Consider the following 137,249-nt stretch of genomic DNA (forward strand, 5'->3'; position numbering starts at 1 on the left):
TCTGAGGTTATTGATGACTCAGCAGAACTGATACCAAAATAGTTTAAAAGCTTTCTGCATACAACATATTGAGAAATGTTAGAATGAGTACCCTTCTGAATGGGCACTTAATTCTCAATAAATTAATCTGAATGAATTGGCTGAAAGAGCAATTACATTGTTTGGATTGCTGAGAACCCTCAAGAAACTGTTCATTTATAACATATTTCTCCACAACCATTGATCTCACTACAACCCTTCCCACTTCCAACTCTTATTAGCAGCACAGGAGCTTGATTTGGTGACCATGCCCAGGACACAGGCTGCAAGGACTTTGGCCCACCGTAGTGATTCAAGGCAAGGTGTACTCCATATCCCGTGCAACCAACCAGCTCCACTACTGGCCCCTCCCCTCTGTCACTTCACTGCTGGATATTCAGATCCAAGTTTCCGTGACTCCAAAGCCACTCAAAGACAGCTTATTCTCCTCCCAGAGAATTATTTTCCACACCAAGAGTTTTAGAAAATCCAAAATAATTTTATTCACTTTTTCAGATTTTTGCTTCCACAAGGTGTTCAGCAAACATGCTAAGGCGACAGAATGTCTAGTTGGTCACGACATGCAATGCTGACCATTCAACAGATGACAGCAGTGACCACGCCCACCTGAGCTACTGGCCCCACGGCACAATCAAGGTTGGCGGGAACACACCAAACCACACGGCAATCAGCAACCTGAGGTAGGTCTCTTTACAGTACAAAAACTTCTACACCAGTGTGAGACACTGATTAGCAAGAGCTGCTTAAAGTCGCGGACTTTGGAGAGAGGAAGAGACTCTGCGGCAACCGCAGGAAGAAAGGAAAACAGACCCACAAAATCCTGAACCCTGTCACTGAACTGTGGGGGTGTGGGGCCAGGCAAATAAAGAAGGACCATCGGGCCAAGCAGCAGTGGGCTCTGGGGCTTGGAACCAATGGTTTCAAGGAGCCAGAGAGCTCTGTGCATTGGCCAGCGTTGGGAACCTGAGGCAGTGGGACACTTGGAGCAGACTCAATGCTTGCTGAGAAGCAACAGCAGTAAAGAGGAAGGCAGGAGGGACACTCCCCCTTTGCCGAGGAAGGTTCTGTGATTCTCGTTCCCGGTGGAGGGAGAGGAGAGGGGTCTGGGACTTTGACCCACTGCTCTCCCAACAGAAACAGTGAGGTGACAACAGGACAGAAAGCAGGAGCCCTGAGAATTCACGGTGCTCTGCGCAGCTTCCGGTGGCCCCCGCTCTGCCCCACCCCAGGGTGGCTGCTGGGAAGGCAGCAGGGGGGCCGCTGGAGGGCCGGCTACTGCTACACTCCTTCCTTTCGGACACCCAGAAATCCTGGCACCGTGAAACAGCCAGCTGGGGAAGAACGCACGCTACCTTCCTATAGTCTAATAGCAAAACCAGACCTCTAGTGCAGCAGACTGTACAAAAATGATAGAAAGGAATCTGCACTGTTCTTAGCACAGTGCTTATTTTAATATAAAATAAACAGCTTACATTTTCACTGGAAATATAGGCTATGTACAGAATTATATATAGATATAGCTACACGTATAAAGCTTCATTATAGGCCTCTGATACATATATAATAACGGTTCCCTGAACCTTTTAGAGTGCAATTAAGAACAAAAACTAAATTTTGTTTACATGAATATGGAATAAATACAATAATCAAAATAGGACTCTCCCTAAAAGTGAAACACACAAGCCAATCCTGAACTGCTGTGCGAAAGATAAAATCGGGAAAGGCAAGGTTTCGGCAGGAGGATGCGGTGAGGGGCCCGCCCCAGGCAGGGAATGGCAATGCTCCAAAGAAAAGAGACGTGGGCAGTACTGGGGGAGTTAGCCCTTGACGGCAATCTTGTTCTCTGTAGCAGCAAACATGGCGTAGAACCGGGAGCTGTCGTTGGAAAGAAGGACTGATGGGGTGTCGAATTCCACCACCTACAGAGGAAGAAGACAGCATCGGAAGGTGACTCGGGGACACTCGGGGTGTCTTACAGGATCCACTGCTCAGGAAGGGGGGGCAAAGTTCCAAACCCCCTGAGGATGGAATCAAGGTGGCAATCTGGCTAGCTCTGCCACGCCCACCTGGGTTCTCTCTCTTCAATTCAGTCAATTATCCATTCCCATGATGGACTACTAGGCAGTCACCAGAAATCACACTGCAGTAGAAAACTGAACAGTGTGCTGGCAGAACCTGTCTCCCAGACAGAGGCCACATACTCACTCCCCCAGGCTCCCTTGCTGCAGGGCAAAGGTATGTGATTGGACTCTGGCCAAGGAGTGATAAGAGGACATCTCCTGGGATGCTCCTAGGAAAGGCTATCCTGTCCAACAGAGACAGGCATAGGACAAAGTGTCTTCCTGAGGGCTGGCCATGTGATGGTATGAGGTTGGGTGCCAGAGCAGACACCCTGTACAGTAAGGAGGGAGGCAGACACTGGCTCTCTTATGGGATAGGCAGGGTTTAAGCAGGTCCACATGGAGAGCAAGCAGAGGAAAGGGCATTTTAGGTAGATGGAACTGTATGAGTAAACACAAAGGTGGAAATGCTTAGGGGATCCAAGGTGGTTTATAGCCAACAGCACTGCAAGGAAATAGCAGGAAATGAAAAAGCCTGGGGGCCAGTATGTGGGAAAGCTGGGAACAGCAAGAAGTTTGGCACCACTGCATGACTGCAAAAAGCAGACGTGTGGTGGCTGGTCTCAACAGCTTTGGAAAACCCGTGACTGAACTACAAGGTACACGTGCTCTCTGACCTAAGTCAAAGTGTTACTGTTCACAAGCAACAAAAGAACGGGTAGCGAAGCATAATGAGAACCCAACAGGCATGCTCCAGACTCAATCTCTTGATTGGGAGGACTACATCCCATGCAAAAGGAACCAGGCTGGAGTCACTATGGCTGCTTATCTGAATGCTACCAGGGCCATTAGCCCAATCCTGCCAGGGGCCAGTTCTCCTCCCAGACAAGGCCACATGCCAAACCAAGGTCCCTTGGGGGCTCAGTACCTGCCCCTGGGCCAGCACCATAATCCTATCAGAGCCTAGGACTGTGTGTAGGCGATGGGCAATTGTCAGCATGGTGCAGTCAGCGAACGCTTCTCGGATGGTCTCTTGGATCAGTAAGTCTGTCTCGGTGTCCATGGCAGCTGTGGCTTCATCTAGAATCAGAATCTGCCGGGGAAGAGAGGAGAAAGAGGGATCCAACCAATTCCTTAAGCATTCTAGTTAATCTAGGTTTCACCAAAATGTGTTTTAGAATTTGAGTTTTATATCATACATTGTTTTTTTCTAAATAGGTACACACAAATGTAAAAATACTGTTTTGTTTAGAACTGATATAACTTCAAATTTATATGTTTGCCTTGATTTCCACAAATACAAGAAATACTGATCTAATAAACTACTCGCCTCACTTGCTCTGTGACTCTGAACAGTGATTTTTCTGGACTTCCCTTTTCCAGTTTTATCATGAGGGGACTGTATCTGATGATGTGGACATGTCTTACAGTTTTAAAATCTTTTAAGTCTATGGCTTCCAATACTACAACTACTCACAGGACAGAAACAAGGTGCCCCTGGAAACTGAAGGCTCGAGGCCATTAAAAATAAAAACAAAAAAGCAAACGAAATATCCATATACCCAAATTGTGTCAGGGTTAAACATCTCTCAGCATTCTCTTAAAAAAAGTGCCACTGAGTGACTTCCACCACCTACAGAGGAAGAAGACAGCATCGGAAGGTGACTCGGGGACACTCGGGGTGTCTTACAGGATCCACTGCTCAGGAAGGGGGGCAAAGTTCCAAACCCCCTGAGGATGGAATCAAGGTGGCAATCTGGCTAGCTCTGCCACGCCCACCTGGGTTCTCTCTCTTCAACTCAGTCAATTATCCATTCCCATGATGGACTACTAGGCAGTCACCAGAAATCACACTGCAGTAGAAAACTGAACAGTGTGCTGGCAGAACCTGTCTCCCAGACAGAGGCCACATACTCACTCCCCCAGGCTCCCTTGCTGCAGGGCAAAGGTATGTGATTGGCTCAGTTGTAAAGAATCCACCTGCTAACACAGGAGACATGGGTTCAATCCCTGGTCCAGGAAGATGCCACACAGCAACTAAGCCCAAGTGCCACAACTACTGAGCCTGTACTCTAGAGCCCAGGAGCTGCAACTACTGAAGCCTGTGAGCCCTGGAGTCCAAGCTCAACAGGGTTGTTGTTCAATCGCTCAGTTGTGTCCTTCTCTATGCAACTCCATGGACTGCAGCATGCCAGGCTTCCCTGTCCATCACCAACTCTCAGAGCTTGCTCAAACTCATGTCCATTGAGTCAGTGATGCCATCCAACCATCTCATCCTCTGTTGTCCCCTTCTCCTCCTGCCTTCAATCTTTCCCAGCATCAGGGTCTTTTTCAATGAGTCAGTTCTTCACATCAGGTGGCCAAAGTATTGGAGCTTCAGCTTCAGCATCCGTCCTCCCAATGAATATTCAGGACTGATTTCCTTTAGGATGGACTGGTTAGATCTCCTTGCGGCCCAAGGGACTCTCAAGAGTCTTCTCCAACGCCACAGTTCAAAAGCATCAATTCTTCAGTGCTCAACCTTCTTTATGGTCCAACTCTCACATCCATATATGACTACTAGAAAAACCATAGCTTTGACTAGATGGACCTTTGTTGGCAAAGTGATGTCTCTGCTTTTTAATATGCTATCTAGGTTTGTCATAGCTTTTTTTCCAAGGAGCAGGCGTCTTTTAACTTCATGGCTGCAGTCACCGTCTGCAGTGATTTTGTAGCCCAAGAAAATAAAGTCTGTCACTGTTTCCATCATTTCCCCATCTATTTTCCATGAAATGATGGGGCCAGATGCCACGATCTTAGTTTTTTGAATGTTGAGTTTTAAGCCACCACAATGAGAAGCCCACACCCAAGCCCAGCAACAAAGATTCAGTGCAACCAAAAAAAAAAAAAAAGTGCCACTTGGCACAGAGACAAGAATGCCTTTGGACCTTATGCCACATGCAATGGCTATTCCTCCATCTTCCTGTGCTTCTGCTGACCCCCTCCTCGGCCACCCACCAGACTGCCTTACCTTACAGTGACGGAGTAAGGCTCTAGCTATGCACATGAGCTGCCGTTCCCCCACTGAGAAGTTATCCCCATTCTCCATCACTTCAGATTCAAGTTTCAGAGGTAGCTGAGCAATCTAGGGAGAAAGGAAATAGAGATTAGAAGGGTTAAAGAAAAAAAAAAAAAAAAACCCTAAATTTTGAAAGAAAGAAAACAAAGCTAAATTTTGTTAAAAACCCAGTGGCAAAAATAAATTATTCTTAAACAGATGAAAGAATTATTAGCCAAGAATCTGGCTGACCTAGAAAGAACATACAGGTGCGATGATCATGTAGTAGGACCACATTTTCTAGGCCATTCCATATTTCAACTAAACTATCTATTAGTTTCATGTCATCAAAATGTCCCAGAAATTCCAATATTTTTATGTCCTGAAATCCTGTCATTTTTGGTCCTGAAAATATGGTCATGCAATGAGAGATGGGGTAAATAAAACTACGCTCTTTCTGAAGGCCAAAGCTGTAGACCCACGGCTGTCAAACTTTTCTCCCTATAAACTACAGAACCTGTTCTTCAAATGAAATTGTTTGAAGAAGCCCAATAGAGAGGTCATGAAGGCAGAACTGACTTAGTTGAATTTGGGCAGGAGATCCTGGGCTGGTGTGCAGGAGCACAAGAGATCCCACTCCAGGCCAGGGCTAATCTTAGTTCGGGGCCCCTGGAGGGGGCCTGCTGAGTTACTCTGAGAGGTTCATATGCATATTGCATGCTTTCTGTGGACTCAAGAAGTGATAAATCTTTTGCACATATATACATGCTTCAAAAGGATGTTGTACTGTTATGATTAATAAAATAGAACTTGATTTAAAAGCATTACTGAACTCTGAGTGGTTGTCAATCTTCTCAATCAGTGGATGATACAATAAAAAGGGAAATATGACCATGGGAGGGAATAAGAGAGGGGAAGTGAGGATAGGGAAATACCGACTTTTATACCCATTGTGAAATGTCTGGGAAGCCCTGCTCTGAAGTGCTCCCCCACAGACATCCTGGAGGTGGCGGGAAAGGCCCGGCTGGACAGAGGCAGCCAGAGCTCGCTGGGAAATGACCATGGCATCACCAAGTTTCCACCCTTTAAATTCTAGCAAAGTTCTCCCTCAGTTCTTTACTTACACATTCTTTCATGTGTGTCCTTTCTAGGGCATCCCAGATCTGGTCTTCAGTGTACTGGTTGAAGGGATCCAAATTTGACCTAATGAGAAACATAATAGGAATTTCTCAGGGATCCAAAACATAAGCAACTACCCTGCATAGGCTGACTGTGGTAAAGGTTTAAACTGTGGGGCTCAGACCCTGACAGCCACAGGTGGAGGCTGAGATGGGAGTGCTGCCACCTGCCTGTCACAGGAATGAGCCTCCCTTTCTTCTTTACAAAACTGCATTATTATTATTATGTAAATGATACAAGTTGTTTATAGAAAAATTAAGAAATAGACATAAAAAGTAAAAAAACAACAACCTATATATATATATATATATATATATATATATATATATATAGGATCTTAGCATGTGGGATCTTAATCTCCTGACCAGGGATCAAACCCATGTCCCCTGCACCGAAAGTGCAGAGTATTAACCACTGGACCACCTGAGAATTCCCTAAAATCAATATATGTTCAATCACTTATCAGACCCTTTAAACAAACACTGTTAGCATTTTGGCATATATCTTTCTAGATTTCTTTCTATGCATATGCATATTAAAATACACCTTTTATATGTATAAACTCAGAGAAATGCCCTCTCTCTTCTTGCTGCACCAGGGTGAGAGCCCTGTCACTGGGTAGGGGTCTCAACAGCTAGCTGACCAGGAAAGGAGCCGATCCTGCAGGAGAACTAGGGACAAAGCTGAGCAGAAAGGGACTCAAGAGGAAGGATTTCACTGGCACCAAAAACCAGTTTGGGAACTGTTCTTGCTTAATGTACCAACAGTATCCACTTCAAGGACATTAAGACTGACACCAAAACAACAGGACTAGATAGCTCTTAAAGTGTCGTGGAGGATGAGGTGAACAGGTGGGAAGAAACAGATACTGGGTGGAAGGTGGGCTGTAGAATTAATTTTGGGTGTCTGGTCTCAATCTAAACATCACACTTGTGGGTCCAGTAATCTTAAAGATATTAAGTATAATTTGCTTTGCTCATAAATTACATTCGAGGTATGGGAAATAGAAAAACCTTTGGGAGAACTCTAGCTCTGATCCACACTCGTCTCCATGTCTGGGGTGACAAATCCCGGGCATGCAAACACAAGCAGGTCATTACTGAAGAATTCTACCCGAGAGGAGAGTGTGGGCTGGTACATGCCATCTCTGGACTCCTGGGAGACTCACTAAACAGTCCCACTCTCTCGTGTCCCGTCACACATGTGCTTCCCATCACTTAGAACACGAGATCACTCCCCACCTTCTGATGTGAGAGGCACTGGTAAAAAGCAAGGGCTCTGGAGCCAAACCGCTTGATTCCTTCACAGCTTCTATCAATGACAACTGTGTGACACTGGCCAAGTTAGCCTAACTTCTCTATACCTCAGTTTCCTTAAGTGTAAGACAGGGATAAAAGAGCAGCTCTTTGGACTTCCCTGGTGGCACAGTAGATAAGAATCTGTCTGCCAATACAAGGGACATGGGTTCGATCCCTGGTCTGGGAAGATTCCACATGCCTCAGAGCAACTAACCCTATACGCAACAATCACCGAGTCCGAGTGCTGCAACTACTGTAACCCATGCACCTACAGCCTGTGCTCTGCAACAAGAGAAGCCACTCCAATGAGAAGCCTGCACACCTAAACAAAGACTAGCCCCGACTCTCTGCAACTAGAGAAAGCCCATGTGCAGCAACGAAGACCTAGTGCAACCAAAAAAAGAAAAGAGCACCTCCTCAAAACGCAGTTGTGGGAACTACAATTCATGTATGTAAAGCACTTACAGAAGCACCTGCTGCAGCCTTGGCAGTGTGTATGTGAGAGCTACTATTACTGCATTATTATTATTACATTGTTCCTGTTCCTGGCCTATGATTCCTTCTCAACCTTCAGCTCTCAACTTAGCTGGTGTCTTCAGGACGTGTCTTCTGGCCCTTCAGGCCTGGATTGGGGGTTCCCCCTGCTCACCCTTATGATGGCACACGTCACTGTTTCATTTGTCTCGCTCCTCCATTGGATTAGAATCCCTGTCTGGATCTTATTCACTGTTGTAGCTCAGGTACACTGTCTAATATTTTTTGTAAGAGTAAGAGCCAACCGGGCTTGATCTGTACTCTGCCTCTTACCATCTGCATGACCTTGGACAAGTCACTCCTCAGTCTCCTCACCTATCAAATGGGGAGAAAGTGACGTGACATGACCTGGTAGGTTGCTGTGAAAATTAGAGATGTGTAAATACAGCGCCTGGAACATGGTAGACATTTGATAGCTGGTAGCTATTAAACTGACCGGGGACGTGGTCACTTTAAATGCTTGGTTACACTGTTTGGTGGTTTTGACTCTTATATTCAGCACATTTTCCAAGTGGACACAATAATCCCATGATCCTAAACACCAGGATCTGAAATAGTTCCAATGAAGTCCTACCCATGGAAAGTCTAGATGGGGAAGGCTGATCTCTGCAGGCATGTCATCCAGGAAGAACCCCCTCAGTTAAAGAAGGTGGTCCAATTTGTTGATAACCTAAAACTGAAATGGCAGACCACAGGCTAAGTCAAAGTAGAATCTCACCCATTTCTAATAAAAAGACAAAACTGAAAGATGCTGAAAGCACCTGATTGTCCCTGTCCCTCTAACACTCTGGAGTCTGCACATGCATTGGGGTTGATGAAATCTATGTCTATGGCTCTCCTTTCCAGTCACCTTTTTAGGGGAACTTTGTACTGATATACCACAGATCAGGGAGAGACTCAAACATGTGTTTTCCATCCCAAGACTGGGGGGATAAAAGGTTAATCATTTCCCCCTGATTCAAAACAGACTGGTGGAAATTCCCATGGGGCAAGATTAGCAAGACAATGCTCTGAGAGACATTTATCCAGATAGCAATGCAAGTTTTCATAATAAAATATTCTCTCTCCTATTTGTGTGGTCTAATATGGACTTCCTCATACTTTTATAGCAGAATTCTTGACCCTGGGGATCATAGTAGGGTTCTTAGTTTTGAACCAAAATGCTCAGAGCTCTTTTTTAAAACAAAACAAGAGACACTTCCCTGGTGGTCCAGTGGTTAAGATTTTGCCTTCCAATGCAGAGGGCATAGATCCCGCATGCCTTACAGCCAAAAAAACAAACAAACAAACATAAAACAGAAGCAATATGGTAACAAATTCAATAAAGACTTTAAAAAAACCCCACAAAACAAAGTTTCAGGACTTTTGTGGTGGTCCAGAAGTCCTCATCATCCTAGAAGGGGTACCTACTCCCATGGGAACTCATGATTGGATTTAAACAGGGGTTATGTTTAAAGCACCTGATCAAACACCATGCTTTGCCTGGTCTCCTGCTCCTCACCCCGCACTGTGTTCTCTATACACCCGCCCCACAGGACTGTATGCTGAAGAGTGGCCTATGCCCATTACAGAGAGTCAACTCTTCCTCAGGCAATAGGGTCTGTGGTTTAGCACCCGGCTACTTTGGATCTGGCTCCTGCTCTGACTGTAGTTCCCATTTAGAGCCAGCAGAACCTCTTCTTGAGTTAGAATCTACCTGTTAGCCAGCTCTGCTAGGTCAATTCCTATTGTGTCTCCATGTACCCAGGTCTAGCCTGACAGCCTGCTCAGGCTCCTAAGGTTTGAGGCCCCACCTTGCCCTGGTTTTATCTCCAAGCTCCCTGATTATGAATATCTGCTTTTTGGGTCTCAGAACACTGCCCAGTCTCTACTACTGTGATCTGTTTGCCTGTAGAAAATTTGTATTTACCTAAGGCTGGAATTCCCAGCACCAATAACTTGATAAACTGCCACCTATGGTTTGACACCTCACTTTTTGGATTTCTGGTTTGGCCCATCACCTATTGCTCAAATCTTCCCTTTCTCTATATCTTCCTGGAAGGACTGCATAATTTTAGGCTTTAGATTTTATCACTTGTTTAGATTCTTCCCAATTCTGCTGAGTCGAGTCCTTTGAGTTAAGACCTCAATAAATATATGTTCAAGATTGAAGGGTCCATAATATTGGTTTCCAGGAAAGGAATGTGCAGATAGTTTCTCTAGAATTAGTCTAGGAAGTATTCTCTCTCTCTTTTGGCTGTGAGGCTTGTGGGGTTTCCCAAGCCAGGGATTGAATTGGGGCCCTCGGCACAGACAGTGAGGAGTCCTAACCACAGGACTGCCAGGGAAGTCCCAAAGAAATGTTAATACTGTACATTGATGCCTAGCATCATGGGTTGAAGAGTATCCCCCAAAAAGATATGCTGAAATTTAATCCTCAGTACCTAAGAATGTGACTTTATCTGGAAATAAATCAGTGTAGATGGTATTAGGTGAGATGAGGTCAGCCTGGAGTAGTAAAGTAGGGTAGACTCTCAATCTAGGACTGGCGTCCTTAGAAGAGAGAGGGCTACATAAAGACAGAGACAGGGAGAGGACCCATGTGACAACAAAGGCAAAGACTGGAATGATGAATCTACAAGCCAAGCACACCAGAGATTGTTGGCAAACCACTGAAATGTAGTGGAGGCAAGGAAGGGCCCTACAGGCTTCAGAGTACGGCCCTGATGACACTTGATGTCATCCTTCTAGCCCCAGAACTGTGAGAGTGAAGTTCTGTGGTTTTTTTTTTATTTTTATTTTTTGAAACAAGAATAAGATGACACAGGAAGAGGATAAAGACAGAAGATTCGGAAGGTTAATCCAAGATGTCCATCATCCAACTAACAGAAACTCCTAAACAGAAGAGTAAAAGCAGAGCTGGAAAAGGAAATAGCAACCTACTCCAGTATTCTTGCCTGGAGAGTTCATGGACAGAGAAGCCTGGCGGGCTACAGTCCATGGGGTCACAAGAGTCTGACACAACTTAGCGACTAAGCCACCACCAAAAGGAGAGCAGAAGACATTCTCAAATGACACAAGAGACTTTCAAATTCCAGAGCTGAAGGACAAGTCCCCAGAGTCAGAAAGCAAATTCAGAGTAGGACTCTACATTTTTGGGGAATTCCAGAAATGTCTTAACACCAAAGAGGATCCTGAAGAGTTATCCAAAAGGAATAAGGCTACTTGGCAGTAGGTTCTCATTGAAATAAAGGAAGTCAAGATTGAAAACATGAGACCTGAACAAACTCAGTTGTATAGTAAAAGAAAATGTCAGGATGATACCGGTGCTGGTCTAAGGAGTAAACAATCCAGATTAGAAAAAGGACACCACAAGGCTGAGGAGGGGTCGGTAAGACATTTAGTGCTATCCTTCAGGATCTAAAACAAGGTAAAGTGGGACTTCCCTAGCAGTCCAGGGGTTGAGACTCCATGCTTCCATTGCAGGGGGTACAGGTTCAATCCCCAGAGAACCAAGATCCCACATGCCTCAGGGAGCAGTAAAAAAAAAAAAAAAAAAAAAAAAATAGAGAGTCAACAGAAACAGAAAGTGCAAACAAAAAGAAAGGCCATCGCAAACAACAGAAAAAAACAAAAACCCGTATAACAGGGGAAATAGACTACCTGGCTGTGAAGCAATATCTGCTTAGTTATAAACAATCTGAACTAACTGAACATAGTGAATTCACGGGATAGAAGAGGTGAGATGCAATATGAAAAATTAAGCCATCCTATCTGTTAACAGCAAGTCAGGAATGTATAAAACCAGTGAAGTGCCAGCTTATTATTTATAGCTACGAAGAACTTCCTCAAGAAACAGCAAAAAGATAAAAGTCTTAGAGGAGTGGAACTGGGAGGTGGGGCAAGGGCTGTTTTATAGTTTTCCACTGACACTTTGTGGCATCATTTTATTAAAGTATCAAACGTGTGCAATTTTTTCAGAACATAGACTTGGGACAGATCGCGTTCAAACCTGGCCGTGTGTCCCAGGGAAGCCCCTTCCCTCCGTGGGCCGCAGCCACCTCCCTGTCCACCTGACCGGACCACCGCGATGAGAAGTGCTGGAAACGCTGGTGGGACCGGTCGCAGCACTGGACCCACACATAGCATCCGCTTTCTCAAAATTGGAGCCTTCATGACAGGACCCGACGTCCCAGGAGCACACGCTTACTTTAATCGCCAGACAAAAGGGGGCAAAGGAGCTTAAACACACGGAGTTAACGTTACCGGCAGCTCGGAAATTCCGAGCACCGGGCAGGGGTCCCATGGGCCGCCCCTCACCAGGGCCCGCCGCCCGCCCAACACGAACCGCCGCCTCCCGCACTTCCGCCCGCAGCCGCTGTCCCTGAGTCCGCGGCCTCCGGCCTCCCGGGTCCGTGGGGGCGGGGAGGCTAGGCGCCGGCCCGCCCGTGGCCTCACGACCCGGAGCAGCTACATCGCAGCAGCAGCACGACCCCACCCCGCCCGCCCGCGGCCGGACGCTGCTCTTGCGGGCCTGGTCCCAGAAGGGAGGCACGCTCCGCGACGGACCCCGCGCACCGCGACGGCGGGGGCGGCGGGCCGGGGGATGGGCGGCCAGAGCCGGGTGCGGGTGCGCTGAGGCGCGGCGGGCAGGCGACTTGCAGTTCTGTGGTTTTAAACTATCCAGTTTGTGGTACACTGTTGCAGCATCCCTAGCACACAAACACATCCAGTAAATTCATCAGATATGTCTACTAGACAAGCAGGAAGCAAACCAGAGTGCGGACCCTGCTCACTGAGCAGCTGCCCCATCAGACTCAGCAGACATGTGGACGGTCTTGACCTTCAACCTCGCCCAGGCCCATCACACCAGCTGAAGGAGCCCCCAAGACTAAGCCACGGGTTCCAGATATATATAGGGAATATTTATGTGCACCAGCAGGTGTTGTTGTTTAGTCTCTCAGTCATTTCTGACTCTCTGCCACCCCATGGACTATGGCCCGCCAGGCTCCTCTGTCCATGGCATTCTCCAGGTAAGAATACTGGAATGGGTTGCCATTTCCTTCTCCAGGGGATCTTTCCTACCCAGGGATTGAACCTTTGTCTCCTGCATTGCAGGCGGATTCTTTACTGCTTGAGCCATTGGGGAAGCCCCAGCAGGTGGTATACCTACACATTAAGGCAGAGCAGACTGATCTCAACAGGGAACTCAATCAAGAATGAAAAAAACAAAAACACATCCTCATTACAGTGGCCAGATGGTCCTGGTCTGACCCACAAAAATGAAAGCAAGCAAAGTTATGTATCCACTGCATCAAGTACTTAGCTGGGTGGATGGACAGAAAGAAAATTTGATAACGAAGGTTATTTTTAACAGTCAGAAGTCCTGGAGTCCTATGTTGCCCAAAGTGTATTTTCATCTTTGGTTTTTTATATTTTATTTTTAGCAATATTCTAAGCTCACCTACTGACAACTACCGAATAAGGTCAAGAGTATCTCCCGAGGGGAATGAGGATACAGCAATTCCTTCCAGACACACAGACTGAGGACTGTCCTCTGTCCATGTGGGCGCCTCCCTGAAGCCTTGGGATTTCAGGGTAGGACTATGGGACCCTCAGACCTTCTGACAGGAAGCTAAAGGAAAGCTCAAAATAGTCATTCAGAAATATGGACTGATTTTGGCTTTTAGTTAAGAGTAGAGCGTGTGAAAAAGACTAAAGAGAAGAGCAGAGTTTGTGTGACAATTTTTCTCAAGAAAGGGGACAGAGACCTACTGCAAATCTGAAAGCAGGTAAGGGGATTTTAAAGATACTAGAAAAAGAAAGGTAACTAACAGTCAGGATGCCTGAGGAAGCAGGCCCAACCTTGGTGCTTGGAGAGACAGAGTACCTCTCAAGGTTATGACTGAGGAGTGTGTGGTGGGAACTTTAGGAGACAACACAGCAAGTAGGGTGAGGAAGAGTCCAGGCTCTGAGCCAAATAGCCCAGATTAAAATTCTTATCTTTGGGCAAGTTATTTAACCACTTTGGGCTTTAGCTTTTTCACCTATAAATAGGCATAATAATAGTACCTACCTCATCGAATTTTGAGTACTTTAATTTTGATAAATTAATACAATTTAAACGCTCAGGACAGTAGGCCACGTTAGTCCTCAATAAGCTTAGCTAATACTATTGTTGTTCTTTAGAGCAGCAGGGTCTGGCACAGCGTGACTTTTTTTTTTTTGGCCATGCCACAGCTTGCAGAATCTCAGTTCCCCGACCAGGGACTGAACCTGGGCCCAGGAGTGAAAGCCTAGAATCCTAACCTCTAGGCCACCAGAGAACTCCTCAGAATGACCTTTTCCTTTTTTTAAGGACAATTTTAAAAGACCAGTTTCAGGTTCACAGCAAAATTGAGACGAAGATACAGAGATTTCACACATACTCCCAGCCAGAAAGACTTCAACAAAACTTAGATAACATCTAGTGTTCTTCATAGTTATCCTAGATTTACCAGTACTTGCTGACGTTAAGACTAGAAGCTTTTGGGGATTCCTTGGTTCCACAGAGACTCAGATGTCAAAAAAAAGTAAAATGGAGTCCCTTAAACAACAGAATAATTCAAAGACAAATGAAAAACTTTGAGATTCTAAGAACTGCTTCAAATTTGTAGCAACTTCCATTTCTTTTAGAGTGCTAAGTGCTTCTGCCTGAAGGTGTTTTGGCCAGGAATGAACCAAAGCAGAAGTGGATCAGTTGTGGGCTCAGGTGTCTTTCTTGTGATTTTGAGTTGAAAGCTTAAGATATTCCTCAAAAGTGGAAAAAAATAAAATAAATTGGGCAATTAGAAAAGGAGAGAAAGCATCTGAATAGGAAGAAGTGAGAACACTGCTTCCTGATAACGGATGGACACTAGGTAAAGATGCTGCCGGTGATGAGACGTGCTCATCCCCAGTGAGGAGACTGAGACGCAGAGACACACCAAAGTGACAGCTGAGGACAACTAGTCCCAATGAGGGGCAGACTAACCACCAGCAAAGCCAGACTGCAGACAGTCCACAAGGATGGAAAGCGAGGGTGGAGGCCAAGAGATAGGCTTCCTGAGACCAGAAAGCATAGGTCCTCTGGGAAAAGAAAAGTATTGCCAGGACCATGAAGAGGGAAGGTCAGCCAAAGTGTTTAGGTCTGGATGAAAACGGACCTCTCTCCTTGGAGATAATCATCTCAGCAAAAGGCAGAGGAAAGCACTGGCTGGCCACAGACACACAGGAGCCCTATAGCTCAAACCTAGACCGCTGGATGAGGCAGGCCTGGATGAGCTATTGGAATGGACTGGATTAGGACGAGTTATTGGACTGGGCTAATCCAGGGAGGAGTATGCCCCTAAATGATCTGGTCTATAATTTATCTGTATTTATACACAGAACAATTCAGACATTTTTATCTTTCGAGATTCTGAGGTTTGTTTGATTTTGGTTTTACCTTGAATTCCCTTCTGATAACACTTTAACTGCAAACTGGAATCTCCAGGAGATGTACCCACCCCCAATGCTGGTTAATGGCGGTGGAGATACAGTTCCCAAATTTGGAGTCTCTAGGAGGTTGCTGAGGGAGCAGATGATCTAGTCTGCTCTTGCCTTGGGAAACTCATTACAGGTCTTCTAATTTTCTAAGAACAGCAAAAGAATACCAAACGCTGGATATTCTTTGGGATCTATGAGAAACTTCAGAGGATAAAGGAAAGGTAGAAGGTCTGGGATTGAATTTGTCCTCAGTGTCTACCACTGAGGTAGTCAAAAGTCAAAATTCCAACGAGCAGAAAATGAAACTTATATGATTTCCTAGGTTTGCACAGCTGACTGACTAAACAGTGCTCCAAGCTCAATGACTAAAAACGTAGGCAGCAGCACCCCAGCCACTGAGCCTGTCCATCAGGTGGCAACACATCTCTGGAGCTGATAACAAACGCCCCCAACTCCAACAAAGGCTGTGCTTCCACAATGTTCCACAAATAGCAGCCAGCAGGTCAGTTCTTAACCGTTAACTCCAGAAGCTGAGTCACAGACCTAAATGAAGTGCTGTAAAAATGTGAAACGAGCACTGATACTTCTTGGTAGCAGCATATTCATGGGAAGTCTATAACATGTCTTACTTTCTAGTTCTCTTCTAAATGGTGATTTTAAAAAAATAAGAAAAATATGTTTTTTTTGTCCTGAGCCAAAAATCATTAGGCCAATTTTATTCTCAAAGGCATTCCCGTGGCACCTAAAAATAGAGAGATTTACAGGAAGGAAGAGCAGATTTGGTAATATCTCTCAATTTCTTTAGACTTAAGTCTTCAATAAATTCTAATTCTCTTTGATGCTGTTTGTTTGACCTTGTTATTTACTTACCCAAAGGAAATGACTTATCATCATCAAAACTACCTGCAATTTGGGAGACGAGGGTTCAATCCCTGGGTGGGAAAGATCCCCTGGAGAAGGGAATGGCAACCCAATTCAGTATCCTTGCCTGAAGAAGTGCATGGGGTTGCAGAGTCAGACATGACTGAGTGACTAACACTTTCACTTATCATCATCAACAGAGCCAGTCCGTACTATACAAATTCACTAGTGTTTTAGAGAAATGTCCAAATAAACACATCCAAGAGTACTGACCCCACATAAATGTAGGTAAGAATTCAGTTTATCTACCAAACCTCCTCAAATCAGTGAGTTCAAATGCCATTTCTAAAAGTGGTAGGGGATGGGGGGGACAAGTCTGTTTTAAAGACAATTCTGAACACTGTGGTTATTTGAAATTGAAATTAAATTGGTACCCTTTCTTGGAAACTGCTAAAAAGTAAAGAGGAAATGGCAATATCACTTTTACAGTGATTTAAAAAAAAGAAATGCTATCTAGGTCAACTATATGGTTGAAGCTATTTTTATTTAGAGAGTCAACTTAAATAGAAATGGACACAAATTATGGAAACCCACTGTTTTTAGGAGGCAAAAGCTTCAGGCTAGCCTGATAAAGTGCAGGAAAAGACACTGGGGTTAAACGTATTTCCTTATTAGTTACTGTTATAACAGGTCAAGAGAAGAAATGTTTTCTTTGGCAATCTGGCAGATTTCAGAGAGGGGCATCATTCCAGAGCAAGAACCAAAAGTCTGCGGAAGATGCTAGAAAATGAGAAACCATGAGTAGTAATAATGCCTGAAAACCATCGAGAGAACTGCAGCTCTTGAGTGTCCCTAGGAGAGAGGACAGCGAGGCATGATGGTAGCTGCTTCCATGCACAGAATGCTCACCCTCTGCCAGCCTCTACACTTCTATAAAATCTGTACAAATTCATTCAATCACCACAACAACAGATCTTAGTAACATCCCCATTTCATGGAGGAGGAAACAAGCTTAGGAGTGGCTAAGTAACTTGTCTGAAGACAGAGAGTCCAGATCTCTCTGACTTCTTACCATCCCGCTGCAGGGCCCTGGGGTCCTGCTTAACTAATGACGTGACTCGTACTGTGGAACTGCTCTTCCTGCAACAGGGAGTGCATGGTGTTGGGAAAGTGCCGCACCAGAGGCCACTAGATCTCAGTCCCCGGTGGGGCTCTATCCCGCTCACCTGGCCTGCAACACGGCACGAAGCACACGGTGCTGAGGTCTCACCTGACAGTACCGCTGAACAGCACCGGCTCCTGGGGAATGATGGAGAGCTTGCTCCGGAGGTCAGCAAGGCCAATGTCACTGATTCTCACTCCATCAATCTTGATGCAGCCTCCACACAACTCCACCAGGCGGAAAAGGGCCATGCCCAGAGAGGACTTCCCTGATGAGTCAGAAGACAGGCAAGAGTCATTCAATTGGCAAATTCTGGGAAGACAAAACTGGCTTCTTCTCAGGGCAACATCATCTATTTTTCTATTTCTGTTCAATCATTATTTTGATGGATAATGTAGATAGCTCAGATAATGTAGAAAGTGATAGCCAGAAAAACAAAAACAAAAAACCAGGAACTCTCTGGAGCTACCAAGCATATACACTTATACAACATACTGCAGCCTGAGAAGGAGTGGGAGGGACCGTTACACTATCCTGAGAGTAAAATGGAAAAACTTCTCCTTTTCACCTTAGGCACAGGTACACAGGGTTTAATGCTTCTCAGGCAAGAACCAAGAGCTAGGAGCTTGAGGCAAGTCAGAGGACAAGCTGTTGTCCCTCTTCTGTCCCCTTACCTCAGCAGAAAAAAACAGGACAAGGCCTTTCACTGCCACGAAGCTAGGGAAGGGAGAAGTTCTAGGCTAAACACACAAGGAAAGGAGTTTTGGATTTGAGAAAATGAGTGACTGTAGATTCTCTACCATGATAGGAAAATGTAGAAAAGCAGGTTTGGGAGATAAAATAGCAAGTTCAGGATCACAGTGATAGGCATAATAGCCTTACATAATTGACTCGTCATTTAAAAAATGATATAAATAATTCAAGCAGATAACATCAATTTCCCATAATCTCACTATTGCTTTAAAAAAATTATGTATGTACATATCTATTTATTTATTTGGCTACAGTGGGTCTTAGTTGTGGGATCTTTTTTTTTAAGTTGCTGCATGTGGAGTCTAGTTCCTTGACCAGGGATTAGACCCAGGACCCCTGCCTGCACTAGGAGCACAGAGTAGCAGCCACTGCACCACCAGGAAAGTCCTGCTTTTTGGGGGGGCGGGGGGGGGGCACATTTCCTTTTAGCTTGTTTCCTTAAGAGTTGAGATGATACCAGAGAAATATTGTAATTATCTTTTCCACTTAACATTACATAGCAAGCACTCAATTATATTACTACCTTTTTGAGATAAAGTTTTGGTGGCTGCAATAATTTCCACTATGTGGCTATACTCTTATTTAACCAGTCCTCTAACGTTGCACATGTAGTTTAATTAAAACTTACTAGAATAATGCTATAGGGCTTCCTAGGTGGCTCAGTGGTAAAGAATCTGCCTGCCAAGTTTGATCCCTGGGTCAGGAAAATCCCCTGGAGAATGAAATGACAACCCACTCCAGTATTCTTACTGGGAAAATCCTATGGACAGAGGAACCTGGCAGGCTACAGACCATGGGGTTGCAAAGAGTCAGACATGACTTAGTGACCAAACAGCAGCAGCAGAATAATGCTATGGTAACCTTGTCATCACTCAGACTGCTCCTACCTCAGAAAATTTCCTTGAAACAGATTCTGAGAACTGAAACTACTTTGTTAAATATTTACACATATATTTAAAAAGCTCAGTGCTCTTCCCCCATCAAAAAAAAAAAAAAAAAGTTCGACATAGTCCTGTCTATCTTTCTGCAAGTCAGACCCACAATTTAGATGCAGAACTATGGGTTTTTAGCTGTTTGAGCAGTTTTCCTGGTTGTCTTTATTTAAAAAAAAAAAAAACTTTTTTAAACTAGTTTGATTTATTTATCTATTTATTTACTTAAAAAAAAATTTTTTTTTTTTTAATTCTTTGGCCATACCCTGAGGCATACAGGATCTTAGCTCCCCGATCAGGGATCAAACCTATACCCCCTGCATTGGAAGCCAGAGTCTTAACCACTGGACTGCCAGTGAAGTCCTTGTTTTCTGGTTCTAGACCCTCCTTCCCTGCTCTACCTCCATGTTCTGAAAGACTTCTCATGGCAGCCTCCTGACTGTCTACTGAGAGGTCAGTGAGGATACAAATATCTGTTTTGCCCCAGTGTATGTAGCCCCAGACCTGATGTCTAGATCAGACCCCTGTCAAACAATCTCTGGGAACCCTGACTGTCCATCTCCTATGGCAGGGGTCTTCATGTCCATCTGCAAGTTGGGAAACCTGAGTCCATGTAGCAGAACAGTTCTCAAGGAGCCTTTCCTCCTGGGAGTAGCTTTTTCAGGACTGGGGGATCTGGCTAGTGGTCTTTTACCCAGGTAGAAGGGAGGAGGTGAAGGGCCCCCTTCAGTGCCAAGGCAGTGGTTCAAGATTTAAGATGCTCAAATAAATGGTGCTCAAAGGAAGGAACGGTGCTCAAATAAATAGGTTAAGCTGTTCTGTTTTAACAAAAGATCTGAGTCTAGACTACCTTTGCACAGATGGAATGTGCTGGTAAAAAAAGCAATGATGTCCTCACAGTGGTTATAACCACGGCAGAGATTCAGGACCTATGTCACAGTCTTGAAAGAACCTCATTAGGATTACAGTTTAGACTTTGTAAGTCAGGCTATTTAGAATTATTTTATTTTTGTTTATTTCTCATCTGCTTATACTTTATTAAAGTCTTGGTGAAAATGCTGATCTGTCTTACTGTATTAAAAGGATATCACAAGAAGGGAGGCCAGAGGTTTCAGGGGAGCAGTGCACCCCTAGGGGGCCAATGCAGCAGAGGGAATCTATGGGAGAGGGTGAAGTAAGAGCCATGGGTACAGTCACCCTCATGGCTGGACATCCTCTCTCCAGTATAAAAACCTAGAGGCTGTATCTTGTTTTGACATGAAATAATGCCTTCAATGAGGGAGCAGGAAATGGCTTTTTCTTTTCTGCTTACCACATTCTTTAAAGTAAATTGGCTAGAAAAGACTTTTTTTTAACTTTTTAGAAAAAAAAAAGCTAAAGGAGTTTTGATGCCAAGGGAGCAGAGCCCAGAAAGCTCAAGAGAAGTGACTCAGAGAAAACTCTTACACAAGGGTGAACAGGTTAGTGAAAGAAGACAAGACTCAATCTTGAAATGTTATTCAGGAAAGAAAGAGGGAAAGAAACACACTTCTAAGAATAGTAGGGAACTAAAATGCCTAAAATGATGGCCTATTTTCTATTTATTTACAACTGATGTCAGATCAAGAAAATAATTTGTCTTTTTTTTTTTTTTAAATTTCTGTCTTCAAAGGAACATAGATTCCTTATTTAGAGCTATGTTGCCTTCTAATAAATATGAGACTATACTTGTAACACATCACAAAGACCTTAAGCTTTTTGTATATTTTGACTTCATAGAAATAAGGATGTTATTGTGGTGCTATTCTTAAAAGCGAAAAATTGACAACAACTCACTGCCCTTCAATTGGATCTGGGTTAATATAAATTATGGTACATCCATAAAACAGAATTTTATGTCATATTACATAGAAAGCATGTCATAGAATATTAATTGACATGGAAAATATGTAGTAATTTTATAAATAGGCCATGAAACAGTGTGTGTAAAAGTACCACATTTTTGTAAAATACATTTGTTGATAGCCTAATAAGATATCCACCAAAATACTAGTAGTTAATTATCTCTGGGTAGTGGAATAATGGGTACCTTTCACCTTTTGTACTTTGCTATACGTTTCCAGAAATATATCTACTTCTGCTTTATTGACTATGCCAAAGCCTTTAACTGTGTGGATCACAACAAAATGTGGAAAATTCTTCAAGAGATGGAAATACCAGACCACCTGACCTGCCTCCTGAGAAATCTGTATGCAGGTCAAGAAGCAACAGTTAGAATTGGACATGGAACAACCGACTGGTTCCAAATTAGGAAAGAGTGCGTCAAGGCTGTATACTGTCACTCTGCTTATTTAACTTATATGCAGAGTACATAATGCAAAATGCTGGGCTGGATGAAGCACAAGCTGGAATCAAGATTGCAGGGAGAAATATCAATAACCTCAGATATGCAGATGACACCACCCTTATGGCAGAAAGTGAAGAGGAACTGAAGAGCCTCTTGATGAAAGTGAAAGAGGAGAGTGAAAAAGCTGGTTTAAAACTCAACATTCAAAAAATTATGATCATGGCATCTGGGCCTATAGCTTCATGGCACATAGATGGGGAAAGAATGGAAGCAGTAACAGACTTTATTTTCTTGGGCTCCAAAATCTCTGCAGATGTTGACTGCAGACATGAAATTAAGATGCTTGCTCCTTGGAAGAAAATCTATGAGAAACCTAGACACCATATTGAAAAGCAAAGACATTACTTTGCCAACAAAGGTCCGTCTTGTCAAAGCTATGGTTTTTCTAGTAGTCATGGACGGATATGAGATATGAGATATCAGAGTTGGACCACAAGAAAGCTGAGCACCAAAGAATTGATGCTTTTGAACTGTGGTATTGGAGAAGATTCTTGAGAGTCCCTTGGACTGCAAAGAGATCAAACAGTCAATCCTAAAGGAAATCAGTCCTGAATATTCATTGGAAGGACTGATGTTGAAGCTGAAGCTCCAATACTTTGACCACCTGAGGTGAAGAACTGACTCACTGGAAAAGACCCTGATGCTAGGAAAGATTGAAGGCAGGAGGAGAAGGGGATGACAGAGAATGAGAAGGTTGGATGGCATCACTGACTCGATGGACATGAGTTTGAACAAGCTCCGGGACCTGGCGATGGATAAGGAGGCCTGGCGTGATGCAGTCCATGGGGTTGCAAAATGTCGAACATGACTGAGCAACTGAACTGAACTGAACTGAACTGACACGTTTCAAGTGCTCTGCATTGAGAATGTATACTTTGATGATTAGAAAAAAATATTAAATGTTTTGAAGCAGTGTTGAAAATAAACCTCAAAAAGTGGCTTCAGAGACCTGAGACACTAATTACACATCTAACAGGAATCTGGTTTGAAGAGATGAGAGTGATACTCAATAAACAGCAAATCATGGGCCTTAAACTTGACTCTGGTTGATTTAAACGTTTCTTCAGAGAGGTGATCCTTACCTGATCCTGTTCGACCCACGATGCCAATCTTCTCCTTGGGTTTGATGGTGAAGGACACTTTCTTCAAGACCAGAGGGAGATTTTCTTGGTACCTCATCTCTGCATTCTCAAAGGTGATCTCTCCTTCCTGGGGCCAGTCAGGGGAGGGAGCCTTATTCTTAATTCTGGCAGGTGCTTCCAAAGATAGAGTCTGGGGAGACAGAAAAGGCCAGTTCAGACTGACCACAGATTCTAGGGTAGCTGCAAGGTTGTCACAGAAGTAAGACCAGGATACCCACAGCAACAACAGAGACAGCTGCTGCCCTGTTCCCTTGCTGTGAAAGAGTCCCTGGCAGTAAACACTCATCACCAATAAACTAGAGAGAGACAGAGAACAATTGCCTCTACCCTTGGCAGTTTACAATGGCCTTCTATCCCTCTTCAGCCACAGCAGATTTTAGTGGAATTCTTTGAAAACATTCCCCTTGAAACAGGGTTCCATCATTTGAAAACCAATGGCCTAAACCCAAAGGAGCAAAACTAGCATTCATGGAACATTTAATGAGAGCCCAGCATCCTGAGCCATCTCAGTTAAACCAGGAGACTCAGACACTAATCCCAACTCTACCACTAACAGCTGTGTGAACTGGATATACCAATTCTTCAATCTTTGTCTTAGTTTCTCATCTGTAAACTCTAGGGACTGGATTAGATGATTTTAGAAATCCATTCCAGCTTAAAAATGCTGTTTAATAATAATTATTGGGTAATTTTGGTCATCTATAGTCACACCTCCCCATGTTTTTAAAAACTCTCTGGTGATTAGTCATGGAGCCTATAGCCTCACAGGGAAGTAAAGGTCAAAGACTGCAGTGCTCTGGTGGGTTGGGGTAGGGACTCAAGTCTAAAACTTTGTGTTGGGACAGGCTTCCAGGTTGTGGATGGGCAGCAGGGAACCAGTTCTCAGGAATGTATTGATTTGTGCAAAGTACACTCTGTACCATGGCTGACCATCACCCTGACCTTTCCAGCAAGAGACCCACACCAATAGTGATACTAAATCAAACACAACATGTAACACTCACAAACTACCCACAGACCAGAGCACCCAGTCAAGAGGCTCATGTATAAACATAAACGGCTATTAGCAGGTTTATCAGATAGCTGAAACTCCAATACTTCGGCCACCTCATGAGAAGTGTTGACTCATTGGAAAAGACCCTGATGCTGGGAGGGATTGGGGGCAGGAGGAGAAGGGGACGACAGAGGATGAGATAGCTGGATGGCATCACCGACTCGATGGACATGAGTTTGAGTAAACTCTAGGAGTTGGTGATGGACAGGGAGGCCTGGCGTGCTGTGATTCACGGGGTCGCAGAGTCAGACACGACTGAGTGACTGAACTGAACTGAACTGATCAGTTAGCTATCTGCCATTCTTTCTGATAATAATCATTTATAAGTTTAAGAAATATCCTACAACTGATCAGTTTCATTGCCAAAACAAATCAGTGGGACATGTCTCTGCTAGAAAAGGCAGTTACATAACATACTAGTTCTCAGTGAAAAGGCAGTTCTTCAAAACAGTGTTTCTAAGTCAACATTATAGTTGGAAGTTGAAATGTATTCTGCCCATGTAAATAATATAAATGAAGATAAAGTCTCTGGGCAGTTTGCAAAATAGGTAACTCCTGAGAAATGAGTTCAACGTGAGAATGTTAACTACTCAGGACTCTGCTTCTCTCTACAGAAAATTGCTTTCAGAGTTTGAACTAGGAGGAAGACACTGTCCCACTGCAGGATTGCAGGGGTTCCTGGGGGAAGGTGGGAAGAGCTGGGTCATCTCAGTACCAATACAGTTAACTGGTTTCTGAACTGTGAACACAGTATGGAATTAGGCATGGAGCCTTTGAAACTCCAGAAGTCTGGGTCCTATCCCAAACCTATTGTATCAGAATCTTTAGAGATGAGGCCCATGTTAGTCTTTGCCTCAAGTTCCATATGAGATTCTGATGGCCATCCCTGGTTAAGAACCAAATGAACTAGACTAAGACTTGAAATAACAGCTGGTTTTAAATAGTATAAGGAAAATATTACATTAGTCTGCTTAACTGAATTAATGAGGTTAGGAACACTTTGGAAATTAGCTGATGAATGTGAGCTCTCAATCAGACACAATTCACAAATATACTTAGAAAATCTTATGATATTCTCTTTTGCATTCCATGCATACTGGAGAGATTGCTGCCTCTCCTGTGGGACAAGATGAGGCAGAGAAAACCAGCATCTTCCTGGGACATTCATTCCAGGCAGTAAAAGGGTAAAACTGCTGCATGAAAAATCAGATTGCAGCAGAAGGCCTGTAGGAGCCTGACCTTGATATAGTGGTTGATCCTCTCCACTGAGGTGAAGCGAGCTTCTGTCTCCGATGCCAGCCTGACAGTAAACTGGAACAGCCCTGTCAACTGATCATGGAAAACAACAATCCAAGAGAGAATTTATTATTAATATACACCAAGGGAACGCCAGCAAACCTCCTTCATCTAAGGGATCACAACTCAATTGTGAGAACTAACTGTGGATAGACAGCAGCTGGCTTTAGGGACGAGATCATTCTTTAAGTGTTTAAGACAATGCCTAATAGTCCCCAGTCAACTGCAACTCTCAGTGAATTCAGGTCGCACTGCAGTACTGGCACTAACTTTTCTATACCTAAAGGCTTTCTGTCTGTTTTTACATTTCCAGAAATTCAGCTGTAGCTGAATAACTTCTGGGCTTCATGACTGTACCTATACCTGGATATAGCAGCCACAATAAATGGAGACTGTATCAACCTGTGAGCAGCAGTGAAAATGCTTCCAGGAAGGTCAACAGAAACGAGGCTGGGCCAAAACTGAATGCAGAGCCCCAGTCTGTGTACCCCAGACTCAGTACTCTGAAACAGAGTATATATAACACAGATTTCTCCCACCCCTCATCCCCAGCCCTTCAAGAATCAAGTTAAGTCTGCAAGATATGGACAAATACCTTTGAGTATCTGTAAAGATATAGATCTCTTCTTAGGTTTCCTCTGGCCACTTATTTTTATCTTTCCAATATAGAAAAATGTCAAACATATACAAGAATAGAGAGCACAGTATAACGGGCTCCTACGTATCAGACATTCACCTTAAAAAAATTACCAACTTACAACCAGCATTGTTTCATCTGTACCACCCCATCCTTTCATATATCTGGAATCAAATCTCATATAGCCTAAGTCTTATCCACAAATACTTCAGCTTCTATCTCTCTAAAATATAAAGTCTCCTTGAAAACCATTGCCACATCTGGAAAAAGTTAGTAACAATTCTTTATCATCTTTAACTATCTAGTCAGTGCTAAGTTCCCAGTTGTTCTTTGAGCTATTTGAAGATCTTCAACCATCCCTAAGAACTAAAAATGTTTATGTATGTAACAGTATTGGGAAAATTTGGGGCCTGAAAATAAAACACACAGAAGTAGTATATTGAGGATATGTATTTCTTAGAAGACTAGGAAGAGGCCAGAGAAGAAAGAGTAGTGAAGACACAAATCTACAATTAAAAAACAATTTTCAAAATCTGTTTATTTAAGAAAAAACAGCACCTACTTCATAAACACATGCAACAGAGTTAAATCCCTTTATTCCCATAAAGTCAACCTTTAGCATTCGTGGGGAATTGGTTTCAGGATTCTGTCAAAAATCCAAGGATGCTCAAGTCCCTTATATAAAATAGCCTAGTAATTGCCTACAACCTACAGACATCCTCCTGTATCCTTTAAGTCATCTCTAGATTACTTATAATACCTAATGCAATGTAAAGACTTGGTAAATAGCTATAAATACAAAGTGCTACATAAATAGTTGTACATCTATAGTAAATTCAGTTTTCGGAATTGTCTGGAATTTCCCCTCCCAAATATCTTTGATCTGCAGTTGGTTGACTCTATGGATGCAGAACTCAGGGATGCGGAGGGCTGACTGTGTACCAGTCCACAGTGCTACTGCCAAAGCAGATGGGGAGAAGCTCTAGGAGCCAAAGGTAAAACAATAGCTTAGGGTAGAGCCACCTGCCAGGCCTCTCCTAGGCCAACGTATGAGAAAGACAATGCCCTTATCCCAAAGACTAACCTGCACAGCATAGGAGATGGCAAGCCCTGCGTAGGCTGGGGGAATCTGCCCGTGCATGAGAACAATCATCAGCCCAGTGGTGGTGATCAGGGCAATGCTGATGAGGTCCAGCCGCACCGCCAGCCACCGCATCGCACAAGTGAACAGGAAGAAAGGACTCTGGTTGTTATCCAGTAGCTCCTGGTACCTGTGAGGAAGACAGAACACCTAATAAAGTAAATAAAGTGCCACACAACCCTGGTCATGGAGGATGCGAAAGCACTGGTGAGTTCTGGGTAGAGGGCTAATACTAAAGTGTAACACCACTACTGCTTGTAACCAGGAGTGATACGGAAACTTAAGGAGTGCAGAGTATTCCAGGCTCCACACACAGGAAGACATGGGGGGTTTCTAGTTTTACCCTCTGAAAGAAACATATTCAAGATACTAGGAAAAACATATCTACTTCAACAGCACAGGGAAAGCAGAAGGGAAGAAGACCAAATAAAGAGGCTGTTTAAGCTTTAGAGAATTGTTTTAGGTCAGTGGTCATTTTCTTGAGGAAAGAGAGGTTACAAATGCAAACTGGAGAATTGGCACAAGAGCAGGAAAAAGACTCTTGGACTGAATACAAGAACGTGGAAATGGTCTGCTGACAGACTGGTTTCCCAAGGCCGTGGAGCAAAGCACCAGAGGCAGTGAGTGAGTTAAACCAGAACAGAAAGACCGAGACAACCTTTGTCGCTGCAGGAGGGAGACCCTCTGTCATCAGGGGTCCTAGAGAGCAGCTCTCACCCCACCTGAGGGTCTGGGGTCACACAAAACTCGAACTCCAAAGTGGGAGGCCTGGGTAGGCAAAGATACTTTGTCTTAAAGAAAATCTCTTTCCTCCTTATAAGAAGATATGTGCACTTTAGAGAAAATTTAGGAAACACAATAAAAAAAAGGGAAATGTAAAATCCCAGTACTCTCACCACTCAGCTAAAACCAGAATCCATATTCTGCTGCATTTCCTCCCAGTATTTTTTCCAATGCCCTCCTGTTTATGTGGGTACATACCTACACATGTACACAGTCAACATATTCTCCTTTTTTCTTGCTTGAAGTTAGGATACATTTTTCAGAATTATTTAACCAAACCTTCCTATGCTAGAGTTACTTTTTAATGTTAATTACTTAATTTTTGGAATGAACTACATACTCTATAAGACAGAACATTCACAAGGTACAAAAGGTTTTACCATGAAAAGTCAGTCTTTCTCCTGCCCTCCTCCAGCTACTCACTTCTACTGTCCAGTGACAGCTATTAGTTTCCTGTGTGTTCTTTCAGATATTTTAAATGTTACAGACACATATTTAAAGGGAGCAAACTATACATGCACATCTGTATCTTGCTCTTTCATCTAATTTAACTTGGAAATCATTCCACATCAGTACGTAGGAAGCAGTCTCATTCTTTTTAGGGGTCACATAATATTCCATTATACGGGGACACCACAGCCTATTTAACCAGTCCTCTACTGAAGAACATTTAGTCTAGTTCAAACTCTAGTTAACATAAATCTCCACAATGACTATATAAGTACAGAAATTTCTCACACAAACATTATTAACAGCTAAATAAAATGTCAATCTATTGTCTATGAATATCTTACTTTTCCAAGAAAAAAAAAGGAGCAAACTCTATCAAATATAGCCATTCAGAACCGAAAGCTAATAAAGACTCCAAATCTGTTTTTGTCTTCCCATTTGCTCAGAAGGGAGTTCCACCAAGCAAGTGAATCTTAATCAGCAGAGATCATTAAATCACTAATACTCTTTGTAATGAGCTTTATAATCCCCAATTCTTTGAAAGGCTTCTTAAACTCTCATTAAATGCTGAGATGTTGGCTCCCTGATGAGCCCTCTGGCCCCCACAGAACTAACCTGTGTAGAAATTCCTGCCCTTTGTTGTAGGCGTGGATGGTGGCAAGGCCCTGTATGCTGGATGTGATGTGGGAAAGGAAAGGTGACTGCGTGATATTATCCAGACGCTTTAGTTCTCGGATCAGGACCCTGGAGATAGAAAGAGTTCTGTGTCAGAGGGGTGGACTGGCAACTCTGGCTTCACCCTTTGCACTGAAAGACACAAAGACTTCCTGTTTACCTGGAGACAATGTGCAGAATTGAAAAGAGGATGACAAGGGGCCCCACTGCCACAAGGAACCACGGGAAAACTCCCGCAATCATTCCAACACAGAAGAACACCAAGATGACGTTCTGAATGAACATCTCGGCCTGGAACGGCAGGCGCACGTCAACTGGGGAAACGGTAAAGGAACATGTGTCAGATGCTGGGATCCACAAACAGCCAGAATTTTTAAAAAACAAAAAGAGGCTCCCAAAAAGCCATATCTGAAATTTGTGATTTTTTTTGTCTTTTAAACAGTCTGATCAAAGAAAAATCTGGTAATGTAGTTGCTCTAATTTTTCTTGTCCCAAGAGCATTTAAGCGATCTTTCTCACCTGTGCCCTCTTTTTGGATCACTGTGCTGCCCAACCCCCTTAAACATTTCTTCCATTTTGCAAAGTAATATATGTTTGCTATAAAATATTTGGAAAATAAATAGGCAAAAAATTAAATAAACATAGTCTTATCCTTACCAATATAAATGAACTGCTGCTAACATTTAAGAAACTTTTCATGGAAAATTTTAAACATACACAAAAATTTTAAACATAACACAAAAACTGGAAGAGTATAGAACCTCTAAGAGTTAACATTTTCTTCGCCCATTTAGGACATCTTCCCCCACCTATTTTCATACAAATCTGAGACAAGTTGATACCACTGATTTTCTTCAGTCTCTTTTCTATTCATCTGTGCATATGTGAGTTTAATACAAATGTGATCATGTCACACACATATGTATCATTGTTTTGTGTATCAGTGATGGTTTTGATCTCTTGTTACCTCTGGCCATAGCTATACATTGGCCTATCAACACCGGAAACAAACTCCTTCTATGGAGGCAGCATAGTAAGTAGTTAAAAACATTCATTCTGGGGTCAAAAAGATTTGAGCTCAATTCCCAGCTTGCTATTTAATAGTTGTGCAATCTTGAGCAAGTCAACCTTTCTAGACATCAGCTTTCCCATGCTCAGTGGGTAAAATGATACCCACACCTCACAGGGCTGCTATGATGGCTAGGATAGTGCATGTAAAACTGCTTGTAACACAGTAAGCCCTCAAAAAATGTCAGGTAGCATCACTATTATTATGGGCTATGGGAGTACAGCTGACCTTTGAATAACATAGGGGTTAGAGACACAAACCCCCCATGCAGTCAAAAATCTGCATGTAATCTACAGTCAGCTCTCCATAGATGTGGTTCCTCATCCACAGTTTCATATCCTCAGACTCAACCAACCTGTTGTTCAAGGGTCAAGTGTATTTAAGTTCTGGTGCTGGCACAGCCTAAGAAGCAATCAGTATCTGACAAACTTGTCAAGAGATTATAGGTGTCCAGGAACCTACGCACCACCCACAGGTAAATATGTCTTTTGGACTCTCAGATACCCTGTCCAAAGCCTTTATGCTCAGCCCTCTGAACTGGTTTTAAGGTTAAATAAGATCAAATAAGAGCTCACATGAAAGATGAAAAATTAGATAGGTCCTTAGCCTAAAGACAAACTGCAACATGGAGAAAATGCCCAAGCTAACATGTTCCTGATACAAATCCTGCAGCCACTGTGCTGGGTGGTTCATGCTCTGGAGTACCACAGAGAGAAGCAGTGAGAAATACCTTCATCCATGTCTTTGGAAAACCTGTTGAGAATTCTTCCTGTGGGGGTAGTGTCAAAAAACTTCATAGGGCTTCGAAGGATTCTTCGGAAAAGCTCATCATGGAGCCGGGAGGAGGCTCGCAATGTGCCCTGAGGAGCAAAGTACAGAGCGATCAGAGACCCAGGACTCAGCAGGCTCAGTAACTATTCCACAGGTCCAAAGCCAGAGAAGGGCAAGTGGCTGTGCAGGAAGGAGGTGGCTAACCGGAAAGGGCTGAGGCTGACAGGATGCAGGTCACTTTGGCAAGAGGCATCCTGCTTCAGAGGAGCTCCCCAACTCAGAATAAACCCAAGAGGTGCCAGGCAGAAGCCTGACCACACAGCCACCAGTGAGAAGAGGAGCAGAGGCCCCAGTGCATACCTTGACAAAGACCACTCCTCGAATGGCTTTCAGGATCAGCATGACTGCCATGGAGAGGGCATAGATACTGGCATAGTAGTGCATGAGAGGATTGTCCTTCATGCTGTTGCTCACAGACGTCCTGTTTTCTTGAGTCACTGTGGTGTTCTGTTTGGAAGCAAGGTTCTGTGAGGCAAGACCCTCAGGGACATCCAAGAAGCCCTTGTCAGGGCCCACTCTTGGCTCAGGCAGGGTACAGGATACAAACTCTGGGAGCTGGTGGAGACAAACGCAAAGCAGCCTTTGCCTGTTCCCCCTCTCTTCTCTAATGACAACAGACAGCCTATAGGTGTGCACCTGGTAAGCGCTACTGCTCCGTGAGTTGGTCAGGGAGCAACTACCTGGTGAGGTTACATTAGGGACTCATCTCTTTAATCCTGGGTAATCTTTGTTAATTACCTCCTTTAACAGAAATCTAGAGCACTTTCCCTAAGAAGAGTCAGGAAATATGGAGAGATGGCCATATTATTAGACGTATAATTTTCCCATCAATGAGGAATCTTACCCCACTTCCTTGCTTGATCCAGTAACTCAACCACCAGTTGCTGAAAGCGGTGCTGCCCACATTCAGCATGAAAAGGGACAGAATGACCAGGAACGCCAAAGGGCCCCCAGCAGCCTGGATGTAGACACCGTACACTGACCAGGGCACAGAACCCTGCCCCTTCTCTTCCATTTGCACGAGCTGCCCTAGGTGAGGAAAAGAGAAACACGAATTCAGAAAGGAAAAGCTGCTTTTCTAAAATGAAGTCACCTGTAGAAGAGTAGAGCCAAAGAGAGCCTACAGTTTCACAGAGCTCTAGGTTGGAATTATTTCCCCCTTTCAAGGAGCATTCATTTATCCATTTAATATCTATCTATTAGGCACCTACTATGAACCAGGCCCAGGAATAAGCCCTGGAGAGGCAAAGAGGATTAAGACCAGGTCCCTGCCAGGAGATCTGGCTCAGATCATCCACAAACAGGTAAATAAGTACAAAATTATAATAAAATGTGCTAACTCCAATGCTGGAATACTTGCAGAGCAGCATGGGAACATTCAGGAAGTGCACCTAACCTACTTGGGGGAGCTGTGAGGGGCTTAGCAGGGAGGTTCCAGGTGAGACTTTCTATGTAGTCCATATTGTGTCTTTTTTTTTTTCTAGCTGCAAAGCATGACTCGGATTTTAGTTCCCTGATCAGGGACTGAACCTGCACCCTCCGCAATGAAAGTGTGGAGTCCTACCCACTGGACTGCCAGGGAAAATCCCCATATTGAAAGGTAAGCCAGAATCAGCCAGATGGGGAAATGATGGGTGTAGGTATGAGGAAACAAGAAATCAGTGTACACAGATATCCAATTCAGCATGGCTAGAACATTCTGTGTGCCTAAGGAGTGGCAGGAGATAAGGCTGATTAAGCAGGCTGTGGTCAGAGGATAAAGGCATTTCAACATTATCCTTCAGACAAGAACTTCTCAAGGGAATGGGCTACGGGTGTGTAGAGATTTGACTCCCAGCCCTACTGTAGAAGATGGGCCTGGGATGGCCAGACCAGCCACCTCATGCAATCTCTTTCATGTGTCCCAGCATCTCAGACAAAGAATGGATTTTCTATGTGTGCCACATCAGGAAAAAGATTTTAAAAATGCTGCTTTGAAACTGGGAAGCCACTGAAAGGACTCAGGCCCCAGGCAGTTGGCTGGTCTCCTGTTTTTAATTAGATCTCCTAGTTGTTCATGTGAAGGACAGATTTAAAAGGAGGCAACTGTAACAGTCTCAGTGGGAGATGATAAAGGCCAGAACCAGGGCTGTTTTCTTGGGCTCCAAAATCACTGCAGACGGTGACTGCAGCCATGAAATTAAGATGCTTGCTCCTTGAAAGCAAAGCTCTGACCAACATAGACAGCATATTAAAAAGCAGAGACATTACTCTGCTGACAAAGGTCTGTCTAGTCAAAGCTACAGTTTTTCTAGTAGTCATGTATGAATGTGACAGTTGGACCATAAAGAAAGCTGAGCGCCGAAGAATTGATGCTTTTGAACTGTGGTATTGGAGAAGACTCTTGAGAGTCCCCTGGACAGTAAGGAGATCAAACCACTCAATCCTAAAGGAAATCAGTCCTGAATACTCATTGGAAGGACTGATGCTAAAGCTGAAGCTCCAATACTTTGGCACCTGATGTGAAGAACGGACTCATTGGAAAAGACCCTGACGCTGGGAAAGACTGAAGGCAGGAGGAGAAGGAGATGACAGAGGATGAGATAGTTGGGCGGCATCACTAACTCGATGGACATGAGTTTGAGCAAGCTCCAGGAGTTGGTGATGGACAGGGAAGCCTGGCGTGCTGCAGTCCATGGGATCACAAAGAGTCGTACATGACTGAGCGACTGAAATGACTGACTGAAAACCAGAGTTGTGGCCATGTGGATGGAGTATTCAGGAAGTAAATTCAGATGGATGGGGTGATTGGCTGTGGGAGGAGAAAAAACATTTAAGGATATTTTCTAGGGACTCCCAGGAGATTGATGTTGACAAGAGAATACAGAGAAAGCCCCACGGGAAGCCTGTGCCTCTTTATCACACATGCTATGTAATTATCTTGGAACAAGCCACATAGGCCTCAGCACTTTACCTCAAGAGTCTCTAGGTCACATGTCCCCTAAAGACATTCTGTTTTTTCCTACTGCCTGTGGCAGGAATTGACAGATGTCTCAGCCTTCTGTGCTGTGTTTGCTTTGTGAGAGTAAGGTATCTCCAATCACACCTGAATTCAAGAGCTCATACAGGGCTTATTAAAAGAAAGAAAAGAATCAGTAAGGTCAACTACTAACACCCAATGTCTGCTGCAGTTTTAAGACCAAGGAAATGAAAACAACACGGCAAACCAAAAAAAAGTCCTGAATTCAACATGTCAGGTGAGAAGGTAAAAGAAATAACTTTAAAACAGGAATGCATTTCTATTTATTATTTACAAAAGTGAAAACGCCTAAGGTATTGCAAACAGCTTCTCTAACTCTCAAGATTTGTTTTGGTTGATAAGATGAAGAGTTTAAAAAACAGGACCAAGGAGTCTGGGTAGGAAAATCAAGTAGGAGAAATCTTGGCTGTAACTCTTCTCCATAGCTCTGCTGCTGCCTGCTTGGGACCAGCCAAGGAGTGATCGTTTTACCAGGGGAGGGGGCAGAGGGGGGTTAACTGAGGATGTGGGCATTCTTAGGGCTGGCATGCCTCTGCTTTGGTTGGCATGACTTTTAAAGAGCAGAGATGAATCACAGGAAAGAAAGGTATACCTCTACCCATGATTCAATTTTTCCTTAGTCAAGATGACTCAACAATGACTACCTACACCTCACTCCACTCTGCATAGCAAAAAAAGGCATAGGAGTAAAGGTCATTTTTATTGCCTTGGTCTGTTTGAGCAAACAGAAGTTGCCTCATGGTCTCCCAATAATCATATAAGATTCTTGTTATTCTAGAAATATAAGGCCAGGTGTTCCACAACAGACAATGATTATCAGGCAGGATGAATTGCTACACAGCATAATTTCTGATAAACTTTAATGACACACTTTACATCATCTTTCTGCATTGCCATGCTGGCCCTCATGAATGCCCTGGCTGGCTGATGACCTCAAGAGCATCATCAAAGCCAAAAAGAGAGGCAACCACCAGGTTCTTACTAGTCCATGTGCCACAGTCATCATCAGGGTTTTGACTTGATGGTGAAGTGTGATTATAATGGCAAATTTAACTGATGATCACAGGGCTGGGAAAATTGCTGTGAACCTCATGGGCAGGTTAAACAAGTGAAAAGGGATCAGCCCCAGATATGATGGGCAACTCAAATATGTGGAAAAACGGGAGCCCCCATCCCATCATTTTCATTGTACTGACAATCTCATCTGGCATTATGGACCACGAAAAAGCAAGTGTGTGAAAACACACTAGAGGGAAAACCATGAGATCCTTTTTCTAGGGATGTAATACATATATACAAATAAAATGCCAAAACAAAACAAAAGCAAAAACTTTAATGTCAATTCTCAAAAAGGTTCATTACCTTCCTCTGGCTTCACTGCTTTCTCCTTCTTTACTGATCCTGTTTTAGGACCCTTCTCTTGTGTTTTCTTCTGTGAACCACTGGTTTCCTTTTTTGAATTAATCTAATGAAAAAAAAAAAGTGTCTCCAGTTATCATGATATGGCCATTCAGATAAATGTCCAAAGGACATGTTAGCAAATCATCCATGGAGTTGCTGCTCTTATTGAAAAGAGACACGTCCAACTTCTTAAAAGTTAACTTATGTACTTCCCCAAGTCCTGATATCTTTGAGGTCTGGGTTCTGACCATTCCATAGACCCTGCTCTCCCCAAAGTCACTAAAAACCTAAATTCCAAACACAGTAGACTTTATGCTATTCTTATCCACTCTAACTTGTGCAAAGTATCAGCTGGATGACATCTATAAAGTGCGTAAACCAGTAATTGGGACACAGTCAGTGCTAGTTAATGAGTGCCAAGTTGGCAGCCAAGACACCATGGATAATTGTCAAATGTATGCAGGATTTAATGTCTCTTCCCTGCCACGTTATTCATCTGATTATTAAGAAAGGGGCTTTTACAATACTCTGGTTAGGATTTAATGGAGTTTAAGAAATTAAGGTATGACTGAGCAATAGCACACAATGAGCCCACACCCTTCTTGTCATTGCCTTACTGGTGAATTCTCAGTGACAGAAGACCTTGGTTCTCTAGTTCCACAGTCCTGCCCTCCTAGAACAGAACCAGTGTGTGGACTAAAGCATAGTAGTCTGGTCATTGGAAAACAGGGCCCCTGCCAGCAAGACACAGACAATGAGTTCAGCAGAGATTCCTCCATCATTCACTATGGTAACAAGTGTCTCTCACTAGAAAGACACACACACACACACCACGCGAATCTTACCTCAACTGGGGGTGTCTCTCCCAGCAACAGGTTATTAAAAATAGTAGCATAATCACCATTCAGATTCATCAATTCCTCATGAGTGCCTCTTTCTGTAATACAGCCCTCTTTCATGAAGATCACTTCATCACAGTCAGCCAGGTACTGGAGACAAAGACAGGAACAATGCAGTGTGGCTGATTATTTGTGCGAATACATCCAAACGCCTACACCTTACTTCAGCAGGTCTCACCTGGAGATGTCCCCCTAGGGGACACTTGGCAATATCTGGAGACATTTTTGATTGTTACAATTTGAGGGGTGGGGGGAGAGGGGTACTACTGCCATCTGTTGGATAGATGCCAGAGATGCACAGGACAGGCCCCCACAACAGAGAGCTAAGACTGAGAACTCCTGCTTTAGTTTATCCTGTCTCATGATGTAGTTCAAAAAGCAGGTTCTCCAGTTTTTGATATAAATCTGCTGATGAAGCCACACAGTCTTATATTAAACTTTACATCCCTTTACTAAATGCAGAAGTACACATAATTCTGTGGCAGAATGGGGGGTTAGCCCCCTAAACTTGAAAACATATGCAAAGCAGATGGCAACCTCCTTGAGCTGCTCTCTGAAGTGGCTGCTTGTTATGGAATGGCAGAGGAAGAAGAGCTTGTTTTCCCTAAACAGTACCCACTCACATAAAGATGTTAACACAATGCTTTCCAAACTATCTCTTACCCAGACTCTATTTTTAGCCTATTCCTCTTAGCCCTTTTACCTACTGATTTATATGCAGAAGCTAACCTGCTCCAAGGATCTCTGATTCAGATGGCCATCTGGTACAACAAGCTTTATTGGTACAATGAGCCAGGAGGCTATTTGCTGAGGAAGGGAACACCATGATTCCAGGGACTTCAAGGAGCCCCATGAAGGTACCTGGACCAAGCCCGCCTCCCTGTTTCTGACTGCCCAAGTCAAGGTGGGTAGCCTGGGGAAGGAAGCACATACCTGTAACTGGTGGGTAATGAACAGAACCGTCTTGGACTTGAGATGCTTCTGGATAGCACTGTTGAAGATGTGATTGCCCACATGGGCATCTAAGGCACTGAGGGGGTCGTCCAGGATATAGATATCTCGGTCACTATACAAGGCCCGGGCAAGGCTGATCCTCTGGCGTTGCCCACCACTCAGGTTGGCTCCTCGCTCACCAATCTACAGGAGCCCAGAAAGCACAAGGGAGTCTCCAGTTCAAGTCCAAAACAACACTCAGTGGTTGCCTCAGTCACTTCTCCTCTCTTCCACCCAAACCAGCTCCTTCTCTTCATTTCCCCACCTGGATGGAATGCCACTGTATCCTCTAGGGCCCACACCAGAACTGGGGGTATCAGCCCAAATTGCCTCCTCCTCTCCCACAACTATCTGGTTACTAACCAACCCTGTGTCTGAGCCTTACCACATCCTCTGGATGCCCCATTACAATCCATTCTCCATGGGCAGAATGACTTTTCCAAAACACAAAGCTGACCATCTTGCTTAGTCCTAAAGGACAGAATCTAAGCCCCCAGATATGGCAGACAAAGCAGGCCCTTTACCAACTGGCTTTCCAGCAACTCTTAGCCTCCACTGTCAATGCCCCTTCTGTACCCTGGGATCTGAGCAGGTGTGTCAGCTCAGTTAAACTGTGTGTCTATTATGAACACGCCTGACTACTGTCATGCCTTCTCCTGTACTTGTCTGCTCAGTTCTGGCATCCTCTCCTCTGTGAAGCCTACCCTCCCCTTCTCCACTAACACCGAAAAGAAAGGCAACTCTTTCATCACCTTATTTTGTGCCTATTTGTCAGTATGTCTTTCCCAATTGTAAGCTTGCTGAGGATACAGATTATTGTCCTTTTCTTTTATATTCCCAGTGCCCCCAGAAGCTTCTGCACAGGCAGCTGGCATATAACAAGCACTTAATAAATGTTACTAAGTGAAAAAAAATCGATTGTCAAACAGTAACTGGCTCTGTCTTTTTCTTAAATCTTGTCCTTAAAAAAAATTCAATTAATTCAGAGGTTTTCAAATAAGAGCATATATAAGAATTATCTGCAGGGCTTGTTAAAATGGACTGAGGGGGCCCCATCTCTCGAGTCATGATTCAGTAGGTCTCTGGTGGGGCTGAGAGTCTGCAGTGATGTTGCTGATGTGCTGCTAATCAGGGGACCGGGATCTGAGAGCCAATAAATTAATCAAACCACTCCAATCTGGTTTGAGGGCTTAAACAGAAGTCAACTGAATATAAGTCAGCCCCAGAGACCTCAAGGGCAGGTCATGGAAGATGAGCATTAACACGGAGAGCCAGTTCCAAAGACAAGCCTCACGGGACTACTCAAGGGCAGAGAAGCAAAGAAAGGCAGCTTTATGTTAAGGCCTCTTTCTTTCTAGAGGGAGTCAGCTCTCTAGAGAGTTACATGAGTAAAAAGAGGTTGGCAGAAGAAAGTTCAAAGAATCTCAACAGGCATATGATTGAGTAATGGTTTTAAATATGAATAGTGCAGAAAATATGAACTGTGAACCAACAATGGGATTTTGTTTAAAATCCACAACACATGAAATTTATGTGCTTAAAACAGGCAATGTTGCTATCCCTGCCCTAAGGAACAAATGTGTCCCTAACATAAAGTCCCAATGAAAGCAAAACTCCTGTGAAAGTTCTTCTCCCACAATTTAAGTTGCATGCCTAGGAGGCAGTTCTGGTACAGCTCTGCCCCCCAAATACCAGAATCCTCTCCGCTAAACACCCTGGCCCACCAGGGGCAGAAGGCCTGTACCTCTGTCAGGTCACTGTGGGGAAGGATGGCCAGGTCAGGCCTCAGGCAGCAGCAGTTCAGCACAGAGTTGTATCTGAGGGACACAAGAAGACCCAGAGTCAGGGGCATGGTTGGGGTAGAGCCTGCTGACGTGGGCTGCCTTGCGTCTCACATGGCCAAGAGGAAAGCATGACAGAAACCAAACATTCCTTGCCTTTCTTCATCAAATTCCTTCCCAAAGAGGATGTTGTCTCTCAGAGTGGCATTGAGGATCCAGGCCTGCTGGGCCACGTAAGCGAAGGTTCCATTGACTGCAATGCTGCCCTCTAGAAGTGTCATCTAGGGAAACAGACACCATCCAATGGCATCACAACACAAAGCCATCACCCTGAGTCAACAGAACCCCCCACGTTCCACAAGGGAGTTGAAAGTCTAGTCAGTTTCCTTGGATGCTTTTGGAACCCAAATCCAGCTCTCACCTTTGTTCCACAGCAGTCAAGAAAATCAAAGTTCTCCTTGCTTATGTGTGATGGGAGCCCAGCATAACCCATGACTTGAATGAATGAATATTTCATTCAGCAACTCATAAGCTACTTTATCATCCTTTCTTCCTAACTGCAAACTGTTCTAATTAAAGGAACTCAAGCAGAAGGCCCTTACAGAATTCCCCTGGGGAGGATGCTGCAAAGATTTAGAGCTAGTCCCTGCCTCAAGATGAGGGCAGGCTAACTCATCTACAGAATTAATCCAGCCTGTTGGCTAGTTCAGCTGCTTTTGTAAAATGAGGACCAGAGGGGGAAAAAAATTCCAGTTAGACATCAATTAGCATTATAGAGTATTCACATAATGGTGACAGACCCTCCACTCCAACGTGAAGAGATTACACGATAAGCTGTGTGCTTTGAATTATGTTTTCAGTTGCAGAGATTGACATGAATCAATTTACTCATTTTACTCTTTCAGGTTTCCTTTCGAAGGGACTAACAGTAGATGCTTGTCTTGGATTACGAATGCTATAGCTTGAAACGGTTTCATTAACCAATCTGCACATACAAGCTTGTCCTCTCAAACACAGTAACGCACAGCGGACACACATAAGACTGTAACATACTGCCAACTGCCCACAAACAGGTAAGCACTCTCACAGATAATGCATTCAGAGTGTTCAGAAACCTGGAGGGTCTACTGTGGAAATCCAGCTCTTCCAGCTGCTACAGTACAAACACCCCACAATGCAGACCACCAATAAGGAGTTAAACTCTAAAGAAGCAGCGTTGACAAGTAGCCCCTGCCTCTCTGTCAGGATTTGATCCAGAAGCAAAGACCCACTCAGTTTTCAATTTAACTGCTGCCCACCAGCCCTCCCTTTCAGTCCACCTGTGTCTCTCATCACTGGCTCTGAAATCTGGCTGATGATCAGAAATTATGTAGGAGGTTTTTGGCTCTTAGCAAACACCAGTGGCTGAGCCCAACCACTGCACAGTCTCACAAGGCAGAAGGGGTAGGGGTGGGGAGCTGTCCCTCCCAATGATTTGGATGCAGCTTTCCTCAGACCACCCTGAACACCTTTGCTCCACCAACTGTGACAATGATGCCAAACAAGACAAAATAACCCATAGACTGGATGCTACATGAAAATCTTCCCCAATCCCTTCTCCTATTAATTTCCTCAACATGGATAAATGACTCAGAGGACCTTATCCATCAGCAGGAATAATCTTACATTTATCCTCATCTCAACCACCTAAGCCAAGCTCATTTAATCCAAGTTTAGAAGCATATGGGGTTTTGCTTTATTCTTCTGATTATTTGGTTTCTAAAACATAGTAGAAGATAATCTGTCTTAGCTGGATGATCCCCACTCGAAATGCTGACAGCCCTCTTCTGGGCCCTCTGAGCACTATTCACTCACTGCCTTGGGCTCTGCTAGTATGTCTAGAAGGCCGAGCACCCCAACCAAACCATGAACTCCTTGAGGGCATAATTCTTTCAATGGTTAGCTTGAAAATGGAGTAGGTCTTTGTTTCTAGATCAAATCCTGAAGGCCCTCTTTCTGACAGGGAGGTTGGTGAGGCTGGTCCATTTGTTGGCAGTCTGCCGTTTGTCAGTCCCTGACCTCTGACATTCCCCAACACACTGTCTGGCACACCTGTGGCACTCAATAAATACGTGCTGAATAAAAGAAGGCACAAGGAACAAGTGACTCCAGCTGGGTATCAATGGGTCCAGGCGCCCACTGAACCACATCCCAGATACAATGTTGTTGTTAAGGGGTAGGAGTGGGTCGGGGGTGGAGGCTGGGAGTGGCAGGAGCATGATAACAGACCAAGGGTCCTTTTGTTTCCACCTTTCCTGACTCTCTTCAGGAAATAAGCCTATTTTTCCTGAGACTCTTGTTAAGCAGGATCCAGACAAAGAAGCAGAAAATGCCCAGGACAACAACAAAATCTTACCTGGCCTAAAATGGATGAAATGAGAGAAGTTTTTCCACTTCCCACACTGCCACAGATTCCAACCAGTTTACCCTGGACAAAGCACATGAGAGAGGAAGGTTATTAAAGGATACTGTCCATTCATGTCAAGGACTTTGGATTTCTTTGAGAACAAAAATATTAGTGACAGTCCATCACTATGGGGACTGTCATCCTGAGGATCTAGCAAGTCACTTACCTCTTTTCTCCCTCATCAGCCACCCACATCATAGGGTTTCTGTGGGGATGCACTGAGGTAATAGATGTGTAAGTCTTTTAGAAAATTTAAATATGCCACGGGCATTAAGGTGTCCCACATGACTTTTAGAAAGGGCTAAACCTTTTCCACTTTGTTGGCAACCCATGCTTTTTGATAACTTGTTTGTTTTTATTGATGGTTTTGAAAGAGAGGACAGGACTCTTAAAAATCATTTTATTTTCATTTTATATGATTTTTTTCCTCAGGGTCTAAAATCATTTTGAATAAAAACTATGTGCAATGTGCACTGTTGTTTACATTTTTCTTTTTTTAATAATCATTTTTATTTGGCTGCACTGGGTCTTAGTTGCAGTATGTGGGATCTAGTTCCCTGGCCAGGGATCGAACCTGGGCCCCCTGCATTGGGAGCACAGAGACTTAGCCACCAGACCACCAGAGAAGTCCCTGTTCCCATTTTTCTACAAACATTTCCAAGAATCTGAGGGCATATTTTTACCATCAATCCCACATGAAAGTAGAAAACCAAGCCTGTGATTAACTGAATATCCCCAGGCAAAATGATGAGTTCTCCATGGGCAGTATTAACTGTTTTCAAGAACAGACAGATGATTTTAACAGGGCCACTTGTTCAGCAACACTCTATCGCCTTAAGCCTGGCATGGAGGAAGGGGATGGAGAGTGGTGTTGTGGAAAGAACACAGATTCTGGAGGCAGACAGGTCTTATAAGAGTATTCTTGACAAAGTTTTTGACATGGTCCAGGGGGCTGAGAGATTACTAACCAGTGGTTATAAAGAGACCAAGTCACAGGCTTAGACTCTGCTCTGGTCAGTCAGGTTAACAAAGAAAACTCTGTTCTGATGACTAAATGGTGGCTAAAGAAGATGTCAACAGTGAAGCAAGTGCCTGGGACACAGAAAACATCAGACAAATGTTAACTTCCCTCCTCTTCCCTAAAGAGAGGGGCTGGGGGAATAATAGCTAAAGGTCTGTCATGTGAACATGGACTGTGAAGGGCAGAAGGAGGGTCAACAGATAGAAAGGAAAAGAGTAAACTTTATCTGATTACAAGAAATAATCCTCTAATAGAGTTGATTAGCAATGTAATAGAGTTGCCTCAAGTTAACTGTTATTAAATAAGAAGCCTGCTGTTAAAAGTTAACTGAAGTCAAAAAAAACTGACTTGCACGCCCTCCAATGATGAGCCATGCTAGTTGTTTCATGTGGTCTCATCCATCTCCCTCTTGTCTGTAACTTCCAACAGCTAGGAGCTTTTTGTTTCCCTTTAGTACAGCTCTGGATCTGTGTAACATGCCTCACTATACAGTCCAGCTCTCACAACCGTATGTGACCACTGGGACGACCATAGCCTTGACTATACCTTTATCGACAGCGTGATGTCTCAGCTTTTCAACACACTGTCTAGGTTTGTCATTGCTTTCCCGCCAAGAAGCAATTGTCTTCTGATTTGATGGCTGCAGTCACCTTCTACAATGATTTTGGAGCCCAAGAAGAGGAGATTGGTCACTACTTCCACCTTTTCCGCTTCTATTTGCCATGCGGTAATGGGGGTGGATGCCATGATCTTAGTTTTTTAATATTTAGTCTTAAGCAGGCTCTTTAACTCTCCTCCTTTACCCTTATCAAGAGGTTCATTAGTTCTTCGCTTTCTGCCATTAGAGTGGTATCATCTGCATATCTGAGGTTGTTGATGTTTCTCCTGCCTGTTTTGATTCTAGCTTGTAACTGTAAAGAAGGCAGAATGCCAAAGAACTGATGCCTTCGAACTGTGGTGCTGCAGAAGACTCCTGAAAGTCCCTTGGATAGCAAGGAGATCAAACCAGATCAGTCTTAAGGGAGATCAACCCTGAATATTCACTGGAAGGACTGAAGCTGAAACTCCAGTATTTTGGTCATCTGAAGCAAACAGATGACTCACTGGAAAAGTCCCTGATGCTGGGAAAGATTGTGGGCAGAAGAAGAGGGTGTCAGAGAATGAGATGGCTGGATGGCATCACCAATGCAATGAACATGAACTTGGGCAAACCCTGGGAGATGGTGAGGGACAGGAAGGCCTGGCGTGCTGCAGTCCACAGGGTCGCAAAGAGTCAGACACAACTGGGAGACTGGACAACAACAACATGCCTCACACCACATCAGAATCCCTGAAGACCACGCCCAGTGAGGCAGATGAACATTCTTTACCACCTCTGTCACCACCACCTTGGTCCAGAAAACTCTAATGCTTTTCCTTGGTTCTCCTGGCTTCACTCCCTGTTCTCCTACACTCTTCTGAATCCAGAAGCTAGAATGATTCCCTGCATCTGTAAGTCAGATCACATCACTCTTCTCCTCCAGTCCCTCTAGTGGCTTTTCTATCCATTCAGAGTAAAGCAGAAGTCATTACGAAGGCTCTGGCACATCAATCCTCTCTGCTTTCAGCACCCTCCCCTCTCTCCCACGCTCACTCTGCTCCTGTGAAAAGCACAATTAACACACTCGGGGATTTTGTGCTCTGTTCCCGCTGCCTGAATGCTCTTCTTCCCCCATGTATTCTCACGGCTCATTCCTTCAAGTCTTTGCTCAAACACAGGCATACCTTGCACATACTGCAGGTCTGGTTCCAGACTACTGCAGTAAAGCAAATATCGCAATAAAGTGATTCACACAAGTGTTTTGGTTTCCCAGTGTTTGTATTAATTATGTTTACTTTATACTTTAGCCTATATAGTGTGCAATTACATTATGTCTAAGAAACAACATGGTATCTATTTTAATTTAAAAACACTTTATTGCTAAAAAATGCTAACCATCATCTGAGTCTTCAATGAGTCGTAATCTTCTCTGATGGAGGGTTTGAAATATTTCTAGAATTACCAAAACATAACAGAAATATGAAGTAAGCAAATGCTGTTGGAAAAAAACATCTACAGGCTTGCTTGATACAGGGTTGCCAGAAGCCTTCAATTTGTTTAAAAAAAAAAAAAAAAAAAAGCATCATGCCTGTTATTACTTTTTTTTTGGCTGTACCCTGAGGCATGCAGAATCTTAGTTTGAGGCCTTCCCTTAAGTTGTCTATTTAAACTGCACTGACACCTGCTCTCTGTCCATCAAGCCCTTCATCCCCTTTTCTTCGTAGCCCCTTTACCTGTTTACCATCTGTCTTTGCTCAGAAGAAGGCAAAATCCAAGAGGGCAGGGATTTTGGTTTCTGCTGCTCTAAAACAGTGCCTGACAGACAGATGGCACTCAAAATGGCTACAGAGACTTAGAGAATGAATTTATGATCACCCAGGGGGAAGGGTGGGGGGAAAGGATAGTTAGGGAGTTTGGGATGGACATGTACACACTGCTGTACTTAAAATGGATAACCAACAAGGACCTACTGTATAGCACAAGGAACTCTGCTCAATGTTATGTGGCAGCCTGGATAGGAGGGGAGTTTGGGGGAGAATGGACACATGTGTTTGTATGGCTGAGTCCCTTTGCTGTTCACCTGAAACTATTACAACATTGTTAATTGGCTGTACCCCAATACAAAATAAAAAGTTTAAGGACAAATGGCTGTGGAGTGAGCAGATATATATACCCCTGGGATTTTCTGGATGCTGCAGCCCTCAACACGCTGCTGGCCCCTAGTCATATTCTGTAGGTTAAGCCTTGAAGCTGGAGTGTCTCGTAGTCACTCCCTATAGGGAGACTTCTGAGACACTCTAATCCTGGGCTGTAACATCATATACCATAATGGCCTTTACTTTCATTAAAAAATAAAGTTACAATAGAATTGCTGATGACAGCATCACTGGGAGTACCTATTATACACCAGGTTCTGTGCTATGCATAGCCCAGTACTAATGAGCAGCTCACACAGAGTTATAATCAGAAATCATTATTATAGCTCACATATAACTATAACAATCAAATCTCCTCAGGGCAAGACTGTGGAAAACCCGCCTGAATGCTTCATTTCCTTGTTTACAAAATGAGTATCTCATGAGAGCATTTCTATAATTTATTTCTATTGTTAAATTCCTAAGAATCCCTTCTAGAGTGGACCTGGCCAGGTTGGCTCTTTGGTGCAAAGAGCCACTCCCAGCCATCACTCCCAGACACGAAGCACTTTGCTGAGAGGACCGGCAGCAGCCCCCCTCCCCAGAGGACACCCGGGAGGTGGTTACCTCTTCGATCTCCAGGTCGATGTTGTAGAGCGTCCTCTGCAGGCGGAGGCTCCCCAGGTGGATGTGCTTGCCCTCGTCCTCCTCAGGGCTGGGCCGCTCGTCACTGTCCAGGAGGAGGTGGCCCTTCTGCTCTGCCAGCACCGCCTGGTGCTCAGTGCGCTGCAGCTGCCTCACCTTCTCTTTCTTGCCCCTGGCAGCCCTCTTGTCTTTTTTCGTTTTGGGGGTCAGCTTGGGTGAGTTCTGGATACTGGAGTGGGAGGAGTCCCATGCCAAGGTGGCATTTTTCATCTCTATCGTGAGGTGAGGGCTGGCTGGTTTTTTCTTTATCATGTGAACCTCTTCCATTAGAAACAAACTCTGATAGGAGTTGTGAGAGAGGTGCAAAGATGAGACACTGGATCAAGACCAGGGAGACAAGCCTAGGGCGTACACTCACGTAGCAAAACACATCAGGCTATACAGTGGAAGGAAGCTGAAGGGCAAAAGGTAGCTCATTAGTGTAGCCCAGCCTCAGGCCCATGGAGAGGTCACGGGAATGTGGGGACACCCTTGGGAGGGACAGGGGCCTCCTCAGTCGGCCCACACTCTATGCTACCAGTTACATGCTAAACTCTTCTTTCCTTTTCCACCACTCTCAAGAGGACCAGGGGATATTTAACTGACTGGTCTACAGCCCTCTGTTCTCATTCAGGAGCTGCTGAGTAGTAGGTAGTAAAATGTAAGCAGGAAAACCAAAGGGCACACTGCTCTCCTGCCCTGACCCTCATCACTCTGCCATCCAGACCACTCCTGCAGGGCCCCCAAGCCTGGGCACTTTCCTCACGTACCACATGGCACATGGCATAGGGATAGGCTGAACTGAGCTGATGGCCAGGCCTAGCTCTCTCCAGTTAGAAAGGAGCACCTAAGGTTTGATCGACAGCAGAGTACATCTTCTCACCAACAAGTCCTACCTTGGAACTTGTGAGAATTCAAACAAAGGGCTTACGTGAAAGGGAAGGGTATCTCCCTCAGACACACCATTGAGAAGAAAGCAAGACTCTTCCCTCCCACCCATTCCCCAACCCCACTGAAGCATGTCAGGGGAAGAAAAGAGGAATGCTTGAAAAGCTAAATGTCTTGGAAATTACATTGGAAACACTGACTATAATAAACCTCTGCTCAGAACCAACATGTGCCCATGACTTTGAACCCACTTCTGACACCTCCCTTAACTAAGTGATCCTCTCTATAGGATACTATACCAGTTGGACTACCAATATGATTAAACAATTTTTTTTAAACATTAGAAAGTCTTTAGAAAAAAGATAACTTTTAGTGGCAGGACTCTTTCCTTAGTCACTTCATTACCAAGAATCCCTAACTCCTTAAAAGCCCTTTAAAGTTTGCAGGTGCTATTAAGTGTACAACATAATCCCCTTGCCTGAGAGCAAGCCCCTTTTCCTAAATCCTAAACTCCTAAACTTGGTCTTTTCACTCCTAAACTGCCACATCCCCTACCCACTCCTAATCCTCCACCTTCCCAGAGTAACTATGCCACCTTCCCAGAAGTGTCATGTTTCTAAATCTGGATAATCTTCGCTCCTGGTCAATCTTTAAAAAAAAAAGTAGTTTAAAGTTTAGTTTTCTGGAAAGAGCCATTGGTTTCATTTGTTCAGAGCCTTCCTGAGAAGACTGCACTGAGTTGAACATGCCAAATATTCTGTCCACCTTCACAGACTGAACCACATGCTGACAGAATTCCTGTCATTTCTCTCATCTCAAGAGTTACTAAAAGGATCTCTTAGGGCTCATGTACTATAAAAATTAGGCTAGTGCCTCTGACTTGCACAGCTTGTGTGTGCAAGTTTTCCACATTTTCCCTTCCCACAGGCTCCCCACAGCTGCGTACTCCTCCCAGGAGGACTTCAGCCTCAGTCACTCTGCCCCGACACACTGAGGCACACAAGAGCCTCACGCACCTGACTGAATTCATATCTACGTGGATTTGCACCTGCCAGCCAAGAATCTTAGAGGTACATAAACCATAAACCTTAGCTTCACCAGAGGACGACGACCATCCAAACACTATTCTCAGTCACTGAAACAATCAAATTGGAATGTATCTGTTGAGCAGAAGAGGGGACTACTCATAGAGTTCCCAGATAAAATACAGGACACCTAGCTAAATTCTGATTCAGGATAAACAATGACTAATCTTCTAGTCTAAGTACAACTCATGCAGTTATTAACTGGGTGTCTAGTGTTTTTATTGGCTAAACCTGGCAACACTATAGTGATGACTGTCTTATCAGAAAAGTTATAAGCTGGCTTCTCACTGCCTTTCTATAAGTTATCATACTCCTAGAAGTAGAGGCGGGGGAGGAGGAGAAGATTGACAAAAGGAACTAGCCAGAATGCGACTCATTCTCACGGGGTATATAGCAGAGCTGTGGGTGGTTTTGCTTCTATTATTAACTCTGAAACTTCCTGTGTAAAGGAAGGATCTATAGCGTGAAAAGCCATCTGCTAATACAAGTTCTCACTAATAAGTGAATAGAGAGCTCTCAAAAAACAATTGAAAGTGAAGTCGCTCAGTCGTGTCCGACTCTTTGCGACCCCGTGGACTGTAGCCTACCAGGCTCCTCCGTCCATGGGATTCTCCAGGCAAGAATACGGAGTGGGTTGCCATTTCCTTCTCCAATAGGAGTGAACAAATCTACACTATAAATTCCCATCCCTTCATCCAAAATGTCACCAAAGCCATTCACTAATGAAGACTGAGAAACAAACAGGGGACTAATTAATAGTCAAAACATCTGCCTTAGAGGTTAACACTCTGATTATTACAGATCGTTTCAACTGATTTATCTTTAAGTTAAGGCCATTCAGTATATTTTCAAATCTTGATTGATATATTTTCTTAGTGTAAAAATTTTTATTTGGTTAGTTTCTAGCTCTTCTATTTCCCTGCTGAGACTATCTTTTCATTTCTAAGGTCTTTTTCTGATAATTCCAACATTTGGGTCATCTCGGTGTTTTCAACGTTCTTGGTTCTTTGTATATAGAGAAATTTTGGATTGTATCCTGGGTATTTTGAATATTACATTATGAGACTCTAGGTCCTGGTTTTGAATCCTATAAAAAATGCTGTTTTTGTTTTAGGAAGAAATTGATCCATTTAGGATCAATTCTCGTCTGCTTCCTATGGGCTGTTAAAAACAACAGGCCTCAAATAGAGTCACTGATGTTAAGCCCCAAACTAGGACTTAATTACAGTTTCAGCTCTCCCAGGAATGGAATATTAAACCAGTCAATCAGGAATCACCTAATCAGCATTAGCTAGGAAACCTGCCTGAGAGACCCCTATTATCCCCTAAAGAAAAGTAACCTTGCAATAACCAATGCAGTTTTCTGCCTAGGATAACATCCTTGTTCCTGGTCCCTTCTGCCTGTAAACCCTTTCATTCTGTATAGCTCCTCAGAGCTCTTTCTCTTTACTAGATTGCATGCTGCCCAACTCATGAATCACTGAATAAATCCAATTAAGATTTTTTCAATTAAAAAAAAAAAACTGCCTTCGTCAAAGCTAGATATTGTGGGTTCTGCAAAATAAAGCTCTGATTACGATTAAGTCATTTCTTTTCATGTGGCTCTGGAATTTGGCCTTCTAGCAACCACATTGGGGTGATGGAGGGTTGGGCCTGGGGGGCACATTCTTGAGGACTACCTTTCTTGACCAACAAGGCTGAGAACCTTACTTTTGTATTGCTCTCAGCAACCAAGAAGAATTAGCAAAGCTACTCTCAGCAGTGGCTTTGTCAACAGCCACTTTGCCAACAGCCGGGAATCCAGCCACACAGGTGCTATTTCTTTTTGTTTTCATTCTTTTAATTATTAACCACTTCCAAATATCTACCTCCCTCCACCCTCCCAAATATATCTATTTCTTGTATCATGTATTTGTGTTATTCTGAAAGCACAAAGAACACAGCCAAGGCATGATCAACCAATCCCTTGCAAGGAAAAAAAAATCCTTACTTCACTTCTCTGTATGGTCTAGCTTTATGCTATACCCATGTCATTGCATTTCCTGTACCATGAATGACCAACATATAGGACAGAAAAAAGAATTAAAAAGAGTTTATGACCAGCAGCATTTTGGTAAAGGTAGATGTAGATCAAGGTGAGAAAAAGCTGACAGTCTCCTGATCATTCTAATTGCCTAGGTTTCAATCACTTAAAGGCCCAGTAAATTATAACAAATATCCATATTAAGTCCAGGCAAAAGGGACTAGCTCTGAAGGGGAACACTGAAATTTTGGGAGCCGAGAACTACATAGGCTGTCTATAAAAGGTAAAAAGTTGTATTTCTATGGACAGGCCCTCTGAGTTTTTCACTGACTTCTTTCTTACCAACTTGCCAAAAGGCTAAAGGTGAAAAACATCAAGTGTGGCCAGCCCATGTGGCCCACTGGAATAAAGGCAGCAGTTAGTTTTGCAATGGACAGCTCCTGACATGGAGGGGTGAAGGGAGCCACTTACCTTAAATCTGTCAACAGCCACAGATGCTTCTGAGAGGGACTTTACTGAAAACGGTGTAACTTTCAAAGCAAAAGTCATGGAATTGAAGACAGTTACTACTGTGAAAGCCTGAAAATAGGAAAAGAGGAGAAATTGAGCCTGATGAGGCTCTGTGGCTAAAGTAACACAACATCATCAATTTCCCCTCAGGTTTAAAGAGGGCTACAGCTTGACTGACAAATGTTGGTATGAGTCAGATATATTTCCAATATATTTTTTTAAAGATAGAAATTTTATGAGACCTCCAGTTAAAATTCTCAGTGAATCTAAATCAATTGATGATCTGTATTTCAGAATTAAACCCAAAGCTGAGTTGACTAAAAACAAGCTGTGCACTATCTGTGCACTGGGGCTAAATCTCCATTCTTCCACTTGGATTAACTGCATGAGTGAAAAATCCAAATCTAGCAATAAGAGGACCAGAGCATCTCTACATGTGGTGTTTCTAAAATGTCTCCAAGCTTACAGACCTGTGCTGCTGTTAGATCAAAGCCAAGGGTCATGTGAACTGAAAAGGTCACCACGCTGGCGATCACCATCACAATAGGAGCCACGCCGACAGTGATGCTCTGAAAGTACCCAGCTTTTTCCAACATCCGACGTTCATCCTCTCGGATTTCTAAGGAAAAAAAGCAAGCCAGTTTCTAAAAAGCAAGTTGAAAGAAACTATGGGATACTGCTTATCTGTCACCAAACATTACTTGGTAGGTCTTTGGCCACCATGGGTTTTAAAACGACCCTGTAACATTTATGATGCAAAAAACTAGGTCAATATGACCATCAATTATAATTTGATCATGAAAGCTGGTATGCAAGCCTGAGGTTTGAAATGGATCAAGTCATAGGAATGAATCTAACAGAAAAGTCATTACTTCTCAGTACAATAATCATTTTCTGCCTTAGTCTGATTCATTTTGCAAATTTCTTATGTTTAAAAGGAATGAACACATTAATCATGTCTGTTATTGGCAGTTTTGTTTGCTTACCTAGTTGTTGATTATTTCTAGCTTAAGTACTTATAGGAAAGACTATACAACAATAGTGGAGAATTAAAAAGGAACTAAGATTTACTAGGGTGCCTACTGTATATTGGAGTTAGGAAAGAGGCTTTCACACAAAAAAAGCAGTAAGGATGACTGAAAGAAGATGAATGAGATAAAATACAATTTTTGTAAGCAGAATGATTTTTCTTAAATATCTACAAAACTAACAACCTCATTAACAGAGTAACTATGCCAAAGCCTTTGACTGTGTGGATCACAATAAACTGTGGAAAATTCTAAAAGAGATGGGCATACCAGACCACCTGACCTGCCTCTTGAGAAACCTGTATGCAGGTCAGGAAGCAACAGTTAGAACTGGACATAGAACAACAGACTGGTTCCAAATAGGAAAAGGAGTATGTCAGGGCTGTATATTGTCACCCTGCTTATTTAACATATGCAGAGTACATTATGAGACACGCTGGGCTGGAGGAAGCACAAGCTGGAATCAAGATTGCCGGGAGAAATTTCAATAAACTCAGATATGCAGATGACACCACCCTTATGGCAGAAAGTGAAGAAGAACTAAAAAGCCTCTTGATGAAAGTGAAAGAGGAGAGTGAAAAAGTTGGCTTAAAGCTCAACATTCAGAAAACTAAGATCATGGCATCTGGTCCCATCACTTCATGGTAGATAGATGGGGAAACAGTGGAAACAGTGGCTGACTTTATTTTTCTGGGCTCCAAAATCACTGCAGATGGTGATTGCAGCTGTGAAATTAAAAGACGCTTACTCTTTGGAAGGAAAGTTATGACCAACCTAGACAGCCTATTAAAAAGCAGAGACATTACTTTGCCAACAAAGGTCCGTCTAGTCAAGGCTATGGTTTTTCCAGTGGTCATGTATGGATGTGAGAGTTGGACTATAAAGAGGGCTGAGTGCCGAAGAATTGATGCTTTTGAACTATGGTGTTGGAGAAGACTCTTGAGAGTCCCTTGGACTGCAAGGAGATCCAACCAGTCCATCCTAAAGGAGATCAGTCCTGAGTGTTCATTGGAAGGACTGATGTTGAAGCTGAAACTCCAATACTTCCGCCACCTGATGCGAAGAGCTGATTCACTGGAAAAGACCCTGATGCTGGGAAAGATTGAGCACGGGAGGAGAAGGGGACGACAGAGGATGAGATGGTTGGATGGCATCATAAACTCGATGGACACGGGTTTGGGTTGACTCTGGGAGCTGGTGATGGACAGGGAGGCCTGGCGTGCTGCGGTTCATGGGGTCACAAAGAGTTGGACACGACTGAGCGACTGAATTGAACTGAACTGAACCATGGAGTACAAAAGACCACAGAGTAGGAAGTATGACAACAAAGCAGTGAAGTATTTTCAAAACATTTTCAAACACAAAAGCAATTCTTCTGAGAGGCTACACACTGACCTTAAAAGTATTACCACTGTCCCAAACACTGAGAAATGCATTAAGAGCCAGCTCTCAAGCCATACTTTTAAAGATTTCATTTCATTGCTTTAACATTGATCACATAACTTACCCAAGTCTGTAATGAGCAAGAATGCTCTTTTCAAGCTAATACACACAGGTAAAGATACCAAAGTCAGGAGCTGAAGGATGAGTGGAATCTCAGAAAGAAGATTAGAAAACTGAGAAAATCAGAATTTGAGAGCCAGAAGGGACCATCAGTGGTGACCCTGCCAACAACAGGCTTGGCAGACATCCTGTTAGCATCCAATTGTTACATTCTATTGCCAACAAACTCACTAGTTAAAGAAAGGGGCCCGATCCATTGCTGGAACTTCTGAGTGGTCACTTCCTTCTGATGACCACTCATAATTAAAGTTTATGGAGTGTCCCTGAAGGTTCACTCAACAAATCAAGCACTGAAAATAAAACAGTTTCCTTAATCTGAATGCTGTATTTCTTCTATTCAACCCAAAATTGCACCAGCTTTTTAATTGGAACATATTCAGGTTAGCTCACTATGAGATTATGGTTGACAAACAGGCATTTCTATTATATTTAAATAAAGTTTAACTGTAATTATGTCTTCTCATTTGAACTCTAAAGTGCCTTTATATATATTTTTTCTTAAATTTCACTTTTTAAGGCCCAAGATTTCAACTTTTGTTAAGATCTTTAGGAATGCCCAGCTAAGGTGTTACTTATTCCTCCACACTTTGTGGCATTTACATACAACATGCTTATGTCTGCACTGAATTTATGGATCAGGGTAGGGTCAGGCACTGAAAACCTTGTGACTCAACACAAATCAATTATTTGAAAAGAAACCAAACTTAAAAACTACTGTGAGTGAGTGGAAGAGTGAGGCCCAGAGTCCAGCTCTCCTGAAGCCCGGCCAGCTCCTCTCCCAGCACCACCCCCAGATTCTTACACCTGCCTACTCGTATTGCACACATTCCCCGAGTAGGGGGGTGGGGGGTAGAAGTGGAGCTCTCAGCAGACACTTGCTATTGTTTTCTGGGACGGCCTCATGTCCAGACCAGAAAATCACAGGCCGAGTGACAGTATAGATAGGGGGCTTTGAAACTGAATCAAAAACTCATAACCAGATGAGTTATCTTGGGACAAGTCAGGTCTCAGTTTCCTCATTTATGAGGTGAGATCATGAGTGCCAGTCTCTAAGATCCCTATCAACATAATGCTCATAGGATATTTTAAGAACATAGGATATTTTGATCCTATGACATTAGAATTCCCAGTAGCTAATGTGCTCAGAAAGCAAAGAAGCCAATATACATATATCAAGTCTTTAAACTCACTTTGTACACTCTGAGAGAATGCTTTGACCCAGGCATACATTTTAATAAATTTAATGTAGGTGAGGACTTCATTCATCTTCTGGACACGGTCATCCGTGATGGTCACACATTTTCTCCTGAAATACGCAGTGATCCGTGATACAAACATCTGAAAGGAAAAGCAATGGTATGCCAAATCAGAGCTTATTCAGAATTAAGAAATGTCTACTCTTTCTGGGAAGTAAACCCACTTAAGATTATTATAAAAGTGAGCATCCTGTAGTTACACTGCCTTTTTAAAAAAATTTAATATTTTTACTGTTTATTTACTTATTTGGCTGCACTGAGTCTTACTTGTGGCATGTGGAATCCTTAGTTGTGGTATGTGGGATCAAGTTCCCTAGCCAGGAATTGAACCTGGGCCCCCTGCACTGGGAGCACAAAGTCTCAGCCACTGGGTCACCAGGGGAGTCCCTGTACTGCGTTTTAATAAAAATGGTCTCTTAAATGATAATAGTACTTGACTCATCCCTTTGGAAGAAAGTTAAGGCAAATATTTGCTCTCAGAGCAATCACGGCTATCAATGAAACCAAAAGAAAGCAGGAGAGCTATATCAGTTAGCATCAGCTTGAAATGGAGTGACTCAACTATTCCTGTGTTACCTGGGGGCAGAGTTCACCTGCTGACCTTCTCCTCACTCACACTCTCTTTTTAAATCTCAGGTAGGAGCTACTGCCTTTATTCTAATAATGTCTGACTTCCTTTGAAGTAAAAATTCTGCCTGTATGGAGTGTACACTGTTTAACTCTTTCTAAACATTTCCAAACCAGGTACCTGCTTAAAGGAACTTTCCAGTCAAAGATGTGATACCTCAGTGGTGTCAACTATATAAAGCCCAAAAGAAGTAATTCATCTGAGGAGAAGCTGCCAAAATACAGTAAAAAGGCTTACTCACCATTGCAGGATAAAAGAGGATAAAAACAGCTGATCCCAGGAAGCCTGTTGGTCCCAGAATAATTACATTATAAACCATGCCCAAGATGGCAATAACAGGTCCTCCAGCCAGCAAGCTGCCAACAGCAGCTGCCTCGAACATCCTCTGTCCGTCGTTTGAGCACAGGTTGATGAGCTACGAGATACAAACAGCGGTGAGTGGACACTGCAAGGACACAGATGCTGGCTCAGCAGGAAGGTAAAGGACAGAGCAGGAACTCAAGGGAAGGTAAAAGCCCAGGCTGCGAGCTCTCTCTCTGCCCTGAAACCACCACCCCTCACTCACCTCACCCACAGACTTCTCCTTAATGTTCTTCAGCTTAAGGATCTTCTTAAACGCCATGGTTAGGATGGCTCCCCGCAAGCGTACCCCAGTTCGGTAATTCAATGCCCATGTCAGTGCAAGTGACCAAGAACGCACGGTTTCTGTCAGGAGGAGGCCCAGGACTAGCAGCAAGCTGTACTGGAGGTTAGACTCTGTGTCCTGGGTATACTCCAGGAGGTGTTTCACCACGAAGGCCTACAGGGAGAAACACACACCGCCGTCAGCATCTCCACCGCACCCACACACCACAGCACAGTTTTATGTTAAGTTAGAAAGAGAAGGCATCTTCACTGTACAGTGACAAGTGCCTAAGCAGAGAAAGACCTTCTTGGAGGACCAATTACTACTGACAGCCCACCCTCGGCAATTTATGCAGGGCATTTTGCAGGAGGCAGGTCTAATTTGAAACTTTTCTTCCTTTAGGATACCATCAAAACTGATACTCTTTCTAATGTAACATAAACCTGTCCATGAGCTGAAATTCATTCTCAACACACTGGTCATTAAAAAGTATATAGTTGACCTTATTCCAGTATCTTCACACAATGATACATTTCTTTACATGAAATTAAGACCTTTCTTTTTTTTGGATCGTTTCAAACGTGCTTATTTGATAAAAAGGAACAGTGTACCTACAGTTGGACTGGGGAAGAGTGAGAAGTGCATTTGCAAAACATTCCTGAAAATAAACATCAGCAGTTTAATAGTACAGAAGAGAGCAAATAAAGCAGACTAGCCACAATCCAGAGCCCCTCCCACAGGCCCTCCCCCATGCCCCACTCCCTCCCAAAAACAAAAACATGTTACCTCAGGTAGCACATGTCTAACACCACCTGCAGGGAGGGAAGGCAGCAGCCCCCAGAACCACCGAGTGCCACCTCCAGCTCTGAGGTCCTGCAACGCCGGAGCACACACTCACACAAGGCACATTCAGCAACAGGATTAAATACCAGGAAGTGGGAGGTCATGTACTTTTATTGAAAATGAAAAAAAAAAGTACCATCTTCAAAGAGCATCTCACAGACACTGTACAACAGGAGGAGCATTGCGGTAACATACATGGGAACATACAGAGTTGAGTTATACAGGGCTAGCCAGCCAACAGGTCGTCTGGCCGCGACTGTTGTTTTTTAACTACACACAGTGGAAATACAGCATTGAACCGAGATCTGTTTCCAGAGTCCGGAGGAGCGCATCAAGCTGACAGCACTTAATCGGTTAGGGCTCCTGAAGTTGCAGTGAGTCTGCAATAGAGGAGATTCTCCAGGAATAAAGACCTCGATGCTAAGGAAAGAGAGTTAAAAAACAAAACAAAACTGAAAACTCCCCAAAGGGGACTCTTGCTTAAAATCACTGACGTATTGGGTCACTAGGCCATGAGGAGTGACCTCTGCTCAGGACGGAATACAAAAATCTAGGCCTCAAGGAAAAACGGGTGGCATCCTTCAGAGTCTTTTCGAGTCCTTACAGCTAAAGTCGATCTTGCCAAAAATGAAACAAAACAAACCACAGCAAAAAGAAAGCCAAACCAATCCCCCTCCCTAAAGGAAGAAAACAAAATTAAGGAGAAACCCATCCACCATCTACCCCAATCCTTATAGCCTTTAAAGGGTACTGACGCTGGAAACCAGCACTTGACTGACAGACCAAAATGGAGGCCAGACGCAATCGTCCTGAAGCAGCTAATGCTGAATTCCAGAACCCAGACTCTCTCTGGGTGAATCGGTATTTCTTGTTTTTTTTTCTAAGAGGAAACCAGATGTTGACTAGATCCTAAGAGATCCCCACCAATCAGATTTCCGTCAAGTCTCAGTAAACAACCTGATCAAGTAAACAGGAGATTTCAGATGCCAAGAACTGTGTATCCCATCTCTCCCCTCCCTTGAATTTTTAGGTTTTATATCCACTGCTTGGGTCACCACTGCACACAGCTGGGCTGCTGGTTTACTAGCAAGAAGGTTGGCTTCTTTTTCCAGTATGCAATCCAAAATGTGGAACTGAGTCACTGAGTGGCAGGGTCAGAACCCCATTTTCCTCACGTGAAGCAACTCAGTAAGATGGCGGTGCGGTAAAGCATTTTCTCACACACCTCGGCACTGACGGAGCCGTCTCCAAAGGAAGGCGTGAAAGGACAGCAGGTTGTAGTTTGGGGTTCCTTCCTTCCCAAACCTTTATTGTGCCGCTTTTCAGCACCAGGCAATAGCATTAGGACCTCCCAGAGGGGAGGAGAAGGGGGAAGGTAAAAGACAAAATGAATGCTTACACTATATAAAACTTTCAAAGGGGAGGGAAAAGAGGAAACAGCAGATTAAAGAATTTTCAACACACACAGCGTTTTTAAAAAACAATTACATTTCAAACCATTTTGTATGGAACAAAGGAAATAAAAAGGTTCTCATGAAAAAACCAACCAAAATTTCATCTTAAAAGCTTACAAATTTATCATTTAAATTTAAACAAACTGGGAGAAAACTCGAGATTGTCAGCATAGCTATCTGGCTGTCCATTCCCAGTGAATAAACATTACCTTACCTGAACTCTTGGCGAGAGATTCTGCCCAGCTTGACTCTCTCATTCTGACCGCAGAATACAGCCATCCTGAAAATTCTAAAGAACAGCTTCTGTCACTGGTTCCACTACAGAGACACTCCCCCCAAATCCAGATCCTGACAGCACCAAGCAAGCTGCAGCTGGAGAGAGGCTGGAAGGGCGGGAAACTTACCTCTCTAGAGGCTTTTCACTGTCCTTTCCCGCAAAGGCCCGTGAGCAGAGTTAGCATTCACCAAGAGATTGCACTGCAGGAGGAAGCCGTCTCTTGCAGATCTACAGGGCGGATGCTAATTCTTTACATACAAATCATAAGTCAGGCCTGGTATTTTAAAACTGTTTTAATCCAAGAAGGCCACAAATCATCTCTGCAAGTTTAGCAATTTGGCCGCTCATCGGAGGTCAGGATCATACCCTTATAGATTTTGGTTCTCCATTAACACTATGGTGACCCTTAGACGCCATGTGCAGAGTGCTGGTCCACTGGTGTGACTGAAACCCCTCTTGATCATTATTGTCCAGCCCTGGCCAGCCAGCAGTTAAAAAAATGAAACAACACACAGTCACTTGATTGTGTTTCATTAGCTCTGCATATGGCTACCAAGGTTTAGTGAGGCTGGAGGGGAGATTTAAAAAAAAAAAAAAAAAAAAATATATATATATATATAGGGTATCTGGGGACTCAGTTCTTACATAGATTTCTGTAAGAACAGATGAAGACAGTTTGAAAGTCCTGCCATATTAGAAAATGTGCAAAAAATCTAAAATGGATATTCTTCCAGAGGATTTAAATCCACAGATGGAAGGTATGCTCACTGCTAATAGTAATCTCAAACCCAATTCTTCAATTTCCAATTAAAAAGAAATTTGTTAGAACTGGAGCTCTGAAAAACAGAAGTTTCCACTGCTTACAATCTGAAATCTTTTTTGTCAATGAGAGACTGTGGATGGAACCACTGCTTTCTTGATCATTCCAGGGGAAAAGTCTCCTGAAATAACACAGGCCTTAAGGGGCTCTTCTTAAAGAGAGTGAAGAAAAGGAAAAGCGTGCTGCTGTTTTCCTATTAAAGGAAGGCTCTCAGCTCTCCCTGGCATTGAGGACGCTTTACTAGAGATTAGTAATCCAGTGCACGGTGCCTTAAAAGAAGGTGAAAGAATACGCAGGTGCTCAAGGGAGTGACTGTAAGGCCACCAAGCTGAACAAGCGTAAGTAACTTTTTATCCCAAGTGAAAAATTAAAATCCCAACAATATGGAATTTTGGAGGGGAGGTGGGAGAGCCAATGAAATTCTAGCATTGACCAAACAGAATCAAGGAAGCCTGTATACCGTGCTACCCAGCTGAAAGAATTCTTCGAAAGATCAGAGCAGCCACCAGCCCTGTAGTGAAACAATGACAGAAGCTCTTCTTGGGGGAAGCTGGTCCTATGAAAACGTTTGCCATTTTGGTCAGTGACATGATATTCAGTTACATGGTCCCTCTTACTTAAAAACTTATACCAAAGTGTGTTAGTTTAAGGTCAATTAATAAGAAACCCAATACCAGAAAAGGAGTGTTCTCTGCTTCAGAAAAGAGATCAAAAACTTTTTAAAGGCATCAAACATTAAAAACAAAAACAAATGAACAAACAACAACAAAAAAAGAACATAACAGAAAAACTGCAAATTAGTTTTACCTAATTACCATGCATCTTAGGCCCATACTTACCAAAACCATGAACCTCCAGCTTACCCACACACGGAAAATGCACAGAATAAGGAGTACTACTGCTCCGATGCCTCAAGGCAAATATGTAGAAAATAGATTTAATCAAAGTCTCAAGTGTAAGGGCAGTACAGTGGGTGTAAGAAACAGGTGTCCAGAAAACAGTGTGATGGTTACTCTTCTCCCCTACTCTGCTTCAGCAACACTAGGAAAACCAGGGCTGCCACCCCGACACCTGCCACACAGTTTACACCATACACCAAAACTGAAAATGGACTTCAGGTTAGACTCTAAAAATCTCAACAGTCCTCCAGCTTCTTGAGGTCTCCTTTGCCAAAGAACCGGCAAACATGTGACAACTCTGCCCCCAGATCTTCGCTGTGTCACCAGCACCAACTCAACAGCCTACACCACACAACGCCACTCACAGCACAGCAAGACACACTGCCCAAACCAGGACTGTTGTTTCATGTCAACACGCAGCACGGCAGCATGGTCCTGTGCAGAAATGGAATCACTCAGCTTCACCCCCACCCCAGGGAAGCAAGCCAGTTCCACTTCTTCTGTGGTAACACGGCCCCCTCATCCTTCCAGTTGTCACAAACCACTATTCACCCAATATCAGTCATTCCCTGGTAACAGACCTGGAGGCATCTCTAAGGTTGCTAACTAGCCCAAAGGTGAGCACAATCCCTGAAACAGAATAAGAATGTTAGAGCTGGCCATGGCCGGGCCCCTGGAGACTGTCAGAAAGGATGGTTAGGACTTACTGGTCCACTGAAGCCCGCCAGCTGTGTGATCATCAGGCACACGATGGAGAGGATGAGCCTGGTGCGGCAGAAGGTCCACACAACCCTCCGGAGGGAAGCAGCGTCGGGCCCAACTTCATTCAGCTCTTCTTGCCACAGTCTCTCTAGTCTTAACAAGGGCACATGTCCTCCGTTACACATCTTCCCAGGGAATACGCACACCCCAGCCTCCCTGCTGCCATCACTCACACCAGTCTCTCCTTTAAAGTTATGTACAGAGTCTTTACCTTCTGGGGAAAAAAAGACCCTTCCTGATAACCACGTATTTACCCTGTATAGTCAGCCTCTCAGGATTCAGAAAATGATGAGAACCAAAGTCTTTCCTTCCACCCACAAAAATTATCCCTGAATAGAATCTGTCTTTCTCAAGGGTCCCCAACCCTTGCTGAAGGATCCTCTGGTAAAGTGTAAAGTTGTAAACTAGATTTTAATCATGACAATCGGCTACCACAAAAATGTACTCTGTCACAAGGCAGCAACATAATCTCCCTGCAGACTCAGGAAGAGAAGCGGGGCTGAGAGAGAGAGAGAAAGCCCGTAGTTAAAACAGGATTCAAGGTAAAATAGGAGATAAAGCAGAAGAGCAAAGAGAAAGTCACCCCCAGGCTATCCCCCCTCTATAGCATGGCTCAAATCCTAAAAGGACTCAGAGTTCTGAACTTGGAACTGCCAGACCCACACTCCTAGCTCAGGCCCTACATATCCAGTCTGTGGGAGGCGAGGGTGGACCAGAGACGCCTACCTTCTGCAGTTCACCTCGGAAGACTCATACTTGGACAAAGACCACACATCCTCCATCAAGAGCTCCCCCTTCTTGTGGGCTTTGTGAGCCAGAGGAGAAAGCCAAGAAAAAGTCATACAGGAGAAGAGCCCAGCATTGTCCACTGGGTGCTGGTGTCTGAGGAGAGAAAACCCAAAGCACAAAATTGTTAACACACATGGAGAGGCTAGCCAACACTTAAAATATGCTGTTTAGTTAGTATACAGCACTCTTGACCATGGAAACAGTGAGAGATTTTATTTTTTGGGTTCCAAAATCACTGCAGTTGGTGACTGCAGCCATGAAATTAAAGGATGCTTCCTCCTTGGAAGAAAAGCTATGGCCAATCTAGATAGCATATTAAAAAGTAGAGACATTACTTTGCCAACAAAGGTCCGTCTAGTCAAAGCTTTGGTTTTTCCAGTAGTCATGTATGTATGAGAGTTGGAATATAAAGAAAGCTGAGCACCGAAGAACTGATGCTTTTGAACTGTGGTGTTGGAGAAGACTCTTGAGAGTCCCTTGGACTGCAAGGAGATCCAACCACTCAATCCTAAAGGAAATTAATCCTCTATATTCATTAGAAGGACTGATGCTAAAGCTGAAGCTCCAATACTTTGGCCACCTGATGCGAAGAACTGACTCACTGGAAAAGATCCTGAGGCTGGGAAAGACTGAAGGGAGGAGGAGAAGGGGCAACAGATGATGAGATGGTTAGATGGCATCACTGACTCGATGGACATGAGTTTAAGTAAGCTCTGGGAGTTGGTGATGGACAGGGAAGCCTGGCGTGCTGCAGTCCATGGGGTCACAAAAGGTTGGACATGACTGAGCGACTGAACTGATACTGATGACTAAACTCAAGTTTCCCCAAAAAATCTTAGCCCAAATTTTTCTGGTGCTTCACAGACAAGCCATTAACTAGCAGAACCTCTTACTTGGAAGTGGTCCGGATGGGCTTCAGAACACTTAAGCTATGATGGTACTTTCCTTTGGGATGTTCCTCATCCAGGATTCTGAGCTGAGAATGCATGGAGGGGTCCAGGGAAAGGCCCTCCGCTCGGGCTGCTGTTTCCAAGGCATCCTGGCAATCCAACTGTTTCAACAGAGAGGGAGAAAAAGCAAAGCACAGTTAATGAACATGAGAGAATCAGAGAGGACCAAATCTACTTGACACAACAGCTCAAACTGCAAACCTGATTCATCTCACCCAGGAAATCCCAAGGGTCAGGAGGTTAAACACTCACTTGTGTGATACAAACTCACTAAGGAACATTCAACTGGATACTTAAAACTTCTACACTAATAGACTTCATTTATTATTATTTTTTTAGCACTTTCAGAAAAACTGAGCAGAAAGTATAGAGCTCCCATAGACCGCCTCACCTACCTCCTTCTTCTCCATAATTAACATCTTGCATGAGTGCACTACATTTGTCACAAGTGATGGCCCAACACCAATACATTATCACTAACTGAAATCCACAGCTTATATTAGGATTCACTCATTGTGTTGTGTGTCTTAAAAGTTATATTTTTATCACCAAAATGTTTTATCTTTCATTTCCCCATTTCCCAATATAGACTGAGAGTCAATTACTTCACTACTAACTGCAAATTCTATTGCCTATTTTCTATGACAGAAACTTAAAATCAACACCTCCTGCCATTAAACAGCTCTGTCAGGCAGAAAAAGCCAGAACGCACACATGCCTCCCCCTTCTCTCTCTTGTTAGCAACAAGGAGTGCAGAACTGGGGCTCTCACCCTGGCTGCCCAGCTAAAGAGCTCCTATCCAGACTTCCACAAGCAGAGGGTCTCATGGGTAGAAATACAAAGTTACACATATTTACTACAAAGTTTATAAATACCAATTAATCATATTAATAAAAATGCATGTAATTCAAAGTCTGACTATGGCAGAAGAGGGTGGGCCAAAAATCTTGATACTCCTATGCCCATTTATTCTAAAAGTAACCCAAAATTACTTTTTAAAAAATTTTATTTTATTGAAGTGTAGTTGGTTTATAATATTGCATTAGTTTTTACACTAGAGCAAAATGATTCAGTTATGTATACACATTCTTTTTTAAAAACTTTAGTATTGGGATATATAGCTGATTAACAAACAATGTTGTGATTGTTTCAGGTGAGTAGAGAAGGGACTCAGACATATATATACATGTGTCCATTCTCCTCCAAGCACCTCTCCCATCCAGGCTGCCACATTAAACATTGAGCAGAGTTCCATGTGCTATACAGAAGGTCCCTGTTCATTATTCATTTAGCAGTGTGTACATGTCTATGTCAAACTCCCTAACTACCTCTTCCCCCACCAGCAACCATAAGCTCATTCTGGAGGTCTGTGAGTCTATTTCTGTTTCATAAGTTCATTTGTATCATTTCTTTTTAGATTCCACATATAAGGGATGTCATATGATATTTCTCCTTCTCAGTCTGACTTAATTCATTCAGTATGATAATCTCTAGGTCCATCCATGTTGCTGCAAATGGCACTATTTCATTCTTTTCAATGGCTAAGTAATATTTTATTGTATATATGTACCACATTTTCTTTATCCATTCCTCTGTCAATGGACATTTAGGCTGCTTTCATATCTTAGCTTTTGTAAACAGTGCTACAGTGAACACTGGGGTGCATGTATCTTTTGCAATCATGTTGTTCCCCAGATATATGCCACAGATCATAGTCACAGATCCCCATACAGAGTGGGATCACAGTGTCACACACACAATTCTTCCTCATATTCTTCTCCATTATGGTTTATCACAGGATATTGAATATAGTTCCCTGTCCTATGCCATAGGACTTTGTTGTTTATCAACTCAAAGTGACTTCCACAGTTACTGTTACAGAAGCAGAACCATTCTTTTCCTCATGAAAGGATTATAAGAACCTCATCCTTTTCTGACATTCTCACAAATATTTCTAGCAATTATTGTGAACTAGCAAGAAAGAATAGACTCCCAGATCAAGAAAAAGTTAAGTGGTGTAGCACCTGACACACTGGGGCTTACACAAAACGGAGTCTCTATTTTCACACACTACCTCTTTCACACACAGAAGAGAAGCAACTCAAATATTAAGAGGCAGCTATTTAGTAAGCCTTAAAATAGCACAGTGTGCAATCTCCAACTTTATTATTCTTCCTTTACAAAACTGGTTTAGCTGTTCTAGATCTTTTGTCTTTCCAGGAGAACCAAGTTCAAGAGTTAGGAGAGTTTTATAAACATCTTTGGATAGTATGGCATCAGAAAAGGAAAACTTGGGAGGAATTTCCTGGCTGTCCAGTGGTTAGGACTCTAAGCTTCCACTGCAGGGGGCACAGGTTTGGTCCCTGGTGGGGGAACTAAGATCCTGCATGCCATATGGCATGACCAATAAATACAGAAAGAAAGAAGTATCAAAGCTTATGTTTTTTTAAAAAAGGAAAACTTGGTATGCCATCCATTAGCATTCTTATGTAAGAGTGGCATAGTAGCATTAAGAGAAAACTAAAATCTTCACATCTTATTTCATTCATTCTTTCAACAAATAACTTATAGAGCATCTATATACAAAGCTGTCCCAGATACTGGGAATACAAGTATTCCAATTTCTATCTTTAGTGTATACTGATTTCACTTTATTCATTTCTAAAATGCCTAGTTTCATCAAAACCTATGAATAGAAAAGTGAATGGACTTAATGACAACAACAAACAAAATCAATCTTAATGCATGAGTTTTGCTCCTTTGACTATATGCATGATGTAATGTTCTACCACCTTCTGGGTAGTTACTTCCCATAGTGGAGAATGTGAAATTCAAAGGTTCTCTAAAAGGACTCAGATGAGAGCAGGCAGGCAAGATTTCACTCCCCCAGGCATATCATGAGTACTACACCAGCATGAGAAAATGCCTGTGACATATCAGAGACTGAGGGCTCTCATACAGTTTTTGATTTTCGAACAAGGCATTCAGTATAATTTCATCCTGACAAAGAAAAACCCCCATAAAAGTAGTTGAAAAAGTGGCTGGATTAATTCTCATATTTTCATACAATAATAACCCATGGAGTAGGAAAGACCACCATAAGGGTATGGAAGTCTACATTGTTGATCTAAGACAATTAAAAGTTACCATTCTAAGCAACCCACGTAATAAGTCACATCATATTTTTGCTATTCTTTCCTAAACTGCTTCTCAAACTGTCAATCTTGTTGCCATATCCTACTCACTGCCTAAATGACAACAGTGAAATATTTGTTGGAGATAATAGGATCCATGCAGAATCCTGTTTTAAGTCCTGCTCCATACTTGCCCCCAGCTCCTTCAAAGACAGGACTCTCTAAAGCAGCAGGTGTTTAGCTCCTGGCAAGAACTCTTGAATGATAAAATAACACTATCAAGAAAATCAAGAGAAATCCCCCTTACTCCAATAAAGCTATACTCTCTATGATCTTAAAGTATTTATACTCCTTAGGCCACTGTGGAATTTTCCCATAGTTGGAGGCCTCTGTGAAGTATAGTGGTTTTGCATATGGATTTTATTATTTTTATACTTTAGTTTATATATTTATTTTTGGCTATGCTGGATCTTCACTGCTGCATGTGGGGGCTATTCTAGTTGCTGTGAGCAGGGGCTACTCTCCATTGCAGTACGAGGGCCTCTCATTGCGGTGGCTTCTCCTGTTGCGGAGTAGAGGCTCTAGGGCGTACAAGCTTCAGTAGTTGCAGCACACAGGCTCAGGAGTTGTGGTTTGAGGGGCCTAGAGTGCATGGGCTTAGTTGTTCCATGGCATGGGAATCTTCTTGAACCAGGGACTGAACCCGTGTCCCCTGCATTGGCAGGTGGATTCTTATCCACTGTGCCACCAGGGTAGTCCCTGCACATGGGTTTTAGAAGATAGGATATGGGCTCACAGGCTGATTCTGCCACCAACTTTCTGCATATTACCTAGTCACTTTAAGCTACAACTTACTCATTTTTACAATGGTACATGCACCTACCACAAAGTGTTGAGGAGAATGAATTAAAGTGAAAGACACTTAGTGTCTGACTCTTTGCAACCCCATGGACTATACAGTCCATGGAATTCTCCAGGCCAGAATACTGGAGTGGGTAGACTTTCCCTTCTCCAGGGGATCTTCCCAACCCAGTGACTGAACCCAGGTCTCCCACATTGCAACCAGCTGAGGCACCAGGGAAGACTACAAGATGATGAGAAGAATGAATGGGATAATGAAAAGTGTTTAGCAAAATACAGGGTGTAAGTATTAAACAAACATTTAATATATATTAATTACACACCAACCGATCCACCTGATAAATCTTACAGACTATCTCAACCATTGCTCTTTCCTTTAGCTTTCCCTAATTGTTTCAAGATTAGGGAATTCATTTCCTCCTTCTTATGTCTTCCCTGTACTGCACCACTGCAGTGGGATGCGTCTGGCAGGAGAAGAGCTCCTGGAGGGCAAGCTGACTAACTCTTGTTTGCATCCCTGGCCCCTGACTCGGTATAGGGCCTGGCATCTATTATTCAAATGTCAACTAGAATATCTCAATGTTGCTCCGCAGTCTACATTATCATCATTTAAAGCTACATGATATACCACGAAGAAATCTTCTTAACCAATCCACTTCTGTTTAGTTTCTCTACTGTTTTGCATATTATTAAGAGTGTAATAAACAATTATAGTTTATTTTTCTCTTTCTGGATTATTTAGCATAAATTCCACCAGTGGGATTACAGGATTAAAAAGTATAGCTCCTAGCAACTAGACATATATCCAGTTTGCTTAATTACTCATTATAAAATGTGTACTCCAGTGTTACTGCAAAAGAGAACTTCTATTAGCTTTAGTACTTTCAGTTCTATTTTGTTGATCCAAGGCTGCCTCTGTCCCACCTACTCTGGGACATTAGCAAGAAATAAAGGAAGTTAGGACAATCTTCTTTGCGGTCAGAGCTCATGATTAGCATATATCCGTAAAAGAAAACCGCTTACTTGAAGGTGATGGGAAAATGTGGACAAAAGAATTTATAACAAACCAATACAGCATTTACTGTGTGCCAGGCATTGTTTTAAATGTTTTACAGATGCTAACTTCTTATAATTCTCACAATTACCCTATGGGATAGACACTCTTATTCCCCTGTCTTACAGCTGAGGAAACTGTGAAGTAACAGTAGAGACTTGAAGAGATCTTTATTTATTTATTTATTATTATTTTTTTTTGAAGATATCTTTAAAAAGCAGAGATTGAATCCAGGCTCCAGAGTTAAGGCTCTTAATTACTAAGCTATGTGCCTTTCAAAGAAAAAACAAGCAAATAAATCATTACTGTACAAGATGACCTCAGATGTGTCTTTATAGACAGCCAGCTCTCCTTTTTTTTTTTCGCCAGCTCTCCTCTCTTCCCCAGGGTGAGTATCAGATTAAAATAAACTCTGACCCTCCAAACTAACCTCATTATAAGCAAATGGTAGTTTCCAAAGTCAAAGTCACAAATACACGATTAGAACACTAGACTATAAACAGATGAGTTTACTTAATTGCAGAAGTGCACTTCCTGGTTGTTTTTCAACCAAAGATGAGTAGATGTTAACAGATGAATACATTACAGACTGATATTTTAAAATAAAGTAAAAGCATATTTATATCACCCTGCTAGTAACTGCAAAGATGTCACCAATGTCTAATTGTGTCTGGCTGGATGCCTAACTTCTCTTTCTTTCTAGGCTTCCCAAGAAATTTACCTGGCCAAGCAAATCGAGGGGAAAATAATGTCTATTTAAAGTAAAAACAAATATATTCTACTATATTAACATTCTGTAAAGCAAGTTATCAACATTCTAAGACTGACTGGATTAAAAATGGAAATGAACCAAGAAAACTGACTCAATATATTCAAGCTATATAGGCTTGCTATATGAAGACATAAATAATATGACAGGGTAGGGAAATATGATTCAGTGGATATCACTGGGGCAAATAAAAAACAGACTGGAGATGAACTGAGATTCATGTTTCATATCATACATTAATCCATCTGGGATTAACTCTCAAAGTTACATTAAAATGGTGAGATAAACAGAAGAGAATTAAATACCATTTTAGCACAATGATGGAAGGAAAATAGTCTCCATCTTCCCCCAAAGTCAGAAACTTACCGAAGGCAAAATGGATGGTTTGAATATAGAAAGGAAAACTTTCTGTGTAATGAAATTAGCATCAAGAAAAAGTAGAATACAGCTAAAAAAGTGATCAGGTAACTACCATATTTTGAACAGCCAGCTTTTACTGAAACACATGTTCTACCCATTCATTCAGTATTTATTGAGGGACCTACAACACACCAGGCACAGCTCCGGGTGCTGGGGAAACAGGAGTGAAAAAACAGACTCACACCTCAAAATCACTGCTTTCATGCAGGTTATAGTCTAGTATTCATAAAAGTTCAAAATCCAGAATAATCTACTAAATTGATTCAAAAGTGTCCATCTCTCAGCCTCTAAATTCAATGTCACCAAGTAAGAAATTAAAATTAAAATTTAAGATACAATTATATATACCTTAAGATCCGTAGAAATAGAGATAAAATCCAAGTGAACAAAGAAGGAAACATAAGAAAAACACACATTTGAACCTTGACTGGATTTTTAGTGCGTGGCTGGCAGGTAGTCAGGGAAACTAACTGGTCATATGTAACACCTTATACATGCTTTGTCTCCATAATATTACTGTAGAAAGGAAATTCTCCCCAAGAAAAGACACAATTTAAACCCAATGGTATATGGGGAACTATATGCCTAATAGAAGATTAATGGTTAAACCACGGTATATTGACACTCCAGCGCAACGTTGTCCAACAGAAAAAAATATAAGACACAAATGTAATTTACATGTTTTTAGTAGCCACACTAAAAAGGGGAAAGAAACAGGTGAAATTAACCATAAGAATATACTTTAACCGAAAATATACGAAATATTATCTTTTAAACACATAATCGATAAAAAATGATGAGATATTTTATATTCTTTTTTGGTTCTAAGTCTTTGACACCTGGTGCGTGTGTTCTATATGGCAGATCTCAATTCGGACTTTCCACATTTCCAAGACCCAACAGCTACCTGTGGCTGGTGGCTACAGTGTTGGATAGTGTAGCCTAGTAGTCTTCAACTGCAGATTATTTTTGCTTGCCTGGGAGACATCTGGTAATGTTTGCGGACATTTTGGTCACAACTGTGCATTCAGTGAGTAGAGGCCAGGGATGCTGCCAAACAGCCAACCATGCACAGGACAGGCTCCCACAACAAAGAAGGATTTAGCCCCCAAATGTCAGTAGTGCTAAGATAGTCCAAGAGAGCTAAATTTAGCTCACATGCTAGTATTTGGTGTATGCTGAACTAGGGAAATGTGTTTTATGGCCTATTTGTTTTTTACATTACAATGCTTTAAGTCAATTTTGGAAGTAACTTCTTAAGGCTTCTCCCGAGATGCACTCATTTTTCTGTATTTCTCCTAAGGAGCTCTGCAGACTGAAGGGCTCTCCATGGACAGAGGATGCGGCTACAGAAGGTGTCCACAGCAGCTGATTCATTCCAAAGGGAAAAATACAGCTTGATCCAGGAGTTGAGAAAACATTCAACAAAGAAATTACTGCTGCTGTTTTTATCTTCCTGAGGACTCTGGCTAGGAGACTCTGAGGTGGAGCAGGGTGAGGACGCTGGGGAACCGAAAGGGGACAGTGAAATTTAGATTCAGCCACTGTTCGAATAAAGGTCAGGGAAACAGAGCCATTTATATGCCCATCTGGTGAGGAAAGCAAGGAACTTTCGATTGATCCATAAGCAAACAGAGATACTTGCACAGGGGCCCTCCTCCTCTGTGCTCCAAGACCATCCCCAGGGCTGTGATAACAGGCTCACTGTCACACCACAGGGCTTCTGCTTATCTAGTTTGTCCATCTCATTTCTCATTTTAACAGGCTGCCAGAGTGGAATGTCTGCTGACAGGGCAACCTGGGGCTTCCCCCTGCCTGGAGGCCCCTGGGACAAGACACCATGGGCCTGATGATCATTCCTCAGGCTGAACAATCCCTTCCTGACAGCAGACAACAGCAAGGTATCCTTCCAAAGCCCAGGGACTGAGGAACCAACTAGGTGCACCTCTCAGCTTCCAAGGAGATTAAAGGTTACAATATTCCTGTCTGACCTGCCCCACAAAAAAAGCCACCCTCGGGGCACAATCAGAATGGACTTGCCTCAACAGCCTAGAGCATATTCTTCTTCTCCTCAATTCACAAGATATTAACAAAAATACAGAATGGATAGCCTCTTCTTACAAACTCTTCTGGCTCAAGTAAAAGCTTTACTGTAGGTGCCCCACTCCTCCAGCTGCCTTTACCATAAACATTTAGAAAGACAAACTTTTAAGGGAAGCTGTTACAAAGATACAGTTTTCAAAGAGACTCAAAATGTTAAAAATTAAAGAGAAAGTTACATTTTATTTTAAATTTAAAAAGAAATGAAAAAAGTTGATGCCCTTCCAAGAACACCTGACTTCAGGCTTCCCCATCCTCCCTCTCCTCAATAAGTTAACACTGCAAAGGACAATTCCCCCAATTCTCAGCACTTTCTTATTCCAATGCGTTATTAACAAGATCCTGATCATCTCAAGCATTTCCCTTAAGACATTCCAGACAGTGGCCACTTCAGTCTAGAGACATAGCAAAATTTCAGAACATACCCTTCACAGGAAGCAAAATATAGTAGAAATGGCTCACTAGTCAGAGTTGGGGAACCTGCTAACCTCAGCCTTATTGCTCAGTGGCTATGGATTAATTTGTACCCCAGCTCACTCATCTGTAACTAGGCTGCGTTACCCTAATGTTCAAGATCTGCTATTAATATTTGTTTTCTCGCTGTGCTCAGGCTAAAGCCATGGGTGACTGTTTTTCCGCAAGTGTAAATACGTAAAACCAGTGGATACACCTTATTACCATCACGGTAAAACAGGTATTTTTCCACACCTCATAATCTAGCATTACCCCAGAATCAGGAGAAAAACTGGGGGGCTTTCAATTGTTTCATAAGCTAAATTCCAAGAAACTTTTCCCAAGTTCCTATTACATCAGGGGATGAGATTAACTTTGGTATTACAATGATAAGGTTTCAAAGGATAAACTGAAAATAAATCTTGGAAGGAGAAGAAAAGGGAAACACTTGGAGCCCCACTGGTTGATGGGGATAGAAGAGACGATCACATGAGACCTAGGGAAGAGGTTCTCAGCGCTGGTGACACATTAGGATCACCAGGGCAGCTTTAAAAAGCACTGATTGCCTGAGCATGACCCCAGAGACTGGTTTAATTTGTCTGGAGTGTTAGTATCTTTTTTTTTTAAACATTCTTCAAGTGATTTTAACATGCAGCCTAAAATGAGAACCGCCAATGTACATAATAAAATGTTGGTATTTTACATTTGACAAAATCCCTTGAAGACTTTCAGGCTTTAGCTTAAAAAAAAAAAAAAAAAGCCAAAATATAATTTGTAAATGAAACTCCCTTCAGCTCCCAGTACTGTGTGTGACTGTGTTAAATGCCTAAAATAAGACATTAGTGGGTCCATTACGTGACCTGTACTGCAGAGCAGGCTGGAAGCGTTGACAAAAGTAAAGGTGAATATTTGGGCAGTTTGCCCATTTTTCCACTGAGAGACTACAACATTTAAGGAAACTAAGTAACTGCTTAACATCATACCTGCTTTAGTCAACAGAAGTTGTCATTTGATATCTAATAACAGTTGATTCTTTGAACAGCTAAATCAGAAAATAATCTTAAATAATTAAAAAAATATGGCATCTAATTACCTAAATAGGTTAACTCACAAAAAGGGGGGTAAGGAGGGAAGGGGTAGACTTAATAAGATTAATTCTACTAATTAGTGGACTTCTGTGCAGCAAATTAACTTCACATTAGTCTGTAACTTTGATACTGAGAAGTTCAACTATTGCAAAGACTTACAGAGGCCCTGTTCCCTGTTCCTGGCATGGGCCTTTTTTATTTTTGATTAAGAGAAAGTGAGGGACAGAATGGTGAGACATTTTAGAAAGCATTAGCACAAGGCTACGTATGCATGCTCAGTCACATTTGACTCTTTGTGACCCCATGGACTGTAGCCTGTTAGGCTCTTCTGTCCATGGAATTTTCCAGGCAATAACACTGGAGCAGGTTGCCATTTCTTTCTCCAGGGTATCTTCCCAAACCAGGGATCGAACGCATGTCTCTTGCATCTCCTTCACTGGCAGGCGAGTTTCTTTACCAACACATCACCTGGGAAGCCCCAGTACAAGGCTACCTCAAAGTAAAATCCAGGTTTCATTGAAAAATTTTTCATTAACCATTTGTCACTTACAAGTTATAGATTTTAACAAAATTTTTTTTTAAGTATTTAAAATTGCTTGAAAAATATGTTGGTAGTTCCAATACTTTTCTTGTCTTTTGACAGAAAGCTCCTTTAACTCGTGCCAACAAGCTATATTTATTTCCCTTAAGCAGCATTTTCTAGCTAAGAAGCAGCAGCCGTGCTGCAGATGGCGTAAAAGAGCTCATGATCAAGGCAGCAGGCCAACCTCAGGAGACCTGTGGGCTCTAGACTCAGTCACCATGCAGGAAAGCCACCTGGGCTCTGCACCAATGGCAGCGCTGTTGTCATCTCCACCAGAGAGCTCCAGGCTGCTATTGGAGACCAACATCTGGCACCAGGCCAGAGACCATATCACACCGTACTAAGCTCTATAAAGCTTTATAGATGCCTTCAGGGAAAAGGGGGCAGGGAGGCAGGTGTTCTTACTCATCCTATTACTGACTGTCCAGAAAATGTGCTGAGTCACTGAGTACCAATCAAGAGAAAAATAATGCAGAGACTGCAAATACTAATCTCCTTCACCCCACTCTCCTTCCTAACAGCAAGGAGACTCAGGTAATATTTTTGATGTTGAAAACACAAGGGCATAGAAAAATTCACATACCCTTCATCCATAAAGAAGAGCTTTCAGAGTCAAATTCTGTTAAAGTACTAAACAAAACTATTTTATGGCAACAATAGTTGTCCCTAGGGAGAGGTGTTAAGGGTGATTTTATTTTTTCCTGTAATCTTCCATAATTTGCACATTTTAAGAGACCATAATTCTTTCATAATAACATATCCTAAAATCCTATTTCTTGGTAAGAGATTATTATTCACATCCTTGTCTCTAGCATATAACTCGAGCTCACCCAAATATTTCTTCCACTCACTAATCACAAATACTCCAACCAAGGCTAAAGTGTCAGCCAGACACAGAACTAAAGGAGACACTTGGTGAAGGTCACTGGACTCTGTGAATACTTGCTCTGTTACTTTGCCTAGAGGCAGAATATTCCAACATGGGTAGAAAGCAAATTCCACCAGTGGTACACTTGAGAGAAGGGACAAAAAGAGTAAGGGGTAGTAAAGGCACATGAACTTTAGTTGACTTCTCCTTATTTTGCATGTTTCCTCTTTTCTTATTTAGATTAGACATGCTAGGGAAAAAACAGTCACCCATGGCTTTAGCCTGAGCACAGCGAGAAAACAAAAAACCACCACATATACACACAAAAAAAAGCTTATAAAAGCATCACAGAGCTTTGTCTTGTTTTTGCTTCAATTTTAATTTAAAGCAACTAAAATACCAACCCCTTGGCCTGTTATTCAAGAACACACATCATCATCTTGCTGTCCACCTGAAACTATCATAACATTATTAATCAGCTATGCTCCAATATAAAATTAAAAGTTTGAAAAACAAACAAAAAACCCCACTTGCCTTTTTTAAAATGAGAAAAAAAAACCTACCAAAATAAACTGCAGATTTAGCAAACACACACACACACACACACACACACACACACACATCATCTGAAACTCATGATCTAGCCCTCTATATCTATGACTTCACACTTCATGCTCAAAGCCAACAGTTCTTTGGTTGGCCTACCCACAGCTCTTTCTTCCACCAGGCATGTTCTTCATTTCCCCAAATTCTACCTATTCTTCAAGTCTCCAACCAAATGCTACCTCTTCCTGAAGTCTTCCCTGATCTCAGAGACTGAAGAATTGTTTTCTTCTTATTAATTTCCACAGCATCTAAATTTTAGTAATCTACATACATGACTATGAGTTGAAGCTTCTAGGGAGGGCAGGCAGGGCCAGCCTCAAATTATCATCATGTGCACCAGAACACTTCATTCAGGGCTGTGTGTACATTTTGGAGAATGCTCAAATGTTTGCTGAATTAAAAAAAAAAAAAGGATATACATCACATCTTAAAACAAACCAACCAGAGTTGGTAGAGTTATGTGATCAACATATGTTGATCATATGTACACATCTGAATGCAATTATAAGAAAAGGAGCTATGCTCAGAGAGTCACGCCTCAGACACGGGAACAGTGCTAATTAAGGAGTGGTCTGGACATAAATCTTCACGTTAGTTGAAATAACGCCAGCCTAACACCAGCCAAGATTAGTACTTAGGCTCAAAGAACTAACAGCACCAGAAGGCACCCCTATTAGCACTTCAGGATTAAAGGATGTCTGCAAATCATCAAGTTGTGTGTGGCCACAAGTTTTACCTCAATAGTCTTGAACAAAAGGAAGGTGTGAAAATGCATTATTTTAACTAGCTCTAAGCAGATGTGATACAAATATCTGAAGGTATGAATGATTAGAGCAATTTTCCCAAAGAGTATTCCAAAAGATTTGGTCACAATATTAGGAAAGGGGCAAACTACATACCCTGCAACTTTGCTGACAGAAAAAAAAAAAATCACCAACTTGTTTAAAATGCATTTAATACTTGGTGCTTTACTTCTGACTTCTGACAGTTTCATGTGTCCATGTTAAACTAAACCTATCAAAGGCTAATGATGGTGGATAAAACCTTGTTTTCCAATTAAGAGCCACAAATGTATCCTTATCTTTTGTTACTTTGGGAGGTACCGTTTTTCATTTCTGAAGGATAACAGGCAGAGCTGGCATCTAGGAGGTCTTGTCCCAGATTTCATCTCTACCAACTAATACAGAAACAATGACTATGATCATAAGACACAAAACTTTAATCTCTACCCAATTATCTACTTACATTCTTTAAAAAAGGTAAATGGTATGCTTTTACAGCCATTCCACTTTCCAGATACTTAAATTGTCCATTTTTATACCATCGCTGAGCCAGAAATTTATCATTTTGCTTTTTTCCTATTAGCAAACTGCTAACATACGAGACAAGTTCAAGATGTATTTGTATCTATGAAATCTGGAGTTTTGATAGATAATATGTAAGAACATTCTAGGTGATATGTGAATTTTTAAAAACACTTGATCATTATATATGCTTTTTAACATGTGTAAAAAATACGTTATATAAACCTATAATTCTATTCCTTAGGTCAAGGCTGAGCAAAAAGAAAAAAGTTGATTAAAAGAAATAGTTGAAGTTAAAAAAAAAAGTTCAGAGGCTACAGGATATGGTAAAAAAAAAAAACAGGAAAACAGTACTCATATTTAAAAGTTTAGGAAGCATCAAAGGATAATGAAAATTAAATTCATGTGGACTCCTGAGATCTCACAAAAGTGGTTGGTATCAGCCTCCTGTTTCTTCAAAATGAGGCTCAGTCACATGAAGGAAACTTTGTCTGGTGCCTGACTTAATAATTTAGAGGACAAAAGGCACAACAGTGACTCTCCCTCCAACTTTTCTCTACCCGCAGAGGAAAAGTTTGCTGCTGCCACTGCACACCCTAATGTCAGTTCTGCTCTAACCAAATGGACAGGGCCTCTGTCCTCAGAAATTTCACAGGACCACGCTCTATCTTTCCAGGTTCCATCTCTTCCTGTTTTAGGCATTGGGCAAGCTAGGAACGGGCAAGCTTGCTCACTAAGGCTTCATCTACATGGATGCACTAATGATTCCAAAACCTGTCCCAGCTCCATTCCTTATCTCTACTCTATCTACTGATCACCTCATCTGGATGCACCTCAAATTCCACATGTTCAAAAGTAAACTCATGCTCACCTCCTTCTCCTTCTCTCTCTCCCCATATGCCCATCAATAGTTTTAAAGCCTTACCACAGGAACCCCAATGTCTCCCTCCCTCCTTCCAGAAATACCCTTAAGTCTCTCCCGTCTCCTCCATCTTCACTATTAGACTTGGATCCAGACCCATGGCCTCTTTCACCTGGGCTGGCACAGGACCCTCCAGACTGCTCCCTGTATTTTGTCTCTTTCTCTCATACACATTTTTCATATACTGCCTCAAAATTAATCTTCCTAAGATAAAAACAAAGTCTTAAAAATTTCACCTCAACTGCATTAGCTATTAGGTCATGCAAAGTAAAATTACAATGAGATATCAGACATACCTATCAGAATGGCTAAAATTAAATTAATAACATCAAACACTGGCAAGAATGCAGAGAAACTGGATGACTCACACATTGCTGGTGGGAATGTAAAATTAAACAGTCACTCTGGAAAAAGAGTATTGACGTTTCTGATAAAACTAAACACGCACTTACCATATGACCCAGCAATTATATTCCTGGAATTTACCCAGAGAAATGGAAGGTTTATTCACAAAAAAATCCTATACACAAATGTTCAGAGCAGCTTTGTTTATAATAGCTACGAACTAGAAATAACCCACATTTCCTTCAACAGATGAATGGTTAAACAAACTGTAGTCTATCTATAACATGGAAAATACAATTGATACGCAACAAATTAGATGGATCTCAAGGGAATAATGCTGAGTGAGAAAATTCAATGTCAAAAGGTTATATACTATATAATCCCATTGGTACAGCTTTCTTAAAATGACAAAATTACAGAGATGGGAAACAGATGAGTGGTTGCCAAAGACTGGGGGAGAGGGCAAGGGAGGAGGTTACAGCTCTAAAAGGGGAGCACAAGACATCCTTTTGGTGGAGCTGATTTGTATCTTGACTGTGATGGTGGTCATACGAATCTACTTGTGAGAAAACTGCATAGAACACACACAAATAAGTGCACATGAAACTGGTAAAGTCTTAATAAAGTGGTTGCATGTTATCCATGTCAATCAATATCCTGTCGTGATTTTATACTATAGGATGCAAGAAGTTACCACTGGGAGAAGCCAGATAAAGTATGTATGGGATCTCTCTGTATTATTTTTACAACTGCATGTGGATCTACAGTCATCTCCAAATAATAAAGTTAAGAGAAAAAAACCCTTTCAATAATTTCCAGTAGTTCCCCTATGCCCATAGTAAAAGATTCCTTAGCATGGCATGTAGAACTTTCTCACATACCTCTTATGCCCTAGACTACTAGCTCTAAGAGCTAACATTCTTTGAGCACAGACTACATGGCAGGCACCATTCTAAGCATTTTATATGTATTACCTCATTTAATACTCAAGGCATCTCATGGGTTAGGTTCTACCATTGATACTATTTTAATTCCTAAGCCACTAAGGCACAGATGACTTAACAGCTTGACAGCATCCTCACTTCATCATCCTTCAAAGCCCTGCTCCAATGTACCCCTGTGACTTTTTCCAGTATAAGAGCTGTACTAAATGTCAAGCATTCAAAAGATATTCAATAACTGTTTTAACATAAATTCTGAACAAAAGTACACAGAAACAGTACAGAACTGGGACCTTAAGGATTTGACACTAATTACACTGAATCTAAAGGTCCGTCTAGTCAAGGCTATGGTTTTTCCAGTGGTCATGCATGGATGTGAGAGTTGGACTCTGAAGAAAGCTGAGCACCGAAGAATTGATGTTTTTGAACTGTGGTGTTGGAGAAGACTCTTGAGAGTCCCTTGGACTGCAAGGAGATCCAACCAGTCTATCCTAAAGGAGATTAGTCCTGGGTGTTCATTGGAAGGACTGATGCTGAAGCTGAAACTCCAATACTTTGGTCACCTCATGTGAAGAGCTGACTCATTGGAAAAGACCCTGATGTTGGGAGGGATTGGGGGCAGGAGGAGAAGGGGACGACAGAGGATGAGATGGCTGGATGGCATCATCAACTCGATGGACATGAGTTTGAGTAAACTCTGGGAGTTTGTGATGCACAGGGAGGCCTGGCGTGCTGCAATTCATGGGGTCGCAAAGAGTCGGACACGACTGGACAACTAGACTGAACTGAACTGAACAGTGAATCTATGTTTCTCCAAAGTTAAGCTTGGAAAGGAAAGTGCTGTATCACAGACCGTCGAAACAGAAAATACCCACCAGTGAGAAAATGTTGATTAATAAGGCAACAGCTCTCACGTAGCAAAGAGGGACAAGTAAGGTCAGGCTAATGAAACTCCAGTGTCATCTGTAGAGCCATATCTTGCTCCAATTTTCACAGAACAAATACATGCACACAAACCTCAACTTCCTACCCATTCTTTCTTATTACTTCTGCAATTCAAGAATTTTTCCCCAGATGAAGATGTTTCTTCCAGATTAAAATGCATATTCATTATTCCCCTTGGAGGCAATTATTCACTAAAGACTCCTTTACACTCATAGGTTTTCTTGACAATTTCAACTGACTATCCTCCATCAATCTAAAATTGTTCCAAGTACGCTCTGAAATCTGAATGAGAATCTCCAGTCACCTTTTAAAAGCAGACAACAGAGGCAGAGGGAGGAAACAATTATAAGTACAAGAATGAAGTGTAATGGTTCCTATTCCCACTGCTCCCTGCCCAGCCCTTCCCCTCCCCAGCCCCGCATAAACTGTCTTCTCTCAAGCAACACCTTTTCAGGGGAGAACTCAACGGGGAAAAAACAGATGACAGGTTGAGAGCCAACCTCTTCTCTTTCACAAATAACCATAAATTTTTAACAGTGACCTAAAGTCGGTAAAGAAAAAGAAACCTCTTTTCAGTTATGCATTGTGTGAAGAAAGAAGGTACGGTCTAGCACAGCAAGCAGAGAAGGAGAGGGAATCGGGCAGGGCAACACTGACCGGTTGAGTTCTCTTGTACTTGGAGTCCTCACGGTCTCGGTGCTGCCCTGAATTGCTGGTTCTTTCCCGCACATTTCTATAACCAGGGCTGGGGATGATGTATTCTTTTCCTATGTCAATGTCCTTCATCTTCTCTGAATGGAGGGCTCACAGACTCTTGGTTCCACTTGAGAATTCCTGGAATTAAAAATGCATCAAGGACAGGTATTTCCTAAATTGCACTTAATAAGTAAAAGTACTTTAAAATAGGGAGAAAGAGACAAAAGCATTAAAGTTTTCTGTCATTATATCTATAAAAATAAATTCTCAAACATCTTTCAAGTACCATTTTCTTTCTCTCAACTAAGTTCAACTGCAATGTATACAGCATTTAGATAAGTCTTTAAAAAAAGGCTTTCCAGAAACAATTTAAGTTTGTTCCAAAAAAAATTTTACACCTGAATTTTAAAAACAAATTCCCCTTGGATTACGGACATTAGGATTAGGACAGTGTCCTAAAATTCGCTAGTGGTGATGATTGCACAATTCTGTTAATATACTAACCAAACACCAAGCTCTACACTCAGGTGAATTTCATAGTATACAAATATCTCAACAAAGCTGTTATTAAAAAGATAACAATAGCAAAAACAAATTTCCCATCCTGTTCTACTAAGTCTTATCTAGTATCTACCTGAAACACTGTTCTAAACCCCAGTTAGCCTGATTAATCAATACCCGGTATCAATTCTGGTTACTTTAGAAAAAGTAAAACACATACATACCCTCTCTAAAACATTTCCTCCACCCTAAGATGGTCAAAGGTTCCCAGATACAAGCTGGGAAAACACTTTTTATAACAGCCTCACTAGAAATTAAAGAATTGTAGCTGTGTTGCCTTTTGAATTCCATAAATTCCTATCTATCACTGAGAATGAAAAGTACAACATTGCGGACATAATTCTGACAGCTACAATTCATTTTTTAAGGTATCAGAAAACAAGAACACTTACAAATCCTCTAAATAAAAAGGACTAAATCTCCACCATAGAGACTTGTTTCCAGCACAAAAGAAAGCTTGACTTCTTACCTTTCAGAGGTCTGGCTCCAGTACCCTGAGTTGATACTGCTAAACTACTTATCTTTCAAAGGAAAAAGTCACCTTGTCCAATGACAAACTGCACCATAAAGAACACCGGCTTACAACCAAGAGCGCAGCAATCACGTCACTGAGACCTCATTAAGCCTAAACTATAAACAGACCTGGCATCTGCCAGTGTCCCCAGTGTCAGGATGCAGCTGCAGATCAGAATAATCCTGCTCGTTACAGGGATCACTGAAGTCCAGCCCTCCCCACCAAAGTTTCCTCAACCTAGCCAATTGTCTGGAAAGCAGAAAAGATCAGTCCTGCTTTGAAAAAAGGCAAGAGGAGGGGAGCAAGTTTGAAAGGAAGGAGGCCATAGAAACTCACTAAGAATGCCAAATGCCACGTCAGGAAGACCACAAGGATCACTTCAATTGCCTAAGAATTCATGTAACCTCAGCTTCTTTTGATCACTTTGTTCCAGGTTATTCTAGGTTGGAATGGTGTGGGGAGCAATTTTCCATTCCCTCTAACACTCCTGCTTCTTTAATTTCCTGGGCCAAGAGGTAGAGTAATGAAAGTAGGCAGGCCTTGTGAAGGGTCAAAGCTACTATCTCCTGGCCTTGAACATAAGGAGGATTCCATCTTCCGTGTATCAGGAAGGCCAGCCAAGAGCTAGGAAGTCCAATAGATCTGAGAAACAAACAAGGCCCAAATCTGAAGAAAACAATTAAGGAAAAGATCACTAGGCCAGAGTTTGGGGGTGGAGGGGAGGGTACTATTTGTATTTCCCTCTTTTCTTCTATCTGTTCTCCCTAAAAGTTATTTAAAAGTCTTTTCTAAGAGAGAAGAAAGGGAAGGGATTTTCATTTATTTCTGAGTCAGAGCTGTAAAATGACACTTAGCAGAATAATCAAAGCAAGAGAACCCATCGAGTTGCTCCACACAGAGGTCTCTTGGTCAGCAACTTTTTTTTTAACCAAGACTCCCCTTCAGTGCTAAGTGTAGACCTTCTGCACAATGATGCAGTCAAAACTGCCTGGGGGGAGGAGCTTGCATAGGATTACAAGGACTGGAAGTAGCCAGACTGGTGTTCCCAAACTGCCTTCATTGCAATATTCCTTAGGTTTCCAGCACCTCAGGAATGTGGTTCCAGGCCCTGCAGCCACACAAAAAGACCTGAAGCTACACGGGTATGTACTTACCACCTCCCTGAAATCTACTTCTTGTCTCCAGCCTACCGCACGTTTCACTGACTCACCCTGGAGACTCCAGAATGACCTATCCATCTTTTCCTTCAAAACCTTCTGAAACTTTGCCAGTCCTTTCTGTGTCCACTGCCTCCTGCCTACCCCCTGTCTGTGCAGAAACCGAATGACCCCTATGTGATGAATACAAAGCCCCACGCAGCTCTGCTCGGTGGAAACGGAAAGGGCACTAATGACTGTCAAGAGATCTGGATTCCATTCTGGACTCTGCCAAGGGTTTCCTGTGCGTGCTTCTGTCACGAACCTCCATCTACCCAGTAGCCAAAACGAGACCATGACTTCTGAGGTCGCTGGCTGCTCAGTCCTTTTTGTGCGGCTTGAGCGGGGGTGCCCCAAACCGCCTCTCTACAACCTTGAAGAGAGGGGCTTCTCTCAGGCCAGCATCCCCTAGGATGCCCTGGCCTCAGGGCGTTCCCACGGCCAATTCTGGCCTGGAAAGGCGATAGCGACCCACACCCACGGGCCGCGGGCGTAGCACCACCTGGTGGCGTTAGCCGGGAATGTAGCCTGCACCCCGATCACTCATCCCACCCTACCTGCCTTCCGAAGACCTCGCCGCCAACCCTCCGGGTCTCGTCCCGAAAATGAGGAGGCGGGAGACTAGAGGAAGGCCAGGCCGCTTTTCTCAGTTCTCCGACTTCCCGCGGACAGCTCGCGTCCTCGATCGCAGCCCCCCACCCTGGGCCGAAACACACTGGGTGGGGATGGCCCCCACGACAACCCGAGGGAGAAGGAAGGGGTGCGGCAGTCACCGACACCTACCTGTGCCCCAGCTCCAGGACGGCCGCGCCGGCCACTCGACCACGCTCCGGAGCATTAGCCCCCGGAGCAAAACAAGCCTTTATAGCGGCATTGGCCGCCAGAATGCGCAGGCGTGCTGCACAAAGAATTTCCAAGACTGAAGGGAATTGTAGTCCCGCTTCCTGGAGCCCCCGGCTCCTTTCGCAGCTAAGAACTATATTTCCCAGAAGCACTGTAGAAGCCCTGGAGGAGGTGCAGGCCGCTCCTCCCTTCCATTGCGCTCCAGGCTCTGCACCATCCTCCCCAGAGCTTCTGCGATCCTGTCTGGAATCTTCTCCAAGGCCCTGTGTTCCAGTGAGTGGTCGGGAGGGTTGACAGGAGCCCTCTATGGGCTGGCTGCCCAGTGTTTGTAGGCAGGGCGGTCACGGCGATGCTTGGCCGTTTATGCACCGAAAAACACTCTGAAGGTCATCGTAGCCTATAGGAGACCAGCCGGCCCCTAATCTTATCTGTGTGGCCCTTAACGTTTTACCACTGCGTGCTCACGACTCTGCGCTATCACCTTTCTCACTTTAATCCCACTATCCATCACATGTTGTTGTGCTGCCCACGTTCTGGAAAATAAACGCCAGGATGACAGTTTTTAGAGTAGCAAGAGCTGTATAAACGACATGCCAATTCATCCCTTTCTTTTTATAAATCAAACTGAGGTTTCCAAATAGATCGATCACTTCATTTCTCTTTGTGTCTCATTTGTACCTTCAAGATGATCATAACATAAATAACTAGTGTTTAGTGCCTACCTAGTCAGTATCTTGTGCTTTACATACTTGTTTTTTAAATCTCCGTGTCAACCCAATGTATAGGTATTATGATTATCCATTTCAAAGATTTTCTTTTAAATGGAAGGTAAAATGACTCCTCTATCTTTATACCTTTAGCTAGTATGAAACACCAATGTAGGGAATTCCCCGGCTGTCCAGCTGTTAGGATGCCCCACTTTGACTGACAAGGTCACAACGCAGCTTCAATCCTTGGTGGGGGAACTAAGAACTGAGATCCCAAGTGACTTGAACCACAGCAAAAAACGAACAAACAAGTGACTTGAACCACAGCAAAAAAACAAACAAAATGCACACCAATGTACAATAAAGCTGAAGTAATTAATACAGTGTTTTGCCCAAGAATGGATTAATAAACCAATGCAATAAAGAGCCTAGAAATAGACTCATGCATACATGTAAACCTGATCTGTAACAAAGAAAACATTACAAATCAGTAGAGAAAGAAAGAAAAGACTATGATAATGCTGTAATAATTGGTTATCCATATTTCTTAGAACTCAGGGGTTATAGCTTCATACCACATAGATCAAAGGCCCAACTGAAAGGGAAAACCTTCAAACATTTAGAAGAAAATGTGAAATATCCTTGTGAACTTCTTAAATAAGATACAAAAACAAATTAATAAAGTAAAGTTTGATTAATTTTTATCATATTAAAATTTCAGCTTCTATATCAGATGCCATAAAGTAAAAAGATAAACCACAAGTTATAACTGACAAAGTTTTTAATACAAGTAATTCCTACAACTCAATAAGAAATGCTAAATAACTGAATAGAAGAATCGGCAAATGATGTGAATAGATAGTTCATGGAAAAGGAAACTCAAGCAGTCACTCAAATATGAAAACAGACCCAGGGAGATAAGCTCAAGATGGTGGAGTACAAGGCCTTGAGCTCACTTGTCTTATGTAAACACCAAAATTACAACCAACTGCTGAACAACCATCAACAAAAAAACACTGGAACCTACCAAAAAAGATACCCTATATCCAAAGGCAAAGAAGAAAGCACAAAGAGAAGGTAGGAGCGACAAAATCATAATAAAATAAAATCCCATACCTCCTGGGTGGGCAACCCACAAACGGTAAAACAATTATACCACAGAAGTTTTGCCACAGGAGTGAGAGTTCTGAGCCCCACCGTAGTCTTCCCAGCCAGAGGGTCTGACAACAGGAGGAGGAGCCCCCAGAGAGCCTGGCTTTGAAGAACATCAGGGTTTGACTGCAGGAATTCCATAAGACTGGGGAATACAGAAACTTCACCCTAGGGGGGCACATACAAGGTCTCGAGCACACCAGGGCCCAGGGGAAAAGACACCCAATCTTAATAATAATCAGGGAAATGGAAATTAAATTAGCAACAAGATACCATTTTATGCCCACCTGATAGGGAAACATAAAAATCTGACAATAATGTGTTTTCAGGATCTAGAGAGACAGGATGCTTCACACATTGCTGGTAGAGCATTGACTGATAGAACCACATTACAGTTGGCCAAATTACTAGGTTGGAAATGAACTGTACTGTTAGACCCCAAGTCAGTTCAGTTCAGTCGCTAATTGTGTCCGGCTCTTTGCGACCCCAGGACTGCAGCACACCAGGTTTCCCTGTCCATCACCAACTCCCAGAGCTTGCTCTAACCTATGTCCATCAAGTCAGTGATGCCATCCAACCATCTTATCCTCTGTTGTCCCCTTCTCCTCCTGCCTTCAGTCTTTTCCCAGCATCAGGGGCTTTTCCAATGAGTTGGTTCTTCACCTCAGGTGGCCAAATTATTGGAGCTTCAGTTTCAGCATCAGTCTTTCCAATGAATATTCAGGACTGATTTCCTTTTGGATGGACTGGTTGGATCTCCTTGCAGTCCAAGGGACTCTCAAGAGTCTTCTCCAACACCACAGTTCAAAAGCATCAATTCTTCGGTGCTCAGCTTTCTTGTGGTCCAACTCTCTCATCCATACATGACTACTGGAAAAATCATAGCTTTGACTAGATGGACCTTTATGTAATGGTAAAGTAATGTCTGCTTTTTAATATGCTGTCTAGATTGGTCATAGCTTTTCTTCCAAGGAGCAAGCATCTTTTAATATCATGGCTGCAGTCACCATCTGCAGTGATTTTGGAGCCCCCCAAAATAAAGTCTCTCACTGTTTCCATTGTTTCCCCATCTATTTGCCATGAAGCGATGGGACCGGATGCCATGATCTTATTTTTTTGAATACTAAGTTTTAAGTCAGTTTTTTCACTCTTCTCTTTCACTTTCATCAAAAGGCTCTTTAGTTCTTCTTTGCTTTCTGCCATAAGTGTGGTGTCATCTGCATATCTGAGGCTTTTGATATTTCTCCCGGCAATCTTGATTCCAGCTTGTGCTTCATCCAGCCCGGCATTTTGTGTGATGTATTCTGCATATAAGTTAAATAAGCAGGGTGACAATGTACAGCCTTATGTACTCCTTCCCCAATTTGGAGCCAGTCTGTTGTTCCATGTCCGGTTCTAGTTATTGCTTCTTGACCTGCATACGGATTTCTCAGGAGGGAGGTAAGGTGGTCTGGTATTCCCAGCTCTTCAAGAGTTTTCCACAATTTGTTGTGATCCACTCAGTCAAAGGCTTTGGCATAGTCAATAAAGCAGAGGCAGCTATTTTTCTGGAACTCTCTTGCTTTTTCTATGATCCAACCAATGTTGGAAATTTGATCTCTGGCTCCTCTGCCTTTTCTAAATGCAGCTTGAACATCTGGAAATTCACATTTCGTGTACTGCTGAAGCCTGGCTTGGGGAATTTTGAGCATTATTTTGCTAGCGTCTGAAATGAGAAGGGAATGGCAAACCACTTCAGTGTTGTTGCCTTGAGAACCCCATGAACAGTATGAAAAAGATCCCAAGTAAACCCTACAATTCAGTGTCTTGTAGTCAAGAAGTTTATTTTGCTCTGGCATGAAAGTCCCAGGTGAGTGAGTATACCAGATCAGTAGTGTAGTTGTGGTCTTGGCACTCAGGTGGAGACCCAGGGCGAACTCTGTCAAGTTCAACATGTGGCTTCCAAAGTTGCTCTAATTGCCACCACCAGTCACCCAAGTGGAGGGAAGGAAAAATGGAGTATGCAGGAGGTGTGACTTTGCCTTAAGGCATCAGCCAAGAAGCAACATTTCCACTCACATTCTGTTGGTAACAATTTAGTCATAAGGTTGCATCTAACTGAGAAGGAAGCCAGAAAATGCAGTTCTCAATGAGACAGCTAGGAGCCACCTACAATTCTGTCACAATGGAAGAAAGAAAGAACAGATGTTGGTGAAAGCTAATGTTCTATCACATACGCCTGTCCTGAACCTAGCTATTCTACTTCTACATATACGCTCTACAGTAGCCATTCTCAATCAGAGCTGCTGCAAATGAATCAAACCTTACACAAAATTATTTGAGTGACTATTTTCTCAATTCTCCCAAGGATAACACATAGTTAAATTCATTCTGGGCTTCCGTGGTGGCTCAGATGGTAAAGAATCCTCTTGCAATGTAGGAGACCTGGGTTGGATCCCTGGGTTGGGAAGATTCCCCTGGAGGAGGGCATGGCAACCCACTCCAGTATTCTTACCTGGAGAATCTCCATGGACAGAGGAGCCGGGTGGGCTACAGTTCATGGGGTCACAAAGAGTTGGACACAACTGAGCAACTATGCACAGCACAGCACACTCATTCTAGATGCCTAGAAGTTAATTCCTTATACACAGTGAATACCTTAGGGCATTATGGCTTAATACTAGCATCTGAGAAAAGCTGCCCTAAAGGGTCTCTCACACATGTGCACAAGGAGGTATGTTCCTTGTGCATTTTCTGTAATAGAGAAAAGAATCTAAATTTCATTAACAAGAGAACAAGATTATGATATTTGTACAATAGGCTATTATGCACCAGTTAAAGAACAACAGTTAAAATGTTATCAATATGTATAGACCTCAAAAACAATGTTAAGCAAAAATAAGTTACAAAGGGTTTCCCTGATGGCTCAGTGGTAAACAATCTGCCTGCCAATGCATAAGACATGGGTTCAGTTACCGGTCTGGGAAGATCCCACATGAGGTGGAGCAACAAAGCCAGTGTACCACAACTATTGAGCCTGTGCTCTAGAGCTTGGGAGCAACAAGTACTGACCCACCTGCCACGACTACTGAAGTTCACACACCCTAGAGCCCGCACTCCACAGCAGGAGAAGCTACCGCAACGAGAAGCCCATGCACCACAGCTGGAGAGTAGCCCTCGCTCACAACTAGAGAAAAGCCCCAGCAGCAACAAAGACCCAGCACAGCCAGAAATAAATAAACAAAATTAAGTTACAAAAAGACTCAAATTGTATGACCTCATTTATATTCATAGCTGTTGTGTTGTTCAGTTGCTAAGTTGTGTCCAACTCTTTGTGACCCCATGGGCTGCAGCACACCAGGCTCCTCTTTTTTTTTTTTTTTAGTTCTACCACTTTATTGCTACCAACCCATCTCCCTCCACCCTCTTGCACACATGCTGTCATGTAAACCCCACGGACTGCAGCCCGCCAGGCTCCTCTGTCCATGGACTTTTCCAGGCAAGAATACTGGAGTGGGTTGCCATTTCCTTCTCCACCAGGCTCCTCTGTCCTCCATTATCTCCTGGAGTTTGCTTGAAATCATGTCCATTGAGTCAGTGATGCTATCTAACCATTTCACCCTTAATTCATTTAATTAATCTCTATTAATTTTGTAAACATGTAAAAATATATGTTGTTTATAGATGAAGATGTGTATTTAAAAATGTAAAGCTAGGCTTCGGCAGGAAAAACAACAGATTCGAGGTACAATTATGTCTGGTATTGGCGGAAGGGGGATGAGAACAGAGAGGGTAGATACACAAGGGCTTCATCTGTCCTGTAATATTTTATTTCTTCAAGAAATGACTTGGATGGACCTAGAGACTATCATACTAAGTGAAGTAAGTAAGAAAAAGACCAATGCCATATGATATCACTGATATGTGGGATCTTAAAAAATGATACAAATGAACTTATTTACAAAACAGAATCAGCCTCACAGACATAGGAAACAAATTTATGATTACCAAAGGGGAAAGGTTGGGGGAAGGATTAACTCCTAAACAATTAGGAGTTTGAGATTAACAGATACAAATTAATATATATAAAACAAGTAAGCAACAAGGACATATTGTATAGCACAGGCAACAATGAGTACTGCTTGCTCAATCACTTCAGTCATGTCCGACTCTTTGTGACTCTATGGACTGTAGCCCGCCAGGTTCCTCAGTCCATGGATTCTCCAGACAAGAATACTGGAGTAGGTAGCCATTCCCTTCTTCAGGGGATCCTCCCAATGCAGGGATTGAATGGGTCTCCTGCATTGCAGGCAGATTCCTTACCAACTGAGCCACCAGGGAAGCCCAGGCAACTATATTCAATATTTTATAATAACCTATAATAGAAAGGAATCTGAAAAAGAACACATATATATTTATATATATGTATTATATATATAAATATATATATATATAATATGGTTGAATCACTTTGCTGTAACCAGAAACTAACACAACATTGTAAATCAACTTTAAAAAATGATTTATAAATGTTAAAATTTAACAAAGCTTCACAGTGGGTACACAGGTACAGCAAAAATCATTTGCTGTACTTTTTGGTAATCTGTAAAGTATGTCATAATAAAAAAGTTTTAATATCATAAGAACAAATCATTTCTCCTCTCGATAAGGATACATGCAGTTTATCAGAAAAATACTGAGGGTTTGTATATGTATAGATATATAAATATAGATAAAGTTATAGATGTATAAACATATATCTATTGAGAATTCTTTAAGCACCTCTGGCCATCCAGTGAGAGAAGAAAACTTTTTTCTCAACACACCTCAAGCCACCTCTCCAAGGCATACTAGTACTTCTGACCCTGCTTAAAACATTGTAGTACCCAAAAGGTGCATAGCTGATACCTTCATATAAAATAAAAAATCTCCCTGAAATACTTTAAATATGTTGGTTTGTTTATGTAGGTTTAAAAAAAAAACACATAGATGAATACTATTCAACCCTGGATCAAAGCCTCAATACACTAAGGTACCAACTACCTCGGCTTGTCCAAGGATAGCCTGGGCCAAAGACGTAACTTATTTACATGGTATTAATTGCAAAGCATCCCCTCCTCAAAGTGTATTTGTGTTTTGAAGTGTTTCAGGGAATGATACTCTCCAACCTTCAAGCAAGGGGCTAGAGAATCTATGTTGCAATGCAGAGTTGTATGCATCTTTAAATATATTTATATTATGTAATGTACCCAGTCTACTTATTTATTCAATATTTGATGGAAATACAATGGAAGCAAAATAGACAAGCTTCCTGACCTCATTGGTTTAGAGTCCGGGATAAATATCAATCCAAATTTAAACTGTAACTGTGCCGTGTACTGGAAAAGAAAGGTTCATGTTACATCTGAAGAATAGTAGGAGCTATTAGTGAAGTAGTAGGAGCTAGTAGTGAAGATGATGGAAGGGGGCAGAGAAGACAGCACTCCAAGCAGAGGGAATTTTAACAAAGGCCAGGTGGTGGGAGAAGGAAGGGAAGGTCTCCAGAGGTAGACCATGCTAAAGGTCTTTAGAGTAACAGCAGAAGCCAACCATTGCAAGGTTTTAAAAAGTGAATAGGTTAAGGGTTGAGAAATCAAATTTACATTTTGAAATGTCTCTGAGGCCAGCAGACTGGAGGAAGAATTAGAGATAGCTTAGAATGGAAGATAAGTTTCTAACTAGGAGTGGCTGTTGTCATCCAGGACGGTGGTTTAGACTAGAATTGTGGTGGAAAAGATGGAGAGAAGTGGACAGACTCTTGAGAAAAATTTAAGAGGTAAAATTGACAAACCTTTTTGATGGATTAGATACAGTAGGATGAGAAAAAGAGGTGTCATGGGTAACACCTTGGTTTCTGGTTGCAGAACTTGATGGATGGTAGTGCCATTCAGTGACATAGAATGCTCTATGGCAGCAATCTCGTGACACTCTCCTCTACTAGCTTGTCAGGAGCTAATGTCAAGAGTGATCACCCCACAGCTGCTGTGGCACTCATGTTGAATTCTTCTGCCAATTATAAAACAAAATTTCTCATTTGCAGATCAATTTTGCAATTTTCATGGAGTAAGATTTAAAAAAAAAAATTAGTTAGGACTTCCCTGGTGGTCCAGTGGCTAAGACTCTGAGCTCCCAATGCAGGGAGCCCAGGTTCAATCCTTGGTCAGGGAACTAGATCCTACATGTCACAACTAAAGATCCCACATGCCACAACAAAGATCAAGGATGCTGGATGCTGCATCCTGCAACTAACATAAGACCTGGTGCAGCCAAATATAAATATATTTAAAGATTAGTTAATAAACAGAATCTTTTATTTAACATCATGATCATGGAGACAATATAGTACAACAGACTAATGTGCCTTTAATGGCCTCAGGCAAATTAGGAAAGAAGAGAAGAGGATTTAAAATGTAAACAATACTGAATGAAAGCCAAATGACATCATAACATGTTTTACAGACAAAGGTTTCACAGAATTTTTAATAGAGAACTGCGTGGGAGAAGCTGAGTGTTCACACAATATACAGCAGTATAGGCATGTTATGATAACTCACATATTCACTTTATGTAGGAAAGAATTACACACTCCCCACCTTTGCAGTAATAACTTCCCAACTAGGGAGAGTAGTTAGAATGAAATGAATGATTACTTTAAAAAAAAAAAAGGTTTAAGAACTACTATACTGAGATGAATTATCAAATTGGCTCAACAAAACAACAGACAGGTATTCTAAAAACTAGCTCTTTATTATTAAGAGAGAAAAAATGACAGCAATTATCTAATATTAATAAAACAATATTATCTACCTCATTAAATTAGTGTTGTGTTGATTCTGTAGTCTTGTATGTAGTAATTTATAAATTTATTTTAATTTTATAGTGGTATAAGAACTATGAGCATAAGGACATTATACATGGTTTTATGAATATTCACATTAAGTAATGTTATAATATAAATAATTGAAGTCAATATCAGGGGTTTAAGAGAATTATTTCCCTTAAAAGAGATTTGAACCTTATTCAAGTCTGGGAAATCCTGGGCTATGGAATTTTACCCAACTTTAGCTTGGTATACGAGACCTTCTGTGATCTGGCGCCACATAACACCACAGCTTCATTTCCCGTCACTCTTCTAGTCAAATCTGAGGTCCTGTCAACACTGTAGCTTCCATGTCTTTACTCTAGCTGTTGCCACCACCCAGAACATCCACATAAATCTACTCAGTTAAAATAACCAACATCACAGTTTAGGATTTTACAGGCCTTAGAATTTTACTCCTCCCAGAATGACAAGTAAGGATTATTTACTCAAGCCAATAAAAGGATTCAGTATATCTAACATCTCTAACAATAATATATGCATGAGGGATTCTCCCATATCATGAAGTATTGGACTGGAAACCCGTTAGGTCACAAATGAGAGGCAACAGGGTCCCACTAAGCCAGAGAAGCCAGAACCAACAGTCCAGCTACAATGGAGCCTTCTTACTAGGACAGGCCTAGGCAGATTGGAAGAACGGTCACTCCTAGTCATTCTAAAAAGCTTCTCAGGTGTGATGTTTTATAAATATGGGCTTTTGATCAGACGAAGTGATAAATAACTTTGGTCTACCTTGGTAATAACCTTTCTGGCATGAATGTCAGGAAAATTTTAAACTGATGCAGGCTGTGTTTATTTTTCATTCAAAATAATTCACTTATTGAATTCCACAAGGGAAAAATATGTACTCTTGAAGCATAAATTATACACATTATTGATTGCAAGACAACCAATGAGAAAAACCAACACAGCCCTTCAGCTCCTAAAATGTTTTTTTATGAGTATATTTGAGAGGTAACAATACCAAAGCATGTTTTTAAATTCTCATCCTAAAATTAGATCTAGGTGGATGACACAAGGCTTCCGGCTGGTAGGTCATTGATCTAAAGAAAAAGAAAGAAAATGAAATTCCTCCTTGAGGCAGTTTAAGTTTATATTGCTCAGGGATTCAGAAACAGCTTGAAATTGATACTTCTTTTATCTTCTATTTGTTTGTGGGTTCTCATGGTTCTAATTAAACTTCAGGTTTAAAATACTTATCCAAAAAAAAAGAAAACACTTACCTCATTTATTTTTTAAATTTCTTGATTTTTACCTATGCTGCAGCATTCTACATTCTATTTTCAGGAAGCCTAAGACAAATTTTTTTCAAGTTTTCTTTCTTCTAGATTTACTCTATTTACCTAAAGCAGTGTTTCCCAAAAATATTCATGCAGTACTAGTCCTGAAGATAGTCTGAGAAAAAGAAATTTCCAAAAGTTAACTACATGTGGGAAATCATATACATGATATTTTCAAGTCACATTAACATTTTAGTTAAATACTGTGAGAAATCCTACAGTAATAAGACCTGATTCTCCTTGCTTAATTCAGAGTTATTTGAACTTGAACAATGAAAAATAATTTTTCAGAAAAGCATTGAACACCCCATAGAACTAGAGTTCTGCAGAAAATGCTTTGAGAAATGATGGTCCAAAGTCATATTTTTAAAAAAGAAAAAACAAGTAAATAAACTTCCTAAAGGGGAAAGAAGTCTCAAAAGATGAAGCATGATGCTGAGGAGAATGGAGGGATTGTCCTTGTCAGCATGCAGCTGAGTGAAGCTGAGAGGAAACACTCTTCTGCTCATGGGAACTGGGGTTGATTCAGTCAACTCAGACAATTTTAAGTGCAGAAAATTCCGTGCAGGCTGAAGCAACCTGAATAATCTTAAGACATTGAGGATAATAATAACAACTGCTCTTACTGCCACTTTCACTGTTTATTGCTGCTTCAATTCATTAGCTGGTTAGGATGGGACAGGCAGTGTACACATATTACCTCCAGCCACATAAAATTCCTGCATGACAGGTTTTATCCTCTCAACCGTAGACAGGAGGGTGACATGATTCTAATAGGATTTGGTCTTAGACCTTTCTTACCATCTCATACTAACTAGCCTGAAAAGTTTCTTCCCGAGCAATGTCTCCCTTGGTTCTCCTAGCCACTGAAGACACTCCCTAGAGCCTTCCCTAGCAGAAATCACTCTAGAATAAAACAGGTGAAACCACTGATGACTTTGGTCCATGTACCCATATGTCTGGCTTCCACCAGGAACCAAATATTTGCGCATTCTTAATCTGACAAGCGGAGAAGGCAATGGCATCCCACTCCAGTACTCTTGCCTGGAAAATCCCATGGACGGAGGAGCCTGGTAGACTGCAGTCCATGGGATCGCGAAGAGTCAGACATGACTGAGCGACTTCACTTTCACTTTTCACTTTTATGCATTGGAGAAGGAAATGGCAACCCACTCCAATGTTCTTGCCTGGAGAATCCCAGGGATGCGGTGGCACAGAGTCGGACACGACTGAAGTGACCTAGCAATCTGACAAGACCGTGATCACCTTGGCATGGCATGGTATTTTGAAATTACTTCCTAAGGCTCTTTAAGAACCAAACCAGAAAATTAATCCTAACACTCAAAGGCAAACTTGAACACCTATTGAGGCCAAGCAGGTAACATAAGTGAGGGGAGCTGGTCAGGAATAAGACACTAGCTGGTGACAGACACAGTGATGATCTAGAGAGAATATTCTTCATCCAAAGGGTTAACCATTTTGCAACTCTGGCAGAAAGCTTTGTATAAAGTAAAAATGTGAGCCCAGTATTGCTTGATCTTATTTTTCAAATGAAGCCAGAATCACAGTTTTTACATGAAATCTCCCAATTTTTAAAATGTTGACAACTAACAAATTTCCTAAAAACACCAGCGGGGCCAAAAGCAACAGGAATTTGCAGGCAGATTGGTCATGACCTTACAAATCAACTTCTGCTGAAAACCCTGCCATCTCCCCTCCACCCACTCCTCCTCCAGTACAAACTGCTTTTGACACACTCAAAAAGTCAAAAGTTAAGACTTGCCAGTACAGAAGTCATATATAAAACCTCTGAGTCTGAAGTTGATTATATAAAAGAAGATGCCCCCCACCATTTTTTTTGGAAAGATGACAGCAGGGTTAAAACAAGTGTGTGTGCTACTTGAAGGAAACAGCAGGCATTCTGTGCCTTTCCTATGGTGCCCTATATGCCAGAGTGATTCTAAAGTATGAGGAGGCCATTAGCACTGCTCCATGACCAAATATTTTTTCTTCCTCCTCTCCAAACTGGTTTGTCAGATGACTTTTGGAGACCAGGTTCAGGTCTAGTTAGGGTACTGGGTAGGGTAGTCCTCTATGAGATTCTGTTGTCACTGGGGGGTGTTTGTTAGAGAGATGGCTATTGACACCTGACACCTGAATTATTCAAAGCTAGGGCGTGAGGTGTGGCCTATGGTCTTTTAAGATCAACATCATCACTAAGTCCCCAGAGAAGATCCAAGGAGAGGAAGATGGAACAAGGTTGGCTCCATGGGGAAGGATTCCTCCTCTGCCTCATCCTCTACCTGCTGCTTCAAGGTAAGATGGGACAAGAACAAGAGCAGAGCATCCATATAAAGTCTGGGGAACAGAGAAACCACGCTAATTCTTTTTATTTCTAGATAACAAATGGGTGTTCATTTTGGAAAAAATGGAAATTCATGACACTGACAGTTTGGTATAGCACTTTCTAGGGTCTTAACAGTTATCTGACTCTTCCCTTAGGTTATTTCTCCACTCCCCTCCTCTTTCCTTTCTCCATGTCATTCTCTTTCCAGGCATATAATCTACCCCCACAGTTTCTGGGTATCAACTGTTGTTGAAAGAAGAAAATTCCCCCTTATTTCTCTTTGTTGTTGTTGTTTAGTCCCTCAGTTGTGTCCAGCTCTTTTGTGACCCCACGGGCTGTAGCCCACCAGGCTTCTCTGTCTGTGGGATTCTCTAGGCAGGAATACTGGAGTGGGTTGCCATTCACTTCTCCAAGGGATCTTCCCAACCCAGGGATCGGACCTGAGTGCCCAGATCTCCTGCATTGGCAGGTAGATTCTTTACTGCTGAGCCACTGGGGAAGCCTTATTTCTCTTAAGCAAATGAAAAGGAAAGATGCCAAGGGAATTGAGGTAGATAAAAAGTTCTGTTGTGACTTTTCAGTACAACTTTTCAGTATAATTTCCCAGTCTAGAGTAATTTCTTGTTCATTATTGAGATTAAGCAATGAGGTATAGCACAAAATTAGAGAGACAAAAACAGACTCCACCAGGAGATGCTACCACATACATTCTCTCTTCCTGCCCCACAAAGTATGATTAGAAAAGGGTTCGGTATAAGAGGTGTATCAAGGAACTGTTTATAAGATAGTCTCAGTGGTGATGAGTCCTGAGTTTTAGAAGAGAACAATCATAGCACAACACAAAGACATATAACCATTAAATTGAAAACTGAGTTCCTTCCTTAAGGTCCCACGGATGGATTTCTCATTACCCACCTGATTATTTTCCTCACTATTAATTCATAACCATCTATGCCCTGTTCATATAGTGAGGAGGAGAACTGTGATTGCAAAATTTGTCAGTGACATTCACCCAAATGGCTCAAGGACAGAGGTTTGTGGTGAGATTGTTAAAAACACAGCAGGACAGTAAAAAGTGGTGCTCAGGGCTGAGTTTGCATACACATGTAGACAAGTTCTGCATGGAGAGAGAGAGAGAATGGAATTGAGAATGGGGCTCTGACTCAGCTCACCTTGTCAACTTCCACCATTTGCCTACCAGTCCAGCCTAGCCCACACTTCCTGGTCCATGCAGTAGGAGTCTACCTGCTTCTTCCATAACCCCTGTTGTCTCTGTGCAGTAACATTCCCCAAACCCCAGCCCTAGCACTCTTCTCACAGTCTCTGCTCTCTCCAGGGAGAGGAGATACATTGACCATCAATTGCTCAGGCTCTGACCAGCATGGGGTGGATCCTGCTGCCTTCCAAGCAGCGTTTGCCAGAAAGGCCTTCCGTCCAGCCACCAATGTCAGCATCCCCACTCGTGTTAACATCTCCTTCACTCTGTCTGCCATCCTGCAAGTAGTAAGTCCTGACCCAACTCTGTAATGGTCTAGTGACGAGCAGTGGGTGCACTGACTGGATTTTGTAAGTTAAGAGCTCTATGGGATAGGGAGGCATGACAGGGAATGCTACAATGATAAAATGCAGATAAAAGCTCTCCCTTTGGGGGGATACACCACAAGAAACATAATCCCAATGGACTATTCTCATACTGGTGTTTTCACTTGCATTTCTCATGTACCCTGGATTATATGACCTACATTTTTTAGTGGTTTATGATTAAAAATCATAATTGCCACACAGAACAGCCTTGGAAATGATTAAGAGGTGGGTGGTGTCATTGGATTTCACTTCATAAAGTTAATGATCTCGGATGAAAACTGTTTTTCCAGGATGCACAGCTTCAATTGATGACATCATTCCTGTGGCTAAATATGGTATGAGAGACTCAGTTTCCCCTTTGCTATGGTACCTCCCTTTTTCTACTGCGAGGTCCAACTTTGAGGATTAAAATGGATAAAGCTGAGAATATCCACAAATTAAACAAGTTGAAACAGAGCCGGACCAATAATGAAAATATAAAACTTTCTGATTTATTCTGCCAGTTTAAGGAGGGCAGAGACAGGGCTCAGGAAGCAAGTGGCATAAACCAAGATCACAGAAGCCAATATTTTAGTGGCTCCATCCCAGGGAATCCAAAGCCAAGCTCAAGGTCTCCCCAGAGAGCACTAAGGGAGAAGTGAAAGCAGTACAAGTTTGTCAGTGACAGTGTGACAGTTGTCATCAGAGGGGCGGTGGGAGAGCAAAGAAATGAGTAAAGAAAGAAATGTAAAGTGCAAGAGACAGAGGAAAACTGAAACCAGTTCCCATCCCCTGTTTGTCCCGTACCATGGTGTTCTCCAGATCTGGTATAATCCATTCATCACCTGGAACCCAGAGGAATGTGGGGGCATCAGGAAGCTGGGCATGGCAACTGAGAACCTGTGGCTTCCAGATATCTTCATTGAGGAGCTGTGAGTGTCAGGGCTGAAAAAAGCAAGGAAGAGACCATATTTCCAGGGAAGAGCATGATGTAACCAATGGAGGCCAAGCACAGATTCAACCAGAAAGGAGTAGCATCTGAAACCCCCAGAACACAGAGATAGGTAGAAGGGGGGAGGTCAGGTGAGTGGGGCTGGAGCACAGAAATGGGCAACCTGGGAGAGGATGAGGGCCAGGTCTGATGGGGAGCCCACAGCTTTTACCTCTCTGTCCTTTTCACACTCAGCATGGATACAGATCAGACCCTGCCAGGTCTCATGGCTTACGTCAACAGTAATGGTCACATTAAATACAGTAAGCCAATGCGGGTAACCAGCATCTGCAACCTGGACATCTTCTATTTCCCCTTCGATGAACAGAACTGCACCCTCACCTTCAGGTCCTTCGTCTACACGGGTGAGTGAGAATCACATGCTGAAAGAGAAAGTAAGGGTTTGAGAAGAAGAGGACAGAAAGCTTGGAACAGTGAGTGAATCTCACTGGAAGGGGTGTGGAACCTAAGTGGTAAGGAATCCAACAGTCTGGGCAAAGGGGTTAGGAGGCTTAGGGGGTGCTGAACTGCCTGGGTCTCCTTTGCAGTGGAAAAGATGGTCCTGGGCATGGAGCAGGATGTGCGGGATATTTTGGAAACATCACAGAATCTAAATCGTTTGGAACAAAGGGGAGTGGGTACTTCAGGGTATCCATCAAATGATGAAGATGACTGTGGTCACCAATGACTATGACCAAATCGTCTTCTTTGTGAGTTCAGGGGCCCTGGGTGGGATCTTCTTCTAGATGCATAGCTTATGTCCTCCACCAGAATGTAAGCTCTTCCACAAGAAAACATGCTCCATGGAGGCAGAGGTTGCTATCACTCTTTTCACTGAAAAATCTTCCATACCTAAAATAGTACCTGGCACTCAGGAAATGTTGATTGAATGGATCCTCCCTGAGGAAGGAACAAAGCTCCCACAGCAGTGATTTACAGTGAGCATGAACCTCCACTCCATGTCCCCCACTCCTTCACCAGCTGCCAGGGCTATCAGAACTTTTGGGAGGACAGGAATTTTTATATCTATTTTTAAAAAGAGGTGCTGGAAAAGTTATGAAACACTGTCTTAGGGATATTATGATTCCAAATCCTGGTGATCCCAAAATGACTGCTCTGTCTTGCTTTCTCTCCCACTGGTTTTAAATGTCCACCAGCAAAGGCACTAGAGATTATACCTTGATGAGGAAAGCAAGCAGAAACACAATGCACACAATACCTAAGAATTTGGTCCCTCAATTCTGCTGAGAGCACATTGGTAGGAATTTAAAAATTAGGTAGAGAAAATTGACAATGGGCCAAGAAGGAATGAAATATGTTTCAACGGTAAGCAGCATGGTAGAATTAAACCACGGAAAGACACTGTGGTGATTAAGATGACTTTGCTGGAGAGGGAGGACAGAGAAAGGGACTTGAGGTAACGTTTCCTTACTAGAAAGTTTGCTCTGGGGCAAATCTAAATTCTTGCTCTTACCTGGATTGGCAGCCTCCCAGCCTTCCCCTCAATTGCCTCCCTCTCACCTCCCCACCAGGTGGCCATCAAGCGCAGGCCCACCCTCTACCTCATAAACCTCCTGGTGCCCAGCAGCTTTCTGGTCACCATCGATGCCCTCAGCTTCTACCTGCCGGCAGAAAGCAAGAACCGTGCCTCATTCAAGATGACACTCTTGTTGGGCTACAACGTCTTCCTGCTCATGATGAATGACTTACTCCCTTCCAGTAGCACCTCCCTCATCAGTATGGCCCCTCCCACCTTTAGGAGAAGAAAAGTAGGGTGGGGCATGGCATGGGGGAACAGACCAATGAAACACGTCACAGTGAAAAGAGATCCTGGCAAAGGGCCTTTTTTCTGGGGAAAGAGAAAATAAGAAGTCCTGGCTGGTGCCTCTGGCCCTCAGGCAGGCCCAACTTCCCTCCAGGTGTCTACTTTGCCCTGTGTCTGTCCCTGATGGTGCTCAGCCTGCTGGAGACCATCTTCATCTCCTACCTGCTGCACCTGGCCACCACCCAGCCCCCACCCATGCCTCGTTGGCTCCACTCCCTGCTTCTACACTGCACCAGCCCAAGGACATGCTGCCCTGCTGTGCCTTGGAAGGGAAACGTGGACCTTGCCCACCTGCCTGGTGAGGGAAGTCAGCACTGCCCAGGCTTCCTCTTCTATCACCTCCGCTTCCCTGCTCCCACCTCCTTCCCTCCCCACATAACTCCCCAGCTGACCTTGGTGGCCCACAGCTGAGTCTGTCTCTCCGTAGGTGTGAAGGAGTCCATGGAGTTGGTGGGGAAGGTGCCAGGTCCCAGAGAGACAGAGCTAAATGGGTGCCCTGCGTCAGCAAGGAACCAGCAGGAAGACAAGGCTCAAAAGCAGCACTTGGTCCACCTGTGGGTGTGGTTAAGCCACATGATGGACACCCTGCTTTTCCGTCTCTACCTGCTCTTCATGGCCACCTCCGTTGTCACAGTCATTATCCTCTGGAACACCTAGGCAGATACCTACCTGCAAGTTCCAGGCCAGAGCTTCTCTTGCCCCCTGAAACCAGCCAGGCTCTCATCCCTGCCCAAATCCCACCTTACAGCTCTGGCAACCACCTTGTTTTCATCCCAGTTCCTCTGCAGTTTCAGACCAGATCTGGATGGTTTCCTAAGCTCTCCCAAGTCAAGTCCTTGCTCTGGCATGCCATCAGCTACCCTCAGCCCTCCGGTGAGTCCTGCCTTTCTGGCTCCTTAGGATTCAGGTTCTTAGAATACTTCCTTGATTGAATTTCCTCCAATAAACCCCATTTGCAGAAAGTGTTGGCTCTTCTCTGCATTATATTATAGTTTGAAAACCTTGAGGTTGAGAGACTTCTTGTAGAAACTTCTCACTACTAAAGAAGGATTTTTTTTTCCCAATTCTATTAGATAACATATGAAAGCAGGGAAATGGTAGAGAAGGGGCCAAAATTTATTACAAAGAATTAAAATATGGACTAACCTCCTAAATCCAGTTATCCTGGATTTAAGCTTCTGCAATTAATAATGTGCCAGAACCAGGCAGCCCTTGTTTAAAGAGTGAAGCCTTTTGTCACAGCCTGACATATGACTCATTCATCATTAAGGACTAGGAGTGTTAACATAATCCCAAATTCTGCTAACTGCCAGTGTTGCAATTAGAGTTGATCTGTCCTTAATCATGCTAAGAAAAGAACACTGGGCCAAGGAGAGCACATTTGAAAGTGGCATCTGCTTTATTTGGGAGTAACACAAATGACCTCAAATGAACTGGAAAATTTCCCTTCCAAGCACTTGCCTTATCATTTTGAAAGTCTTTGTGTCTTGGCCCATTATTTCCAATAGCCTTTTTTTTTTTTTGGAAACATTATTATTTGCCTGCGGCAGGCCTTTTAGTTACAGCATGCAAACTCTTAGTTGTGGTGTGTAGGATCCAGTTCCCTGACCAGGGAGTGCAGAGTCTCAGCCATGGGATCACCTGGGAAGTCCCCTCCAATAGCTTCTTAGGGGAAGTGGAGACCCCACTGTGTTGCTGTACACCAGAGCTGTGGTATGATTTGCTGGACAGCAGGTTCAGAAAAGCACAGATTTGGGAGCAACTTAATTACAACTTGAACACAATCTTTCATTTTTAGCAGGCTTTTCTTTTCTTTTCTTTAGTTTATTCTATTGCCTTCTATCTGAACCCTAAATTTCCCAGGTCATAGGCTAGGAGTAAAAAGCGAGTCACAATATTGTTCACTAAACTATATTTCCCTGATTCTTCCTCTCCACTGCTCTTCCTCAAACAGGAAGCCTCTTGTGGCTTCCTTTGGTCACTGTAGATGCCTAAAGGGTGGCAAAAGCTGCCAGTGTCCACCAGAAACCAGGTGGTTTGGGCCTGAGGTCCTACCCCAGTGTACGCTGCAGGAGCTTCTGCCCCCTGGAGCCTAGGCCACTGGAAGGCTGAATCCACAGCTCAGATGTTCCCAACTGGATACTGAGTCACCAGGAGCAGCTGTAAAATGCTCTTTCCCTGCAGTCCTCTTCTGCTGGTACTCAGGTTGAAATTCATGGGAATCAGGGCATATGGAGGCAGAAACACCCTGCTATACCCTGAATGGCTCCTTTCATTCAGACTCCTGGTCTTTCAGTTAAATTTGTGTTTCTTAACTCTGCTTTTAATTTTCTCTGCCTTTTTTGTTTGTTTGTTTCTTTGTTTAATTTCAGGAAGGTCTTTGACTCTTCAGTTTCTAGAACCTTGTCAAACACTCCCTTCACCATTACCAGCCCTCCAGGCATGTGGAAGATCTAGCTAAGCTTAAATCAGGAGCCCTGACATTCATCTAAATAAATTAGCTTGGCTGTTATTATTTTGGCAGTTTCTCAACTCACAGCTTTCAACAAAGTGGGCCTTTAAAAAGTACACAGTATAGTAATAATAACAGCCAACAGTTACTGAGTTTAATATGTGACAGGCACTTTTTCTAGGTGCTTTATATGAAGAAGTACATTTAATCTTTACAGTAAACCTGTGAAGTAGGAACTATAGATCCACAAATATCTTGGAGCCAAATGTGAAATTTTTCAGACTTTTAAAAGGTAACAATTACGCATGTACTATATAAATTACTAACACCCCAAGTCAGGTATGCAGTAGCTCTAGTCAAACACAATATTTCTGCAGTGAAATTTATGAATATTCACACTTGGTAGCAAAAATGAAATTAAGAACAGCCCCACATCAGTTCAGGTCAGCTTTTGCCACCAAATGATTTATAAAAAATAATTTGGTTTTCAAAACTCTTTAGGTTTTAAAACTAAAACCTAGTTTTATATTACTATCCCCATTTTATATATTTAAATAAATGAGATAAGATAAATGAGAAGACGAAGTACAGAGAAGTGCAGTAATGGCCACTATCTCCCAAGTTCCCATGAATAGGCAGGTGACAGAGCTGCAGTGTCAACAGAGGCAGCTAGCTAGAGACCTGGGACTGAGCCTCTGTCACACAGCCCTCCAGACTGATGAAACTAGACAGGTTCTCTAAGAGTCTCGTGTTGAGACTTCAACCAACTGAAAGTCTTCATCAGCTAACACTGTAGGAGAATTAAAATAGGAAAAGCGGCGCTCCCCTGTGGTCCAGTGACTAAGAACTCACATGATGCAACTGAAAGATCCCACGTGCCTCAATGAAGACCCAGTGCAGCCAAATAAATAATGAATAAAATAAATATTTTTAAAAACCAGGAAGAGGAAGTCCCTGATAAGGGTCCCTAAGACAAACTTGCTTTTCAGTTTCCTTTTACTCCCTCCCTCAGTCTTTTCGACTCCTTACCCCTCCCTCCCCGACTCACATAACACCTCTGTTCACTATCTGTACTTCCTCCGCTGCTTTCTGGAGCACGTATTTCCCCAAATCTGATCTGGGCAATCCCTCTTCCCTTTGTATTCTCTACAGATTTAGCTTTTTGCTGCTGATGTCTATTACCAGATACTTTGGGATGTTCCACTCTTGTGCCCTATCCTGAGACAGTCACCTCACCTGGAGACTCATACTTGACTTTGTAGAGTAGCTCACTTACCCAGATTTCAAGAGATTCAGAAATTATGTCAGATCCACTTGTATCATTTTGTTTTTTCCACCTATCTTCATGGTACATATTCCTCTACTTATTTTCTTCACATTTTTTTCCTTATATAACTTTATGTTCCATTTGAATAGAAAATATGCCTTTTATCTTTTTTGACATATGGATAAAGATGTTATATCTCCTTTCAGTAAGAGAAGGTATGATGTAATTATAGTGATTTTATTTTTTTCAAAATCAAAATCTGAACACATGATTTTAACACACAATGGATAATCAGACAGAACCTTTGAGATCACAGAGCTCCCAGAACATTAACAAATGTGGTAGCTGTTTCTCTGTACCATCAATAACAGGATCATATGATAAGCACACTTTGGGTTAATGACTTTCCTCTTGTTATGGGCAACTCTGAAAGGCTTTGAAAGATAGTTTATGACCTCTATAGGAAAACCTGCTGACAGGCAACTGGTCCTGCCTGGGCCACCTTGCATCTGAAGGCCTATTTCTGCCAACAACTCCTCACCTGTTCACACATCTGCTACCTTGTGGGTCATGCACATATTTTTTTTTTCACTTTCTTTTTCTCTAAACCATTATAAGCAGTATTTCACCATGTTTTCCAAATTTTTTTGGTTCCATATTAACCCAACATTCAAGTGTATTATCTCATTACTGTCTTTGCCTCTCTCTCTTCTTCCTAAAGACCCATTCTAGGATATGAAGTCACATACTTCATTTCAAGCCTATCCTTCCCCTCCTCTCCAATTTGTGATTCTCCCTTTGATAAACTCTCTTATTTGATCATTCATTGGCACTGGCTCTTCTATATAGTAGGGAAAAAGATAATATAGCATAGAGACTTTGGAATCCGGCAGCCCAGGGTTCTAACCTGATTTCATTACGTGCACAAGTGGCTTAGTCTTCCAAGTTTAAATGTCTTCATTTGTGAAATGGAGCCAATAACAGATTAAATTATTTTTAAAATATGGATTTAAAAAAAGCATGTATAGGCTTATAGAAGCTAGAAAGTCTAATGTGATACTAGAGAGCATCCTTTCATCATGCAGACTGACACCTAGAGTGCAAAATCAACTTCAAGGTAGGAGACATTAGACAAAAAGAATTGTAGACTTTCAAGCACAACTTCCCTCATTTTTCAGATGAGAAAAATGAAGTGGAGAAATATGAAGTGATAAATATGGGTTATCACATTTCAAGAGAGTTCAGGCCTGTAAAGTGGCAGCCACAGGTGAGTAGTCTTCCTGGGCTCTTTTCCAAGTTGCCTCTGAGGAGTCCCAGACCCCTCCCTTTTTCTGTTCCAGGCATCATAGCCAACCTGACTTCAGCTAGTGACTCACCCTGCAGTTTGGATGTTTTGCCTCCATACTCCTGGATCCTTAGCCCTGGCCAATGGCCTCTATATGTGATTACCATCCATCAGGGCTGCAAAACTATGGCCCACACTCCCCCTCCCACCTGATAATTCTGCTCTTTCTAGGTTATAGTTATAATCTCAAATCTGGTCTCTCAGGGTCCCAGATGAATGGGGCCATCAGAGGGCCATGCAGCATGATCCCCCTTAGAATATGCTAAGGTTAAAGATGCTGGTAGGGCTTCCCTGGTGGCACAGACAGTAAAGAATCTGCCTGTAATGTAGGAGACCCACGTTCATTCCCTGGGTTGGGAAGATACCCTGGAGAAGGAAATGGCTAGTCACTCCAGTACTTTTGCCTGGAGAATTCCATGGACAGAGGAGCCTGGTGAGCTACAGTCCATGGTATCACAAAGAGTTGGACATGACTAAATGACTAACAAAGGTGTTGGTATATGACTTGCAAAACGACAGCTCCTGTCCCTACTGTTTGCCTTTGGAGCCAAACATTGTCTAGGCCAAGTGATTTCATATGTGAAAACCAAGGGGCCTAATAATCTAGTCTACGAGACTTCCCAGCTATGGAGTAACGAAAAGAATAAGGAAAGAACAATGGAACAAGACTGATCTGGGTTTGAATCTGGATTCCACTGATTTTCACTTAGATGGACACTGAGCAAGATTTAGATTTTTTTATCTCTCTGTATTTCAGTTTTTTAATCTGTAAAGTTGGGAGCAATAGTGCTAAACTCTCAAAGCAGTTGTGAGGATATGAACACTAAGTAAAGTACATAACACATTATAGGGCACGTAGCACAAACTCAATAAATGGTAGCTCCAGCTAGGCCATTCTGAGTGTGGCTATCATTAGAAACTTAGAAGGGGCAGTCAGAAATAAAAGGCCAGGCCCTGGCTCCAGCCCGTTGGAGCCTACCTGCTGCAGGCTGCTGCGATTCCCTTCTCCAGGGTGTTCTGCCAACCCCCAGCTCCACCAAACTGCACCCAAGGTGGAGGCTCCCTCCTCAGCCACTGTTGTTCCTTTAATGGACCGGAACCTGGTGGTCCGGAGTCGACAATAAGAAAGTAAGAGAGAGCGCTTGTTGGTCCTTTAATGGACTGGAACCTGGTTCCGAGAGTAAGAGAGAGAAAGAGGCTGATATCCCTTGGTTTACACGGAAAGCCAATAGAGCCCTGTTCTTAGGGCTCGCGCTGCTGCACGTGGGCACCAGGCGCCTCTCGAGTGGGTGAAGGCACAGTGCGCCTTCTTGAGAGGGTCTTAGAAGCCCGGGCAAGAAAGTGAGCTCAGTGGGCCTCCGTGCTTCAAGGAATTAGCCAGAAATAGAGAGAGCGAAAGAGAGAAGGAATAGAAAGAAAGAAGGAAAGAAAGAAAGACACGGGGACCAAAGCTCTGATAGAGCAAAGGTGTTTTAATCAACATGGCGTGGGCATATATACTGTAGTAATTCTCAGCAAAGATAAATATTAAAATTCCAGACTTACAAAACATAAGATGATCCCTATCAAAGATAGAGAGTTGCAAACAATCATCTTTTACCATTTGGCTCATAATAAGGAAGAGGGTACTTATCACTGTAATGAGAAATGCCTGGATTCCTCAGCCCCAGGAAAGGCGTGCCTCTCCTCTTAATTCCTGAATATTCAGGAATCAATAAGGGCCAGAGGGTTCCTGACAGATCCAAAACAGCACACAGAAAGCCTTTTGTTAAATGCTTCCTGACAAGCCACATCATGGGAACAGTAGGTAACTTCTCTGATATGACCTCAGGACTCCCATGAGGATCCCAAACACCTTTCTTACATCTGCCAAAGGTGCCTGTGTCTCTGTCCTCATTCATTGGGCACTGACAGGCCAGATAGTTAACTCACATTTATTGAATATCTTTTCATGCCTATTAGCCATCTGTATATCTTCCTTGGAAAAATGTCTATTCAGGTCTTCTGTCCATTTTTAAATCAGGTTGTTTGTTTTTTTTGATATTGAGTTGTATGAGTTGATATACCCATTTGAATTCTGAGTTCCAAAGAATAGCAAGGAGAGATAAGAAAGCCTTCCTCAGTGATCAGTGCAAAGAAATAGAGGAAAACAATAGAATGGGAAAGACTAGAGATATTGTCAAGAAAATTAGAGATACCAAGGGAACATTTCATGCAAAGATGGGCTCAATAAAGGACAGAAATGGTATGGACCCAACAGAAGCAGAAGATATTAAGAAGAGGTGGCAAGAATACACAGAAGAACTATACAAAAAAGATCTTCATGACCCAGATAATCATGATGGTGTGATCATTCACCTAGAGCCAGACATCCTGGAATGTGAAGTCAAGCGGGTCTTAGGAAGCATCACTACGAAAAAGCTAGTGGAGGTGATAGAATTCCAGTTGAGCTATTTCAAATCCTAAAAGATGATGCTGTGAAAGTGCTGCATTCATTATGCCAGCAAATTTGGAAAACTCAGCAGTGGCCATAGGACTGGAAAAGGTCAGTTTTCATTCCAATCCCTAAGAAAGGCAATGCCAAAGAATGCTCAAACTACCACACAATTGCATTCATCTCACAGGCTAGCAAAGTAATGCTCAAAATTCTCCAAGCCAGGCTTCAACAATGTGTGAACCATAAACTTCCAGATGTTCAAGTTGGTTTTAGAAAAGTTACCAGAGATCAAATTGCCAACATCCACTGGATCATCAAAAAAGCAGGAGAGTTCCAGAAAAACATCTACTTCTGCTTTATTGACTATGCCAAAGCCTTTGACTGTGAGGATCACAACAAACTGTGTAAAATTCTTCACAAGATGGGAATACCAGACCACCTGACCTGCCTCTTGAGAAATCTGTATGCAGGTCAAGAAGCAACAGTTAGAACTGGACATGGAACAACAGACTGGTTCCTAATGGGAAAAGGAGTACGTCAATGCTGTATATCGTCGTCACCCTGCTTATTTAACTTATATGTAGAGTACATCATGGGAAATGCTGGGCTGGATGAAGCACAAGCTGGAATCAAGACTGCCGGGTGAAATATCAATAACCTCAGATATGCAGATGACACCACCCTTATGGCAGAAAGTGAAGAAGAATGAAAGAGCCTGTTGATGAAAGTGAAAGAGGAGAGTGAAAAAGTTGCCTTAAAGCTCAGCATTCAGAAAACTAAGACCATAGCATCCGGTCCCATCACTTCATGGCAAATAGATGGGGAAACAGTGGAAACTGTGGCAGACTTTATTTTGGGGGGCTCCAAAAACCACTGCAGATGGTGACTATAGCCATGAAATTAAAAGATGCTTGCTCCTTGGAAGGAAAGTTATGACCAATCTAGACAGCATATTAAAATACAGAGACATTACTTTGTCAACAAAGGTCCATCTAGTCAAGGCTATGGTTATTCCAGCAGTCACGTATGGGCGTGAGAGTTGGACTATAAAGAAAGCTAAGTGCTGAAGAATTGATGCTTTTGAACTATGGTGTTGGAGAAGACTCTTGAGAGTCCCTTGGACTGCAAGGAGATCCAACCAGTCCATCCTAAAGGAAATCAGGCCTGAATATTCATTGGAAGGCCTGATGCTGAAGCTGAAACTCCAATACTTTGGCCACCTGATGCGAAGAGCTGACTCATTGGAAAAGACCCTGATGCTGGGAAAGATTGAAGGCAGGCGGAGAAGGGGACGACAGAGGATGAGATGGTTGGATGGCATCACCAACTCAATGGACAGGAGTTTGAGTAAACTCCGGGAGTTGGTGATGGACAGGGAGGCCTGATGTGCTGCAGTCCAGGGGATTGCAAAGACACAACTGAGTGACTGAACTGAACTGTATGAGTTGTTTAAATATTTTAGATATTAAACCTTTATCATTAATCATCAGAGAAATTCAAATCAAAACCACAATGAAATATCACCTCACACTATCAGAATGGCTATCACCAAAAAGTCTACAAATAATGAATGTTAGTGAGGATGTGGAGAAAAGGGAACCCTCCTACACTGTTTGTGGGAATGTAAATTGGTGCAGACACTATGGAAGACAGTATGGAGATTCATCAAAAAATTAAGAATAGTACCACCATATGATCCAGAAATTCCACTCCCAAGTATATATCTGAAGAAAATGAAATTATTCATGAACCCCAATGTTCACTGCAATGTTACTTACAATAGCTAAGACATAAAGTAATGTAAATGTGCAGCAACAGAGGAATGAATAAAGACGATGTGAGATAGGTATAGATATATGATGTAATACTACTATAATACTATATAATATACCATATAATAATATATGTAATGGAATACTACTCAGCTAAAAAAAAGAATGAAATTATGCCATATGCAACAACATGAATGGACCTAGAGGGCATTATATTTAGTGAAATACATCAGATAGACAAAGACAAATACTGCATGTTATTGTTTACATGTGAAATCTAAAAAATAAAAAAATGAATGTAACAAAACAGAAACAGACTCACAGATACGGAAAACACACTAGTAGTTGCCAGTGGGGAGAGGAAAGTGGGGAGGGGCCAGATAGGAGTACGGGATTAAGAAGTACAAACTATCATGTATAAAATAAACAAGCAACAAGAATATACTGCACAGCACAGGGAATATAGCCAAAATTTTATAATGTTTAAATGGAGTATAATCTGTCAAAATATTGAATTACTATGCTGTACAACTGAAACTAGTATAATATTGTAAATCAGCTAAATTTCAATTTAAAAAGCATTTATTGACTACTTACTGCTACATGTTACATACTGGGGGGCCAAAACAATGTTTCCTTCTCTCCATGAGGTTACAGAGCAGGAGGAGAGACATACATGTAAGGAAATGTTTCCAGTTTAAGAGTCACAACAGTATTCAGGAGCACATGTACACATGTGTGTGTGTGCATCTGTATGTGTGTGTTTAACTGACAAGAAGAGAGAAAGGAAGAGACATTGAGACAGGCTTCACTGAAGACTGGATGCTTGAATTGAGCTGAATCTTTAAGAGTTTATTAGTAGAACCAGAGATCAATAGTAGAAGGTGTACTTTAGGTCAAGGGAATGTGGAAGAGTAAAATCACATACTGAGTGGTGGGGTGCTATTTAGGATGCAGTGTTTTTCCCTATGTAGTCCAAAATCCACCTGCATCAGAATCAGTTGTGGACCTAGTTTAAAATGTCAATTCCTGAGCACTACTACCTGCAACTCTGATTTGGGGCTATGATTCTGATTTAGGGCCAGAGTGGTAAGGGTGAAGCACATTAAGTAATTCTGATACATATTGAAGATAAGAACAAGTCTTTTGTAACATAAAATCCAAGGCAACATGATGGAAAGATAGGTGGGATCTAAGTCAGGGAGTTCTTTACATCATGCTAAGGAGGGAGATTTCATCCTATAGGTCAGTTTTCTAAGTGTGTTCCCAGGAGGAGTAGCTGCAGCAGCACCTGGGAAACTTGTTGAAAATACAAATTTTCAGACTCAGCAATCTTAACATAACTGCTACAGAAAATGGGAGCCACTGAAAGATTTCAAGTATAAGAAAGATATGGTCAGTTCTGCATTTCAAATTACACAGCCTACACAGTGAAGGATAATTTAGAAAAAGCCAAACTAGGAGTGACGCCACTAGGTGTGAAGCCTGGGGGCTTTGATGGTACATACAGTTTCCAGAGAGATTCTTCACCTTGGCATTCTATCCTCCTGAAGGTTGGTTTGTGTTGCACGAGGCCATCCTCCAAAACAAGAGGCAGGTAGAGGATGACAAAAATGCTTTTCCAGGTGAGGATGCCCATTGCTAAGCTGCAACTCAAGTTTAGGAAACCCCAGGTAAATGCAAGGATTTCTAGAAACACCCACACCTGAAGTTGATGGTATCCTCCAACAGATCCATGACTACACCCTAAACAGGAATCCTAACTGGCCCCAGACTTGTCCAAGGAAGCAGCTAACACCCAAATTCAGGGCCTCTTTTTTTAGGGGCCATGGCTGAGTGCCCAAGAATTCTAAAGATACTGAACCCAAAATGGAGACTCCAAAGATGCCCAGAGAAAGCTGAGAGTGGAGGAAGTCCTCACCCTCCCACAATGACCCCTGAATCAGCTAAGAGTTTCTGAGCCATCTCCTAGTTATGAGTGACCATCAAAGTCCACAGCTTGGCTTAGGAGAGACATGTATCAGAGCTAAAATGGGAGTCGTAGAGACTTCCCAGGATATTTCAGAGAATGTTGGAGACAGCTATTTCTAATGGCCTCAGAAAATGACAATCTAGCTACTGAAGTTCTGTTTAAATATGGCTACCTTCCCCCATCTGAGAGTCCACTGGAGAAGGGAAGGAGGAGGCAGGCATGTGCAGAAGGGGTATCTGAACCACCTTGGTAAAAAGGAACTCCGTGCTACCATGAACTCTGAGAGCTAACCTAAGCCAGTATGCCTCCTAGACAGGAATTCCAGGTGCTTAAATAATTTGTCTGAGATGGAGGACTGGCCAATGGGAAAAGCACATTTTACACATAAAAAATTGTGAAGGTAGGAAGAGACCCAGTGTTCATGATGAAAAACTATGTGATTCTTATATGGCTTGTTATAAACCATAAGCACTAGAAAACCTGAAACCCTGGTTATTTTAAGTACTATCATTTTTATTGCTTTATTTGAAAATGTTCTCTAGTTCATAATTTTAGGTATTTTTATAAAAGATGATCAATAGATTGTAGGTGTTCAATTCTTGTGGTTAATAACAAAATTTATATTTTCCTCAAGTGTGTTTATTGTGTTCTAAAATATGATCAGAAAATACAAGATCCCATTGCCATCTCTCTATTTACTTGGCTCCATTTCTTTTTTTCCACATACGCCTATCCAGTATCTGCACTGTAGGAATGTCGGGGGATGACATAAAATTAGACATATTGGCGCAAAAGTAATTGCAGTTTTGCATTGCTGAACTTTGCTGTTTGATACTGGAATACATTCTTAAATATATGTGGCTATGTTATACATCATTTTAATGTGCATTTCTCACTTTATGTTTCTTTGCTAATGACTTATTACTTACTGTTTATTTAATATTTATTTTAGACTAGGGAAATGACATTAGACTAAAAGCAAATTTGAGTGATTTTCTTATTTGAGTTCAAAACAGGTTGTGAAGCAACAGAGACAACTTACAACATCAGCAATGCATTTGGCCCAGGAACTGCTAACGAACATATAGTGCAGTTGTGGTTCAAGAAGTTTTGCAAGGGAGACTAGAGCCTTGAAGACGAGGAGCACAGTGACTGGCCACTGGAAGTTGACATCAAAGCTGATCCTCTTACACATAAAGAAATGAAACACAAAAGTTGCCGAAGAACTCCACATCGACCATTCTATGGTCATTCGGCGTTTGAAGCAAATTGGAAAGGTAAAAAACTCGATAAGTAGGTGTCTCATGAGCTGACTGAAAATCAAAACAATTGTCATTTTGAAGTGTTGTCTTCTCTTATTGTACGTAACAACAATGAACCATTTCTCGATCTGATTGTGATATGCGATGAAAAGTGGATTTTACATGACAACTGGCAATGATGAACTCAGTGACTGGACTGAGAAGAAGCTCCAAAACAATTCCCAAAGCCAAACTTGCACCAACAAAAGGGTCATGGTCACTGTTTCGTGGTCTGCTGCTGGTCTGATCCACTACAACTTTCTGAATCCTGGCGAAACCATTACATCTGAGAAGTATGCTCAGCAAATCAATGAAATGCACCAAAAACTGTAACACCTGCAGCCAGCATTGGTCAACAGAAAGGGCCCAATTCTCCACAATAATGCCCAACTGCACGTTGCACAACCAACATTTGAAAAGTTGAGTGAATTGGGCTACAAAGTTTTGCCTCATCTGCCATATTCACCTGACCTCTTGCCAACCAACTACCACATCTTCAAGCATCTGACAACTTTTTGCAGGGAAAACAGCCAGTAGGAGGCAGAAAATGCTTTCCAAGAGTTCGTCAAATCCAGAAACATGGATTTTTATTCTACAGGAATAAACAAACATTTCTCATTGGCAAAAATGTGTTGATTGTAATGGTTCCTAACTTGATTAATAAAGATGTGTTTGAGCCTAGTTATAATGATTTAAAATTAACGGTCCAAAACCACCATTATATTTGCATCAACCTAATACAACGCAGTCTGGTCCGTATGGTCAAGGCTATGGTTTTTCCAGTGGTCATGTATGGATGTGAGAGTTGGACTGTGAAGAAAGCTGAGTGCCGAAAAATTGATGCTTTTGAACTGTGGTGTTGGAGAAGACTCTTGACAGTCCCTTGGACTGCAAGGAGATCCAACCAGTCCATCCTGAAGGAGATCAGTCCTGGGTGTTCATTGGAAGGACTGATGCTGAAGCTGAAACTCCAATACTTCAGCCACCTCATGCAAAGAGTTGACTCACTGGAAAAGACCCTGATGCTGGGAGGGATTAGGGGCAGGAGGAGAAGGGGATGACAGAGGATGAGATGGCTGGATGGCATCACCGACTCGATGGGCATGAGTTTGAGTAAACTCCGGGAGTTTTTGATGCACAGGGAGGCCTGGCGTGCTGAGATTCATGGGCTCGCAGAGTCGGACACGACTGAGCAGCTGAACTGAACTGAACTGAATACAATACAATCGGAGAAGGCAATGGCAACCCACTCCAGTACTCTTGCCTGGAAAATCCCATGGACGGAGGAGCCTGGTAGGCTGCAGTCCATGGGGTCGCTAAGAGTCGGATACGACTGAGCAACTTCACTTTCACTTTTCACTTTCATACATTGGAGAAGGAAATGGCAACCCACTCCAGTGCTCTTGCCTGGAGAATCCCAGGGATGGCGGAGCCTGGTGGGCTGCCATCCATGGGGTCGCACAGAGTTGGACACGACTGAAGCGACTTAGCAGCAGCAGCAGCAGCAGCAGCAGCAGCAGCAATACAATGCAATAGATAACATATTAAAAAGCAGAAACATTACTTTGCCAACAAAGGTCCGTCTAGTCAAGGCTATGGTTTTTCCGGTGGTCATGTATGGATGTGAGAGTTTGACTGTGAAGAAAGCTGAGCGCTGAAGAATTGACGCTTTTGAACTGTGGTGTTGGAGAAGATTCTTGAGAGTCCCTTGGACTGCAATGAGATCCAACCAGTCCATCCTGAAGGAGATCAGTCCTGGATGTTCATTGGAAGGACTGATGCTGAAGCTGAAACTCCAATACTTTGGCCACCTCATGCGAAGAGTTGATTCATTGGAAAAGACCCTAATGCTGGGAGGGACTGGGTTGCAGGAGAAGAAGGGGACGACAGTGGATGAGATGGCTGGATGGCATCACTGACTCGATGGACATGAGTTGAGTAAATTCCGGGAGTTGGTGATGGACAGGGAGGTCTGGTGTGCTGCGATTCATGGGGTGGCAAAGAGTCTGACACGACTGAACTGAACTGAACTGAATACAATGCCTGGCATACAATAAAGTACTCAATATGTTAATGATCACCTGCAGCAGCAGCAGCAGCAGGAGCAATAACAGCCCTTGAGATTTCCAGATCTGAGTTGAAACTGATTCTCTAGGTCGGAAGCAAGCCTGTGCCTCAGTGCTTTATTTCTCCTGCCTCTATCACCTCTATCTCCTGACAGCTATGTCTACTTCTGAGTCCAATCAGAACTTAGGTCCCATTTTTCAGCCAACTTTATTAAAAACAAGGTATATATCAACTATCTTCAGCCATTTGCAGCAAGGCTTGAAGTTAACCCTCCTTTCCTAGATCCAGGGCCTGGGAGTGTAGCCTACCTGTGGAACCCAAGTGTCCCTTGACAGCCCTTCACTCTTGGCCAGTCCAGGAGTCCAGCACCCCACAGGTGTGTCCATGTAAATACAGACACAGTAGTACCTTGGTCCTACATGACATGATGGCCCAATCCCTTGGCCAAGCTTCCAAAGAAGGGAAGCAATGACTTATAGAGCTGGTAGAACTGAAAGACTACAGACATTTCAAACTTTAAACAAAAGACATTGCAGCCTTCAGTTCTATACTTTCCCACTTTGGGCCCCCAAGTCATTCAGGCCTTCCTTAGCGGTTTCTATTTTGGGCTGTCATGATCTTACATTCTGAACAAAGTTTCTTTTGTATTCTAGATCTGACTCTTCATCCCTTCTGCAACAAAACATTTTCAAGTCTTTCTGGAAATGTGACTTAAGATACTTAATATAACAATGTTCCAATTCACTCATTTGGTTAGATTGTGTTTTTTATAGAGATGTGACATAAGACATAACATTGACACAGGCCATTAATATTGATGGTAGCTGAGATTACTAGCTTATGGTAATGTATATCACTATTGACAACACAAAAATGTTAAAAACAGATCTGTTAACTTAGTCTTGTGACATCTATTATCATGGAATCAATACATAGAGTAAAACTTGTATAGAAAACATTAGTGTGGGGGAGAACGCATCAGGGAGGCAGAAAGACTGGAAAGAGGAAATCTAGCTAGGGGATGTTGGAAAAATATAAACAATAGATAATGAAGCTATGAATAAAGATTTATAATTTGGTATTTGCAATTATTCTTAATTAATATGTAACCAAATCACTAAATATTGTCACCTTTCCAAATCTGCAGGTTCCCTGGCTTTAGAAAAGTAATAATTCTTATTTTGCCAGTCCACACTTTCTCATTAAAGTGAGTTATTTTGTTATTGATCTCAGCACAGAGCTGCCAAACAGGATACTTTTCCCTTAGTCTTGGCCCAGCTTCCTCCCTGTCTGGAGCTCAGAAGGCATTCATGGACAGGGGCAAAGCAGGACACTCTGCTGTGACCTCTATGGCCATAGCCTTTCACCAGGATGTGGTCAGCTGTCATGAGCAGTATTAAAATCAGGAACCAAGGTATGGTCAGAGCTCCTTTAAGCTCCAGGGTTTGGGGGCTACTGGTAAGTCCCCAGAGAAGAGTCCAAAAGAAGAGGATGGAAGGAGGGTGGCCCACTGTGGGGGGATTGCTCCTCTGTCTCACTGTCAGCCTTCTGCTTCAAGGTAAGATGGGGCAAGAACAGAGAAGACCAGAGTGTGGTTCTGAAGGATATCTAGGAACTTTCTTCCAGCATGTGAAGGACATTAGAATGAACAAGTTAAGTGTTTCTTCCATAATGTCAATGTCTTGACTTCCTTTTGGTGACAGATAGAAAGACATTCCACTGTTCAGGACACAGAGCTCTCCTCACTTCCTGCCTGCACAGGGATCTCATTTCACCACCTTTCCAAATCTGCCTTTTCTTGCCCTCCAGTGCCCTTTCCACCACACTTTCATCCTAACCTCCCTACCTCCTTTGATATGATGTCTATGAAAACAGTAGCCCTGAAAGAGAAAGTAAAATACCAAGGGAGGGTAGGAATCAATCTGAGGTAGAAGAAAGCAGATACTTTGCCTCCACGGGGATATATTTATTCCCAGTCTGGGTACGTACCTTAAATATTATGGAAAGAGATGGAGAGAGAGAGGAGAAGGCAGGAAAAAAAGACCAAAAAAAAAGGAAATGGAGCAAAGATTCTGCTCAGGTAGTACCCAAATAGCTCCCTGGCTATGGCCAAGAGCAAAGATCCACATAGGGCTTACTATGTGATATGGTGAGCTGAGTGATATGGCCTAATGATCCTAGTGTTGGAAATAAGTTCTAAGTTATCCGAGATCACTAAATCTGAGAAGGGCAAAATAAGCTAAAGCACCAAAATAACCACACATTCAGAATACCTACTTCGTGTTTCCCATATCTGCCTAGTAAGTAGGGCAGTTGTTTATCTTTCTTATCTTCTTGATAAATCAACTCTGTCTTAGGTAAACAGAAGTCCCTGAAAATGAGGATGAGAAATCATTAGAGCACATTTATAAGTGACGTTGACTACAAGTCCAAGGGCAGTGCTGGGTGGTGCTAGTAAGTAGATCCAAAAGACTTATGATGGGTGCACCACAGGCCTTTTTGAAGTGGCTGCCATTACATCAAGGATGAGTTTGCATACAGATTTGGGCAGATTTTGCATGAGGATGAACGATGAGAATGAGAATAGGTACTGACTCAGCTCACCACATCCATTTCCACCATTTGCCTATCAGACCAGCCCATCCTCTCGGCCCTGGCAGGAAGGATTTTGGCCTTAAGAAGTCTTGGCCCAACAAGGAGGAGGGCTCACCCATTCCTCCCCATGAGTCCTCTTTTTTCTCTCTCTGCAGAGAGGTTCCCATCCTAGTAATAGAGGCTCTCTCTCGCAGGGTTTCTGCTCACTACAGGAAGAGGCAACATTTTCACCATCAATTGCTCAGGATTTGACCAGCATGGGGTAGATCCTGCTGCCTTCCAAGCATTGTTTGACTTAAAGGTCTTCTGTCCAGCTACCAATATCAGCATTCCCACTCACATCAGCATCTCTTTCATCTGTCTGCCATCCTGGAAATGGTGAGACCTGGTCCCCACCTTCTGTTGCTTCTAACAGGGGATAAGAATCCTCTGCCCTCTCAGCCCAGCATTGTATTGGTCTAGTGGTGAACAACAGGCACTCTGAATAGATTCTGGGCCAATTAGAGGGTTTTCCTATGGGATGGGGCAACACAAAGAAGAAGGCTGCAGTGACATTTTTTTAGGAAGGATTTATTCTTGAGTCCTGACCTTTCTGGAAGGTTCCAGAAAGAAGTGATCTCTATGTCAATTAAAACCTGAATTGATGTTCATTGCAGCTCTATTTACAATAGCTAGGAGATGGAAGCAACATAGACGTCCATCAACAGATGAATGCATAAAGAAGTTGTTGTACATATATACAATGGAATATTATTCTGCCATAAAAAGGAATGCATTTGAGTCCATTCTAATGAGGCAGACAAACCAAGAGCTTATTATACAGAGTGAAATAAGTCAGAAAGAGAAAAACAGATATAATATATTAACATATATACATGGAATCTAGAAAGATGGTACTGATGAAACTATTTGCAGAGCAGCAAAGGAGATGCAGACATAGAGAACAGACTTTTGGACACAGTGGAGAAAGGAGAGGAAGGGATGAATTGAGAGAGTAATACTGAAACATATACATTACCATGTGTAAAACAGATAGCCAGTGGGAATATGCTATATGATACAGGGACTCAAACCCAAAGCTCTGTGACAACCTAGAGGGGCAATATGTGGTGGGAGGTGGGAAGGAGGTTCAAGAGGGAGGGGACATATGTATACCTGTGAAAGAGTCATGTTGATGTGTGGCAGAAACGAACACAATATTGTAAAGCAATTATCCTCCAACTGAAAGAATAAAAAAAAAATTAAGAACTTTCTTTAAAAAAAAAAAAAAAACAACACACCTGAATTGTTCCTAGATACAAGGGGAGACAATAAGGAAAAGACAGATCAGCATCTACAATGATGCCTGCTCCAATAAATTAGTAAATATTTATAAGAATATGTAGTGGGCAGAGGCCAAATCTTTTTGCACTAATAAGCCTGGATGGGAATTTCTTTACCAGGATGCACAGCTCCAGCTTCTGACATCAATCCTGTGGATTACTATGGTCAAGCAGATCAACTCTCCCCTCTTTCCCACTGCCAATTATAAGTTTAAATTTGAGCAGTGACTTAAAGGTTTTCCAGACCTCTACCCAAAGTACAAATTTTTCTTGGACCAAATAAGTCCATCCAGAACTGGTCCAGGGGACACATATCTCACTGGGCAGCTTGGAAAGGTAGAACTGGTAACCCAAGAAAATGGCCAAGTGGTTGCAGACCAAAGCACTGGTGCAACCCTGGGTCCAAGTGGTTTTAGGCTGTATTTAATGTCTGCCTAGAGAAAAGGCCATTAAGGGGTACTTTGCCAATGATACTTGGCTAATAAAGTAGGGGAGATAGGGTGTGGTCATTAGGGACCCCAGTGGGAATAAGAGGATCAGAGTTTAAATACCACTTCCCTGGTGGTCCAGTGGTTAAGACTGTGCTTCCACTGCAGGGGACATGGGTTTGATCCCTGGTATGGGAAAGCTTCACCTGCCGTTTAGTATGGACAAAAAGAAAGAGAAGAAGAAAGGAAGGGGCTGGAGTGGCTCCACCATCACTCACCTCTGCTTCTACTGCCCTGGCTGTAGATGTGGGACAAGTTTTTCATTAGCTAGAACCCAGTAGAGTGCATCAGCAATAGACTCACTGTATCAGCTGAGAACCTGTGGCTTCCAGATATCACCATCATGGAATTGTGCATATCTGGGTCAGGGAAAGCCAGCATGAAGCCCATCTGAAAAGAGCAACTAAGGGTCAGTGCAGGGCACAGGGACACCAGCAGATTCAGATCAGGGCACAGTCTCAATGAGTTGACTCTCACAAAACACTATGAGCAGAAGCAACAAGAGAGAGTGACCTTAGAGAAATAGCCCCAACAGTGAGCATGGTAGGAGAAGACCTGGGAAGGGAGGGAGACAAAAGCTGATGAAGGCACCCACAGCACCTATCTCTCTCTGCCTCTCACAAGCAGTGTGGATGTGGATCAGGTACCTCCAGGTCTCACTACATATGTCAGCAGCCAAGGTCAAATTATAGTACCACAGGCCAATGAAGGTGATCAGCACCTATAACCCAGACATCCCTACTTTCCTTTTGACCAACAGAACTTCATGCTCACCTTCAGTTCCCTCCTCTACACAGGTGAGTGAGACACGTTGTGGTAGCCATTTAAGGTTCAGAGGAAGATATTTCAGTGATGCAGATATTATTTAGGAAGGTTTTAGATCAGTGCTTCTCAACTCTGGCTGCCCACTGAAGCTTTTTAAAAATACCAATAACTATGCATTACCCCAGAAATTCCAAATTAGTTGTTCCAAATGGGGTTCTACTACTATTGTGATTTCTTTCTATCTCCCCAGGTGATGCTAATGTGCAGACAGGGTTAAGAACTACTGCTTTAATTCCTCAATAAAGTTTAAAAAAATAAACAAAAACTACTGCTTTATCTTAGATAGCCCTTTCACCAAATGAGTCTAACCTGACCCTGACATGCTGCCGTGTATAATTTTTAGCTCAAGCCTGTTAACGTTAACAGCCAATACACTTTAACCAGTAATTAATGTAACTGAAGCTACCAGGTGTCCTATGGCAGAATCAGATAAATAAATCATTATAACTGGCATGCATGTAATTATAAAAATACTGACCTATTCAAGATTTACTCCACTGAAACAACATATAGAATTGGGGAATTGAGAAGAAAAATAGGAAAGACTCCAAAAATTCTTTTTATTTATTTATTCTATTAATTTATTTTTGGCTGCACTGGGTCTTCATTGCTGCACGTAGGCTCTCTCTCTAGTGGCAGAGTGGGGGCTACTCTAGTTGTGGAGCATGGGCTCTAGGATACATGGGCTTCAGTAGTTGTGGTACAGGCTTAGTTGCCCCAAGGCATGTGGGATCTTAGTTCCCCTTAGCCAATGCAGGGGACACCAGGGATCGAACTTGTGTACCCTGCACTGGCAGGCAGATTCTTAACCACTGGACCACCAGGGAAGTCCCCCCAAAAATTCTTGACTCATGTTTGAGTCATAACTAATCTTCCCATAACTCTGACTCTAACAACCAAAAAAAAAAAAAAAAACCTCTTAATGCTGAAGCCCACATGTATATGAATTGCTGGTCCTATGACCCACTTCTGAGAAAACCTAGATGCCTACTTTAAAAGGACAGAGAGGAGAATCTGTGGAAGAAGATCAGTAGGGGAGGAATTGAATCTTGTGGGCAGGAGACTTGAGGACACTCTGGACTGAACTACCCTGGCCTACTTGCAGTGGACAGCATGCTCCTGGACAAGGAGTTGTGGGTGATAACAGATATACCTTGAAATGTCACTCAGACCCAGGTGGAGTGGGGGTTTCTGAACACCAGCAAGGCCACCCCAAAGATGTTGATGGATAGCAACCTATATGACCAAAGCATTTCCTATGTAAGTCCAGGGGCCCCTGTTTAACTTCTGAGTTGCTCTTGATTTTCCTCTTAAGCTAAGGCCCTTTAGGATGTAAAAATAGTTCTAGGGAATTGAGCACCTGCTCCTCTTCCACTCTCTATCCTAACTGCCCTCAAGAAGGATCCCCAAGGCATCTGCTCTGCAGACAGGAGGAGCAGCGGGACTTTTATAAAAATGGATGGTTCTGTCCGATGGTCCAAAGGGCCCCACTTGCCCACAAAAGTCTATAGTTGTGTTCTGAGCAAGTGGGACATAAGGAGAAATTAGAAAATGAAATTGGTGGCACTTCTGAAGAGGGCACAACTCAATGCATCTATCACCCAGAGAGGTCGACTCACGACCAGCCTAACCGGACATCAGCAAAGAATGAATAATCAAATATAGAGTTGAGCCCTCTGGCATCAGTTATTTGTCATATTCTCCACACTCCTTTCTACCAGGTGGCCAACAGGTGCAGGCCCAGCCTCTTCATTGTAAACCTCCTGGTGTCCAGTAGCTTTCTGGTCACCATTGACGCCCTCAGCTTTTACCTGACAGCAGGAAATAAGAACCTTGCCTCATTCAAGATAACTCTTCTGCTGGGTTACAACGTCCTCCTGCTTATGATTAAAGACTTACTCCCCGCCAGTGGCACCCCCCTCATCAGTATGGCCCCTTCAGCTCTTGAGAAGAGAAGGGTGGGAGGGACTGGCTGAACTGGCTCAGGGAAGGGAAATATATTGGGCAAAAGAGGCTGTGCTTCCCAGGGTGGGATTGAAAGAGAGGAATGAAGTCCTGGCTGGTGCCTCTGGCCCTCAGGCAGGCCCAGCTTCCCTCCTGGTGTCTACTTTGCCCTGTGTCTGTCCCTGATGGTGCTCAGCCTGCTGGAGACCATCTTCATCTCCTACCTGCTGCACCTGGCCACCACCCAGCCCCCACCTGGCCATGCCTCGCTGGCTCCATTTCCTGCTTCTACACTGCACCAGCCCAAGGACATGCTGCCCTGCTGTGCCCCAGAAGGGAAACACAGGCCTTGACCACCTGCCTGGTGAGGGAAGTCAGCACTGCCCACGCTTCCTCCTCTATCACCTCTGCTTTTCTGCTCCTGCCTCCTTCCCCACAATCCCCCAGGTGACCTTGGTGGCCCACAGCTGAGTCTCTGTCTCGCCGTAGGTGTGAAAGAGCCCATGGAGTTTGTGGGGAAGATGCCAGGTCCCAGAGAGAGAGCTAAATGGGTACCCTCAGTCAGCAAGGACCTAGCAGGAAAACAAGACTCAGAGCAGCACTTGGTCAGCCTGTGGGTGCAGTTAAGCCACATGATGAACACCCTGCTCTTCTGTCTCTACCTGCTCTTCATGGCCACCCCATCACTACGGTGATCGTCCTCTGAAACACCAAGGCATGACATCCATATCCACTTCTCCCTACGAACCATAGCATGAAGTTTCTCACGGTCTTAGGGCCAGCCAGACACAGGCCCCTTCCTAGCCTTAACCACTTACCTGCAATGACTACCATGCATATGCATATGTTCAGTCGCTTCAGTCGTATCCAACTCTTTGCAACACCATGGACTGTAGCCCACGAGGCTCCTCCATCCATGGGATTCTCCAGGCAAGAATACTGGAGTGGGTTGCCATTTCCTCCTCCAGGCGATCTTCCTGACCCCAGGATTGAACCCAAGTCTCCAGCATCTCCTGCATTGCGAGCAGGTTCTTTACTGTTGGAGCCATCAGGGAAGCCCAGCGACTATCATACCCCCTCTAAATTCCTAAAACAACACAGCCCTACCAAGCAGGTTTAAAAAAAAAAAGAAAAAGTTACTCTGCAGACAAAATGAATATCCATGATATGTTAGGGAAAAGAGAAACCTGAGCCAGACACTGGCTAACAAACAGGCTGTTGTTAAGTTTATAACTGTCAAGTTGCATATATTCATTTGTATCTGTGACGTGATGCCTCTGGGTCTCATATACCTTTATTTGCTGTATTTTAGTTTTTGCTTTTAAGAATATCAAGGCTTAAATTTACAAAAATATCATAGCTAATAAAATATGATTACTCTTGAAAATAAATAAAGTTACAAAGGATTATGAATCAGAACATCAAAATAAGAAATGTGTTAAAAATATCGTTCAATTAAAGCATTAAATTAAAATTAAATAGCAAATGCTAAAAAAATACCAACAAAACACAGCCCTACCAAGCAGGTTTAGAACAGCTCTAGACAATCTCCTGACATCTCACGTGCTTCATTCCTCATTCCCACACACTTCAGTGTTCCTTAGCCACACCTAACCTCTGACTCCATTATCATTGAAGACTGGGGTCAGTGGAGTCTCTCCTCGATTGATTGTCCCAATAAATGACTTTCCAGGAAGCACTGGCTCCTCAGTGCATTTATGATAACCTCCACGAACACTGAGGTAAACAGCCCTCTTGTAGATAAAAAGCCCAGAGATAAACTCACATACCTATGGGTACCTTACTTTTGACAAAGGAGGCAAGAATATACAATGGGGCAAAGACAGACTCTTCAATAAGTGATGCTGGGAAAACTGGACAGCTACATGCAAAAGAATGAAATTAGAACACTTCTTAACACCATACACAAAGATAAACTCAAAATGGATTTAAGATCTAAATGTAAGACTAGAAACTATAAAACTCTTAGAGGAAAAAAAAAACCTCTTGGAGGAAAACATAGGCAGAACATTCTATGACATAAATAACAGCAAATCCTCTATGACCCACCTCCTAGAGTAATGGAAATAAAAACAAAAATAAACAAGTAGGACCTGATTAAACCTAATAGCTTTTGCACAGCAAAGAAAACTATAAACAAGGTGAAAAAACAACCCTAGAACAGGAGAAAATAACAGCAAATGAAACAACTGACAAAGAATTAATTTCCAAAATATACAAGTAGCTCATGCAAGTCAATACCACAAAAACAAACAACCCAGTCAAAAAGTGGGGAAAAGACCTAAACAGATATTTCTCCAAAGAAGACATACACATGGCTAACAAACACATGAAAAGATGCTCAACATCGCTCAGTATTAGAGAAATGCAAATGGAGACTACAATGAGATATCACCTCACACCAATCAGAATGGCCATCATCAAAAAGTCTACAAACAATAAATGCTGGAAAGGGTGTGAATAAAAGGAACCCTCTTGCACTACTGGCGGGAATGTAAATTGATACAGCTACTATGGAAGACAGTATGGAGTTTTTTTATTCCTTAATAAACTAGGAATAAAACCACCATATGACCCAGCAATCCCACTACTAGGCATATACTCTAAGGAAAACAAAATTGAAAAAGACACATGGACCCCAATGTTCATTGCAGCACTATTTACGATAGCTAGGACAAGGAAGCAACCTAGATGTTCATTGACAGATGAATAGATAAAGAAGCTGTGGTACATATACACAATGGAATATTAGTCATAAAAAGGAATGCATTTAGGTCAGCTCTAATGAGGTGGATAAACCTAGAGCCTATTATACAGAGTGAAGTAAATCAGAAAGAGAAAAACAAATATCGTATACTAACACATATATGGAATATAGAAATATGGTACTGATGAAATTATTTTCAGGGCAGCAGTGGAGACACAGACATAGAGAACAGACTTTTGGACACAGCTGGGTGGGTAGAAAGGAGAAGCCTGGGATGTATGGAAAGAGTAACATGGAAACTTACGTTACCGTATGTAAACTAGATAGCCAATAGGAATTTGCTGTATAATTCAGGGAACTCAAACTGAGGCTCTGTAACAACCTAGAGGTGGGGGACGCGGTGGGAGGTGGGAGGGAGGTTCAAGAGGGAAGGGACATATGTATACCTATGGCTGATTCATATTGATGTTTGGCAGAAACCAACCCAATTCTGTAAAGCAATTACCCTTCAATTAAAAAATAAATAATTTTTTTAAAAGCCCCATTGTAGAAGCTTTGATACTTCATTCTAAACAGGTGTAATGGGATTTGACTTGAAGTCTCTCAGACACTTTCAGAGATTCAAAAGAATGAAAAGGTCATCTCATTAGCAAGAAATTATTATAAAATATTTAAATTACAAAATGTCCCTTTCATCAACCATTTTCATTTCACTTTCCTTTGTGTCAAGTTTTATTCTGACAGGCTCTTCTAATCTCACAAAATCAAATAGAGAGGGCCTTCTGAATATATATACATGCTTGAAGAAGGGTCAGGAAGACTAGTTAAGGGCCTCAATTAAAGAGTTCGAGTTAAAACAGTCATATAGCCACACAAAGGAATGCTCTGTAGCCATTTAAAGTGAGAATGTAGATCTATGTCAAAACCAGGGAAACAGGTCCATGATACATAGTGTGGAAAAAACAAGTTATAAAACACTATGTATATAAAATTTCTGTTTAAAAAAAAAGAGTGCTAGATAGAAATGCAGAGGGAAACATATGGATAGCTAAGACTGAAAGTGTTAGTTTCGCATTCATGTCCCTTTGTGACCCCATGGACTATAGTCCACCAGGCTCCTCTGTCCATGGAATTCTCCAAGCAAGAATACTGGAGTGGGTTGCCATTTCCTTCTCCAATGGACGGCTAGACATGAAAAACAAAAATAACAAGAGCTAACTTTGTTCAGGATAATGGGATTATGAGGATTGCTATCTTCTTTTACATTCTTGTCTGTGTTTTCAATGCATGCGTAAAGTGAAGTGAAGTTGCTCAGTTGTGCCCAACTCTTTGCGACCCCATCAGCTGTAGCCCACCAGGCTCCCCTGTTCATGGAACATTCCAGGCAAGAATACTGGAGTGGGCTGCCATTTCCCACTCCAGGGGATCTTCCCCACCCAGGGATCATATCTGCATCTCCTGCATTGGCAGGTCAGTTCTTTACCATTGTACCCACCTGGGAAGTCTGTGTTTTCAGTGAGTGTGTATTATATTTACTCCCTGCAAAAAGCCGTTCCTTCTTGCTGGGGTAGGGGAGTTGTCCCAAGAGGCTTGCAGGATCTTAGCTCCTCAACCAGGGATTAAACCCAGGCCCTCGACAGTGAAAGCACAGAGTCCTAACTAATGAACTGCCAGGGAATTCCCCAAAATCTATTTTTTGAAAAAGAGTTCTCTATTAACAGTACTTCATATCCCCACCAGCACATATCATCCTGGGGAGGACTCCAATAGGTAACTGGGAGCAAGGACCTGAGGAGAGAAAGAAATTGAAAGAGGAAGTGAAAGAATACCAAGGATGAATATCTGGATTATGTTTTAATTATATTCAACTAGATGAATAGATTTCAGAGATTTATTTATATTTCTGACTTCCCTTAGAGAGTGTGCTTTCCTAAAAGACAACGTCTCACCTATTTTTACAAATCAGTATACGGTACCATGATGCCTGACACATGATATGTGCTTAATAGACTTGTTGCAATGTATGAATGAACAGCCAAGAATCAGTGTTTATTAGCTCTAGATGCAATCCCTTTATCCCATCTTGGTATATTTTATTTTATTTTCCCAAAACTTCTGTAGAAAATTAGCAGTCATTTTTATATGTCAACTATCTCTGTTTTTAGAGACAGTCCTTTTACACCAACAATGGCATTTCTGCTTGTAGATTCTCTTATGTTTCCTTCTTTCCATTACTTGGAACATGTTTTTCAATCAGAAACTTGCCCTTGACTTTTGCTAATAACTTAAAATGAAAAATGTTTACCACAACTTTGAGGAATTTCAAATTCCTTAAGGCCACCTTTGCATGATTTCTTTTTCCTTTCCCATCCCCACATTTGTGTTTCTCTAGATGTCAACTTTGCAGTTCTACCTCACACATAGGTGACTTTAGGTTTTCTATGCCAAGACCATTTAATTGACAATATCCTTCGCAAAGCAACAACCTGTTCATGTGTTAAGGCTGAGGAGACTATTGCAGTTTAAAACATGACCTGACAATAAGGCAAAATAGTTTAAGCTATAGTTTAAGTTCTAGCCTAGATGTGTCAGCAGGACTGTTAGGGGTATTTCACAATTTCAGAGGATGTACATATGATTTACAATATCCCTTTCCCTTTCAAAAAAACATATACTTACAACTTTATTTCCTTTTCCTCCATTCGTTAGTATAAACCTCTGTTAAGAGCACACATTGGAAATTTATGAACTCTTTGGCCCTGGATATACTACTCTCGTCAAATGCTTAAATACATTTCTAACTTCTTAGGTTGCCATTTCTAAGCTCCCACTCTCTCCTTTTATTAGCAGTATCTGGTATATCCTCACAACCTTCTCACATCTCAGTGTTTCTTGTCTTTTTTTTTTTTTTGGTCACACCATGAGGCATACAGTATCTTAATTCACCAACCAGGTATCAAACCCATGCCCCTCGCATGCAGTGGAAGTGTGGAGTCTTAACCTCTGGACTGCCAGGGAAGTCCCTCGGTATTTCTTTCTTTTTTTTTTCAATTAATATAATGTGCTGACTTTCTGAATACATTTAAAAGGATAAATAGTCCTTTCAATGCAGAGAAAAGAACAGACATTACTCTAGCACAGGGTCAAAGCCAAGGGAACTACACCTCGGTATTTCTTTTATTCACTAAACAGTTCTAAGAAAAATCCCTTCTTACTTATTGTTTTGGTGCCCCATATACCTGCCCATTCTTACTGTGAATTTTATCTCAACACTGCCTTTAATTCCTTCCATCTTCTAGAAATCCAGAATATCTACAGACAGTACCATGTTTTATACTTATCCCCTCTCTCCTTTCATCTCTCTGCTTCTCTCTCTGAAAACCAAGCCTGTCTGCTCTTTCAACACCGTTTTTTCTCACCTTCCTCTGTTACTACTCTTGTATTTTCTCTTACACCTTTTTTATACCAACATCTTTCATTATTATTTCTCCTTTACTGTGTGTGCTGTGCTTAGTCACTCAGTCGTGTCCAACTCTTTGCAACCCCATGGACTGTAGCCTGCCAGGCTCCTCTGTCTATGGGGATTCTCGAGGCAAGAATACTGGAGGGGGTGCCATGCCCTCCTCCAGGGGACCTTCCTAACCGAGGAATCAAACTGGGGTCTCCTGCATTACAGGCGGATTCTTTACAATTTTATTATCCTTAATAATTCAGAGGTGATACTCTCATACTAATTTTCCACCTATATAGAATAGTGGTAGGAATCTGTACAAAATAAGTAGCACTTTATAATTATACCACGAGGGTTTTCTATAACTCGTGTGGCCATCTGTCTCAATGAATGACCACAAAGCTTACGGAGCAAACACAAGGATTTCTAAAGGTGCAATTTAGCAGACAGAAGATAAAATGCAATTAGGAAATAAAATCATTCTTCAAGTTTTTTCCCTTCAAGGTGAATTGAGTAATTCTGCCAAGTTACCCCAAGACAACATGTCCGATGCCCAGGTCTCTCTTACTCTCTTACTACCTGCCCCACACTGTGCTAACATGGTATTCACCAGACCCCAAAGGAGCAGCAGTTCTGTCTGCTTGCCTAGTTCCCATGTTTGACCAAAGACCACAACTCTTGCCTATTTCCTCATACTTCTTCAGAAAAGATCTGCTGGGAATCCTAGTCTCAGAGATCTTGAGTTCACAGGCTACTTTCTTTTCACTCTACTCAGCCTTACACTTGGAATCCATCTTCCATGTATTACTTTAACCAATTTGAGACATTTAGTCCTCCAAAGTAGTTTCTTATTTCAGTATTCAATAACTTTTAAGCAGTATTTTGAATCATTAATGCAACCTTTTAACATATTAAGTGCAACACACAGCTGGCATGCCCAAACCTTACACAATAAAGGTTTTTCTTCCTTAACTTTTCAAACTTTTTATTGTAATCTAGCATACATACAGAGAAGTGTACAAATCTTATGTGTACCACTGAATGAATTTTTAAAATTAATCACACCTGTATAACCATCACCCAAGTGAAGAAATAGAACAACTCTTGGAAAAACACTCATTGGGGCCCCTAGCAGTTGTTGCTCCATTCATTCTCTCCTTAGGTAATCATTAACCTGACTTTTAGACTAGTTTAGTCTGTTTTAGATTTTAGATAAGTGGAATTACAGTATGTATTCTATTATGTCTGACTTCTTCTGTTATATTTGTGAGATTTAGCCATGTATGAATAGCAATATTTTGTTCATATTCATTGTTGTATAGGTTTTCTTTTAATTATTTTTAGATCAGTAATTGCAGTCTTATTTATGGAGTAAACAGACTTGAGCTTACATTAGATTAAAATCACTGCTCACTTTCTGATATTAAAAGAACATTGGCAGATTGTTTTCAACCATGCATTTAACTAGGTAATTTAACTGTACTTGCTTATCTCCCTTTATATCCTCAGTTAAAGGGTATAATATTTTAAATCATTTTTGTAACAAGGAAGGAGATTAACAGATTAAGAGACGCTAGATGTGTGGTTCAAAGCTTTAACTCTTCAGGTCAGGGTTCATTCCAGAGTTGATGGTTCTCTCCTGATTATATGGTATTGTGCTGGGTGAAAGAACTGATATACATTGAGTGTATGTCTCCATCTTTTCCTACCCGTTTCCATGTGGATATTTCCTCATTTGCCCAACATGTAGAAGTCACTCAGCTAGTTTCTGGATTTCTCTCAGAGGGAATTGCTCTGTGTGTGTGTCTGTGGGAGGAGGGATGTTTAGGAGACTCCTATGTCACCATCTTGGTCTCCCCTAAGTTTGTATATTTTTTTAAGCATTGTTTAATTCACAAAAAAAGCAGGGATTTTTGTTTGTTTCTATAGAGGTGACAAGCTGATTCTAAAACCCAAAAAATGGCCCAAAAAATGGGCCAAAGAACTAAACAGACATTTCTCCAAAGAAGACATACAGATGGCTAACAAACACATGAAAAGATGCTCAACATCACTCATTATTAGAGAAATGCAAATCAAAACCACAATGAGGTACCATTACACGCCAGTCAGGATGGCTGCTATCCAAAAGTCTACAAGCAATAAATGCTGGAGAGGGTGTGGAGAAAAGGGAACCCTCTTACACTGTTGGTGGGAATGCAAACTAGTACAGCCGCTATGGAAAACAGTGTGGAGATTTCTTAAAAAACTGGAAATAGAACTGCCATATGACCCAGCAATCCCACTTCTGGGCATACACACTGAGGAAACCAGATCTGAAAGAGACACGTGCACCCCAATGTTCATCGCAGCACTGTTTATAATAGCCAGGACATGGAAGCAACCTAGATGCCCATCAGCAGATGAATGGATAAGGAAGCTGTGGTACATATACACCATGGAATATTACTCAGCCGTTAAAAAGAATTCATTTGAACCAGTCCTAATGAGATGGATGAAGCTGGAGCCCATTATACAGAGTGAAGTAAGCCAGAAAGATAAAGAACATTACAGCATACTAACACATATATATGGAATTTAGAAAGGTGATAACAATAACCCTATATGCAAAACAGAAAAAGAGACACAGAAATACAGAACAGACTTTTGAACTTTGTGGGAGAATGTGAGGGTGGGATATTTCAAAAGAACAGCATGTATACTATCTATGGTGAAACAGATCACCAGCCCAGGCGGGATGCACGAGACAAGTGCTCCGGCCTGGTGCACTGGGAAGACCCAGAGGAATCGGGTGGAGAGGGAGGTGGGAGGGGGGATCGGGATTGGGAATACATGTAAATCCATGGCTGATTCATATCAATGTATGACAAAACCCACTGGAAAAAAAAATAATAATAATAAAAATAAATAAAAAAAAAAGAAAAAAAAAAGAAATAAAATATATATAGAATTGCAAATGCCAAAAGAGGAGAGTGAAAAAGCTGGCTTAAAGCTCAACATTCAGAAAACTAAGATCATGGCATCTGGTCCCATCACTTCATGGCAAATAGATGGGGAAACAGTGGAAGCAGTGTCAGACTTTATTTTTTTGGGCTCCAAAATCACTGCAGATGGTGATTGCAGCCATGAAATTAAAAGATGCTTACTCCTTGGAAGGATAGTTATGACCAACCTAGATAGCATATTAAAAAGCAGAGACATTACTTTGCCAACAAAGATCTCTCTAGTCAAGGCTATGGTTTTTCCAGTGGTCATGTATGGATGTGAGAGTTGGACTGTGAAGAAAGCTGAGCACCGAAAAATTAATGCTTTTGAACCGTGGTGTTGGAGAAGACTCTTGAGAGTCCCTTGGACTGCAAGGAGATCCAACCTGTCCATCCAAAAGGAGATCAGTCCTGGGTGTTCATTGGAAGGACTGATGCTGAAGCTGAAACTCCAGTACTCTGGCCACCTGATGTGAAGAGTTGACTCATTGGAAAAGACCCTGGTGTTGGGTGGGATTGGGGGCAGGAAGAGAAGGGGACGACAGAGGATGAGATGGCTGGATGGCATCACCGAGTTGATGGACATGAGTTTGAGTAAACTCCGGGAGTTGGTGATGGACAGGGAGGCCTGGCGTGCTGTGAATCATGGGGTCACAAAGAGTTGGACACAACTGAGCAACTGAACTGAAGTGAATATTTTTTAAAAGAAGAACAAAGATGAAGAAATTACACTATTCGATTTTAAGTTTTACTTTAGATATACAGTATGTGAGGCAATGTAAGGATAGACATAGATCAATGGAACACAGTAGAGTATCCAGAAATAGACCCATGCATGTTAGTCAACTGACTTTTGATAAGGAGTCAAGATAATTCAGAGGAGAAAGAACAGTCTTATTAAATGAATAGTGCTAGAACAAATAGATATGTTGACTATAGATATCGACACTTACATCATATACAAAAATATACTCAAAACTTATCATAGGCATAAATATAAAAGTTAAAACTATAAAATTCTGGGGGAAAAAATAGAGCAAAACACAGCAATCAGAGAAGAAAAGGAAATAAAGGGAATCCAGATTGGAAAAGAAGTAAAGCTCTCACTGTTTGCAGATGGCATGATACTACACATAGAAAACCCTGAAGATAGTATCAGAAAATTATTAGAGCTAATCAGTGAATTTAGCAAAGTTGCACAATACAAAATTGATACACAGAAATCACTTGCATTTCTATATAAGAACAATGAAAAATCAGAATGAGAAATTAAGGAATCAATCCCATTCACCATTGCAGCAAAAAGAATTAAATATCTAGGAATAAACTTACCCTAGGAGACAAAAGAACTGTACACAGAAAATTATAAGACACTAATGAAAGAAATCAAAGATGACTTAAATAGATGGAGAGATATTCCATGTTCCTGGGAAGGAAGAATCAATATTGTGAAAATGACTATACTACCAAATGCAATCTACAAATTCAATGCAATCTCTATCAAATTATCAATGGCATTTTTCACAGAATTAGAACAAAAAATTTCACAATTCATATGGAAAAACAAAAGACCCTGAATAGCCAAAGCAGGCTTGAGAAAGAAGAATGGGGCTGGAAGAATCAACCTTCCTAACTTCAGATTATACCACAAAGCTACAGTCATCAAGACAGTATGGTCCTGACACAAAAACAGAAATATAGGCTAATGGAACAAGATAGAAAGCCCAGAAATAAACCCATGCACCTATGGGTACTTTATTTTAGACAAAGGAGGCAAGAATATACAATGGGGCAAAGACAGCCTATTCAATAAATGGTGCTGGGAAAACTGGATAGCTACATGTAAAAGAATGAAATTAGAACACTTCCTAACACCATACACAAAGATAAACTCAAAATGGATTAAAGACCTAAATGTAAGACTAGAAACTATAAAACTCTTAGAGGAAAACATAGGCAGAACACTCGATGACATAAATCATCTTTGACCCGCCTCCTAGAGTAATGGAAATAAAAACAAAAGTAAACAAGTGGGACCTGATTAAACTGAAAAGCTTTTGCACAGGAAAGGAAACTATAAGCAAGGTGAAAAGACAGTTCTGAGTGGGAGAAAATAACAGGAAATGAAACAACTGACAAAGGACTGCTGCTGCTGCTGCTAAGTCACTTCAGTCGTGTCTGACTCTGTGAGAACCCATAGACGGCAGCCCACCAGGCTCCGCCATCCCTGGGATTCTCCAGGCAAGAACACTGGAGTGGGTTGCCATTTCCTTCTCCAATACATGAAAATGAAAAGTGAAAATGAAGTCACTCAGTCATGTCAGACTCTTCGCAACTCCATGGACTGCAGCCTACCAGGCTCCTCCGTCCATGGGATTTTCCAGGCAAGAGTACTGGAGTGGGTTGCCATTGCCTTCTCCAGACAAAGGACTAATTTCCAAAATATACAAGCAGCTCACACAACTCAATACCAGAAAAACAAACAACCCAATCAAAAAGTGGGGAAAAGACCTAAAGAGACATTTCTTCAAAGAAGACATAGAGATGGCTAAAAAACACATGAAAAGATGCTCAAAACTGCTCGTTATTAGAGAAATGCAAATCAAAACTATAGTGAGACATCACCTCACACTGGTCAGAATGGCCATCATCAAAAAGTCTATGAACAATAAATGCTGGAGAGGGTGTGGAGAAAAGGGAATGCTCTCGCACAGTTGGTGGGAGTGTAAATTGATACAGCTACTGTGGAAGATGGTATGGAGATTCCCTAAAAACCTAGGAATAAAATCACCATATGATCCAGCAATCCCACTCCTAGGAATATACCCTGGGGAAGCCAAAAGTGAAAAAGACACATGTATCCCATTGTTCACTGCAGCACTATTTACAATAGCTAGAACATGGAAGCAACCTAGATGTCCATCGACAGATGAATGGATAAAGAAGTTGTGGTACATATACACAATGGATTATCACTCAGCCATAAAAAGGAACGTATTTGCATCAGTTCTGATGAGGTGGATGAATCTAGAACCTATTATACAGAGTGAAATGAGTCAGAAAGAGAAAGATAAATATCGTCTTCTAATACATATATACGGAATCTAGAAGAATGGTACTGAAGAACTTATTTACTGGGCAGCAAAGGAGAAACAGATGTAGAGAATAGACTTATGGGCATGGGGAGAGGGGAGGAGAGGGTGAGATGTATGGAAAGAGTAACATGGAAACTTACATTACCATATGTAAAATAGATAGCCAACGGGAATTTTCTGTATGTCTCAGGAAACTCAAACAGGGGCTCTGTATCAGCCTAGAGGGGTTGGATGGGGAGGGAGATGGGAGGGAAGTTCAAAAGGGAGGGGATATATGTATACCTATGGCTGATTCATGTTGAAGTTTGACAGAAAACAAAATTTTGTGAAGCAATTATCCTTTAATAAAAAAATAAATTAAAAATAAAAAATAGAGCAAAACATACTGTAACATTGTGGTAGGCAAAGATTCTGTACACTGAACAAGGGACTATAAAAATAACCAGATGTATTAGAAGAAGCAAATATAATTTCGAAAAATTAAAAAATACAATTATTGAAAATTAACAACCACAGTGGATAAATTATAGCAAATTGTTGTTGTTCAGTCACTCAGTTGTGTCTGACTCTTTGTGACCCCATGGACTGCAGCACGCCAGGTTTCCTTGTCCTTCACCATCTCCCGGAGCTTGCTCAAACTCATGTCCTTTGAGTCGTTGATGCCATCCAATTAGACACAGATAAAAAAGAATTGATGAGTTGGAAGACAGGCTGAAAGTGGTAGAGAAAGACAAAGGATTGGAGAAGGAAAAATGAAATGAGGAAAGAAAATCCTAAATGAAACCAAAAGAAGTCAAGAAAGGAGGAAAAAGAAGCAGGGTATGGAATAAGATGGCAGAAGTAAATCCAAATATGTTAATAATAAGACAAATGTAAATGTATTAAACTCAACAATTTAGTTAGTGTTTATTTAGTCGGATTTTAAAAAGACACACCTAAAACCAAAGGACACAGAAAAGCTAAAGGTAAAAGACAGGAAAAGATATGTAAGGTAAATACTAATTATAAGCAAGCTAGAATGGTTCTAGCAACATCAGACAAAATTGTCATTAAGACAAAACAATTATTCAGAATAAAGAGAATTATTCAGAATAGATAATTATTCAGAATAAATTATTCAGAATATAATTATTCTGAATAAACAATTATTCAGAATAAAGAGAATCTCAACAGAAAGATAAAATGTTTATCCTGTCACTTGAAGGATATAAACATTATAAATTTGAATGCATCTAATAAAATAGCTTCAAATATATATAAAGCAAAACTGGAAAGAATTACAAAGATAAAGTGACAGTTCTAGTATTATAATAGGAGATTTCAAAATATTTCACAGTAACAACACATTACTGAAAAAATAATATACTTTAACTACACAGTTAAATTAGATGTAATAAGAATATATAGAACTCTACACTTAACAACTAGAGAATACATTCTTTACAAGCACATTTGGAATATTCACAAAAATCAACTATAGGTAGACTATAAGCATGTCTCAAAATTTAGTAGCAGTGAGACTGTGTTCTCTGAAATTATTATTAACAAACATTTATATCATGCTATTATGTACGAGCACTGTTCTAAGCATTTTGGAATTATGACCTTATTTAATCCTTATAACAATGTGATAAGAGCTATTGCTATTATCCATTTTATAGATGAAGAAACTGAGGAAAAGAGGTAAAGTAACTTAACTTACACCCATGGGACTTCCCTAGTGGTCCAGTGACTAAGACTCCACGCCCCACTCACAGCGGGCTGGAGTTCCATCCCTGGTCAGGGAACTAGAACCCACATGTCTCAACTAAGAGTTCACATGCCATAACGAAGACCCAGCACAGCCAAATAAATAAATAAACTGTATATTCAGGGAGTTCCCTGCTAGCCTAGTGATTAGAATTTCAGGCTTTCACTACTGTAGACCATGAGGAGTGGCAAAAACAACCAAACAATCCAGCAATTGCACTTCTGGGTATTTATTCCAGAAAACTTATGTTCACACAAAAACCAGAACACAAATATTTCTAGCAGCTTTATGCATAATAGACAAAAACTGTAAACAACTCTGTGAAGAAAAATATATTTGATCTCTGCTCCCAATTCCTGAGATAGATAAAACTGTAACCTCCTGAGCGATAGTTGTGTTAGGAACATCTTTCGTCCAATATTTGGTCTTTGATCTGGGTTCCTGACACAGACTCCTAAATCCCTCAGAATTTCCCAGATGATATTCTCATGAGGTGACTTTTGGTAGATTCTTAGATAGCTTCAGAATAGGGACAGGTCATTAGAAAGACCAAGCAATAGAAGCTTGGAACTTCCTGCTCCAATCCCCATGCTTTGCCAAGAGGAGAGGAGCTGCAGAATGAGTTAATAATCAGTCACTCCTATGTAACGAAGCTTCTGTAAGAAATCCCTTAACTATGGAGTTCGAAGAGTTTCTGGATTGACAAACCCATGTGCCAGGGGGGTGGCACACCCCAATTCCTTAGAGACAGAAGCTCCTGCACTCAGCGCCCTTCCAAACCTTGCCCTGTATATCTTTTCATCTGGCCGTTTATCTGTATCCTTTATTATATAAAAGTTAAAAAGTTAGTCACTCAGTCATGTCCGATTCTTTGCCACCCCATGGACTGTAGCTCACCAGGCTCCTCTGTCCATGGAATTCTCCAAGAAATAATACTGGAGTGGGTGGGTTGTCATTCCCTTCTCCAGGGGATCTTCCCAACCCAAGGATTGAATCTGGGTCTCCTGCATTGCAGGCAAATTCTTCACTGTCCGAGCCACCAGGGAAGCCCTTTGTAATATACTTCATAATAAATCAGTAAACACAAGTGTTTCCATGAGTTACGTGAGCCATTACTGCAAACCATCAAACCTGAGGATGGAGTTATGGGAACCCTCAACTTATAGTCAGTTGTTCAGAAGAGTGGGAGACCCAGGCTTGTAATTGGCATCTGAAGTAGGGGGCAGTCTTGTGGGAATGAGACTTTTACTTGTGGGGTCTGCACTAACTGTGGATAATGAATGTCAGAATGGCTCAGTATGAGGGGGAAAGAAAAAAAACACATATTTGGTGTCCAAAGTAAGTGTTTTCCCTTAAAACTCAGAAGTCCTTCACCAGGTAAAAAAACAAACTGTGTGACATCCATACTGTGGACAACTACTCAGCAGTGGAAAGGGGGTGGTATTGATACAGGCAACTCTCTGGATCAATCTCCAAAGAATTTTGTTGAGTGAGAAAAGCCAGTCCCAAAAGGTTACATCTGCATGATTTGGTCTATATAAAATTCTTGAAATGACAAAATTATAGAAATGGAGAACAAATGAGTGGTTCTCATAGGTTGTAGAGTAATGGGGAGGGAGGTGTTTATAGCTATGAAAGGGTGACGTGAAAGATCCTGGAGTTAATGTTCTGTATCTTGAGTGTATCAATAGTAATAGCAATATCTTGATTGTGATATCTCAATATAGCCCACCTCAAAGTTTTCAATAAAGTGAATATGAATCAGAACCACTTGGGGTGCTTTCCGACACACACACAAACCTCCAAATGATTTTTCAACTCACAAACATTACCTGATGATAATAGGGCTGTAGGCCTTTAGAGACATTAAAAAAGGAAAGGTAAGTGGGAGAGTTCTATTTTAGGAGAATGGCAAAATAAAGGATTAGGTTAGGGAAAACTAGATAGAGGAAACCTTATGAAGAAGCTATTCCAATAGTACAAACAAGGGATGATGCAAACCTGTATTATGGTGCTAGCTGCAGGGACAGAATTCTGATAGGTTTATGTCACAAAAAAAGGAGCTTAACCTCTCAAGCAAGCTTCTTAACTCAGTATTGACAGTAATCCCTAAGGTCCTTAGCTGGATAAAGGATATATTTCTAGGTCTGCAACAAAATAATTACATGTTCCTGCCTTGTGAAATCAGCAAGTGGCCCCACCACAAGAGAGCACACTCATTCCTTCCTGATGGTCCATACTCTCTCTGAGGCACAGTTCGTAACAGAAGGACTTGATGATACCTTTATTAATGACCTCATCTGCCCCATCTCCCAAGTCCCCCAG

General features: G+C 42.2%; 2 protein-coding genes, 1 non-coding gene and 1 pseudogene across 5 annotated transcripts; 2 read left to right on the plus strand and 2 right to left on the minus strand.

Moving 5' to 3' along the window:
• Window positions 1-496: 496 nt before the first annotated feature.
• Window positions 497-82,620, minus strand: ABCC5 (ATP binding cassette subfamily C member 5). 3 transcript variants are annotated; one of them, XM_061166690.1, is made up of 30 exons: window positions 82,307-82,616; window positions 79,214-79,390; window positions 62,107-62,264; window positions 61,151-61,306; window positions 60,370-60,517; window positions 55,310-55,543; window positions 54,986-55,159; window positions 54,051-54,198; window positions 50,740-50,888; window positions 50,231-50,338; window positions 45,707-46,063; window positions 41,293-41,364; window positions 39,054-39,178; window positions 38,861-38,933; window positions 37,057-37,260; window positions 36,070-36,213; window positions 35,186-35,288; window positions 31,649-31,833; window positions 31,105-31,251; window positions 30,704-30,833; window positions 29,065-29,218; window positions 28,845-28,973; window positions 26,940-27,126; window positions 25,162-25,251; window positions 22,809-22,998; window positions 17,764-17,923; window positions 6,261-6,339; window positions 5,110-5,223; window positions 3,028-3,192; window positions 497-1,958 (listed from the first exon to the last, which is right to left on the minus strand). In XM_061166690.1, the coding sequence occupies exons 2-30, from the start codon at window positions 79,340-79,342 to the stop codon at window positions 1,857-1,859; spliced, it is 4,314 nt and encodes a 1,437-aa protein (XP_061022673.1). In that variant the 5' UTR covers window positions 79,343-79,390; window positions 82,307-82,616; the 3' UTR covers window positions 497-1,856. The 3 variants fall into 3 exon arrangements, with proteins under 3 accessions (XP_061022673.1, XP_061022674.1, XP_061022675.1); XM_061166691.1 differs by lacking the exons at window positions 60,370-60,517; window positions 61,151-61,306; window positions 62,107-62,264; window positions 79,214-79,390; window positions 82,307-82,616 and adding an exon at window positions 55,985-56,081; XM_061166692.1 differs by lacking the exons at window positions 497-1,958; window positions 3,028-3,192; window positions 5,110-5,223; ... (20 more) ...; window positions 54,986-55,159; window positions 55,310-55,543 and adding an exon at window positions 56,306-57,955 and having other exon boundaries at window positions 82,307-82,620.
• Window positions 82,621-94,652: 12,032 nt separating this feature from the next.
• LOC133073908 (5-hydroxytryptamine receptor 3C-like) lies at window positions 94,653-99,786 on the plus strand. Its single transcript, XM_061167890.1, is given in 10 exon segments — window positions 94,653-94,719; window positions 96,087-96,253; window positions 96,625-96,669; window positions 97,136-97,245; window positions 97,500-97,669; window positions 97,853-97,914; window positions 97,916-98,014; window positions 98,837-99,041; window positions 99,224-99,427; window positions 99,557-99,786. Coding segments are annotated over 10 exon segments (1,359 nt in total).
• Window positions 99,787-115,233: 15,447 nt separating this feature from the next.
• LOC133074068 (5-hydroxytryptamine receptor 3C-like) lies at window positions 115,234-121,611 on the plus strand (annotated as a pseudogene).
• A 5,090-nt stretch (window positions 121,612-126,701) lies between these two features.
• On the minus strand, window positions 126,702-126,836 carry LOC133074309 (small nucleolar RNA SNORA22). Its single transcript, XR_009697155.1, has one exon. It is a non-coding gene; the product is annotated as a small nucleolar RNA SNORA22 (small nucleolar RNA).
• Window positions 126,837-137,249: the final 10,413 nt, after the last annotated feature.

The sequence above is a fragment of the Dama dama genome, chromosome 19 (genome assembly GCF_033118175.1).
Source record: "Dama dama isolate Ldn47 chromosome 19, ASM3311817v1, whole genome shotgun sequence".
Classification (NCBI taxonomy): Eukaryota; Metazoa; Chordata; class Mammalia; order Artiodactyla; family Cervidae; genus Dama; species Dama dama.

Coding starts and splice junctions, on each gene's coding strand:
- ABCC5 (XM_061166690.1), bottom strand. CDS start 79,342: ATGAAGGACATTGACATAGGAAAAGAATACATCATCCCCAGCCCTGGT. Junction 31,834..35,185: donor AGCAGTGAAGCCAGAGGAAG/GTAATGAACCTT, acceptor TTCCTCACCTAG/GGCAGCTCGTGCAAATGGAA. Junction 25,252..26,939: donor CCATCTCCTATGCTGTGCAG/GTTAGTCTTTGG, acceptor TTCCATGATCAG/TTGACAGGGCTGTTCCAGTT.